The sequence below is a fragment of the Oryctolagus cuniculus genome, chromosome 12, assembly GCF_964237555.1.
Source record: "Oryctolagus cuniculus chromosome 12, mOryCun1.1, whole genome shotgun sequence".
In the NCBI taxonomy this organism is placed as follows: Eukaryota; Metazoa; Chordata; class Mammalia; order Lagomorpha; family Leporidae; genus Oryctolagus; species Oryctolagus cuniculus.
The window spans coordinates 21,941,484-22,067,954 of NC_091443.1; the positions used below are offsets into that span (position 1 = coordinate 21,941,484).

At 45.4% G+C, this 126,471-nt stretch overlaps 4 protein-coding genes and 1 long non-coding RNA gene across 13 annotated transcripts; 3 read left to right on the plus strand and 2 right to left on the minus strand.

Moving 5' to 3' along the window:
- Positions 1-290: 290 nt before the first annotated feature.
- CGRRF1 (cell growth regulator with ring finger domain 1) lies at positions 291-43,941 on the minus strand. Of its 4 annotated transcripts, none has more exons than XM_008269674.4 (7): positions 43,712-43,939; positions 35,378-36,162; positions 23,586-23,725; positions 17,588-17,765; positions 17,298-17,445; positions 3,484-3,591; positions 291-3,254 (listed from the first exon to the last, which is right to left on the minus strand). In XM_008269674.4, the coding sequence occupies exons 2-7, from the start codon at positions 35,479-35,481 to the stop codon at positions 2,934-2,936; spliced, it is 999 nt and encodes a 332-aa protein (XP_008267896.1). In that variant the 5' UTR covers positions 35,482-36,162; positions 43,712-43,939; the 3' UTR covers positions 291-2,933. The 4 variants fall into 4 exon arrangements, with proteins under 4 accessions (XP_008267896.1, XP_069909742.1, XP_008267897.2 ...); XM_070053641.1 differs by lacking the exon at positions 43,712-43,939 and adding an exon at positions 42,163-42,356; XM_008269675.4 differs by lacking the exon at positions 35,378-36,162 and having other exon boundaries at positions 43,712-43,941.
- GMFB (glia maturation factor beta) lies at positions 42,640-64,450 on the plus strand. Of its 5 annotated transcripts, none has more exons than XM_008269679.4 (7): positions 42,640-42,796; positions 51,541-51,637; positions 52,575-52,624; positions 53,281-53,330; positions 54,137-54,219; positions 55,941-56,014; positions 57,113-60,819. In XM_008269679.4, the coding sequence occupies exons 1-7, from the start codon at positions 42,794-42,796 to the stop codon at positions 57,182-57,184; spliced, it is 429 nt and encodes a 142-aa protein (XP_008267901.1). In that variant the 5' UTR covers positions 42,640-42,793; the 3' UTR covers positions 57,185-60,819. The 5 variants fall into 5 exon arrangements, with proteins under 5 accessions (XP_008267901.1, XP_069909746.1, XP_069909747.1 ...); XM_070053645.1 differs by lacking the exon at positions 57,113-60,819 and adding an exon at positions 63,923-64,450 and having other exon boundaries at positions 42,658-42,796; positions 54,134-54,219; XM_070053646.1 differs by lacking the exon at positions 57,113-60,819 and adding an exon at positions 63,923-64,450 and having other exon boundaries at positions 42,658-42,796.
- Positions 64,451-85,727: 21,277 nt separating this feature from the next.
- On the plus strand, positions 85,728-103,876 carry CNIH1 (cornichon family member 1). The gene is made up of 5 exons (XM_051822870.2): positions 85,728-85,955; positions 91,166-91,234; positions 95,094-95,206; positions 96,954-97,097; positions 99,365-103,876. Exons 1-5 carry the CDS (start codon positions 85,875-85,877, stop codon positions 99,390-99,392), a joined length of 435 nt encoding a protein of 144 aa, XP_051678830.1. The 5' UTR covers positions 85,728-85,874; the 3' UTR covers positions 99,393-103,876.
- A 1,626-nt stretch (positions 103,877-105,502) lies between these two features.
- CDKN3 (cyclin dependent kinase inhibitor 3) lies at positions 105,503-121,167 on the minus strand. Of its 2 annotated transcripts, none has more exons than XM_017348314.3 (8): positions 121,035-121,167; positions 118,980-119,062; positions 117,488-117,543; positions 116,949-116,993; positions 113,987-114,209; positions 109,358-109,389; positions 107,163-107,263; positions 105,503-105,723 (listed from the first exon to the last, which is right to left on the minus strand). In XM_017348314.3, exons 1-8 carry the CDS (start codon positions 121,041-121,043, stop codon positions 105,637-105,639), a joined length of 636 nt encoding a protein of 211 aa, XP_017203803.1. In that variant the 5' UTR covers positions 121,044-121,167; the 3' UTR covers positions 105,503-105,636. The 2 variants fall into 2 exon arrangements, with proteins under 2 accessions (XP_017203803.1, XP_002718301.1); XM_002718255.5 differs by having other exon boundaries at positions 107,163-107,266.
- LOC138844614 (uncharacterized) lies at positions 120,105-121,919 on the plus strand. Its single transcript, XR_011380704.1, has 3 exons — positions 120,105-120,241; positions 121,632-121,712; positions 121,797-121,919. It is a non-coding gene; the product is annotated as an uncharacterized lncRNA (long non-coding RNA).
- Positions 121,920-126,471: the final 4,552 nt, after the last annotated feature.

A 126,471-nucleotide genomic window follows, 5' to 3' on the forward strand; every position in this document is an offset into this window, starting at 1 on the left:
AACCCATTGTTAAGTGGAAAACGTCATAAACTGACAATGCATCTAATATACCAAACCTACCGCACACCATGGCTTAGCAACACAACACACTGCAGCGTTGGCCGCTCAGCTTTGTGGCTAACTGGGAGCTGCCGCTCTCTGCCACGGGAGCATGCCAAGAGCAGACAGTGTCATAGCAGACATCACTAGCCCAGGAAAAGATCAAACTACAAAGTTCAGAGCCTAATGACTGTGTATGGCTTTTTCATTACTGTAAAGCTAAAAAAAATTGTAAGTTGAACCACTGTAAGTTGGGGACTGTCTGTATCTGTTTTTATTTGATTACCCACCAAACTTTTCATATTTATTACCATTGAGGCAGGAGAAAAAATTACTTTACCTGCAGCAAGAGGAACTAAAGGCAAATCATCTTGAAGAGTTATGAAAAATGACTGAGGAATACATAATCAATATGAATTACACACACACACAGTGACACAGTGGAATATTAGTCTTAAAAGGAAAATACTGATACAAGGTACAACATGGATAAACATTAAAAACATTATGGTAAGTGAAATAAGACAGACATAAAAAGACAAAGACTGTAAGACTCCACTTATTTGAAGTCCCTAGGATAGTCAAATTTGTAGACAGAAAGCAGGGTGGTGGTTATTACAGGCTGAGAAGAGGGTCATGGGAGTCACTGTTCAGTGGGCACAGGGCTTCTGTGTGGAATGATGGGAAAATTACGGAGATGGATATTGGTGAGTGTGGCACAATCAATGCACTTAATGTCACTGCATTTTATACTTAAAATAGTTAAAATGGTGAATTTTATGTTACATATCTTTTACTACCCAAAATTATGAAGAATGCAGTAAGAACACAGGCAGAATTGGTGGAATCTACCTCCAAACAGAAAGAAAATACAGGTTGAACATCCCTAATTTTAAATCTAAAATCCAAAATAATCCAAAATCCAAACTCTTGAGTACCAACATGATGCCACAAGTGGAAAATTCCACATCTGACTTCATGTGATGGGTCACAGTCAAAATATAGGTACACTACAAGTATCATACAGGCTGGGTGTACAGGATGTATATAAAACACAGAATGATTTTAGTTTAGACTTGGTTCCTGTTCCCAAGATTATCTCATTATTTCTGTGCCAATGTTCCAAAATCTGTCATAAGAAATACTCTGGTCTCAAACATTTTGGGTGAGAGATACTGAATCTGAATATATCTAAGACAGTTTAGGTACACACTGATCAGCAAAAGGAGGTAAGATGCCTAGGATGGAGGAAATGATCTGAGCATCTCTCAATTCATATGACAAAGTGAGTTTTCAAGACTAACAGACTGCCAGCCCACTGCAGCAGGGACTGTAGCTTCTGACCTCCTGTTTACAAAGGCAGCTGCGATTGAGCCTAAAGGACTTCCAGAGGGGGCTGTGTTAATCATCAATGCTCTTTCTAGTTACAAACACTCTGAGGTCAGGAGCCTTGCCTGATCCTCTAGCCCAGACTCCCTCAAAGTAGCCCCTGCGAGGTATTTATTTCATGGCTATTGAACACAGATAGGAGTTTGATGTGGCTTCTATAATGGAGACCAGATAATGTCATCTTAAGAGTGCTATGAAGGTACTTCAAAAAGTTCACAGAAAATGAAATTTAAAGGTGTTTATTTTAGTGCAACAATTTTTTGAAATACATGCATAGTTTTTTTTTCAAAATGAGCATTTTCCATGAACTTTATGAAGACTTCTCATATGTCTGATTGGAATGAAATGGTATTTTGTAAAAACCCTGATACAAAGATAAGGCATTATTCTAAACATAAGCAGGACAAAAAGGCTTGGACATCTCCCTGAACGTCATGGTTTGTTTGCCATGGTCTGCTTTCTTGGCGATTTGCTGGCGAGTTTCACTAAGGACATGGGAAGCTCTAATTCACCATTTTCTTCTCACTCATCTTGGAAGGAGTAGGGCATGGTACTTTTCTGCCTCTAAAGTTCCTCAACTCTTACAAGAATACAAGGGACGAACAAAGCAATTGATTATTCTGAAGGATCTTGGGTTTGGAAGAAGAATACACTAGAAAACAATAGTGATTTGTTTCTTTCAGGGGTTTGTCTAGCTCTAAAACCTGTCCAGTTTTGGCCAGATACAGTGTGCAGGAGGACTTCTAAGGCAAGGCATTCAGTCTCAAGACCTTCCCTGGTAGACCATTTTCTGCTAATCTGACCACAATTGACAGGCGATTTAATAAACTTAATTACCCAAGACATTTTCTATTTTCTAAATCTGCCTCCTTGAGATGAGTATCCTTTGAATCTATGACACAAGGAGAGCAGTCAAGAACTGAACCTTGTGTTTCTGTGTGAAGAACCCATATTTAAAAATTAAGATCCATGCTCATGTAACTCTGATGCTAAGGGAAGTCAGAAACCAAATGGGTATTGATAAAAACTACTGTTTCCTGAAAGGATTTAAAGCAGGAAGCCCTTGCCAACTCCTTTATAAACTGAAAAACATACAATTACTTTAAGAAGAACTAAGTTGTTTCCTAATTACACCACAGATTTTGTCAAAGGGAAACTCTTTAGCAATCTTGAGACTTTTACCTCCTCAAATCTTAGATGGCTGGCTTTCAAAAACGATTTTTGTAATCCACAATACATGAAATCTTCTAGCTGATAAAAGGCCAACATTTACATTCTTCTGGAGGGTTGAATGGATTTTTATATATTAACACAGATGGTTTCCAGTGCTCACCATACTGAGTAGGGAGAAATCATTAGTTTTCATCATCCATGTATCGGACAAGCAGGAAGTTAGAATATCCACTGAAGTTCATTACTGTACATTTCAAGTTCCGATTACCTTCTAAGAACACGAATTTCTGCATCTTAGGTAGAAAGTGTACTTCTCAGTTGCAACAACATCCTCACGGACTTTTCAGTTTGTCTTTATCTTGCTCTTTCTGACTGCAAAGTGCAAAAGATTCCTGCACAAACTGCCTACACATTGGGCACTGCTGAAAATAGCGCACGCAGCCATCGCACAGGCACGTGTGCCGGCACGGCAGCAGCACCCAGTTCACGGCCCCGTTCTGGCAGACGACACAGTCCTTGCTGTTCTCCTCCCACGGCTCCACTTCGCTTTCAGACAGTCCGGCCCTTTCCAACAAGCTTCGGTCCGTGTTTTTTTCTTCTGGAGAGGGGTGGCTGGAGGGAGTGGTATTATTATTTGCAGACATGAAAAGTTGCTGAAAATCAAAGAAAAATCAAGGCTTAACGATAAGGATAAATGACAATGACGTTTCAAATCATGGGGCCCAAAGAGCTGCCCGAATTTGTGAGTTAGCACAGCCAAGAGCAAGGAGGAGCTGACACCTACAACCACTCACTGCGAAACACCACGGCCTCTCTCTGAGTGGCTATCCTTGAAATTCTGTGAACAAACTGACACAGGTCAGACTACAGGGCACGACTTACCTTAAGATCATGAAATTGACCTTGAGCCAAGAGTAAATACTGATACAATATTCTGCAGGGAAGCTTGTAAGTCTTATCAGGAATATGAATTACTGACACCATGGAAATCTAAAACAAAAAATTGAACAGCAGTCAGTATTTAACCTCCTTACGTTATTTCACAAATACAAGGCAAATGTTTCTCAAAGAGACAGATAAATTAGAAAATTTAATCTGTATAAACACTGTCATTGAAGAGGATTCAATTACTGACATGTTTTTGCCAGTTACTTTAATTGCATTCAAATTTATAGATTTAAAGTGATTCCAATAAAAATACCAATGAACTTTTTTTATGGTGTTATATGCATGGAATCAAAAATTCCCCTAAGGAAAAAGAAACACATTAGAATAGCTAGGAAAACACTGAAAAAGAGAGAGCCATGAAAGAGACTAGCCCAGTCAAACATGAAAACACGCTACAGAACTTCTCAAATTCAATGTGTGATGTTGGCACATGGAAGATGAGAAACAATCCAGACACAGACCTAAATATGTATAAAATATGATAAAGGTATCATCTCAAATCAATGGGAAAGCATTTTTTTTTTTTTAATAAACACTATTGGTTGGGGTGGGCTCTGTGGCACAGCAAGTTAAGCTGCCGCTGGTGCACCCTCATACCATATTGGAGTGCCGGTTTGAGTCCTGGCTACACGCTTCCAACCAGCTCCCTGCTGGTGCAACTCGGAACCAGCAGACGGATGATGGATCAAGCACTTGGGTCCCTACCCATGTAGAGACCCAAAGGAGTTTCTGGCTCCTGGCTTCGGCCTGACCCAGGCCCTGCTGTTGCAGTCATTTGGAGAGTGAATCAGTGGATGGAAGATCTGTCTCTCTCTGCCTTTAAAATAAACAAACGCTATTGGGACAACTGAATAGCTATTTGCAAACACAGAGACTAAATGCATTCCTCACATTGCATATAAAAATAAACGACAAAAGCATTGGGCACCTAAATGTAAAAAAACAAAAAAAACAAAAAACATGGCAAGTATCGGAAAAAAATTGGGTAAATTCATTTTAGTCTCAGTGTAGGGAAAAGATTTTATAACTACAAACCAGATAACCCTGGTACATTCAGCTATATAAAAATTAAAAACTTCTGACAGAAAAGAACCATCAGCAATGTCAAAACATGATAAACGAGACCAGAATATTCATAGTACTTATTGCTGATTGCAGTTTGATATCCCTAATTTATGAAGAATGCTTAAAAACTGAAGGAAAAACTGACCAAAATCCTATACAAAATTGAGCAAAGTAGATAAACGGACAATTCACAGGAAGATATAAATATGGCCCTTAGCCATATTAAGAAATGTTCAACTGAATCTTCACTGTTTCTCACTCACCAGACTAACAAAGATCTAAAAGCTTGTCAATATACTCTATATAGAAACTGTCAATCTCATTTGTTGCTGGTGGAAATGTTAAAAAAAGTACAACTTGGAAGGTACAGTCCCAGTGGAGAACTTGGCAACATTTAATAAAATGACATGCATTTACACTTCACCCACTAACTCCAACAATATTAGGACAGCCAGTACATGATCGTATGCTACTGAAGAAGACTGGAGGGGCCGGCGGTGAAGCTGCCGCCTGCCGTGCCGGCATCCCATACAGGCGCCGGAACAAGTCTCAGCTGCTCCACTTCTCATCCAGCTCTCTGCTATGGCAGGGAAAGCAACGGAAGATGGCTCAAGTCCTTGGGCCCCTATACCCATGTTGGGAGACCTGGAAGAAGCTCCTGGCTTTGGATTGGCCCACCTCTGGCTGGTGCGGCCATTTGAGGAGTGAGCCAGCAGGTGGAAGACCTCTCTCTCTCTGCATCTGCCTCTCTCTAACTCTGCCTTTCAAATAAATAAAATATTAAAAAAACAAACACACAAAGAAAAAGACTGGAAACCACCTGGATGTCTGAGCACAAGAGACTGGCAGGATAATTACGGGACACACACACCATACTGGAGGATGGTGCTATTCACAATCCCAAACGCCATAATCCTGAGTGTTAAAATCCTGAAAGGTCAAAGTCCCTAAATTCTAAAATCCCTAAAGTTCAAAACCCCCAAATGACAATTCTAAAAGACTAACTGAAATCCTAAAAGCAGAAATCAAAGAAATAAAAAATTACAATTCCCCTATGAAGAAAGTGTATGGTAAGTGGGTGGAATGCTCAGCCCTGGGGAAAGCATTAGCGTGTTTTCAGCTGTCCGCTGGGTAGCTGTCCAACTCTGCAGCCAAGTGTGCCTCTACCCCACACACATAGCACTGTGCTAGCACCCTTCTCAGTCAACGAAAAGAATTCAGCAAATTCTGACCAAAGACACTTGTGTTCTTCCAGTGTGGCAAAGCATATTAAATGGTGAACTATTCTTGGTAAGGGAGCTGTCACAGAAGAGAGTCTTCTCATATTACCACCAACTGTAACATAGAAAAACTAGCACAGGATGCAATTTGCTCAATGGATGGCAAATGTTCCCATTGCTATTTATCAAATAGAAGAATTTCATGGAAAATACATATTATGAAAAAAACTATGCACGGATTCCAAAACTTTGCACCAAAATAAATTTATTTTAAAAATCTTTATTTAAGAGACGGGGGTGGAGGGAAACTGAGCCAGAGTGAGAGTGTTCCCATTCATGGCTCATTTCCAAACGCCCCACAGCGGTCTAGGGTTGGACCAGGCTGAAGCCAGGTCTCCCATGTGGGTGGCAGGGACACCAGTACTTGGGCCATCACCTACTGCCTGCCATAGTGCACATTAGCCAGACATTGGAATTGGAAGTGAAGCCAGGACTTGAACTCCGGCACTCCAGTATGGGATGCAGGCATCCAAACCCAGTGCACGAACCAATAGGCCAAATTCCAACTCAATAAACTTACTTTTAATTTCATCTTTCCATGACTTCTTGAAGTGCCTGCAATTCATAGAACTCAATGTCCCTGAGCTGAAAATTCTGGAACTTATCTACTCACTTAAGGAACCAAATTTCTATTGAATCTTCAAACCACAATGACAGATCCCGACTTCTGTGTGACAAAAGGCTTCTAAAAGTAAATTTCAAACTGTTACCAATACAGTTTGTTTCTTCTATTGAGCTCCATGCCTTTAGTAGATAATTCAGATGAGTAGATTCGCCATATGATACAACAGTAACAGAAATGGAAGTTTAAAAATATGTCAGGAGCTGGAGCTGTGGCGCAGTGGGTTGAGGTAGCATCTGCAGTGCCCGCATTCCATATGGGCACCAGTTCGAGTCCCGGCTGCCCCATTTCTGATCCAGCTCCCTGCTAATGTGCTTGGGAAAGCAGTGGAGGATGGTCCAAGTGCTTGGGCCCCTGCAACCATGTAGGAGACCTGGAAGGAGTTTCTAGCTCCTGGCTTCAGATCAGTCTAGCTCCCGCCATTGTGGCCATTTGGGGAGTGAACCAGCAGATTGAAGAGCTCTCTCTCGGGTGTGTGTGTGTGTGTGTGTGTGTGTGTGAGTCTTCCTCTCTCTCTGTAATCCTCACTTATAAATAAATAAAATAAATCTTTAAAAAAATTAAAAACATGTCGGCCGGCGCTGTGGCTCACTTGGCTAATCCTCTGCCTTCGGCGTTGGCACCCCAGGTTCTAGCCCCGGTTGGGGTGCCAGGTACTAGTCCCGGTTGGCTCCTCTTCCAGTCCAGCTCTTTGCTGTGGCCCGGGAGGGCAGCAGAGGATGGCACAAGTGCTTGGGCCCCTGCACCCACATGGGAGACTGAGAAGAAGCACCTGGCTCCTGGCTTCGGATCGGCGTAGCGCGCCAGCCATAGCAGCCATTAGGGAAGTGAACCAATGGAAGGAAGACCTTTCTCTCTGTCTCTCTCTCACTGTCTATAACTCTACCTGTCAAAATAAATAATAAATAAATACATGTCATTTGTCTGCACTGGCATTAGTTTCGGCTGATAAAATTCCGTAAAGTGGCACCTGTCTGAGGAAGCAGTGAAGTAATGACCGGTATGAAAGTAATTGTGGGCAGAGTAGGATAAGGAGACAGGCAGTGGTGCTGCTATCTGGTCACCGTACTGTTTTCACCATGCCCATGGTGTGTATTTGAACGTGAAATGGGTTTCTGCATGCCCAAAACATCACAGAAGCACAGCACAGAAGATGGGAAAATTTGACCGGATCTGCACAGAAGAGTTCCAAAAGGAGCAGCCCCAGGCAGAAAATGAATGTGAATGAACTCTGAGGACAGTCATGACCCAAAGAACGCCATGACGCATGACGTAAAACGTTAGCTGCTGAAAGTCAGCTGGCTCTCAGCGACTACCCCCTTGCAACTGCTCACCATCTATCCCTACCATAGACTTTTTCATGTGTTGGCTTTTCTTTTTAGTACTTGTTTTTTTCTTTTTGTGTTCCCCCCTATTTTAAATTATCAGTACTATATTTTGCAACTCACTAAGCCATGTATTTTACCTTTGTGTCATTTCCAATACTGGACGTATTAATGATGTAAATGCTTTCAGAGAGTTCTAATTTGTTCTTGACATTTAACAAAAGTTTTTGCTCTGCAAAAGCACATTTTGTTGCAACATTGGCTTGGTGTATAAGCACTGTGCACATCTATAAAAATGCTGAAATTTCCTCAACAAATAAAAAGATGTCCTGTTGGTACACTGCAATTTGTGAAACATAAAGTTTCTATAGATCTTCGATCTTTGGGTGAGTGTTATCTGCGGTGGTGAGCCATCATGGTTTTTGATGGGTCTTATCAAAACATTCAGGCTGTCTATCCCAGTATTTCAGGTAAGCACAGTTACCAAGCTCGGCACATACAGTAACGAACCATCGTGACGTGCACCTGCACATTTTGCTTTTTGATCTATTTCTTTATGAATGCCATTTGCCCATTACTCATACCCATGCAACTGTCCTTATACATAAATGTTTATGCGTATAAAAACAAGTATGCTATTACTGCCTATTTTATGGGCAAAGTGGCCTATGAAGTACTGTATTGTGTTTTTAGGTTTCTCAAGTACATCTCTCTTTTTTAAAAAAAGATTCATTTATTTATTTGAAAGTCTGAGTTACATAGCGAGAGGAAGACACACACACACACACACACACACAGAGAGAGAGAGAGAGAGAGAGAGAGAGAGAGACAGACTGACCTTCCACACACTATTTCACTCTCCAAATGGCCACAACGATTGGAGCTGGGCCAGGCTGAAACCAGGAGTTTCTTCTGGGTCTCCCACATGGGGCAGGGGCCCAAACACTTGATCCATCTTCCGCTGCTTTCCCAGGAGCATTAGCAGGGAGCTGGATCAGAAGTGGAGCAGGCAGAACTCAAAACAGTGCTGATATGGGATACTGGTGTTACAGGCAGTAGCTTTACCTGTTATGCCACAATGCTGGTCCCAAAAATCTTCTTAAAAATGTAAATGTCTTTTACAAATTTTAAAAATTATTTTTCCAGAATTATTAGATTGTTGATCTTTTGGGATTTCAACACCTGGGTTTTTGGTCTCCAGGACTGTGTCTTTCGTGATTATCTGCAAACCCAATGGAACACTACACAGCTGTTCAAAGCTGGGGTGGGGGGGTGGGGGTGATCTCTTCTAACTGATCCGGAGGGATTTCTAAGAGACACCGTGAAGTGAAATAAGCAAAGTACAGAAGAGCATCTACAAGAACAATTTAAAAATGTAATGGAAAATAGAATCAAAAGATGTTTTATTTGGTGCAAAAATTTTTTGAAGTCTAGAACCGACCCAGTGGCGCAGCAGGTAACACCACCGCTTGCAGTGCCAGGATCCCATATCAGAGTGCTGCTCCGAGTCTGGACTGCTCTGATTCTGATCCGGCCCCTTGCTAATGCACCTGAAAAATGAGACAGCAGCAGATGATGGCCCAAGTGCTGGGGTCCCTGCCCCTAGGTAGGAGACCAGATGGAGTTCCTGGCTTCTTCCTGGCCCAGTCCTGGCTGTTACAGCCTTGTGGGGAGTAAACCACACAGATCTCTCTGTCACTTTGACATTCAAAAATATAAACAAACAGATATTAAAAAAAGTTTAAATTTGTGCTTTTCACAAACATTTTCGATGAACTTTTTAATTACAGCATAGATAATGGGTTACCCTTTGTGTAAGATGGAACAGAAAATAGGAACCACCAGGAGGATAAACAGAAAACAATGAATTTGGTTATTTACAAGGACGGGGCTGTGGAGAATGGAGTACAGGGGATGTGGAAGAGGATACTGACTGTATCACTGCAAACAGTTTTGTGATTTTTGAGAGAACTAAGCCAAGTTAATTTACGCACACAGGTGGACTATAAACTCTCAGCAGAGCCTTGGCAGGAAGCAGACAGAGAGCAGTTTGGGCAAGCAGAGTAAGTGTATTTAGTAATGAAATGGAAACCACTGGAGGAAAAAAAAGGAATTCATGAGAGCATAGAGATAGCAAACAGATGAACAAGCAAATAAACGGAAGAGAAGCGAAGTCCCTAGTTTGTCACAGAACGCTGAAGACTGACTGGAAGGAGAGCTAAATTTGGAAAATGACCTCTTTGCAACCATTGTGATAAAGATAAAACCTGGCAAGAATCGTCAATATCAAATATTAACTCCAGGGGAAATTTCTGATAAAAAAGCAGGATATTTGCATGGTCTTGAAATGTTTCCTGGAGAGGACAGAGTAAGACAGCAGAACACAGCCTTCCAGCAATTGTCCACTCGTGGCCCCCTCCAGAAATATCAGCTTGAATATTTATCCATGTAGGAAAGTGTCTTCATACGAGCCTCAGTGCCTTCCCACAGACCAAGGAGGGCAAAAACGGAAACCGTGGAGAAATGAGGTAACACCTAGACTGAGGGACGGAAGTCAACGTCACTCATGTGATAAAAAGGGGACGCCTGCTTCTGGAGGTGACACCCTAGGACAGGTCGTCACCTGCAGGTCACTGGCTCCAAACGCACAGCTCTGATTTGACCACGAAGAAAGACGAACAGAACGAGAGTGCTGTGCTTCACAGAAGGGTGTGTCATGTGACTGCACCTGTGAAAAATGCCGATGTCATACAGACAAAGGCAGGCTGTGGGGAGTTCCAAATTAACGTAGGTTAAAAATGCACAACAAATACAAAGTCTGCATCTAGACTCCAACCTGTACTAGAGGGGAAAATATGTTGTGAACGACACTGCAGTATCAACTGACTCGTTAGTATAATAAAATACCTGAAGCAGGCTACTTTATAAACAAAGAAGTTTACCTTGACCACAGTTCTGGAGGTGTCAGATGTAGGGGGCCCCATCTGGCCACGGCTGTCCTTATGTCAGAGTCCAGAGGTGGCGCAAAGCATCACGTGGGAGCTGGCGCTGTGGCATAACGGGTTAAGCCACCTGCAGCGTCAGCATCCCATATGGGTACTGGTTTGTGTCTCAGCTGCTCCACTTCCGATCTAGCTCCCTGCTACTGTGCCTGGGAAACCACAGAAGACAGCCCAAGTACCTGGGCCCCTGCACTCATGTAGGAGACCTGAATGGGTCTCCAGGTTCTCCTGGTTTTGGACCAGCCCCAGCCATTGTTGTGGTCACTTGGGGAGTAAACCAGATGGACGATTCTCTGTCTCTCCCTCTCTCTGCAACTCTCTGCCTTTCAAATAAATAAATCTTACCAAAAAATCATGTGGCAAGAGACAGCACACTTGTCTGACTGCATCTATGTTTGTCTCTCTCTTTCTTAACAAAGCAAACAGGATTCACTCACAGGGACACCACCCAATGCCCCAGTCCAATTTCATCAATTCACCCCCAGAGGCCCCACCTCTGAACACTATAACTGGACTAAGCTTCCACCCTCTCAGTACTATTAATATTATACTTTGAGGACTAAATTCCTTCATGAATTGAGGAACCAAATCATAGAGGCAACAGGTTGAATAAAATATTATATCAGTGTTATTCAACTCTTACAGGTTGGATAAAATATTGTATCTATGTTAAATGTATAAAGATGGTAAGTATACTGTGGTTATTTAAGCGAACATCTTTACTATTAGGAAATACTCTCAAATAATTTGTTTAAAATGCATATGATAATATGACATGATTCCATGATATGTATTTGTATAAATGTGTGTGTGCGCATGTGTGTATAGGCAAATAATGCAAATGATGCAATGCGAGCTGGGTAGAGTATACAGTATTCTTTTACTTTTTTATTTTTGGAGCTTTTTGAAAGGATGAACAAATAAAAAGGTTTGGAATCCCATTATAGTTGTAAAAACACAATATTCTTTACAGATTTATAGGGATTTACTAATTCAGTAATGGTTTTAGAGGTTATTAATACTAAACCAAAATGACAAAATTGGTAGAAGATAGTATTTTCACCTCATACTAACAATTCTACTATTTCTTTTAATATATAAAGCCCCAAAGCAATTGTCATGCTAGACATATATATATATGTATATATATGGTATATATGTGTGTGTATATATATGTATGTGTGCATATATATATGTGTGTGTGTGTGTGTGTGTGTGTGTGGTTGTAGGTATATGTTTGATATGGAAAAGATGTTCAAATAACTTAAATGAAAGCATGGTTAAAAGCACTACAATTTGATCCTGTTAGATATATAAAGATCTGGAAAGTTCCAAATAGTCCACAATACTTATCTTTGGATAATAAAACACAGGTAATTACACTTTTCTCTTTTTGCCTTATCTAGATTTTTGTAAATTTTTTGTTATAAACATGTGCGATTAGAATAATACAGAAACAAAACCACCACCATAACTAAGTAAAAATGAAAACCTTTTAAAATAAAATTTTCCGCCTGCACCGTGGCTCACTTGGCTAATCCTCCGCCTGCGGTGCAGGCACACCGGGTTCTAGTCCCAGTTGGGGTGCCAGATTTGGTTCCGGTTGCTTCTCTTCCAGTCCAGCTCTCTGCTGTGGCCTGGGAGTGCAGTGGAGGATGGCCCAAGTACTTGGGCCCTGCACCCCATGGGAGACCAGGAGGAAGCACCTGGCTCCTGGCTTTGGATTGGCACAGTGCACTGGCCGTAGCGGCCATTTGGGGGGTGAACCAATGGAAAAAGGAAGACCTTTCTCTCTGTCTCTCGCTCTCACTGTCTAACTCTGCCTGTCAATAAATAAATAAATACATTTAAAAAACTTTTCCAATAATTCTTGCTTTCCTCTTTCTACCTAAAACAATAAACTGGTTCCTAACTATATTACCTAAAACTAATCTTTTACTGTTACAACAGGAATAAGAGAATTTTTTTTCCTTAGAGTCCCCGACACCAGTTAAATACCAAAAATCACCTATGAAAAAGAATATAAAACCTTCTGTTTGCCTTTAAAATCATGAATGAGAACATTAATCCAAAATACAGTGATAAATGTGCTTTAGTGCAATTGTAGCCCCCATAAGAGATGCAAGATTCCCAGGAAAAATGAGAGCGAGCCCACAGATTAGAAAGACAGACACAAGGAGACCCAGACAGGGGACAACTAGACAAAGGACAAGAGGAAATGCCACCGGCCCTGGAGCTGGGCACGTGAGCCTCCCACAGCTGCAGCCGCGGCGGCTCCGTTTCAATTCCATCAGAGACCTGATGGCAAATTCTCACCTTGTAACTGCACTGAACCGTACACTCGAAAATGGTAAAAGAGGTACCTTTTTGTTATTTACTTATTTATTCATTTTTTTGACAGGCAGAGTGGACAGTGAGAGAGAGAGAGAGAGAGACAGAGAGAAAGGTCTTCCTTTTTGCCGTTGGTTCACCCTCCAATGGCTGCCGCGGCTGGCGCGCTGTGGCCGGCGCACCGCGCTGATCCAAAGCCAGGAGCCAGGTGCTTCTCCTGGTCTCCCATGGGGTGCAGGGCCCAAGTACCTGGGCCATCCTCCACTGCACTCCCGGGCCACAGCAGAGAGCTGGCCTGGAAGAGGAGCAACCGGGACAGAATCCAGCACCCCGACCGGGACTAGAACCCGGTGTGCCGGCGCCACAAGGCAGAGGATTAGCCAAGTGAGCCGCAGCACCGGCCCGTTATTTATTTTAACACACACACACACACCTTTTCTGTTTGGATGGAGGAAGAAAATTAGAAAACCAAGAAGACACCTAGCACACTGAATGCAGACAGCACCATTAGTGAAAGGAAGGGGAAAAAATGACCAAGATCTGTCTTTTTTGTTCAAGACAAAAGCAAAAGGTAGCAGTGGACACTATGCCCACTGGCTGAGATGCTGACTGGGATGTACAACACACCGCAGGGTACCTGGGTTCCCAGGGGGAACACTGGCTCCTGACCCCAGCTTCCTGCTAAAGGAGACCCTGGCAGGCAGTGATGCGCTGAACTAGTTACGTCTCTGCCACTCACCTGGGAGACCTGGATTGAGTTCCCAGCTCCTGGCTTCAGTCTCTGGCCACTGTGGGCCTTTGGGGGAATGCACCAGTGGATGGGAGAGCCCTCCATCTCTCTCAAAGAAATAATAAAGATAATTTTTGAAAGTTTAACTGGAAGGATACAACAGGAAACAGAACTCATGGAACCTCGAAGAGATGGGGGTGAGAAGAGGGTCACCTTCCCCAGGCAGGCGGTGCAAAGAAGGAAGAGGTTGGAAGATAAAGCACCGGATTAACAGGTCTGCTCATCCTCAACTGAAAGCGCAGGAAGAAGGGGGAGAGGGAGGATGGATAAAGGAAGCAGGAAAATCAGACCCCCCCCCCCCGACACACACACCACCTCATGCACACGCAGGAGTCTTGCTGTGAAGCTCTGTGGGGGCCACAGACATCACCTGGGGTGACTTCTTTTTACCCACCTTTATTGAGCACCTACTGTATTCCAGGCTAGGTTCTGGAAATACACTGCTGTTGGCATGACTTTTTTTTTTTTTTTTTTTTTTTTTTGACAGGCAGAGTGGACAGTGAGAGAGAGAGACAGAGAGAAAGGTCTTCCTTTGCTGTTGGTTCACCCTCCAATGGCCACCGCGGCCGGCGCGCTGCGGCTGGCGCACCGCGCTGATCCGATGGCAGGAGCCAGGAGCCAGGTGCTTTTCCTGGTCTCCCATGGGGTGCAGGGCCCAAGCACCTGGGCCATCCTCCACTGCACTCCCTGGCCACAGCAGAGGGCTGGCCTGAAAGAGAGGCAACCGGGACAGAACCCGGCTCCCCGACCGGGACTAGAACCCGGTGTGCCGGCGCTGCTAGGCAGAGGATTAGTGTTGGCATGACTTTTTTGAAACTGTACATATTGGGGCCAGCATTGTGGCATGGCAGGTGAAGTTGCCACCTGTGATGCCGGCATCACATATGGACTCCAGTTCCAGTCTCGGCTGCTCCACTTTCCTAGGAAAGCAGCAGAGGATGGCCTGAGTGGTTAGGCCCTTGCACTCACGTGGGGAACAACCTTTACCCAAAATGCTTGGAATCAGAAGGGTTTGGGGATTTCCAATTTTTTTCAGTCTTTGGAATATTTTGCATACACACAGTGAGAAATCGTGGGCATGGGACCCAAGTCTAAAGAGGAAGTTCATTTGTTTCATAAATACATTACAAACACACAGCCTGAAGGTAATTTCATACAGTATTTTGAGTTTTGAATGTGACCTGTCAAGTTAAGAGGTCAAGAAACTCCACAACAAAACAAACAGCCCAGTTAAGAGATGGGCGAAGGACTTAAACAGACATTTTCAAGAGGAAATCCAAATGGCCAACAGACACATGAAAAAATATTCAGGATCACTAGCCATCAGGGAAATGCAAATCAAAACCACAAGGAGGTTTCACCTAAACCCAGTTAGAGTAGCTTTCATACAGAAATCAACAAACAACAAATGCTGGTAAGGATATGGGGGAAAATGTACCCTAATCCACTGTTGGTGGGAATCTAAACTGATAAAACCACTATTTAAGACAATATGGAAATACCTCAGAAATTTGAATATAGACCTACCATATGACTCAGCCATCCTATTCCTAGGAATTTACCCAAGGGAAATGAAATCAACAAATAAAAGTGTTATCTGCACCCCCATGTTTATTGCAGCTCAACTCACAATAGCTAAGAAATAGAATCAACCTAAATGCCTGTCAATTGAAGACTGGATAAAAAAATTATGGAATATGTATTCTATGGAATACTACACAGTGTTTTAAAAAATGATATCTGGTCATTTGCAACAAAATGAATGAATCTAGAAAACATCATACTTGGTGAAATAAGCCAGTCCCAAAGGGACAAATATCATATGTTCCCTCTGATCTGTGATAAGTAATAGAGCACCTAAAAGGAAATCTGTAGAAGTGAAACTGACACTTTGAGAAGCAAAGACTTGAACAGTCCTTGTCTTGACTGTTAAGGAACAGTTTTTTTTTTTTTTTTCTTCTTCATACTATTTGTTGAACTCCTTACTTAACACAGAGTTAATCATATATGTATAAAGTCAATTGAAACTAGATCTCAGTGAAAAATAAGAGTGGGAATAAGAGAGGGAGGAGGAAGCTTGTAACTGTAATTGTATAGTTCCATACACATTCCTACAGACTTGCTTCTAAGAGTACAGTTTAAAAACTTGCCATGGGACCCCAAATCCCATTAAGCTGGGTGGTAAATATGCCATCTTAAGTGTTAAAGCAATAATACAGGTAGGATTAAGTGTTAAAAGGACCATATAAATAAGATCAAGTGCCTGGTAATAATAATAGAATTAAAAAGGAGTGACTGTTCCAACATGGGAAGCAGTCCACACAGCAGATTCATAGAATGACAATCACTTTAAACAGCACTCTGACCTCAGAATCAGCCCTTAAGGCATTCTGGTCTGGCTGAAAAAGCCCATGAGAGCATTTCAGGCATGGAAAGCCAAGACACTGTGGCAAAAAAAATATCCACATGAAGATCTCTGTGGGTGAGATCCCAGTGGAAAGAAGTGGCCATCAAAGAAGGATGTACTTTTTATCTGAAGGGAGGAGAGAACTTCCACTTTGCTTATGCCATTGTCTAAATACTGATGGGGATTGTAGATTCAAAAGGCTTGCATAGCCTAGGCAGCTCATTTCAAGAACCTTGGTTGATCACTGATATCATACATGAAAGAGTGTTAATTGTTAAATTATCAGCAGGAGTCACTGTGTACTTACTTCCCATGCAGGACCTCTGTCCTCAATGAGTTGTATTGAAAGAATTAACTGTAAAACTTGTTCTCAAACAGTTCTTTTGTGTATGTGTGCAAATCGTTGAAATCTTTACTTGGTATAGAGTTGGTCTTTTGTGTATAAAGTTAATTAAAAATGATTCTTAATGGAGAATGGGACTGGGAATGGGAGAGAGAGGAGGAAGTAGGGTGGGAGGGTGGGTATGGTGGGAAGAATAACTATATTTCTAAAGTTGTACTTATGAAATTTGTATTCCTTAAATAAAAGGTTTCTTTGGGGAAAATAAAAATAAATAAACATGCTTCTCAACAGAATTTTGTCTATGTAGCAAACATGACAGATGTGGAATTTATGACATTATCTTAAAGCAACCAAAACCTTTCTTTTATTTTCTAAATAGTTATATTTTTGTGACTCATAAGGCACTATTACACATGTAATAATCATGTTAGGTATATGTCCCTTGTTTTCCTTTTTCAAGAAAAATGTGTCCAGACCAAATGCATATCTTCAGAAATGAAAACCTTTTCCATTTTGCCAAATAATTAAGAACCAACATTCAAACCATGTGAAGACAATGCTCTCAGAATTGTAAATTACTTACGATGTCATAAATTTCTCGGTCATCCTCGTCAGCTAAGGTCAACAGCGCTACAAGTGGATAGCGAGATCTGGGCACTGCACCAAAGTCTTCAATTTTAGTGTCTTTTGGTAACTGGCAATATATTTCTTCTTTGCTGTCCTTTTTAATACTTTTTGAAAATGTAAAGGAAAATTGCCAAGATGGTCAAAATAAAAACAATTTTAAAAAAGGATCAATAACTAAGCAACATTTACTGTAACCATAAAAATCTGATTTTAATGTGCTAACGGGCATAGCAGATAGAAGGATACAAATACTGTTCTTGATACAGATATTCGCTATACAGAGCATCTTCTAAAGCTTGGGGGGTGCTTATTCTGAAGCAGTAAACGTGCTTCTGCAGGGCTTCATATAACTTCTGCACACTGCACCCCCAGTAGCAGGTGAGGTGGCTATCTTCAAGGCAATCTGTTGTCAAGGTTAGGCCAGCTGCAGAAAACAAACCACAAACAGAATGGGAATTACCTAGTATAACTGAGTACAATGACACAGGGTGCATAACACAAGTTTCCTTCTGGAAGCTGGCCAGGCTGCTGGCAATTAATGGAACTTGTTATAAGGTAGATATCTACAAAGGGTGGAACTGGCCTCTACTACAACGAGAGATATAAAAATCTCAGTGTCTACACAACTTTGGGGTGCTACCAGTCAACTTCTCAATACTTATCCATCTAAGTTTAGAAATTATCAATTTAATTTTTCTCTTTTGGCAACTCAAGGCTTTCTCCACTCTAATGGTGTAAATAACTCTAACTACAAGAAATGGTGCAGCAGGGGAGAGCTGTCTCCAAAAGCAGATACCCACAACCCATGGTATCTAGAAGACTTCACTGGAGTAAGAAAAAAGAGTGAAAAGAGTGTGACCTTTACTGATGTTAATATGCAACATGACTACGCACTCTTGTCATACAGCGAATGTGCCCTGTAATTTGCAAAATATGCTGAGGAGTGAGTAGGGATTCCAAAACACAGAGGGTTTAATAGTAATATCCCTGTTCATCTGTTTTTGTTCAACATAAGAAAAGATAATGCAATTCAAAAGGACCCAAGTGGCTATATAAAGTGTAACGGACATACAAACTGTATTATACAACTTTTTCTTCTGTAACACTTACACAGGACTTACTATATGGTTTTCCCCCCTCAACAGTGGCAGTTGTAACAATATCAAGTTCAAGGGTAGTGACATCCAAGGGCTCATACTGCTGGCTGTGCAAGCTGCAACATTCAGCAGTGTACCAGACTTGACCAAAGGGCAGTTTTGATGGCTGTTCTTGGCTGAACAGTCATGGTCCCTTATTCTGGCTCTCCGTTCCTAGTAGCAATTCTTTAAACCACGCAGTAGCTTTTTAATACAGTTGTTTCTGTTGCTTGCTGATAGGAATTCTGATTGCTACATTACCTGTGTTTAAAAATGTGGTCAAGAGCAGGTGTTAAAGAAGATACACAAATACAAGCAGATGCTTGAATTTTAATTGGCAGGAATTTTGCATATAAATGAAGCAGAATTTGATTCTGAACTTCTTGATTCCAATCAGGTATTAATTCAAGAATGGAAAATTCTATTAGCTATTAAATAGGTGAAGAAAACATCCCATTAATATAACTGCACACACACACACACACACAATCATAGATATTTTTCTCAATGTCATTGTAGAACCATTCAATGTGAGGCAAGAGAAAAAAATTGTAAATAGAAGTAGATAGGAGGGGCCAGTGCTGTGGCAAAGTGGGTAAAGCCACCACCTGCAGTGCCGGCATCCCATATGGGCGCCAGTTCAAGTTCCAGCTGCTCTACTTCCAATCCAGCTCTCTGCTATGGCCAGGGAAAGCAGTACAAGATGGCCCAAGTCTTTGGGCCACTGCACCGGCATGGGAAACCCAGAAGAAGCTCCTGGCTCCTGGCTTTGGATTGGCACAGCTCCGGCCATTGTGGGCAACTAAGAGTGAACCAGCAGATGGAAGACTCTCTTTCTCTCCTCCTCTCTCTGTGTAACTCTGACTTTCAAGTAAAATAAATAAATCTTTTTTTAAAAAAAAGTAGTAGATAGGAAAGGGTAAACTAGAAAAAGCTCATGAAAAAAAGTGGAAAAAGAAAACCCCCAAAATAATCTCTCAATATTCTTGTATTACTGGAAGATATATGGAAAGATGTATGAATAAGGCTATTAACTATAGCACTAGTTATCATAGCAAAATGCTGGAATGAACCCAAATGACAAGGAAGAGGAAATGAAATGAGTAATATACAGAACTCAACAAGGATGTACTATGCAGCTATTAAAAAAGCGTGAGCTAAGGTAGGCATCTGGTAAGTAGTTAAGATATCCCCTGGGAGGCATGCATCCTATACTGGAGTACCTGGATCTGAGTCCAGTCTCTGCTTCTGATTCTAGCTCCCTGCTCACACACACTCTGGAAAGCAATAGATGACGCTTCAAGTAGCAGGTTCCTGCCACCCATGTGGCAGACCAGGATAGAGTTTCTGGCTCCTTGCTTTGGCCTGATATAGTTCTAGCTATTGTGGGTACCTGGGGGAATGAACTAGCAGATGGAAGATTTCTCTCGCTCTCTCTCTCTCTCTCTCCATCTCTCCCTTTCCTTCTCAAATTAATTAAAATCCATAAACAGGGGCCGGCGCTGTGACACAGTAGGTTAAGCCTCCACCTGCAGTGTCAGCATCTAATATGGAGGCCAGTTCATGTCCCGGCTGCTCCTCTTCTGCTCTCTGTTATGGCCTGGGAAAACAGCAGAGGACAGCCCAAGTGCTTGGGCCCCTGCATCCACATAGGAGACTTGGGAGAAACTCCTTGCTCCTGGCTTCAGATCAGTCCGGCTCCAGCTGTTGTGGCCATTTGGGGAGTGAACCAGCAGATGGAAGATCTCTCTCTCACTCTCGCTCTCGCTCTCTCTCTGCCTCTCTGTTAACTCTACCTTTCAAATACATAAATCTTTTTTTTTTTAAAAAAAAGATCCCAACTTGCAGAACACATAAAACTACTGAATTAATTTGCTAAGTGAAAAGAATCAGAGTTCCAGAGGCTCAGCACTGTGTTTACAGACTTCGCATGCTTGACTAAAAAGGGGAGAGCATCAGAGACCACTATCCCTGGACATTAACAAAATGTTAATATGTCTCTGAAATTATTAGAAATTAATGAAAAAGAACCACTGAATCTACGAAATTCTACTTTCACAAATTCTCCCATTACCTAAAGCAAGAAGAGAATGTACTGACTGACCCTACCTGAAGTTGCTTCAGATAGTCCCATGCAAAACTACTCTTTTTAGTTTTCCTCCAGTCTCCTGCAATGAAAGTTCTCATTTTCATATTTTCTTAGTCTTTAAAAAGTCAGTGCTCACACCAAACCATCTTTCTTCAATAGCAGTAGCAGAACTGAAACAGTTGTAAACCAGGATGTTTGGAATCAAAATTAAGGGAAGCAGCCTGAGTTGATTTCGCTCAACCTGTCCTTGCCCTGCTGTAAGGGCAAAGAAAGCAAAGGTAACAGACACCGTGCAAAGGTAAGCACTACGCGTCAAATGTGTTGCGCCATTTAAAAAGAGAGAGAAACAACGCAGCAAAAAAGCCACAAACCTTCTAGAGGAAGAATCCAGAGAGGAAGTGACATACAAGGAGCCCAAGAATGAAGACCATCAAGCCCGAGTACTGGGAGATGGAAATCCAGGTTGTACACTGGGAAGGCGATTCACAAACTACTCCAAAATCCCAGTGTGTTTTTCTACGTGGCCCTCTTGCTTTATGTTAGCTCTTACCATGGTGATCGAGCTAAAATACAGGGAACTGTTTACAAAAGGACAATAGAATTCCTGAACCAAATTAATTCAACACATCTAATGTGTATAACTGAGGACCTGCTTTCGGCATCACTAACGCCTCTATAATGGGAACACAGAAACACAAATCTAAATACAATATCATTTCACAATGACCATAAATGCCAACAACCCAGCCCTAGCAAACTTAACTAAATGACTAAGAGCGAAACAGATTCTCTGATTCACTGTCAAATCAAATCAGGTTTTCAGATGCTCTTTCTTATTCCTCTATTTTGTGTCAGACACTTTGAATACAATGGTGGAAAAATTCTGGATTTTTAATCTACCTGCATATAAAATAAATAATTGTTTAAATGTCTCAACTATTGTCACAATATTATCTCACTGTTCTACATGGACATCTTTAAAAAATTATTTATTTGAAAGACAAGAGTGATAGAGAGAGAGGGAAAGACACAGAGAGAGAACTTCTATCTACAGGTTCACTGCCCCAGTGGCCGCAGTGGCTGGGGCTGGGCCAGACAGAAACCAGCAGCCAAGAGCTTCTTCGAGATCTCCCACATGGGTGCAGGGGCCCAAGCACAAACTACTTATTGCATCTCTCACTGCTTTCCCAGGAGCATTAGAAGTCAGCTAGATACGAAGCAGAACAGCCAGGTCTCTAACTGGAGCCCGTATGGGAAAATACACACACACACACACACCCACACACACACACACACATATATACACACACATATATATATGAACAAGAGTAAAGGGAACAGGTGTCAGCCTAAAATCTATATGAACAAGAGTAAAGGGAACAGGTGTCAGCCTAAAATCTTTAAAGGACTACAAAACTGGACCTAGAACTGCCTCCTGTTACCTCTGCTGAACTGTCAAAAAAGCACTTCAATGTCCCAAAGTGCAAAACTCAATTCATTTCCTCTCTTCCAAAACCTGCTGCTCTTCCTGGTCTCCTTATCTCAGCAATGGGATCTGCCTGTGGAGGAGCCGAGTAAAGCAGCTCAGGTCTTCCGAGACACCTCTCCCTCACCTGTCCTACCCTGTGTTTAATCTGCACCAGCTACTATTGCTTCTCCAGTGTGCTTACTACCTGTCTCTCACCCATCACAGGACTTGGTTCACATCACTCTTCTGCCTAGAATTTTCCACAAACCAAGAAGTAAACACCTACTTATCTCTCAAGATGCTCTATTCAAAAATAATTAATTAATTTACAAAAGGGGCTGTCACGGCAGGTTAAGGTGTTGTGACTCTTGCACCAGATACCAGCCGGCTGGAATCCTGGCTGCTCCATTTCCAACCCAGTTTCCGGCTAACACATTCCATGGGGGAGACCAAGATAGAGTTCCTGGCTCCTGGCTTTGGCCTGACCCAGACCAGCTATTTGGGGAATAACCAACATATGGAAGAGTGTTCTGTCACTGTGCCTTTCAAGTAAATAAGTCTTTTTAAAATATAAAAAGTAGGAGCAAGTGCTGTGGTGCAGCGAGTGAAAGCCCTGGCCTGAAGCGCTGGCATCCCATATGGGTGCCGATTCAACACCCGGCTGCTCCTCTTCCAATCCAGCTCTCTGCTATGGCCTGGGAAAGCAGCAGAAGATGGCCCAAGTCCTTGGGCCCCTGCACCCACGTGGGAGACCCGGAGGAAGCTCCTGGCTTCGGATAGGCGCAGCTCCGGCTATTGCGGCCATCTGGGGAGTGAACCAGCGGGAAGACCTCTCCTCTCTCTTTGCCTCTCCTTCTCTGTGTAACTCTGTCTTTCAAATAAATAAAATAAATCTTAAAAAAAAAAAAAGAGTAAAAAATAAGGAAGAAATAAGAAAAAGAAAAATAAGAAAGACTTAGCATATGCTTCTCAATGATGCTTTTCCAGAACGTCTCAGCACCTTAGTAATGTAACCATTTCTTTCTTTATAATTCACTCTGGCGGCTCCCAGATGGCCCTGCATACAATTTATTCTTCCAAGTAAACAACTAAGTACAGAGATAAACACCTGCCAGCTACGATTACCATCTACAAAAGATACCATTCTATAGCAAAACAATCTATAGCAAAATACCATGATTTCAGAGTAAGAGACAGCTGTTCTTCAGAGATTTTCCACCACCTGCATTTAGTCCTAGCACCTCATTTCTCACTGTACTGGAGACCAAGGAAAATGGCAGTGTCCAAAGAGACTTCTCTCATCAACTCCTGGAATATTTTGTTTTTCTCCTTTGTGTACATAACTGTCTATTTACTAGCTGATAAATTCCTTGGGAGCAAAGTTTTGTGAATCGTTAATCTTTGTATCTATAATATGCAGTCCAGTACCTGGAATAAAATACAGGCCAATAAATGTTAGTTAAAAGACCTACTGAAGAAGAAGCCATAAAGAAAATAAAGGCAAAAAGAAGGCCTATAGTGAGAAAAAAGCTTTGGGAAACAATCACCAACTTGTAATTGAAGCTGAAGATGGATTAGTGATCTCCAAGCCAAAAGGATTCTTGACTTGTCTCATTTGCTTTTTGAAAACTCTTGTGCTGAACTGGGTCTCTTCTGAGTTTCTCAGAATTACTGGCACATCCCAGCCAAACCTGGAGAAAGGCAAAAACAAAATAAAACATTAATTTTTAACAAATGTTGAAGCTTCACTCCATATGTATTCATTAGATATTCCTTACCATAAATGTCAGAAAAAAAATGGTCAAGTAACTCAATTTACATTCTTTTGCAGGATTCGTCTAGAATTAAGGGAGCAGTTCCATGAAATTGCAAGACCATTGGTCAGCTGGCTGAACTGAACATGCTCTTGAAAACAAAGAGTTTGTGAATTCTGCTGATAGCAACAAGGGAGTATAGTGACTAAAGATAAATATACTCAATATAACAGCAAAATCATAATAGAATTATTGAACTTTTTTAAAGATTTATTTATTTACTTGAGAGACAGAGTTACAGAGAGAGAGGAGAGACAGAGAGAGGGGTCTTCCATCTGCTGGTTCACTCCCCAGATGACCATAGTGACTGGGACTGGGCGATCCGAAGGCAGGAACCAGGAGCTTTTTCCAGGTCTCCCACACAGGTGCAGGGGCCCAACCACTTGGGCCATCTTGTACTGCTTTCCTAGGTTATCCGTAGGGAGCTGAATCAGAAGTAGAGCTGCGAGACTTGAACTAACACCCATACGGGATGCCAGCACTGCAGGCAGATTAACCTACTACACCGCAGCACTGGCCCCAATTTTATTGAATTTTTTGAAAGGTACACGTAACAAATATATATCCCATAGACATACTACTTAAAATGATCTTTGGGACAAGAGAATTTTTAGGATGCCAAATATAACCATACATTTATATATTTTCTACTTTAAAATTTCATGTAAGATAACCCTGACAATGCACACTGAACAGACCTCAAAGGGAAAATAAAAGGGACTAAACTTGATTCTTAGTAAAATTAAAAACTAGCTAAGTTTACTTAATTTAAATAAAATAACTTAAAATGAATGCACACAGGTTAAAGTAGGAGACTTCAGTTAAATATGGGACACTCGGAGCCGGCGCCGTGGCTCACTTGGTTAATCCTCCGCCTGCGGCACCAGCATCCCATATGGGCACCAGGTTCTAGTCCCGGTTGCCCCTCTTTCTGTCCAGCTCTCTGCTGTGGCCCGGGAAGGCAGTGGAGGATGGCCCAAGTGCTTGGGCCCTGCACCTGCATGGGAGACCAGGAGGAAGCACCTGGCTCCTGGCTTCGGATTGGCGCAGCACCGGCTGTGGCAGCCATTTGGGGGTGGGGGGTGAACCACGGAAGGAAGACCTTTCTGTGTTTCTCTTTCTCACTAACTCTATCTGTCAAATAAATAAATAAATAAGGAACACTTAGGTTCATATTTGATATGTTTACTTTTTCCAAACACAACAAAATGATCAATAAAAATATAAAAAGAGAAGTAAAAAAGACACTGCTGAAATGAGTCAACAAACTGGCTAGTTTGTATATAAACAAAGGCACAGTAGCACACAGCACTGGAAAGGAGACACTTACTGCAGCAACCACATGGATAATCTCAAAACACGCCGTGCAGCCCTTGTATAACAGAGTACGTGCTGTATGATTCTCTTATAAGGAATTTGAGACAGGCAGAACTAATCTTTTTTTTAACCTTTTATTTAGGAAATATAATTTTCCAAAGTACAGTTTATGGATTACAATGGCTTTTTCCCTCCCATAACTTCCCCTCCCACCCGCACCCCTCCCATTGCTCACTCCCTCTCCCATTCCATTCACATCAAGATTCATTTTCAATTATCTTTATATACAGAAGATCGATTCAGTGTATATTAAATAAAGATTTCATCAGTTTGCACCCACACAGAACATAAAGTGTAAAATACTGTTTGAGTACAAGTTATAGCATTACTTCACATTGGACAACACATTAAGGACAGAGATCCCATATAAGGAGTAAGTACACAGTGACTCCTGTTGTTGACTTAACAATTTGACACTTTTGTTTATGGCGTCAGAAATCTCCCTAAGCTCTAGTCATGAGTTTCCAAGGCTATGGAAGCCTCTTGAGTTCGCTGACTTCGATCATATTTAGACAAGGTCATAGTCAAAGTGGAAGTTCTCTCCTCCTTTCAGAGAAAGGTACCTCCTTCTTTGATGGCCCGTTCTTTCTACTGGGATCTCACTCACAGAGACCTTTCATTTAGGTGTTTTGTTTTGTTTTGTTTTGTTTTGCTTTTTTTTGCCAGAGTAGGCAAAACTAATCTTTAAAAAAAAAAAAAAAAAAACACAACACCACAGCAAGACAGAACAATGGTTGCTTCCGGAAGTGCAGGAGTAGGCGTTGAGGGCACGGGTGGTACAAGTTTACTTCCACATGGATGGTAATGTTCTACATCTTGATAAAGGCTTGAGCTTTATAGGTGAAGTGCTTCAAAAGCACAGGCAAATGGTACCTTCACAGTCTGCACATTGCAGTGTATGTAGATACTACCTCAAAAGCAGACACTGGACTCTGGCTAACAGTATGTAATGCTTTAGTGCTTATGGATGAAGAGCTCAGCCTACTTGGAAGCCCAGCCTGGAGTAAGATGGACTGACGAGCACACACAAGGATGGGTGTATGGACAGACACGTGGTAAAGAAGTCACAGCAAAATGCTGATGGCAAAATGCAAGTGATGGGCAAACGTGAGGTCACTGTGCACTTCTCTCCAGGATTCTCTGATTAAAATCTTCTATAATAAAACCTTGGAAAAAGAGAAGACCTAGCTGGATTTAAGGACAAATACCTTTATGGGACTAAAATAGGGAAAGAACAGAGTAATAAATAAGGCTCATGATATGGTTCACTGGGTTCTGAGTCTGGTGGAAGGCAATAGCCACTAAGTCTTTGTTTAGTAAGGAGACTGACACGGGTTGTCCACTCAAGACAAGGGCCATGGCCTGGTTTTCCACTTGAAACCAGAAGCTGGGATAGGCCAGTATCCACATGGGACAGAAATGTCACTCTTCTGTGGTCCTGGACGGGGAGTCTAGGAATCTGGGTGTTGAGGATCCCCAAAATGGCTCAACTGTGAGGGTGAGGACAAAAGGGAAAAAGAACACAACAAAACAGAAAAACCTTCCACGAAAATTTAAGGTTGCAAACTAAAATTTGAAAACATACAAACAAATCTGATGTGGGAAGATAGCCAATAAAAGTAAAAAATGTAACAAAAATTTCACTCTAGAACAGTTGGATAAGACCATTCTGATACTGCCTAGCAAACACTCTCGCAGATCAGAATGTTTCCCAGTAACTTAACTGTGACTGAGAACCAAAGCTTGAGATATTTATAGAAAATGAAAATAGCCAGCATCCAATAACGTAAAATTTACAGTGTTTAGAATCCAATTAAAAAATTGACAGGCATGCAATAAACCTAAGAAGACACAGTGCCCACAATGAAGAGAAATTACTCTGTATAAAGCCAAAAAATTATACTTGTCCTAGAATTAGTAGAGAAAGACATCAAAACACTTGCTATATTTCATGTTTAAAAAAGTAAGTAGGGGCCAACACTGTGGCATAGTAGGCTAAGCCTCTGCCTGTGGCCGCCAGCATCCCATATGAATGCTGGTTCATGTCTCAGCTGCTCCTCTTCCTATCCAGCTCTCAGCTATGGCCTGGGAAAGCAGTGGAAGATGGCCCCAGTCCATGGGCCCCTGCACCCGTGTGGGAAACAGGAAAGAAGTCTTTGGTTCCTGGCTTTGGATTAGCCCAGCTCCAGCCATTGTGGCCATTTGGGGAGTGAATCAGCAGAAGGAAGACCTTTCGCTTTTGTCTCTCCCTCTCTGTATATAACTCTACCTCTTAAATAAATAAATAAATAAAATCTTAAAAATGTAAGTAAAGATTTAGCATATGACAGACATGGAAGATAAAAATAAGGCGAAGATCCATTTCTAGAAATGAAAAACACACAGGATAGGAATAATTGCAGATTAGACACTACAGGACAAAAGATTAGTAAACTTGAAGACAACACAATAGAAAGTATCCAAAATGAAACATAAAAATGGAAAAAGAAGGAAAAACAAAAATCAGAAAACATCAGTGGCCCAAAGCACAGCTTCAAGCAGTTGACATACTCAAAACTAAAGTCTGCAGAGTGGCAGAGGACAGATAAAGAACTGGAACACATAATAATCAACCATTTCCCAAATCTGTTGAAAATGAGAAATTCACAGACCAAGAATCTCAATGAACCCCATGCACAAGAAGCAAATAAAATTACACTAAGGCACAAATAACAACTGATTAAACCTAAGTAATGCAGAGAAAAATCTTAGAAGTAGCCAGTGAGAAAAGATACGCTACATACAGAAAAAGACAAAGATGACAGTACTGGGGACAGCGCTGAGGCGCCGGCATCCCATGTGGGTGCCAGTTCTGGTGTTCTGGTCCTGGCTGCTCCTCTTCCAATCCAGCTCTCTGCTATGGCCTGAAAAAGCAGTAGAAGATGGCCCAAGTCCTTGGGCTCCTGCACCCACAAGGAAGACCCAGAGGAAGCTCCTGGCTCCTGGCTTCGGTTTGGCACAGCTCCAGCCATTGTGACCATCTGGGGAGTGAACCAGCGGATGGAGGACCTCTCTCTCTCTCTTCTCTCTCTCTCTCTCCTCTCTGTGTAACTCTGACTTTCAAATAAATAAATAAATCTTTAAAAAAAAGATGACAGTATTTATTATCAGAAGTAATGAAAGTCAGCACATCTTCAAAGAGCAAAAAGGAAAAATAACATCCAATCCGTATTTTGCAAAAAGCAGTCTTCTGAAAGGAATGAAAATGATACTAAATGGAAATCTGGGTTGATAAAAAGAAATGAATAGCACTGAAATGGTAACTCTGTAGGGAAATAAGTTTTCCTTATTTAAATCTCTTTATTACTTGAGAGGTATACTACAAGATCCTAGAGCAATGACTAAAAAATATTATTGCTAATAAACCAACAAAGCCACTAAAATGAAATCACGGGGCCGACACTCTGGCATAGCAGGTAAAGCCGCCTGCTGCAGTACCAGCATCCCATGTGGGCGCGGGTTTGAGTCCTGGCTGCTCCACTTCCAGTCCAGCTCCCTGCTGGTGTGCCTGGAAAAGCAGTGGAAGATGGCCCAAGTCCTTGGGCCCCTGCACCTGTTTGGGAGACCCAGAGGAAGCTCCTGGTTCCTGTTTTCAGATCAGTCCAGCTCCAGCCTTTGCGGCCATCTGGGGTGTGAACCAGAGGATGGAAGACCTCTCACTCTTTCTCTGTCTCTGCCTCTCTGTAACGCTGCCTTTAAATAAATTAATAAATATTTTTTAAAAAAATAGAATCAGATAAAATACTTTAACATTAAAGGAAGGCTGAACTCAAGGGAGAAAGAACAATGTACAGATAGGGCAAACAGCAGCAGAATGGTAGCTTTCAACTTCATCACATTAATAATCATATCAAATGTAATTTGTTTAAACTCCCCAATTAAAAGATAAGGATTATCAGACTGGATAAAAATCTAAGATGTGTGGCTGGCGCTGTGGTGTAGCAAGTAAAGGTGCTGCCTGCAGTGCCAGCATCCTATATGGGTGACAGTTCAAGTCCCAGCTGCTCTACTTCCGATCCAACTCTCTGTTATAGCCTGGGAAAGCAGCGGAAGATGGTCCAAGTACTTGAGCCCCTGAACCCATGTGGGAGACCTGGAGGAAACTCCTGGCTCCTGGTTCCTGGCTTCAGATTGGCACAGCTCTGGCTGTTGCAGCCAATTGGGGAGCGAACCAGCAGATGGAATACCTCTCTCTCTCTCTACCTCTCCTTCTCTCTCTGTGTAACTCTTTCAAATAAATGAAATCTTTAAAAACAAAATCTAAGATGCAACTATATGCTGCAAACAACAAAATTATCTTAAACCTAAAGACAAAAATAGGTTACCAATAAAAGGATGGAAAAATGTATACCTGCCAACACTAATCAAAAGAAAGCTGGAATGGCTATATTAATACTAATTAATATATTAATTTTATTAATATTAATAGGTATTAATATTAATAGATTGAGGTTTTTTAAAAGTCTTTTTTAAATTAAAAAAAAAAAACAATTATTTAAGAGAGAGAGAGAGAGAGCGAGCTCTCCAATATGTTGGCCCACTCCCCAAATACTGGCAATAGCCAGGATTGGGCCAGGCCAAAGCTAAGAGCCAAGAACTCAAACCAAGTTTCCCACCTGGGTAGCAAGAACCCAAGTACTTTGACATCACCTCTGCCTCCCCAGACTTGCACCAGTAGAAAGACAATGTCAGGAGTGGAATCAGGGATCAAAGTCAGGCACTCCAACATGGGAAACAGCGCCACAACCAGCTACCCAACTGCTAGGCCAAAATTTCACTCTTCAGAGCAAACACGTTTACCAGAAATTTTATTAACTGTGATGCCAGGGCATGCCATGCATTTCCCTTAGAGCTGGCATTGTAGCATTGCTGGTAATGCTGCCACTGACATCCCATACTGGCACCCATTCTAGTCCTAGCGGCTTTAATTCTGATCAAGCTCCCTGCTGATGGCTAAGAAAGCACAAGATGGCCCAAGTGCTTGAGCCCCTGCACCCACATGGGAGACCTGGAAGAAGCTCCTGGCTCTGGCTTTGGTCTGGCCTGGCCCTAGCTGTTGAGGCCATGTGAGGAGTGAACCAGCAGATGAAGACCTCTGTCTGTCTCTCTCCCTCTCTCTCTGTAACTCTGCCTTTAAATAAATAAAATAAACTTAAGAGAGAAAGAGAAAGAGAGAAAGGAAGGAGGGAAGGAAGGAAGAAAGGAAGAAACAAAGAGGAAGGAGGGAAGGAAGGAAGGAAGAGGAAGGAGGGAGGGAAGGAGAGAAGGAGGGAGGGAGGAAGGGAGGGAAGAGGAAAGGAAAAGGAAAAGGAAAGGAAATCTCAAAAGAAATAAAGAGGGGCCGGTGGCACTGCGGCATAGAAGGTTAAACATCCGCCTGTTGTGCCAGCATCTCATGCAGGTGCCAGTTCAAGTCCCGGGTGCTCCACTTCTGGTCCAGTTCCCTCTTAATGCACCTGAGAAAGCAGCAGAGAATGTCCCAAGTCCTTGGGCCCTTGCACCCATGTGGGAGACCCTGAAGAAGCCCCTAGCTCCTTGCTTTGGATTGGCCCAGCTCCAGCCCTTGCAGCCATTTTGGGAGTGAACCAGTGGATGGAAGACCTCTCTGTCTCTCTCTACTTCTCTTGGTCTGTAACTCTGCCTCTCAAGTAAATAAATCTTAAAAAAAAAAAAAGAAGGCCAGTGCCATGGCTCACTAGGCTAATCCTCTGCCTGTGATGCCAGCACCCCGGGTTCTAGTCCCGGTTGCTCCTCTTCCAGTCCAGCTCTCTGCTGTGGCCCGGGAGGGCAGTGGAGGATGGCCCAGGTCCTTGGGCCCTGCACCCGCATGGGAGACCAGGAGGAAGCACCTGGCTCCCAGCTTTGGATCAGCGCAGTGTGCCGGCCATAGCGGCTACTTGGAGGGTGAACCAATGGAAAAAGGAAGACCTTTCTCTCTCTCTCACTAACTCTGCCTGTAAAAAAAAAAAAAAAGAAAGAAAGAAGAAGAAACAAAGAAAAAAATTCTACTTCCCATTAGCAAGGAGCTAAATAAATAACCAAACCAATGCTCCAGTCCTGTCTCTGAGGGTTCTGTCTCCCCCTGCCCCCGTTCCCCTGTTCTCCACCCCAGTATCTCATTCTTAGCAATAATAATATTTTTATCAGTCAAAAGACTGAAATCAAATCAGTTATTTAGACAGGGAGAGCTTAATACTAAAAATGCTAAGCAGATGAAGAACTGAATGGCAAAGGGGGGCCCTGGAGCACCAAGCAGCCGCGACAGAGGGAGCAGCTCTGTGACTGCAGAACTCAGAGCCCTACCGGCCTCGGAAATCCCCGGGGGTGCTCTGTGGAGTGGGGATGTGGGTCAGAGGAAAGAATACAGGTGTCCCCCAGGAGGCTGCTTCCAGGAGTGGAAAAGCACAAAGCCGGAGGCCGGAGTGGACCTCTACGGCCATGCTAAGACAGAACAGAACACGCAGCCAACAGGAGGCGGGGAGCCCCTTGTGCTCTTCTAGCCTTCTAGATGCCTGTCTCACAGAAGCCACACAAGGGGCACGGTGGATTAGCGTTCATCTGCCCAGATCCCCAAAGCAGAGGGCAGGAGGGTGGTATGAAGCTAGAACAGCAGCGCACGGACCTGCAGCCGAGAGGAGGCAGGGGGTGGCTGCAGGCAGCGCCCCCATCGTCTGAACACAGGAAGGATGGACATGGCACGTGGGGCTCTTTGTGCACACTGACCCGCACGTGCTATTGGAGCTCACGGAACACCACGCGGTCAAGAAGAAATGCCATGCTGGCTTCCAGGCGCATGAGTCTCTGCTGTGACTGTGATCCCGCCCTCTCTGCCCTCCCTCGAGATGAGGCAGACACAGAGAGCAGTGGGGAGAAGCAGTGGGAAAGAAATCACCCACAGCCATGACGCAGCAACCACAACAGAGAACAGATGACCAGGACAGATTATATTGGGGAGGTTAAAAAAACTGACAAGGGTTGAAGAGCACGGGCAATTGATTTGTTTACCCTTCTGGCTGCGTACCATTAGATGTCTTTGTGAGATGCAGAGGACGTCCAAGTTTTCATCTTTCTACTCAATAAATGTGTGGTCTCAGCTTAGATTTGCAAATAAACACAGTAAATAAGTTACCCAATGTGGGCAGAGCTAACCCAGATGGGAAGAGCGGTGGAATTATGCTCAAAATGACTCCTCAGGCTCAAATCAGGATGCACTTTGCTGGTCTTCCGGCCTCAGAAGTGCTTAGCCCAGTCTTCCAAAAGTGCTACAATGACCTGGACTTCCACCTTTGTAAAAATTATACCCACGGGGCCGGCGCTGTGGCATAGTGAATAAGACCGCTGCCTGCAGAGCCAGCATCCTGTACGGACGCTGGTCCGAGTCCCGGCCGCTGCACTCCTGACCCAGCTCTCTGCTATGGCTGGGAAAGCAGAAGAAGATGGCCCAAGTCCTTGGGCCCCTGCACCAGCATGAGACTCAGAAGAAGCTCCTGGCTTCGGACTGGCCCAGCTCCAGCCATTGCAGCCATCTGGGGAGTGAACCAGCGGGTGGAAGACCTCCCTCTCTCTCTCTCTCTCTGTCTCTGCTTCTCTGTAGCTGTCCCTTTAAAATAAATAAATAAATAAATCTTTAAAAAAAAAAATCATCCACACAGAGTGACCAGGTAACCACTAAATATTCAAATTAAGTCTGAAACCTAATAGAGCCAAGATTTAAGTCAGTTTCAAGTCTTCTCTTACCCACTACACACATGACATTCCTGAAAACCCTCCCCCACAAAGGTCAGTGTCATTATCAATAGAGTCCACTCATTTTCCTGTTCTCAAAGTAGACATACAGCAGAGGTATCTAATTAGTTGGCCTGTTAAAATAAAATCTAATCATATAATGCAATTATTAACCAAGTAACTATATTCCTTATGGAAGGAATGGGATGCTTTAAGAGAATAACACTAACATTATGGTCATTTAAAACTCCTGTGTTAAGACTCCATTTTTCTCTTGGGTAACACCTCCCGCATTCCAATTACAAACCCTCTTAAAATTAATAACAGCAATAGAATCTGTTGGGTTGAGAACAACAAACTGTGTAAGGTTCATCTTCATCTTCCCGCACCCACATGTAAGGGAGTTAATGTGCTACGGCTGGGGGGTGGGGAGGAGCAGTGTGGAAATGTGAAAACCTGGGTTTGTTCCTAAATAAGTTAGGTCTTTTCAGACACTGACAAGAGCCTGTGTCCTTTCTTTACAGTCATGATAAACCAGGGGCCTTCAAAAAGTTCACGCCAAGTATGTTAAATGAAAAACCTATGCACAGACTTTGAATTTCTTTGTACCAAAATAGCTATCTTATTTTTTTTAAGATTTTATTTATTTATTTGAGAGGCAGAGTTACAGGCAGAGAGAGGGAGACAGAAAGGTCTTTCATCCGCTGGTTCACTCCCCAAATGGCTGCAAAGGCCAGAGCTGCGCCGATCCAAAGCCAGCAGCTTTTTCCAGGTCTCCCACTTGGATGCAGGGGCCCAAGTGCTTGGACCATCTTCTACTGCCTTCCAAGGCCATAGCAGAGAGCTGGATCAGAAGTGGAGCAGCCAGGACTCAAACTGGCACCCATATGGGATGCCGGCGACACAGGCAGAGGATTAACCCACTGTGCCATAGCACCGGCCACCCCCCCCAAAATAGCGATTTTATAATCCCATTTTACAGAAACTTTCTGAAACCCCCATCACGTGGGATCAATGGGTGTTTTAAAACTGATTTTAAGAAGTCTGGTGTAGGCATTAACATGGCCCCCTGGGCTCATACTGTCTGCTCTGAAATGCCTTCTCCACCACACACACATTCATCTCTGGTTTTCAAATCACTCCTCCAAAACCCAGCTTAGGACTCCCCGCCCCCGCGGAGTCCTCTCGGACTTCTTTAGGCCCACGAGTACTGGTCACTTGGAACCAGGGCTGGACGCATGGGGAGCCACCATCTTTTCGCAGGTGCCAGCCGGCTGTATTTCCGAGGTCTGCCCACAGGTGCGCCCGGGCTAGAACTGGCCAGGGGCAGGGGCGGGGCCGGCGCTGTGGCGTGGGAGTGGGGGGGCTGCCTGCAGTGCCCGCATCCGATAAGGGCTCCAGTTCGAGTCCCTGGTGCTCCAATTCCGACCCCCGCTCTCTGCTATGGCCTGGGAAAGCAGTAGAAAACAGCCCAAGTCCTTGGGCCCCTGCACCCGCGTGGGAGACCCGGAAGAAGCTCCTGGTTCCTAGCTTCGGACCGGCTCAGCTCCGGCCGTTGCGGCCATATGGGGAGTGCACCAGCGGATGGAAGACCTCTCTCTCTCTCTCTCTCTCTCTCTCTCTCTCTCTCTCTCTCTCTCTCTCTCTCTCTCTCTCTCCCCTTCTGCCTCTATGTAACTCTGCCTTTCAAATAAAATAAATAAATCTTTTTAAAAAAGAAAAAGAACTCCCCGGGGATTATCTAACAGTCTTTCTCCTTGTCGGCAGCAGGTCAACTGCCTCGACCCCTTAGGGTCACTTCTCCCTCAGGTCTCTCCCAGCCCCTGAAATTGTCCTTTTAGAGTCCTATCTATAGACTACGTGTGACGACAAAAGCTGTGGAATCTATCCAGAAACCATTACCTCCCCAAAGCTCAGTTACAAGTTCTGCGGCAAGAGCTGAGAGCGAGTGCTCCGTTCAGGTCAGAAACACGATCGCCGGTCTGGCTGACCGCCTGCCTCGGTGCGTGGTACCACAGGGGACCCGGGCTCCCTGCGCACACCGCAGGCCTGGCGCGGGGCAGAAACCTGCCGGACAGGCACTTGACCCCACACCAGTGCCGGCCCCTCCTCTGGCTGCGTTATCACCTCTCAACAAAGCTGGGTGAAATGCCCGAATCCGGCCCGCAGCGGCGGGGACCCGCCGGAGAGGCGGGGCAGTGACACAGGTGCGGTGCTCACCTGGTTTTCCTCGCGAGGCGCGTCCCTGCCCTCGGCCCCGACTCCCCCGACGGGAGCAGGCGCCCCAGCCCCGCGGCCCCCTGACCCAGCGCGCTCGGCTGCTGGCCGCGACCCCCCTCCCGAGCTGTCCGCCCCTCCTTCCCTGGCCCCCAGCCCTGGGCCACTCACCATCCTAGCACCAAGCCGGTAGTCACGACAAAGCAGGTAAAGACCACCGCGATGTAGAAAAGCGGCGAGTATTCATAGAGCGTCACCAGAAACACCGCAGCCATCAGGGTCTCCGGGACTGAGCCTGCCTCCAGGCGCCCAGCCTAGCTCAGCCCAGGCCAGCCCTGCCCGCCCGCCCGGCCGGGCTAAAAGCCACTACGGTACCCCGGAGCGGACAAACTTCATAGGTCCGCAATCGCCTGGGGTTCTCCGGAGCTAGACGTCGGGGCAGCCTCCCGGGCAGCGGGAGCCGAAGTGCCAATCACGACGGCGCCTGCAAGGCCCGCCACGCCCCTCCCGCGCCCGTCTCGAGTTATTGGCTTCGCGGAGGGGCGGGGTCCTGGCTCGCACCGCCCCCGACTTCCAAGATTGGGTACCCAGCCCGCGTCTTCTCGCCGGTCTGGCCCAATGGTCGTCGATGCTTCGCCGGCAAATTCTAAGCAGAAGTTGAAGCCAGTTAGGTTCGCGACTTTTGTGCAGATGCAGGTTTTCCGATGTCCGAGAGGGGCACAGTCTGAAAACCACGTGCGCTGTTCCTAAATTCCGAAACGCCGCATCTTAGAGCCTGGGCAGGCGGAGGACGGGCATCTTGGGTTCCACAAAGCCAAGCTGTTCTTGTTTTTGTGTGTGTGTGTGTGTGTGTGTTTCTAGAAGACTTAGAAATAAGCACAGTAAAAACACAAAAAGGAGTCTCTACTCAACCAGTTTGCACGAGCCGCGTCCGTCTTTTCATATTGGACTTCATCCTAGAGGAAAATCAGAATTGCTTTATCCAAAAATGCTCTTAGAAATAAATCAATTTTCGTACACTCCCCTCTTTCTCCTACACTCCTCAAATGAGAACTTTTTTATATTCCTTTTTAAAGATAACAATTGCATTTTTCTTTTAATCACGCAGAAGTTTTTAAGTACAGAAAGTAGCTCAATGCGTTCTGTCTGCGGTTCACTCAGCCACACCAAGGTGGCCTCCCGGGAAGTCTCTCATTACACCTCACTGACACCGCATTGTGTGGTGCTCCGTCCTAAAGCCACACCCAGCTCCAGCAGAGATGGAGGAAATGTCTTGTTATTCTGAGTGGCAAAACCCTTTGCTACAAATCAGGGTTTCATACTGAAGAAGAAAAGGAGAATGGCTGGTTAACTGAAGTCTGTGTCACACCCAAACCAATAAAATTCCTGCTTGAGGAAGATGAGCTAAGCTTGTCCTATGATTGCACATGTGACCGCTCAGGAGTGACCTCTGGAGCAATTCTGTTTGGGAAGTTTGCTTCTTCAGCACACGTTTAAGTTGACATATTTAATGAGCTGTGGCTTGTTGGAAAATTTTTCATTACTAAAAATAAAACTGCAAGGAGCTTCCTTAGCTTATGTTCTTAGGATAAACCACTAGGGAGGAACTTTGGTTCACATTTTTCAGACTTTGGAGAAACATTGCTTCTCAGAAATGTATCAGTTTGTACTCCCACTCTTTCATTTAGTTTTGCCATCATTTATTACTGTCACATACTGAAACTCTAGGCCAATTTGAGAAGTGATTTTATTGCAAAAACAAAAAAAAAATTTCATAGTGAGGCAAAGATGTATGAATTCCCAAGTAACCTTAAATATGTATATCTAATTTTGTTCCTTCCCCAAATTCCACTAAGACTACAGTAAAGATACTAAAAATAGAAATCAAAAACAAGAACAGGAAATAAAATAATTGCAGCAACAAAATGGAAAATGAGAAATCAGAGCAGTAAGGATAATTCACTAACCAGGCTGTGAAAGCCAAATCCCAAGCCAGCAGTGGAAAACTGAGCCCCAACTTTATTTACACTAGAGGTTTCTCAAAAACAACAGGAACTAACACAAAGCTAGCTTGTTTCAGAAAAACTGGGTATATGAGGAGAGACTGAAGGAACAAATCTGAGATTACCCAAAATGTAACTCGCAGGGGAATCTGTAAAGAGAAGTGGGGTCTTGGGTGGCCATAAGACACACGGACCTCCTTACCTCCCGGCAGGAGTGAGGTGTTCCTATGTGGGTTAAGCTAGACAAAGGCGACTCACAGCTAACCTATGCGCACCTGGACTTTCTCAAGTAATAACATTCCAGGCATCAGATAAGAGACATTCCAAGGTCTGACCTGGCCAAATCAGCCTGGCATGTTATCGTAATGACTTTGCTTATCCCACAGGGTTTGGGATGACAGCCAGGGTTACCGAAAGGGCAAGATGGCAGCTACCATAAAAATGGCTGTGGTCTTGTCAAGCAGGATCCCTACACAGCCTTTCTTATTTCCCACTTGGGTGTCTGCTACAGCTGAGGAAGCCTTTCAACTCTCAAAACGGTTTCTGTCCAACCTATTTTGCACAATGCAGCCAAAAATGGGTTTTCATTGTGCACATTTCATTCCACTGCCAAAAATTCTTGATTTCCATGTTGTCTGAGTATTTCAAAAAGTTCATGGAAAATAGAATTAAAAGATTATTTTGGTGCAAAAAAATTTCACAAGCCATCTGCACGTGACTACTCTTTAACTCTCATTTACTCATGAGAAATGTTTTTTGAGGGGCCAGCATTGTGGTGTAGTTGGTTGAGCTGCATCCTATAGGAGCACCATTTCAAGTCTTGGTTGGTCCACTTCTGATCCAGCTCTCTGCTAACACACCCAGGAGAGGTCCTGGCCCCGGACTTTGGCCTGGCCCAGTCCCAGGCACTGCAGCCATGTGGAAAGTGAATCAGCAGATGTAAAATCTCTCTGTCTCAAAAAGGAGGTATTTTTCTCTGAAGGGAGGAGAGAACTTCCACTTTGATTATGGCCTTTGTCTAAATATTGATGCAGTTTGTGGACTCAAAAGACTTCCATAGCCTTGGTAGCTCATGGCAAGAGCCTCGGGTGATTACTGATGTCATAAATAAGAGTTTCAATTATTAAATCAACAGCAGGAGTCACTGTGCACTTACTCCCCATGTAGGACCTCTGTCCTTAATGTGTTGTACTATGTGAATTAATGGTAAAACTAGTCTTCAAACAGTACTTTATGCTTTGTGTGTCTGTGTGGATGCAAATTGTGGAAATCTTTACTTAGTATTCAGTTGGTCTTCTGTATATAAAGTTAATTAAAAATGAATCTTAATGAAGAACGGGATGGGGAAAGGAGTAGGAGAGCGGGGATGGGAGAGCGGGTATTAGGGGAAGAACCACTATATTCCTAAAGCTATACCTATGAAATTCGTATTCATTAAATAAAAGCTTTCTAAATAAAAAAAAAAAAACCTGTCTCTCGCTCTCTCTAATTCTGCCTTTCAAATAAATCTTTAAAAAAAGGAACAAAATGTTTAATATGTTCCAGGCATTATTGAAGGCATTAGGAATACATGACCAAAGAAAATATGGCACACTTTTTTTTTTAAATGGGGCTTGTCACCTTACAGAAAAGCTAAAAATTATCCAAAGAATCTTGAACAAAACATAGAGGCAGAAATATGATAATGCTGCTAAGAAGAAGTGCACGGAGTCATGAGAGTTACAATGAGGAAGTGGGGGGAATGTCAGGTGGATCACGGAAAGCCTCCCTGTAGAAATGGTGATTGAGATGAAGTCTGATGGGGAGAGGTTGACCATGCAAAGGGCCAAAAGGAGAGCAAGAGCAAAGGGCAAAAGCTGCAGCACAGGCAAAGGCCCTAGGGTGGCAGAAACCAAACGCATTTGAGAAACTGAAAGGCTGGTTTGGCTAAGTATGGAGAGTAAGGAGGAGATGAAGGTGAAGACAGAGAAATAGGTAGGGTCCAGACTACACAGGAATCTTCACTTTAACTACTTAGATGTACTCTAAAAGCATCGAGGAGCCACTGCCATGCTTGTGAGGGGAATGGGCTGACAATCAATCACTGTAGCTCTTACATAGAAAACAGGTTGAGGAGAATATGAGTGAATTTAGGAATATCAATTAATAGATTCTTTCAAAAGGCCAAGCGAGACATATTGCTAAGTTCTGATTAGGATAGTAACAAGGACTTTTAATGAAGTGGAATATTAGTTACAAGTGGTTGCATCTGCTATGGAAAACTGACAATTATAGTATCTTAATCAAGATAAAAGTTTCTCTCTCCTCTTTCTCTCTCTCTCTCTCCCCCTCAAATCCAGAAGCAATTCATGCAGATGTACTCTGGTGCTCTACATATGTAGTCTCCATTTCAAAGAACACCCCATGATCCAAGATGCTGCTCCAGCTCCAGCCATCATGTCCACATTCCTGTGCTCAAGGAGAAGGAAAATGAGACACCACTTTGTCTAAGGACACACCACACAACCCACTGGCCAAACCCGAGGATTGTACCCTTATTTAACTGCAAGACAGGCTGGGAAAATTCTTTGTTCAAGGTAGTCATGACCCTGGCTAAAAGTCATGGAATTCTATTACTTATAGGAGAAGGAGGAAGTGTTTAAAAGAGTACTAAGAGTCTCTAACATATAAAGGACTCAAGGCTAGCTTGGGCCTGGGGCATGAGAAGAATGGATGTAGCTCCCATTCACTGCAGTTGGATATAAATCTCCTCTTTGTCACCATTCATCCTGGTTCTCCTTCCTCACCCCCTCCAACACTCATCTTAGCACTGCTGAACACCATTGTCCCAGCACCGTGTTGAAGGTGCCAAATGCTAGGCTTCTTCTTTCACAGAGGGGAAGCAAACTCCTGGCTAAAATCGCTTCAGGCTCTCCAGTAGCCCACCTATGTGATGTCTCCATTACAGTCTCTGCCCCCTTTGAAGATCCCAGTGCAGGGCAGGAAGGCAGAACCAGTGGATATGCTGACTGTACTTACTCAAGCACCTCCCCCCACCCCCCACTCCACTAGATCGCAAGTGGAAGACTTCCCTCCTTCCACCTTGGCAAGCACCTTCCCTAGGTCACTGCCTCAGTTTCCCTACTACAGGATGTCAGTTACATGTCGCTTTTACTATCGCCAAAGTCTGGGTTTTGAGATCTTAATGGAGATTTAAAAATCTATAAAACCTCTCTTGATAGTGTCTGGCTTTTTCAAGATGACTGTGTCTCTTCAGAATAAAAAATCCTGCTTTAGAAGTCAAAAGCCATTTGCTTGCTTGCTTGCTTTATCTTATTCCTGACATCATAGTTCTATGTACCCTTTGAGGCTGATAGATACCTCTGGCTGACCAAGGAGACGGTCCCGTAAAAGAAATGCAAAACTATTAACATTTTTTTTTACAGGCAGAGTTAGAGAGAGAGACAGAGAGAAAGGTCTTCCTTCCATTGGTTCACCCCTCAAATGGCTGCTACGGCTGGTGTGCTATGCCGATCCGAAGCCAGGAGTCAGGTGCTTCCTCCTGGTCTCCCACGCGGGTGCAGGGCCCAAGCACTTGGGCCATCCTCCACCGCCCTCCCGGCCCACAGCAGAGAGCTGGACTGGAAGAGGAGCAACCAGGACTAGAACCTGGTGCCCACATGGGATGCCGGCATTGCAGGCAGTGGATTAACCAAGTGAGCCACGGAGCTGGCCCCATTAACCTGTTTTTAAAAGTTATGTATTTCTCTTGGAGCTGCCAACACTTTCATTCAAATGGCCTTTCTGTACCCAACATTCTTAGAAGGGTGGATTTACCTCAATTGTGGAAATAGCATTAGGTAGGAATATAACAGGTATTATGACTTTGAGTTTCAAACTTTAAGACAATCATCATACAATGGAACTCAATGTGCAACGGGAGTATGATGCCACCGATGACAGGAACTGTGAAGAAGTGTTTAGTCCTTGGGCAGAACGTCACAGCATAAACCCTTTGCAGGCTACTGAACTCCCAAGTCCCTCTAAGTAAAAAATGTTCACGGTCTTAGATGGTGGGCTGCCATCATCTGTATGTATATATGCTAAGTGCCAGGGGGCTACCTGAAACCTGCTCCGACTAAGCCCCAACTGATTATTGATGGAGTGTTTAGTCTGTGGCCCAAAGCTCAAGACATTCATTATAACAGTGGTTCTCACTGCGGGGGGGATCCTCCCCTCCACCTGAACATTCGGCAACATCAGGGGTCCTTTTTGTTTTCTCTTATCTAAGATTTATTTTTATTTATTTGAAAGGCAGAGTTACAAATACACACACATACACACACAGAGAGAGAGAGAGAGAGAAACAGAGAGAGGTCTTCCACTCCCCACATGGCCGCAATGGCCAGGGATGGGTCAGGCAGAAGCCAGGAGCCAGAAGCTTCTTCTGGGTCTCCCTTCTGGGTGCAGGGACCCAAGGACTTGGGCCACTTTCTGCTGCTTTCCTAGGCGCATTAGCAGGGAGCTGGGTTGGAAGTGGAGCAGCCAGGTTTCCAGCCAGTGCCCATATGGGATGCCGGCATCACAGGCAGCTCCTTTCCTGCTAAGCCACAGCGCTGGCCCTGGGGAGACCTTTCTGTTGTCACCTGAGAAGTGCTACTGCTCTCTACAGGGTAAGGAGGCCTGGGACAGGACGCAGCCAAACATCCCCCAGGGCACAGCCCAGCCACAGCAGAGTTTTCTGACCCTAAATGTCAATATTGCTGAGGCTTGAAACCATGATGTCCAAAATTCTACTGGCCCCAGGCACTTCTCATCAAATCACTGGTTCATTCCACCTGGGTCCAAGCAATGTCTTCTGGTGGATTGCTACAATAACTTCCTAAATGCCTTCCTCACGTCTGCCTCTGCCCGCCACAATTTAGTCTCTGTTCCAGCATTTTTAATTTCAGATTTATGCACGGTAAGACTCACCACGTTTGATGTAGAGTTCTATGAATTTTAACATGCATGGGGATCACGTCATCACCATCTGGGTACAGGATGGCAGCACGGTTGTCAAAGAGCAATTCGGCAGTGGCGCGAGAGAGCGCTCACTTACACACCCATCATTCAATCACAGCTCAGTTAACACATACTACTGGGAAAGGAAATGTACGACGAAGTCCTAGCCGGCGGGGTTCCGGAGAGGGTACGGGGGAGGGAGGTGTGCCTAGATTTGAGGGTGATCAGATGGGCAAGGGAGGCTTTCCCATTTACCATGGAAATAACTGACTTAAATCTTTTCACCACGAATTCACTCTCAGAGCTTGAAGAGTTCCAAGTGACCGAGGCCTGGAGCGGGTTTTAAGGAGACGCCGTGAAAGCGTCCCTCACTTACAGCCAGGGCATCCCCCCTCCCCACCCCCCGAGAAGAGAAAGGCGCTCGCGTTCTGCATAATTTTGAGCCGCGCCGCCTGCCGTCGCCGTCACGTGCCGGTGGCGGAGGCCGCGTTGATAGGTGGGGGCGAATCTGTCTGGCGCCGGGGCAGGAAGGGAGGCGGCCGCCGTGCCATTCTTAAAGGGACCTAGAGAAGGCGACGGGCTGCTGACGGCCGGAAGGAAAATGGTGAGTTGCCGCGGGGAGGGCGGGGGCCGGAGGGCTGGGCCAGCCAGCCGGGCTTTCCTGTTTTCCGGAGCCGGTCTCGGCGGGCAGTGCCCGGGCTGGGTCAGCGGCCGCTTCCGCCCGGGCAGCTGGCCGGTGCCCACAGCCAGCCAGAGACTTGGCCTCCCCAGCCGCCGCCGCGCCTCGGGGCAGCAGCCTCCGGGCGCGCCGGGTCGACCCACCCGGGCGTGCTGTGGACTAGGGTGCAGCCACGGGAGGGGCTTCGTCCTCGCCAGGCCTCTCTGGATGGAGGGCTCCGGCTGCAGAGCTGCAGCACAGGGGTCTGGCCCAGCGGAGGACTGCCCCGAATAGCCGGATTCCCTGCTAGCTGGGGCCCCCCGCCGGAGAGCCAGTGGGCCCCGAGTCCTTCTTCCCGGAGTGTTTGTCCTGCTCGCAGTACCCCCACCCCCGCCCCGGCCTCGCCTGAGCCTCTGTCCGTCTCCTCCTTGCCCCTGCTCTCTGAAGAATTCGCCTTCCCCTTGCTTGCTTCGACTTCACGGCAGTCGGAAGTCTTTGGACCCAAGGCTTTGGCGCTTGGCTGTAAAGTATTTGTCAAAAGCTTTAGTGTTGCTGGGTCTGGGGGCCCTGGCTTCCGTTCTCCCAGTGGGATGAACCAACCCCAAGCATAAAATGAAGTGGTGAATGAACTCTACTGCCGGTCTCCTGACGCCTTCCCGTGGGGGTTACATATGCTCCCTGTCGTTAGGAACAACAGGAACAGAAACCACAGCGCTACAGCCTCCCTTCTCAACCCCCTTCCATCGAAAAGGTCTTGTCAGGGGCGCTAAATCCCCCGACTGTTCATCTTTGGTAACCTTTCCCCAGTGCCAGGGCGTTGGCAGTCTCTCCTCTTTAAACGCCCCCTTCCCTCATGCTTACCCCTGGGCTTCTGGGGTACGGGACTCCTGGTTGTCCTCCTGCCTCTGTTGGTCCACCTGTTTCCCGTGCACACTGCCGCCCTTTCTCTGGACAGTAACCATAGGAATCCTTCGTTTCCTGTTCTGCGGCGGCTGTATTCACAGCTTCAGTTCCCACGTCTGTTTGGATGAGGCGAGAATTTGTATCTCAGATCTTGCTCCTGAGAGCCAGTCCAGATCTGTGTATTCCACTAGTGAGTTAACATCCCCTGGGAAGACTATCCCCCACTGGAATGCCCCAAAGCCACCCTATTTGTCCAAAATGCAACACATGCTCCTTCCCCTCTACCCTGGTCTTCCCAGAACTTGTTGTAACAGTGTGCCATTCAGCCTGTTAATACAAACCAGAAGTCAAGGGTCATCTTGATCATCCTTGTTTCCCTGCCCACTCCACTCTGCTCGCCCCCATATCCAGCCCATCCCTGGCTCCTGCTCCTTTGCAGCAGTGTTGAGAGTGGGTGAGAGGTCAGGCTGCCTGGTTGACTCCTGGCTCCACTAGCTGCCTAGCTTTGGAGAAGATATTTAACCCCTGGAAGGCTTGCTTTCTTGCAAAGTGGAGATACCAACAGTACCTTTCTCATGGGGTTGCTCTGAGCATGGAGGGACATCCAAGCAAAGCATCTAACAGTGCCTGCTTCCCTGTAGCCGTAGCGTCAGCCTCTCTCAGCTGCTTTTCATCTCGGCTGGACTAGTCTTGCCAGTTAACTAGTCTTGCTGTGTTCATCCTGGCTGTCTGCCCAGTTCCTGAACACCACAGCAAGTGCGATCTTTTCAACATGCAAATCTAGTCCCGTCTTCCTTTCCCACCCTGCTTAAAGCACCTTAGTGGGTTCCCTTTGCTCATAAGATGGAAATCAAAGTGCTTAATGTGGGCCACCGGGCCCTGTGTGGTCTGGCCCTACCAGCCTCCTCTTGGACTGGGTTCCTACTCTCCCGTGTGCCTGAATCACTGGCCGTTCAATTTCTTGGCTGTGCCACGCTCACCTCAGGCTTTGCACAGGCAGTGTTAGTCCGTGGATACCTTTGTCGGGGAAGCCTGCTGGGGCCATGCTGTCCTCAGCAGTCATAAATTCTCACAGCATCATGCCTCTGTTTTCCAGTTCTTATTTCAAGTACAGGTTTATGTATTTTTGCCTGATCCTTTTGATGTAGGTCTGTTGTCTACCAAGGAACATATCTTTTATTTAATTTTCATATTATTCTCTCCCTAGCACTTAGCAAGATGCTGGCTCTCATTAAATGTTCATTGTATGGATAAACCAGTAAATGAACACTTGAATTCAACTCTTCACTTTGTGTTAACATTTACCTTATTAAGTTTTTTTTTTAAGATATATTTATTTATTTGAAAGTTAGAGTTACACAGAGAAGGAGAGGCAGGGAGAGAGTCTTCCATCCGCTGGTTCACTCCCCAATTGGCCCCAACAGCTGGAACTGCGCTGATCTGAAGCCAGGAGCCAGGAGCTAGGAGCTTCTTCCAAGTCTCCACATGGGTGCAGGGGCCCAAGGACTTGGGCCATCTTCCACTGCTTTCCCAGGCCATAGCAGAGAGCTGGATTGGAAGAGGAGCAGCCAGGACTCGAACCGGTGCCCACATGAGATGCTGGCGCTGCAGGCTGGGGGTTTGACTCGCTGCATCATGCATTGGCCCCTCTTTTTAATTTTTAAGAATCTTGATTGCCATCCATCCGCTGGTTTGCTCCCCAGATGACCAAAGTCAGGACCCTGGGACTCTGTCGGGGTCTCCCACATAGGTGGCAGGGGCTCAAGCACTTGGGCCATCTTCCGCTGCTTCCCCGGGCTCATGAGCAGGGAGTGGGAGCAGAAGGGGAATAGCAGGTACTCAAACCAGTGCCCATTTGGGATGTCAGCCTTTCAGACAGTGGGCTTAAACCTCATTGCTGCAACGCTGGCTCCCTAGAGTTGTTTTTATAGCATTATATTCATTCTTTTTTAAAGTTTGTTTATTTGAGAGGCAGAGAGACAGCAGGAGAGAGCTCTCCATCTGCTGATGGACTCTAAATGCCTGCCAAAGCCCCCTGCTGGGGCCAAAGCTGGGAGTGAGAAACTCAATCCACTTCCTCCTTGTGAGTTGAAGGAACCCAATTACTTTCACCATCATTTCTGCCTCCCAGGATCTGCATTGGCAGGAAGCTGGATTTGGGATTTGGGGTTTGATTTGAGAATCAAACCCAGGCACCCCCATATGGATATGGAATGCACGTGTCTTAACTGCTAGCTGAGGGGCCGGCGCCGTGGCACAGTGGGTTAATCCTCCACCTGCAGTGCCGGCATCCCATATGGGCCCTGGTTCTAGTCCCAGCTGTTCCTCTTCCAATCCAGCTCTCTGCTATGGCCTGGGAAAGGAATAGAGGATGGCCCAAGTCCTTGGGCCCCTGCACCCACATGGGAGACAAGGAGGAAGCACCTGGGTCCTGGCTTCGGATCGGCACAGTTCTGGCCGTTGCGGCCATCTGGAGAGTGAACCAACGGAAGGAAAACCTTTCTCTCTGTCTCTCCCTCTCACTGTCTGTAGCTCTAACTTTCAAATAAAATAAATAAAATCTTAAAAAAAAAAAAACCTGCTAGCTGAAAGGCCTGTACTTGTATTAAAAATTACCCTTTTTTAAAAAACATCTTTTTATTTTCATTTTATTTGAAAGGCAGAGAAACAGAGAAAGATACTCCATCTGCTGGTTCATTTCCCAGATGCCCACAAAAGATAGGGATGCACCAGGCTGATGGGTAGCAGGGACCAAGTACTTGAGCTGTCAACTGCTTCCATCTGCTGTTCCAACTGCTAAGGGTGGGCAGACAGAAGCCGGGAGCCTGGAACTGTTTTCAGGTCTCCAAAGTGGGTGACAGGGGCCCTAGTTTTTGGGCCATCTTCCATTGCTTTCCTAGGCACATTAGCAGAGAGCTAGATCAGAAGCAGGACTCCAACTGGCTCTCCCATATGGGAGGCTGGTGTTGCAATTAGTGGCTTAATGTCACAATACTGGCCCTGCCCAGGCAGCTGGTTAACTGTTATGCCAAACCTATTGTTATTCCTAATGTGTCTATGAGCTATTTGAGTTGGCTGAGGAAGGAATTTGAAGCCTTATTATGGTGTTGAGAGGAGTAAAAATACAAAAACTATATAAGTTAAAGCACAGCATATTTTTCACTTTTTTTTTTTTTAAGATTTATTTGATTATTTATTTGAAAGGGGAGAGAGGAAAGAGAGAGAGGTGGGGAGAGTGATCTTAGATATCTAACGACTGCTGGTTCACTCCCCAAATGGCTGCAGCAGTCATAGGTGGGCCAGGTTGAAGCCTGGAGCTGAGAACTCCATCCAGGTCTCCCATATGAGCGACAGGTGCCTAAGCACGTGGGCCATCTTCTGCTGCCTTCCCAGGTGCATCAGTAAGGAGCTGAATTAGAAGCGAAGCAGCTGGATCTCGAACCAGTGCTCCAGAATGGGATGCTGGCATAGCAAGTGACAGCTTGCCCCAGCACACTACAGCGCCAGCCCCTTCACTTGGTTTCTGATCCTAATACATCAAGCTTACACATGCAGCTCTAGTATCACACGTATTGCTTCTGAACAACTTTCATGATAAATTGGTCTTTGCCTAAACAAAAATCTAAAATATTTATTAGTTTCACTAATAGATTCTGCCTTTCATTGAAGAGAAAAAGGAACTTCTAGTTTTTTTTTTTTTTTTTTTAAATTTTAATTTTTGTTTTTTTGACAGGCAGAGTGAGAGAGAGAGAGAGACGGAGAGAAAGGTCTTCCTTTGCCGTTGGTTCACCCTCCAATGGCCGCCATGGCCGGCGCACCACGCTGATCCGATGGCAGGAGCCAGGTGCTTCTCCTGGTCTCCCATGGGGTGCAGGGCCCAAGCACTTGGGCCATCTTCCACTGCACTCCCGGGCCACAGCAGAGAGCTGGCCTGGAAGAGGGGGAAACCAGGACAGAATCCAGCGCCCGACCCGGACTAGAACCCAGTGTGCCGGAGCCGCAAGGCGGAGGATTAGCCTAGTGAGCCGCGGCGCCGGCCTCTTTTTTTTTTTTTTTTTTTTTTTTTTTAAGATTTTTTATTTTCTTTGAAAGTCAGAGTTATGCAGAGAGAGAAGGAGAGGCAGGGAGAGAGAGAGAGAGAGATAGAAAGAGAGAGGTCTTCCATCTGATGGTTCACTCCCCAGAGGGCTGCAACAGCCAGAGCTGTGCCGATCAGGAGCCAGGAGCTTCTTCCATGTCTCCCACATGGGTGCAGGGGCCCAAGGACCTGGGCCATCCTCCACTGCTATCCCAGACCATAGCAGAGAGCTGGATCGGAAGAGGAGCAGCCGGGACTCGAACCGGCACCCATATGGAATGCCAGCGCCTCAGGCCAGGGCATTGACCCACTGTGCCACAGCAGCGGCCCCAAGGAAATTCTAGTTTTCTGACTGGAATCTTTCTTGGAAGATGGGAAAAAATGAACCATGAATCTTAGTTTCAGGAGGCACCATATAACTTTTTTTAAAATATATATTTATTTATTTGAAAGTCAGATTTACACAGAGAGAGGAGAGGCAGAGAGAGATCTTCAGTCCACTGGTTCACTCCCCAGTTGGCTGCAATAGCTGGAACTGTGCCGATCCGAAGCCAGGAGCCAGGAGCTTCTTCCAAGTCTCCCACACGGGTGCAGGAGCCCAAGGACTTGGGCCATCTTCTACTGCTTTCCCAGGCCATAGCAGAGAGCTGGATTGGAAGAGGAGCAGCCAGGACTAGAACCGGCACCCATATGGGATGTTGGCACTGCAGGCAGAGGCTTAGCCCACTACGCCACAGCGCTGGCCCATTGTGTAGTTTTGTCACACCTCACATATTACCAGGATTCTGAATTTAAAAGGCAATTTAAAATTGATAATCATTTTCTGCTTTAGCATGTGCTCTCATTTATCCAACACAGGATCAAAAAAGCAAGCTCTTTTTATTCTAACTTACAATTGAAATTGGAAGCCTAATGCTTTTGAGTTGTAATGAGACATGCATTTAGCATTGGTCTCAGAAGTGATCTGATTTCCTTGAAGGAGGAGAAGGAAGAGATCAAAGAGAGTGGCCCTTTTTTGGAACTTGATTCAATTAAACTAAAAATAAAGCAGGGAAATTTGAGTACCACTTGGATATTTGAAACTGGAATTGTCCATTTTCTGAGGTGGAATAATGTCTTTATGTTTTTAATGGCACATACTTTCTTTAATGATGCATGATAAAATGCTGACAGATGAAATGACTTCTGGCCTTTGGGACCACTGTTGATGGTATAAGATTGACCTGGGGGTAGGGAGGCCTGTGCTGTGACTAGTAGTTTAAGCGTCCGCTTGTAGCACAGGCAGCCCATATAGGCACCAGTTTGTGTCCCAGCTGCTCCTCTGCCATTCCAGCTCTCTGCTTATGGACTGGGAAGACAATGGAAGATGGTCCAAATGCTTGGGCCCCTGCGCCCATGTGGGAGACTTGGAAGAAACTCCTGACTCCTGGCTTCGGATCAGCCCAGCTCTGGCCATTACAGCCATTTGAGGAGTGAGCCAGCGAATGGAGGACCTGTCTTCCATCTCTCTGTCTCTCCCTCTCGCTAACTCTGCCTAGCAAATAAATAAATAAAATCTTAAAAAAAAAAAAAAAAAAAGCTTGACCTTCCGCTAGTGCTGTGGTGTAACAGGTGATATGGGCACTGGTTTGAGTCCCAGCTGATCCATGTCTGATCCTGCTCCCTGCTAACGCACCTTGGAAAGCAGCAGAGGATGGTCCAAGTCCTTGGGCCCCTGCACCCATATGGGAGACCCAGAAGAATCTCCTGGCTTCGGATTGGCCCAGCTCTGGCCATTGCAGCCATTTGGGGAGTGAACCAGTGAGGGTGTGTGTGTGTGTGTGTGTGTGTGTGAAAGACTCTGCGCTTCAAATAAATCTTTAAAAAAAAAATTATGTTGATAATGGTTGAGGCTGAGTGATGGATACATTGGGTCTCACTGTGCTGTTCTTTACTTTTGTGTATGTTCTGAGTTTTACTTACTAAAAAAAAAAGATTTCTGTCCTCTTGTTTGCAGTCATACATTGCACTGTTAAAGGAAAATTGCTATTTTTAAAGAAATTGTTTGTTTATTGAAAGGCAGAGAGAGAGGTAGAGGTAGAGATTTCCCATCTGCTGATTTACTCCCCAGATGCCTGCAGTAGCCTTGACTAGGTCAAGCTGAATCCAGGAACTCAATCTGAGGCTCCTACCTAGGTGACAGGGACCCAATTACTTGAGCCATTACCTGCTGCCTGGCAGGTGTACCTTAGCAGGAACCTATAGTAGAGAATGAAGGCAGGACTCAAACCCAGGCACCATGAATGGGGTGAAGGCATCCCATTGGCTGCTTAACTGTTTTGTCAGACACCCACCCTGCAAGATTACCCATGATCATTTCCTGCCAGATTTCTGTGAAGGTTCTCTAATATAATTATTTTATTTTTTTTTAAAATTTTTTTTGACAGGCAGAGTGGACAGTGAGAGAGACAGAGAGAAAGGTCTTCCTTTGCCATTGGTTCGCCCTCCAATGGCCGCCGCAGCCGGCACTCTGCGGCCGGCGCACTGCGCTGATCCGATGGCAGGAGCCAGGTACTTCTCCTGGTTTCCCATGGGGTGCAGGACGCAAGTACTTGGGCCATCCTCCACTGCACTCCCTGGCCACAGCAGAGAGCTGGCCTGGAAGAGGGGCAACCGGGACAGAATCCGGCGCCCGGACCGGGACTAGAACCCAGTGTGCCGGCGCCACAAGGCGGAGGATTAGCCTAGTGAGCCGCGGTGCCGGCCCTCTAATATAATTTTTAAAATATTCTTTTAGCACATATATATGTTTGTTTCATCTGGTTTCGTTGTCATACTTTCTTAACAGTTACTTTTATATATAAATATGTTTTTAAGATTTGTTTATTTACTTGAAAGGCAGAGTTACACAGAAGGAGAGGCAGAGAGAGGGATGGAGGGAGGGAGGGAAGGAGGGAAGGAAGGAGAGAGGGGTCTTCCATCTGCTGGTTCACTCCCCAATTGGACACAATGGCTGGAGCTGCGTGGATCTGAAGCTGGACCCAGGAGCTTCTTTCTGGGTCTCCCATGTGGGTGCAGGGGCCCAAGGACTTGGGCCATCTGCTGCTGCTTTCCCAGGCCACTGCAAGCAGCAGTTTTACCTGCTGTGCCACAGCACTGGCCCCTTTTTATATTTTCGTAGTCATTTAATTAAGTTATAAAATTTATTGGTCTTCAATCTTACTTTTTTTTTTTTTTTTTAACGCTTTGGTTATTGTTTTTCCCAGCTGTAGTCGTGAGATCCAAAGATGAACTAAGGACATACTGGTTTTAGTCACAATAAGATCATTTGATCATTTTCCTGTTCTTCCTGCACAGGGTGGAATATTACACTTGCCTTGCTTAATTCCACACGTAATTTTTAACTTCTTTCATTTTCTTCCCTCCCACTCCAGTTCTGATGGATTGTATTTTGTTGGCTCTGGTTTTTGAGACATTTTAACCGAAAGAGAAAGCTAAAGTATACCTTACATTGAAGATGAACAAAGGCTTATGATTAAGCAATATAGATCCAAAGTTCGGCTAATTTAAAAGCTCTTTTGAGTGTTCATGTGTTTTACTTTAATGCTTTCACATAATTGACTTTCCAAGGTGTCAGTATACCTTTTTAAGGATACTGGATTTTATAACTTCAACATGCATACACATTGAAGTCGGGGCATTCTGTTTGTGATTTTTTTTTCTTTTATAGAGTGAGTCTTTGGTGGTTTGTGATGTTGCTGAGGATTTAGTGGAAAAGCTGAGGAAGTTTCGTTTTCGCAAAGAAACAAACAATGCTGCCATTATAAGTAAGTCAACATGGATTATCTCAGATATGTGGTGGTAGTTTTTCTTAAACATTGAATGAAGTGACCCTTTAGAGAGTAATGTTGCCTCCTCCTGTTTCATGCCCCGCCCCCACCACCTTAAGATCACTTAAAAAATGTAACCGCTAATTCTGATGTTAGAAAGCAGAGGTGGGGGTGCCTCCCCGTGGTCCTATCTGAGTCCCGGAGAAGACAGACTTCTTGATCACTTAGGAAGTGCTTTAGTACATTTCTTTTCTGAGAGGGGTCATTTGCATGACCCATTCAGCTCCTGCCCTTTTGGGGAACTGCAAGCAGCCTGGTGTCCATCCTGGATGGGCAGCCTTGCTGACCCTGAGAGGTGATGCTCAGTGTCTCTGGGCCCCGTTCAGGTTCTCAGCCTCAACTCCAGTTTCATGGAGAGCGCTTTTCAGTGTCATTGTCTTCTGAAAGTGGAAAGAATGATTTGCATATTGCCTTCCCAGTAATGGTGATGGTCCTGCACCATGAAATCCTGACACTGGAGGAGCTGGGAGTCTTGAAGTTTCTCCATCCTGACCCTAGTCCACTTTCCCCTGGAGATTCTAACCGTGTTGTACATAATCCTGTCTCAGTCACAGCCCACAGCCACCCTGACAGATTTTTTCCTTGTTTAGGAAGTTAATTTGAGTTACAAAGTTCTTCATATAAATAGTGAATCTAAGAAGTTAACATGAAGTGCTAAATAAACAAACCAGGTGCTGGGAGTGTGAGTCAAGGCTGTTACATAGAAAGCAAAGTTAACTTATTGACCATCAGCTAAAACTGTGAATGAGTTTTATGCTTGTGTTTCCTGATGGTTTTTCTTTTTTAGATGCCCCAAAAAAGGCTGGGACTGTAGGTTGCATAGATCAAGGTCACACTAGAATCACAGTTCACTCACGTTTTATTTTTATTTTAGTGAAGATCGACAAAGATAAACGCCTGGTGGTACTGGATGAGGAACTTGAGGTTTGTAAAATGAAATCAATGAAGTTTTATAGTTAAGCAGTTATTGTTGCTCAGGAGATGCCGGATTAGTTGTACGTACTTCTCAGATGAGTTCCGAACCTCTTAAATACATGTTCATTATGCCTGAGAAGCGTGGGCCAGTTATTGTATAGTGCATTGTCATGCTATTTTAACCACCTTCTTAAGGCCCCTTGTGGTAGAGGTTAGGGCTGTGTGCCCAGTACAAAATGAGTCAACTTTGTAACTTGTTTCTAAATTCCTTGGCTACTAATTAAAAACTAAAACCCTACAATTTGAGTATTTAGTTTGTCAAATTAAGTAACTAATTTAGAGCCAAAATAAAAGTAACCTTCTGAAGTCAGATGCTGTGGTTTCCTCTGAGGCGGTTGTTGGTTTCTGTGGCTCAGAGTTTCCTGACAGGTGGGATGTGAACAGAGGACAGTGCCCTCCGTTCCAGTTGTAGTAAGTGCAGCTCGGCTGAGGCCCTGAAGGGGGCTTCGCGTGGACTGAGAGTTCAGTGACCTCCATTTATGAGCAATTCAGTCATACCCCGTTTCCTGCTGGTGTACGTGGCCGTGAATTTCTGACTCTGAGTGGAGTGGGTGTCGGGATCTGGTAGGAAAATGTGTCAAAGGTGTTCTTTTCTGCTGGACCAGGGCGTTTCTCCGGATGAACTGAAGGATGAGCTACCTGAGCGACAGCCTCGATATCCTTTCTTAGTGCTTTAAAAAGATTGGTTTTCTTTAGTCGTCAGCTTTTATATGTGAGCTTGTTTGTTAAGTTTTTTGGTTTTTTTTGTTTTTGTTTTTGTTTTTTTTTTTTTTTTTTGACAGGCAGAGTGGACAGAGAGAAAGGTCTTCCTTTTTCCATTGGTTCACCCTCCAATGGCCGCTGCGGCCGGCATGCTGTGGCTGGCACATCACTCTGATCCAAAGGCAGGAGCCAGGTGCTTCTCCTGGTCTCCCATGCGGGTGCAGGGCCCAAGCACTTGGGCCATCCTCCACTGCACTCCTGGGCCATAGCAGAGAGCTGGCCTGGAAGAGGGGCAACCAGGACAGAATCCGGCGCCCCAACCGGGACTAGAACCCGGTGTGCCGGCGCTGCAAGGCAGAGGATTAGCCTATTGAGCCACGGCGCCGGCCTTGTTAAGTTTTTAAAAAACATATTTTATGGTGTCCTTCCACATCATGATCACAGCCAAATTAAACTCAATGTGCATGTTAGTGGACCAAGAAAAGTGAAGAGTTGTTTTAGATACATTGTTTTCTTTTTTAAACAATTCTATTTATTATAGGTGTATAATAAAAAAATCGAGAAAGGAAAAATTCATATTAAATCCACACTTTAATACATTTCTTTTTTGAGAGATTATATGATTTTATATTTGTGGAAAGATAATGAATAATGAAAATGTGGCCTAAATGAATAGAATGTTACCACCCATTGTTCCCTGAGGTGTTGGTAAGTACCTTTCTCGAGCAATAATGTTAGTTTCTTTAACTTGAGAAAAACTTTCATTGTGTATAGTTACAAATATCAACATGATGATGGAAGAGTGTCGTATCCTCTGTGCTTTATTTTCTCCAGTCCTGTTGGTAAGTGAATTTCTTTCAGTTGTATTTAAAATTCATTGGTTTTGCTCTGAACTCTTTTTATAGTGGACAAATTATATGCTAATTTTAAGGATAAAAACTGTTGAATAACCTAAATTTAGTGTGTGTTCACGTGCACCTGCACATATCCCTAGAAAGAAGTTTCTATAAAGCATCATGTCTTAGAATATGTTTGCTTCCTTAGGATAAAGTCTAAGAATTGTAATTATTTGGCCACATCATACATGAATTTTAAGAATTTTGAAATGCAATGACATTTTTAGATATCAGAAATATATATTAATCTTTTTTATGTGAACTCTGTATAATCATGTTTATCTTTTTTAAAAAAAATTTATTTATTTATTTATTTATTTATTTATTTGAAAGGCAGAGTAACAGAGAGGCAGAGGCAGAGAGAGAAAGAGAGAGAGAGAGAGAGAAAGAGAGAAAGGTTCTCCATCTGCTGGCTCACTCCCCAAATGGCTGCAACAGCCAGAGCTGGGCTAATCCAAAGCCAGGCATTAGGAGCTTCTTCCAGGTTTTCCACATGGGTATAGGGGCCCAAGCACTTTTTCCATATTCTACTGTTTTCCCAGGCCATGGCAAACAGTTGGATGGGATGTGGAGGAGCCGGAACTCTAACCAATATGGGATGCTGGCACTGCAGGTGGCGGCTTTACCCACTACGCCACAGCGCCGGCAATGTTTATATTTTGAGTAGTAGTTAAAAATGATATGCTGATATTCTTGAAAGTGATCTCAGAGTAGTTTACATTGGGTATTAAAATGGGTTATTGGTATTTCAAAAATATGTTGTCGTCAAAACTTCTACTTCCACCAGTTTTCTTTTTTTTTTTTTTTTTAAAGATTTATTTATTTATTTGAAAGAGTTAGAGAGAGAGAGGCCTTCCATCCTCAGGTTCACTCCCCTGATGGCTGCAATGGCCGGAGCTGTGCCAATCCAAAGCCAGGAGCCAGGAGCTTGTTCCGGGTCTCCCATGCAGGTGCAGGGGCCCAGGGACTTGGGCCATCCTCTACTGCTTTCCCAGGCCATAGCAAAGAGCTGGATGGGAAGTGGAGTAGCCGGGTCTAGAACCAGTGCCCATATGGGATTCCGGCACTTCAGGCCAAGGCATTAACCCGCTGCACCACAGCGCCAGCCCTCCACCAGTTTTCAAGACTGCTCATAGAACCGTGCTCTGAATGTTATTTGTATCATTTGCTCACATTTATAATAAAATGCAGTGAATTTTGAACTAAATATGGAAGCAGAGTATCTTTATTTTAGAGCAGATATACCTGTCCCACTATCACCCCAAAACCTTATATATTTTAGTCATCTGTAAAATTGATCTTGATATTTAGTATCAAAATAAAGAGAGTACATTATAGTTATGTGTCAATTTAAAAATGAAAACGTTAAAAAATTATGGTAGTGCTTAAAAGTTTTTTAAAACTTTTAAGTCTTAAAAGTTGGGATCTATAGAGGTCTAAAATCATTTATTTTTGTTGACCTATAAACTTGACTATTTGTACTTTAGTTATGTGTCTTTAAACAGACATATGCAATCTAGGACTCAAAATACAGTTCATATACATTTAGATCAAAGTGTTTGTAAGCAAAGGAGGCCCTACATGTGTCATTTTTAAAAACAAGTATAATGAGCACTCATCACATTCACAATCCACAGCTCATTTCTACCCCAACCTTCCTTTTCCAGGATGTAAGCCTGAGCAGCAGATGATGTATGCCGGAAGCAAGAATAAGCTAGTGCAGACGGCTGAGCTGACCAAGGTGGGTTCACATTTGACTTGCTTGTTCAGTGTTTTCCCTTGGATCTAGAACGATAGCCAAAACAGACTGAAGTGTTGCGTGGTTTCCATGTAGGTGCAAGTTGTTTCGACCACAGCAGTAAATTATTTGGAAAAAGAATTATAGAAGTGTTTGAACCAAGGTATGTTTTTTGAACATCAAGTTGATTAGAGGAAATCACATTAAAAATGTAGGCAGCTATAGAGAAGTCACTGTATCAGTTAAATCTACCAAGAGTTCCTTTTTAAAAAAAAATTTTTTTAAAGATTTATTTTTTGTTTATTTGAAAGAGTTAGAGAGAGGTAGAGACAGACAGAGAAAGATCTTCCGTCCACTAGCTCACTCCCCAAATGGCCACAGCAGCCAGGGCTGAGCCGATCTGAAGTCAGGAGCCAGGAGCTTTTGGGTCTTCCACGTGGGTGCAGGGGCCCAAGCACTTGGCTGTTTACCACTGCTTTCCCAGGCCATTATCGGGGAGCTGGATAGGAAGTGGAGCAGCTGGAACTCGAACTGGCGCCCATATGGGATGTCGGCACTGCAAGCCGAGCTTTAACCCACTGCACCACAGTGCTGCCCCCCAATTTTTTAAAAAGATTTATTTATTTGAAAGAGTTACACAGAATGAGGGAGAGACAGAGACAGAGAGAGATTTTCCATCCACTGGTTCACTCCCCAGGTGGCCACAATGGCTGGGACTAGGCCAAGCCAAAGCCGAGAGCAAGGAGCTTCTTCAGGGTCATTCCGAGGATGAATGACCTGCCCAGGCTTGCATCTAATAGTACATTTCAGAGCTAGGTTTCAAGCTCAAATCTGGCCCTCAGTCACATCTTCTGCTGTAGTACATTGTCTCTCTCCAGGCAGCTTTTAAGAGAACTTTGTTTTTATGCCATCTTGATCATTCTGCTTTGGTAACTGAGTGCTTAGTGTGTAAACAAAGTGAAGGACTGCCTAAAAGGTTGATCTGGTTTACACAGGTTAAGTCATGACCAATGTGGAAGGAAGCAGAATTTGATATGTAACACTCAGGTCTATCATGTGTGTGTGAGAGTATCAGAGTCTGACCTATATTTTTTCCTTAAGGTATTTGAAATAAGAAATACTGAAGACCTAACTGAAGAGTGGTTACGTGAGAAGCTGGGATTTTTCCACTAATGTGAACTTCTGTGTTTCCAAAGTATTTATGTATTAACCTGACCATACTGGAACCTGACATAAATACTTATTTATGCCTAAAAATGCACTGTTACTTACAGTATGTTTCCTGCAGTAAAGAAAATTTCTTCATTTGTGCAAAGTTTGAACAAAGAGGAAGTCATCTTCATAGTAATGAAACTTTGTAAAGTGTTTCCTTAGATTTGTAATTGTTAGGTGGACTACTTTCCTCCAGGGACTTTTTGCACTCTTGTGATTAACTTCTATAACTTATGGTTCAGAATTTGTTACTATTTACAGAGACCATTGGAAAGTGGGTAATAGATTGTGATAGACAACAGTTGCCTCCTTTTGACAAATACTGGAAATTAGCAGTTTATAAATGAAAATAGCATATTATCACTTGTTAAGTCATTTCAGTTAATTTGGAGTTAAAGGCTTGAGTGACCCAAATTTTGAGCCATGGATAATAATTTCTTGTAGCGTAATCTGTGTTACAAGGACATTTTTTTCTCAATCCATACCTCCTTCGGTTTCCTGCTTATTTTTACTAGATCTGGAAACTGTGTTCATCAGTCGTTCTTAAGATTTGGAAGTTAGGTTTTATGATAGAATTACATGAGTATTAGGTTTCCATGTGGAAAATAGATCTTAGTCTTAGCAGCTGGTGGGTTGTACTAATCAAGGGCTCCATTCCTGACTGTGTTATTTCTAGATAGTTTCTAACCTAGGTTCATAACACTTTATTTATAAGCATCTCCTAATGTCCTGTGAACACCAATGATTTTAAGTGTGTTAATACTGTGCCTTTGATTTGTTAGCTTTGAAGTTAGTTTAAGACTTTTACACTGCCAGTATTCCAAATTTGCTGAAATTAATACTTTTTTAAAGGGTCCAAGTAAAACAATTTTCTAATATGTGTATCTAAAATTTGTAATTAAATCAACTTCATATTTTTAAAATTCCAACTATCTGCTTGCATTAGTGAATATATGGCAGTTGAGAATTACAATTTGGGATATATTTGTGATTATTTTTGTGCCATAACAAAAAAATACTTATAAAATTTTGGCCATAGTGAATAATGTTATTAACACATCAGTAGAAAACACATCTTATATCCTGAATGTCAGAAGGTATTCTAAACTGGATGCATGAGTAGTTAACTAACCAGTCTTGTTAGGTAATGGTATCCTTGGCATAAAGCAAGGATGCTAATGTATAGCACAGTTTAAAAACAAACCTATAAGTAATTGTTTAATGCTAACTTGATACAAGGTCTAGAGATCTAGAGACTAACCATATTTGGTGAGTGAATTCTTATATTAAGAATATCTTAGTCATTTCAGAACTAGCCAAGGCATTCTTATGTTGTCATATTTCCCATTTATATGTTCTTTGCATTTCATTTTTGAGGTTTCTGTGCCAACTTTAATAAAGTGGTAACGATAGTAGAAAAATTGACGACACTGAATAGAGCATCTTCTCTTCCCACAGTCTGGCTTCCCTAATCTGGGATTCAGGAAGCCATCGGAAGTCAGTTGGAGATGAGCAAGTGCTAGAGTGGGTATTTGTTAATGAATGGAAAGGATTCTTCATTCCAGTTTTAAGAGAGAAAAATCTTCACCCAGGAAGTTAAGAATTCCTTAAAGAGGTATTTTGATGTTGGAGAATAACTTGTTTATCATTCTGCAGAAATGCAAATATAACAAGTGAGTAGAGAGTTTTTGTTTTTGAACGAAGGAAATGAGACTTTGTTTCATTTGATTCACATCAATAAGAGAATCTAGTGCTGCAAGAATGTATTTTTAAAATGAGGTTCCTTCATTGGTCTTGTGTGTTAAGGTTTTTAATTTGGTTTTTCCAATTGGGACGCCCTCCTTGATGTCAGAAGACACTGACCGCCACACACACAGCTCTTGGTTTCCGTTGTCCAACAGTAGCAGAGAGCTGTGAGAAACTCTCCCTCTTTTTGACTTGTCTGACTTCTCATCAATGACATGTATTCTGCAACACGACAGACTGAGGTTAGGGGATCAATATAACTTTGTTATTCCATCTGTCGTATAGCAAGAGTTTACAAATCCTGTGCTCTAAAATATTCTCATTTATGTACACTTCCTTCTTCCTTCTATCTAAGTATATTTTACATTATCCTTTTCAAGTTTATTTGCTGTTTAGTGTCTTTTTCCCGTGAGTAATGAGTAACTCCAGATTTCCTAGTTCCAGCTTCTACATTCCATAGCTTGTGGCACAGCCATTGCCATTCAGCCTTAAATCCCAGTCGTTCCTTTTGCGCAGCAGCTTTTTCCCTGGGAACCTCCTTCACGGTCTTTGAAGTCGGCGTTCGTATTGAGATTGTTGGCCTTGAAGTTCTGTGTAGCATCTAATGTCAAAATAGAACCAACCAGTAATCCCAGTATGCATTTAGTGTGGTTTTTGTGGCAACATAAATGACATGAAGCAAACTGTTCTCAGGTCACTATGCTAAATTCCAAAATGTCTGAGTTTTGAGTAGTAATCACTTTGTTCTGGTACTGAAGCAATTCTGTTAGGAAAAAAGTTGGTTGACTGACTTTTGTTTACTCGACTTCTAAAGTAAATGTTTGAATTCTCTTTCTGAAAAGATCACTAGATGCCTAGTGCAGTTAAACATACTCTTGTTTAAGAGGGTGTTCCTAAAATTTGTATTGTCATCATCAAATAATCTGTGTGGCAAAAATGTCAGCACTTTTCCCTCGCTTTAGCTCCTATTTTCAGGAGTCAGTTGTAGCCATAAACTGTACCATGGTCTGACACTTTGAAAAGTTCACGGTTAGGGGACTTGATTGCCAAATTAAATTTGGCTCTTTTCCCCCCACCCATTATAGATATTAAGGAAGGTGTACTTTAAAAATGTTTGGACTGCTTTTAAAATCCAAGTAATGTCATTAATCCGTATGTGGACTAGTGATGAATAATATTTTCATAAGCATTTAAATGCTGATATTTGGTGGGAGTAGAGGGTAACTTGTATTCTACCAATTCAAGCATTCTTAGAGTGGTTGCTTTCCCTGTTTGTTCAATAGACTGATAATACTGGAATCTACAGAGTTTGAGCCTTTACAGTTTATGTGAAAAAGTGTTTCAAACATTTCAGGACAAATCTTATTTTGTATTTGTGGAAGAATGTAAATAATCTTCTAAGCCACTTTAAAACCAATGGTTCCAAGTTGGAGATTGGTGAGCAATTTGTTTCCTCTTACACCATTTGACATTTCAAATCCGTGATCGTGTTCCTGTAATGTTTCAGACAACTCCGTTAAGCTTGTGATATTAACTGTGTTTTCCCACTCTTTGGAAAATGATTCATACACGTATGCTTACTTGAGTATTGTTTAAGGTCACTGACATGGCAGGCCAGTTCCTATTAATTTACATGGTCCAATATTATCTCATCCAGGAGGCTTGAAACATTAATGGTTTAGTCTTGTGAATTTTAACAGTTCTCTGTCATTGTTTAACAAAACCAACAACTGGCACAACTTCTTAAGCTGTGGTTCCAGTCTCTGCTAGTTCATATTGCATGTTTATTTTGGACAGTCTTTTGTTAAGCATGGTGCTTGTACTGGTTTAAATAAAATGTTAACATAAAAGAACTTCTAGTTTTTCATTCTTGACTCTTCCCTTCTTGAGTGACTGGCTCAGTTTGTGTGGGTCACACACTGATTTCAGCAGTTTGTCTGGAAAAAGTGAGAGGCAGGTAAACCAGTAACAGCTTAGTGGAGGAGAACTTGATGAGATTATGAAAACATTTTCTTTCTTTCTTTTTTTTTTTTTTTAACAGGCAGAGTGGACAGTGAGAGAAAGGTCTTCCTTTTTTGCCATTGGTTCACCCTCCAATGGCCAGTGCACCGCGCTGATCCGAAGCCAGGAGCCAGGTGCTTCTCCTCGTCTCCCATGCGGGTGCAGGGCCCAAGCACTTGGGCCATCCTCCACTGCACTCCCTGGCCACAGCAGAGAACTGGCCTGGAAGAGTGGCAACCAGGACAGAATCTGGCGCCCCAACCGGGACTAGAACCCGGTGTGCCGGCCCACAGGCAGAGGATAAGCCTATTGAGCCACGGTGCCCACCGAAAACATTTTCAAACTCAGTTGTGCTAAAGTGATTCCTCTGAGAAGCAGAGGGAATTTCAAATGATGACTCCTTGCTTTCAGAGGGGGAATTAGAAGTTAGGAGACATGTGTATGTCTGTTACAGACTGCACTACAAGATATGAGTGTAATAGTGTCTGTCAAATAGATGCAGATCACTTATATTTACAGTTTTAGGTTTTACCTTATATTTCTGGTGATTGAATATGTAGCGATAGTCGCAATTGGTGTTGGTTGTGAAAGGAGTAGTCTGTATAATGCCCTCTTTAAGAATCTCACAAAGAGAATTGGCCAGAGCGTGGAAACATTTATGTCGTCCTTACTTCACAAGTTGGGCCGCTTAGTGACTCAGCCAGCCAGCTCCTAAATGTTTTCACCTTCACTAAAGAAATGTGGTTCTTTTGTCCTTTTCACTTTCAGGCAACAAAAAGCATTCATAGACACTTAACCTCCCAGCACGGGCCCCAGCCATGATTGTGAGGGTGCACCCTGTGTGGGTGTTGTGGCCTTGCACAGCGTGTTTTTAGCTGTGTTTGAGAGCTGAATAGATCCAAGACCTCATTTCTGAGCATCACGCAGACACTTGTCTTCTCTTCTACTTGAGATCTGCCTCTAAGCACTGAGCAGCCCCTGCTGAGGTTGCCCTCTTTCAATTAGCAGAAAGAAAAAGCAGAAAGCCCAGGCTGCATCCAAAAGCCATCTCACAAAACAGGCGGAGGGTGATTTTTTATTTTTTTAAAGATTGATTTGGCATTTATTTGAGAGGCAGAGTTACAGAAAAAGGATGAGAGACACAGATCTTCCCTCAACTGATTCACTCCCCAAATGGCCTCAATTTGCCGGAGCTGGGCCAGGCCAAAGCTAGGAGCCAGGAGCTTCTTCGGGTCTCCGACATAGGTGCAGGGGCCCAAGCACTTAGGCCATCTTTTGCTGCTTTCCAAGGTGCATTAGCAGGGAGCAGGATCAGAAGTGGAGCGGCAGGGTCTTGAACCATATGGGATGCCGGCATGGTAGGCAGAGGTTTAACCTGCTCCACCACAAGGCCAACCCCTAGAGGTTTGTACTGTGTGTGTGTGTGTGTGTACATGCGCACAGCTGTGTGCACTGATGTTATCTACACAGTTAAATCTGTTAAATACAGATTGTTGCTCTGGGCATTTAAGGATCTCTCCTTACTGTGGCCCATTTCTTACCTGTACCGGACAATTGTCTTAGTCTGTTTTTTTGTGCCATTCTAGCAATACCTGAGGCTGGGTGGTAAAGAACAGATTTATTTCTGATGGTTCTGCAGGCAGAGAAGTCCAAGATGAAGGTGCTGGCGTCTGTGAGGGCCTTCTTGCTGCATCTTCACGTGATGAAGGCAGAAACGGGCAAACCCACTCTTGCAAGCCCCTTGGTAGTAGGATTGGTCCATTCCTGAGGACTCTGCCCATAAGGCCCAACCTCCCAACACTGTTGCATTGGGGATGAAGTTTCCAGCGCATAGTTCTCGTGGACCCATTCAGATCATAGCAACGTCCAAGCCCAAATATGCCCCAGCCCTTTTGTTAGGAAGTGCAGTGAGCTACTGCCAGTAGCTTCCTGTGCTTAGCCCCCTCTCCACTTAATGTACACAGGACTCCGGTTTCCAGCCCCAGATGGTTGAACCCACGGGCAGCAAACCTCTGTGATACTGCCTGAGCCAGGCCAATCATTTTTCCAGCAGCAGGAACTGAGCTAAAAAGTAGTGAGGGGGGCCAGCACTGTGGCGCAGTGGGTTAAGCCACTGCCTGCAGTGCCAACATACCATTTGGACACAAGTTCAATACCTGGCTGCTCCATTTCCTATCCAGCTCTCTGCTATGGCCTGGGAAAGCAGTGGAAGATGGCCCAAGTCCTTGGGCCCAGCACCCACGTGAGAGACCTGAAAGAAGCTGCTGGCTCCTGGCTTCGGATTGGCTCAGCTCCAGCTGTTGCAACCAATTGGGGAGTGAACCAGCAGATGGAAGACCTCTCTCTCTCTCTTTCTCTCTTTCTCTCTCTCTCTGCCTTTCCTTCTCTGTGTAACTCTGACTTTCAGATAGATAGATAGATATTTAAAAAAAAAAGTAGTGAAGTCCCTCTTGAATGAGGTGGTTAGCAGTGCAAGATGATTGTGAAAGAATTAGATGGAAAAGAAACTGCTACCTACAGAGCAGAGAAGATACTAACTGGGGCAGTACAGAATGAAGCAGGCATGTGGATGGGCTGAGTCATGCCAAAGATGGAGCCCTAAACTGAGGAGCCAAGTCCTGTCTTTGCAGGTCTTAGAGTGTCCTTTGATGCCCATCTCCAGTGTCTCTTCCTCTTGCGTCCTGGTCAGTCAGCCTCCTCCCAGATGGATGCAGGGACTCAAGCACTTAGGCCATCTTCCGCTGCTTTCCCAGGCACACTAGCAGGGAGCTGGATTGGAAGTGGAGCATCCGGGACTTGAACCATTGCCCATATGGGATGCCGACATTGCAGGCAGTGACTTTACTCGCTATGCCACAGTACCAGCCCCCTTGCTTAAATATTTTTATGTCTGTGATGAAATAAGTATTTTAACTCCATCCTGTGGCCTTCTCTGCTTTCTTTCCTTACAAGAACCTCCCTCTGCCCTATCAAGTTAACTTGGGCATGTCTCTACTCGCATACCGAAGTACCTAACTACAAAGCTGTCTGGTTCATCTGCCACTGTGCCCTGCGTTTACACTAACTCCAGGCTAGCCGACAACTGTTCACACCGACGTGCTGTGCCCTGGCTTCTTCTTCCCCCACCAGCGGCATCACTTCTTGCCCATGCCTCTGCTGCCTGCCAAAGTCAACGGCTGCAAGAACTCTCCAGTCAGACATTCAGACCCCGAATGCTGTTCTTCGCCGATCTAAATATAGTACCTTCTTTAAAAAAAAATCTTACTGAACAACTAATTAGAGAAAAATTAGCAAATTCAAATAAGCAAAAGGAAGAAAAATTCTACCACCCAGAGAAATCCCTTGTGACATACTGGTTATATCTTTTTCCCTGTCTCTGGAGGAACCCACTGGCCCCATCACTTTTCGGGTCACCCTTAAGGATTGTGGAATCATGTTCCTGTTGACTCAGGTAATAAAGCTTGCAGCCTAATGTCAAAATGTCAACATCTTTATTTAAAGCTCCCTCCCTCCGGTTCCTCCACCTCAGCCCCTTGAAGTATGCTTCATGTTGGGAAACCTACGGTGGGAATGGGATGTGCTCTGTGCCTTGTTACTGTCCTGTATGACTTCTCCATTACTGGACATCTCCTCCTTCTGGAGTTGGAAGAGGGGGAACAGCATAAGGGAGCAGAAAAAAGACCACCCTGGCATAGCTGTCACCTGGAGTTTGTGCCTGTGAGTTGCCAGTGTCTGGTACTAACTCTTCTCTCATGGGGTGCTGGGGTGGGTTCCACACTGATCTCCCACTGGAGGCTCTGCCAGTAGGTCCCGAGACAGGTCGTGGCTCCTCTGGCTACTGGCAGTACAACTGCCCCTCCCAGCTCTGGGCTGCTAACAGTCGCCTCTCTGTTAGGGTCATCTTGCTTCTCCGTGCTGGCATCTTGGGAAGGGTCCCTTGTTCAGCTCTCTTCCTCAGTGTTTTCGTCCATTCAGGCTCCTATAACCAAATGGACTGGGTAGTTAGTTTATAAATAACAGGAATGTATGGCTCACAGTTCCAGAGACTGGAAGGTCACCAGCAGATTCAGTGTCTGATGTGAGCTTGTTCCTTATGGAAGGCAATGTCTGTGTGACGTCAGGGAGAGTAAATGCAGCTGGCTCCCCCTGCCGTCAGGGTCAGCTCTCAGGAAGTTGCCCCTGGAAACCTCTCTGATCCCATTTGTTCAATTTTCCTCCTGGCCCAGTATACCTGGTATTGGCTCTGTAGCCCTAAGTAGCTTTTCAGGCTATAAATAAGTGGAAGCTCTTCTCCATCTATGTCCTTAGGCTGGTATCATCCTTGTCCTGGAAACTGTTGCTTATCTAAATCCAGTATTGATTGCTGATAATGGGAGGGTACTTCTAAAAGGTCATAGAAAAAAATGGAATATAACGGCACTGGGGCAGCGGGTTCAGCTGCTACTTGTGACACTGGCATTCCAAGTCAGAATGCTGGCGCTGGTCCTGGCTGCTCCACTTCTGATCCAGCGACCTGCTAATGCACCTGGGAAGGCAGTAGCAGATGGCCTAACTACCCAGGCACCTGCCACCCACATGAGAGACTCAGATGGAGTTCCTGGCTCCTGGTTTTGGCTTGGTCCTAACCTAACTGTTGCGGCCATCTGGGGAGTGAACCAGCAGATTGAGAGATTTCTCTCTCTGTGTCTCTCCCTCTCTCTGCTGCTCTTTCAAATAAATAAATTAATTAAATACTTTTAAAAAGGAATACAAAGTTTATTTTGGTGCCAAACATTTTGAAATCTATGCCTAGTTTCTTCATATTACAAATTTTGAAAAAAAATTTTCATTTTTATATATTTGAAAGGGACAGGCCAAAAGGAGAGCCAGAGAGAGGGAGATAAATCTATCTTCTGGTTCAGTTCCAAGATGCCCACAAAAGCAGAAGCAGGACCAGGCTGACTTCCAGAGCAAGGAATGCCGTCCAGGTCTCCCACCTGGGTGGCAGGGACCGAAGCACTTGAGCCATCACCTGCTGCCTTCCAGGGTGCACATTAGCAGAAAGCTGGAATTGGGAGTGCAATGTCAGACGTTCTGACATTCTAAGCATCTTCTTAATGGCTGTGCTAAATGCTCACTCCATAAGAATTTTTCATGAAATGTTAAAGACCCTTCATGGGCTGGTGCCGCGGCTCACTTGGCTAATCCTCCACCTGCGGCGCCAGCACCCCGGGTTCTAGTCCCAGCTGGGGCACCGGATTCTGTCCCGGTTGCCCCTCTTCCAGTCCAGCTCTCTGCTGTGGCCCGGGAGTGCAGTGGAGGATGGCTCAGGTCCTTGGGTCCTGCACCCGCATGGGAGACCAGGAGGAAGCACCTGGCTCCTGGCTTCAGATCGGCGCAGGGCGCCAGCCATAGCGGCAATTTGAGGGGTGAACCAACGGAAGGAAGACCTTTCCCTCTGTTTCTCTCTCTCTCTCTCTTACTCTCTAATTCTGCCTGTCCAAAAAAAACACCTTCATGAATGGATTTTACAAATTTTTTCACACTACATTAGGCTTATCTTTTAATTCTACTTTCCATGACTTTTTTTTTTTCCATTTGAGAAGCAGAGCAGGGAAGAGAGAAAAAGAGATAGATTTGTGCAACCATCAAATAGTTCATTCCCCAAATGCTTGCAATGGCTGGGACCGAGACATGGTAGGGACCAGGAGTCTATGACAGAATCCAGGTCTCCCATGTGGGTAGCAGGAACCCAACTAGTTGAGCCATCAGCACTGTCTCTCAGAGTCTGCACTGGCAGAGAAGCTGGAGCCAGAAGCCTGGGTAGGATAAAAGCATCCTAACCATGAGATTAAACATCTGTTCCCCCAGGAGCTTTTTTTTTTTTTTTAAGATTTATTTATTTATTTGAAAGAGTTATACAGAGAAGGAAAAGCAGAGAGAGAGACAGAGAGAGAGACAGAGAGAGAGAGAGAGAGGTCTTCCATCTGCTGGTTCACTCCCCAGTTGGCCACAATGGCCAGAGCTGTGCTGATCCGAAGCCAGGATCCAGGAACATTTTCCAGATCTCCCACACAGGCCCAGGGGCCCAAGGACTTGGGCCATCTTCCACTGATTTCCCAGGCCATAGCAGGGAGCTGGATTGGAAGTGGAGCAGCCGGGACTTGAGCTGGCGCCCATATGGGATGCCAGCATTGCAGGCAGCAGCTTTTCCCACTACACCACAGCACCACCTGCACAGCCATGAACTCTTTAAAGTACCCTTGTGGCCGGCGCCATAGCTCACTAGGCTAATCCTCCACCTGCAGCGCCGGCACCCTGGGTTCTAGTCTCAGTTAGGGCGCCGGATTCTGTCCCGGTTGCCCCTCTTCCAGTCCAGCTCTCTGCTGTGGCCCGGGAAGGCAGTGGAGGATGGCCCAGGTTCTTGGGTCCTGCACTGGCATGGGAGACCAGGAGGAAGCACCTGGCTCCTGGCTTCGGATTGGCGCAGTGCGCTGGCCGAAGTGCACCAGCTGTGGCGGCCACTTGGAGGGTGAACCAATGGAAAAAGGAAGACCTTTCTCTCTGTCTTTCTCTCTCACTGTCTAACTCTGCCTGTCAAAAAAAATTAAATAAATAAATAAAATAAATAAAATACCCTTGTACGTCAGACCCTAGAACAGGAAGGGAACAGTTTCCTCACCAAATATATATCCAGGTCTCAGACTATTTCTTAAGTGTTTTATTCAAGGATGTTAAAAATATCCTAATGGACCTTGGAAAATAGTCTGAGGCGAACAATCTTTAACTTGCAGGCTTTCCACTGAAGTAGAAGGGAGACGGATTTCTGACTCTACTCAGATGGCTACAATTTACCAGCTCTTATTACATGCAAGACACTTTGTTAAACGCTTTGCATGCATTGGGTCATTTCATTCTCCCGGCAACCCCAGTGTCTAGTACAATCGCACAGTAGGAGCGCCATAAACACATTTTTTTTAAACTTCTTTTTTGTTGTTGTTAAGAAAATTTTTGTGGTTTTATTGTAGGGTGAGGCATTGAAACATCTGAATAAATCTGTATGTGGGCGGTGAAGCAGCTGCTTTCTTCACTTTGGGTGGCTAGAGTAAGTTGTTAGTAGATTAAAAACAAACAAGCAAAACAAAAACAAAGCCCTTTTGCATTACTTAGGTCTTTCCAAGGCAGGCACTGGTACAACACCAGCTTCTCCTGTCGCATGCAGCCAGTCTGGCGTCCAAACAGCATGCACAACACCTTGGTGGCAGCAGTGCGCTCTGCCCACTCCCGCCGTGGCCCATTTCTATGTGATATTTAATGCATCTGGAGGAGTGTGAAAACAGCATTGCATGCCTGGCTGGGAGGAGGTCAGCCGGAGTGGCACTGGGCGAGCCTGGGTGTCCCTGGGGCAAACCCAAGCATCCTTGATGGCCTTTAACAGGAACATCTGGTGGACGCCTACAAGGGGTCTTCGGCAGCCTTGACCTGGCCCAAGCCATGCTGATCATGCAGCTCTCTGTGCCATCATGCTGTGCTGGGTTTTCTGGAAGGGAAGGCTAGAAAACTTGTCCCCCGTGGCAGCTCTCCCTTGGAACTGCTATTTTTCCCGCATAAAGCATGAGGCAGCCATGGAAATGGAACGTAGTCAGGCTCTGTCCCTATCAAATAAGTGGAGTGACACTGGATGAAGCTGGATGCCATCTGCTCCCACACAGGCTAGTCTCCCATTCTGGAGCATCTCCCAGCCTGGCTGAGACCTGGGTTATGATCAGGTTCCAGGTTAGGATCCCAAGGGCATGAGTAGGCACCTGTACTCATGCTGACTCCAGAGCTGGCCAGGTGGCGCTGTCCAGCCCCAGATCCTTCGCAGGCAGTGGAGGGAATTGGGACTGGGGTCCCCCCGCCAGCCTGCCTGCAGAGCTTGTGGGATTCCAGCAGGCAGAGCCAGGCTCGACAGGGTGGGGCGACCCCAAGATCTCCATCCAGAAGGTCTGGGTCAGAGATGAGGGTCCTGCCACAGCGCACTCGGGTGTAACAGCCATGGGGGCTGCACAGCAGGGATCAGTACCTGTTGGGACCCTCTGCATTGTGCCTCCCACCCCCGCCCCCCACTGCTCTAGAAGGCCGGTGCAAGCTGGAGCCATATGGGACACATGGCATGGACACATTCATTTTTCAGAATAGTATGAGGAACTCCCATATACGCCACACCTGGATTCACCGTGGGGAGACAGCTGCTCCTGCGTCTCTCGCTTTCTGCACTTCTTAGAAGAAGAGAAACTCCTTCCCAGACTCTTCCAGGCTATCTTTTCAAGATTATTTGCAGCGAATAGCCTTGGCAGAGGGTTTCTCCTTTTGGAGCGGGGCACAGGTTTGTTTACCGTTCAGTATAATTCGTCTAACGTCTCTTTCTGGTGCAGAGGTTGTGCAGGTTTGCTTGTAGTCCATTATGAAAGACTGGGCTTCCCTAAGCACAGAGACTCTCAACCGTGCTCTAACCCCTCTGAATGTGCTGCATCCACTTGGGCAGATTTCCCTCACCCTGATGGGACAGAGGGGCGAGAGGAACTGACATGAGAAGAAGCTCACATGCCTTGCAGTGCCATGAGCAATAGATTCTTTGATCTCTGACCCAAGGGTCTCGTGCCCTCTGCCAGCCTCCAAACAGCTGTGGCAGGCTAAATCTCACAAGTGTGATAGAATCTCAGATCCTGTACGTTTCTTGACAGTTACCAACGGTTAACATCTGGCCACCTTTACTCTCCCTCTGTGTGTCTCTCAACTGCCACCCCCATCCTCTTTAGACCTGAACATTTCATTTTTCTTTGCCTTTCTCCACATTGACATTTTAAAAATAGTACAGACTGGGGCTGGCGCTGTGGCATAGTGGGTAAAGGTGCCGCTTGCAGTGCCAGCATCCCATATGGGCACCGGTTGGAGTCCTGGCTGCCCATTTCTGACCCAGCACTCTGCCATGGCCTGGGAAAGCAGTGGAAGATGGCCCCAAGTCCTTGGAGACTGGAGACCTGGAGGAGGCTCCTGGTTGTTGGCTTCAGATCGGTGCAGCTCTGGCCATTGCGGCCAACTGGGGAGTGAACCAGCAGCAGATGGAAGACCTCTCTCCCACTCTCTGCCTCTGCCTCTCTGTGACTCTGCCTTTCAAATAAATAAATAAATCTTTTTTAAAAAATAAAATAGTACAAGCCAGTTTTATTGTTGTTGTTAGTTGTTTGTTTTGAAAAATGTCCCTCGATTGGGATTTCCCCCCTCCTGATTATATCCAAGTTAAGCATTTTTTAAAAAGTAGAAAAACTATATAAATATGTTGTATTCTTCTTGATGCATCATATTAGGACACGCCTGTTGTTACTTGGCCATGTCATTGATGGGTGATCAGTAAGCATTTGCTAAATGGTTGGATAAAACTCTGGGAGGTAAGCCCTATTTGAGAGATAAGGGCTCTAAGCCACAGAGAAATGAGCTTACTCAGGGTTACAGAGCCAGTGGGTGGTAGAGCCTGGATGCCCGTCTAAGTGGGGCTGGATCCAAGGCTGTGCTCTGAACCACGTGGTGTTCTGCCTCTTTCTCTTGTTACTTAAAAAAAAAAATCTTTGTCTTCATTTATATTATTGAGATAAAATATACATAATATAAAATTTGCCATTTTAATTCTAGAATTCAGTGGTGTTAACTACATTCACAATGTGCAACCATCACCACCAACCATCTCCGCACTTTATTCTTCCCAAACTGAGATGCTGTATCCATTAAACAATAAATCCCCACTGTGCCCTCCCAGCACCCCAAAAACCATCATTCTGCTTTCTTTGTCAGCATGACTATTTTAGGCACTGCACATAAGAGGAATCACATGATATCCATCCTTTTATGTCTTGATTACTTTACTTTGACTAATGTTTTCAAGATTCATCTATGTTGTAACTTGTATCAGAATTCCCTTCCTTTTTGGGGCTAACCAATATTCCATAGTTTTCTTATGCCACGTTGATTTTCCCTCTCATCCATCTACGGACACTCAACTTGTTTCCACCTTTTGGCTATTGTGAATAGTGCTGCTATTGGTGTACAACTGTCTGTTTGCATCCCTATACTTAATACTTTTGGATGCATGTCCTGAAGTGCAATTGCTGATAATTCTATGACAATTTTTTTGAGGAATCACCAAACTGTTTTGCACATCAGCTGCATTTTACATTCTCCCACCGATGCACAGGGCCTCCAATTGCTCCATATCCTCCCCAGCGCTTGTAATTCTCCACAGCTTTGATGACAGCCACTCTACTGGGCGTGAAGAGGCAGTTCATTGTGGTTATGATTGGCTTTTCCCTAATGATTGAGATGCTGAGCATCTTTGCTGGTGGTTAGTGGCCCTGCTTCACTTCTGTGGTCAGGTACTCTCCATGGTGGCTGGTTCTACGCTGGGATGGCATGTTTTTTATGAACGTAGGCTAAACTTTTTTCAGTCTGAATGTGCAGGAATGGGCTCCTGGTGGACTAATTTCAAGATTTGCCAGCAGGGAGCAGCAGGTACACTTCAGAGCAATAGAGAACGTTAGATAGACGTTGCTAGTGCAGAAACAACTACGAAAACAGAAAACCTGGTCAGAACACCCTTGGTTCCCTGGCATCAGTGTGGACTGACAATTCATTTCTCAGGGCAAGTATTAAAGCCATCATATTTCATCAGGAAACAGTCATTTTATCAGGAGTGGAACTTCTGGTGGCTATGAGTTAAAATACAAGGAAATACCAGACCTATTTGCAACAATTTTGCAAAAGCTATCCTGTATATTTTTTCTTTTTTTTTCTATTTTTTTTTCTTTTTCTTTTTTTTTTTTTTTTTTTTTTTTTGACAGGCAGAGTGGACAGTGAGAGAGAGAGACAGAGAGAAAGGTCTTCCTTTGCCGTTGGTTCACCCTCCAATGGCCGCCGCGGCCGGCGCACCGCGCTGATCCGATGGCAGGAGCCAGGAGCCAGGTGCTTTTCCTGGTCTCCCATGGGGTGCGGGGCCCAAGCACCTGGGCCATCCTCCACTGCACTCCCTGGCCACAGCAGAGAGCTGGCCTGGAAGAGGGGCAACCGGGACAGAATCCGGCGCCCCGACTGGGACTAGAACCCAGTGTGCCGGCGCCGCTAGGCGGAGGATTAGCCTAGTGAGCCGCGGTGCCGGCCTCTGCTTAATGTTTTAAGGAACTCAGAGTTTTCTAAAGCAGCCTTACCATTTTATACTCACGTCAGTGATGCAGGAGAATTCGTTTCTCCACATCACTGCCAATACCTGGTATTGTCTGCCTTTTAGAAGATCAAGTGGCAATGCTAGTGGGTTGTGAAGTAGCATCTCCTTCTGGTTTAGATTTGCTTTTGCCTGATGGCTAATGGTGTTGAGCGTCTGTTCGTGTGCATACTGGCCATTGGACGACTTCTCTATTTGTATTCAGATCCTTTCCCCATTTTAATTGGTTTTTATGTCTTTTGACAATCGAGTTGTGAGATTCCATCAAAGTCCCCTATGAAATGTACGGTTGGCAAGTGTTTCCTCCTGCTCAGCGGGTCCTCTGTCCACCTTCTTGATGGTGTCTTTTGAAGCACAAAGGTCGTCAGTGTTGATAAAGCCTGACTTATCTACTTTTTCTCAGGAAAATTTACTCCATTTTTTCCTTTAAGTGTCTTTTAGTTTGAGCTGCTACATTTAGGTCTTGGGTTCATTTTGAATTCATTTTTGAGGGTTTTAAGATGTATTTATTTGAAAGGCAGAGAGATTGGGGTGGGGGGAGAGGTAGGTCCATCTTCCATTCTCTGATTCACTCCCCACTGCAACAGTCTGGGCTGGACCAGAACAATCCAGAAGCCTAGAACTCCATCTGGGTCTCCCACATGGGTAGCAAGGGTCCATGTACCCAAACCATCTTCTGTTGCTTTCCTAGGTGCATTAGCAGGGAGCTGGATCAGAAGCAGAGCAGCGGAGACTTGAGTCGGGGCGTTGATATGGATGCCAGCATTGTGAGCCGTGGCCAAAACCTCTGTGCCACAGTGTGCAGTTCCACTTTGCCCTTTTGTAGGTGGATATCCAGTTGTCTCAGCACTGTGTAAACAACTGTTATTTCCCTCACTGAACTGTCTTGGCAGTCTTGTTGGATTGCAATTGATAGGAAATATGAGATGTATTTCTAGACTCTCAGTTCCAAGCCTCTGACCTATATGTACATCTTGCACCAGTGCCAATCTGTTCTGATTACTATGATTACTAGGGCTTAGTTGTAAGAGCCAAAAGTGCAAATGTGAAATCTGGTAGCAATTATTTTAACACCTTCTCCACCGAATACTTCACTTAACTGAGTACGTTGCTGGATTTTCCAATCCATCAGTGTTTCTATCAGTAAACAGCTGTTAGGAGAATGGTTTCCATTTAAATATGTTGCTATGAGTACTATAGCAATATTAACTGTTCTATCATGTTTGGGGCATAGGTTGGACAATAAAACCACATTTACTGAAAATTTAAAATGGTAGGCACGCTGAATTCAAATTATTTCAATTTGAATAAATTACAAAAAAAGCAGTGAAATCTACAAATGATGCATTATTTCTAATAAAGTTAAAATTCAATTATGTAAGAACACTGACATTCCTATGGGCATATGCTCCATGGTAACAGTAACTTTATCACTTAGTTAAACATTATTTGTGTGCATAAAAAATTAAATATCAAGAACAAGCTCAAAGTGCCCTCCAGATAAACTCTGGGTGAAGGCCAAACTATCTGTGTTCTTTCCTCTTTTAAAAAAATTGTTTAAAAATGTATTTCTCACTGTGGAAAACATGGTAAATATAAAAACTAAAAATAGGGGGAAATTTTCATTACTACACTTTGAGGATAATCAAGTAACATTTTATTATGCATCAGTTTCCTTTCTACCTTTTCTCATGTACTCAAAAGAGATTGTATCCAATTTCATATCACAGGTACCATAATATAAATATTCTCCATTAAAAAGAACTTGTAAACACAATTAGTTTCATAATATTTTTGAGTGCATACATTGTGACTTAACAATTCCCTTTTTACTTAATACTTTGGTGACTTTCAAAACTATTGCTTAGAGAGATTTTTGTGCAGAAGGCTTTTTCCATAATTTGGTTTATTTCCAGGAGTTACAGAGAGCCTTGCCAACATTATATATTTTCATTTATTTTAAAGTATTGCCTAATTTGACTGATAAAAGTGTTTTATTTATTTTGAATTCTTCTTTGATTATTAGAGTGTTGACTTCTTTTTTCATATATTTGCTAATCAATTACAACTGTAAATTGTTTCATCCTATCTTCTGTTCATTGATTAACTGATGTTCAGTGGTTTAGAATTGATTTTAATGAGGTTTCAATGTACTTATTTACCATTTGTGGGTTTGTTTTGCTGGAAATATTTCAGCTTCCTTTTTAATTTTGGTGATTTTTTTAATGTATATTCATTTTTGCATAGCCTAATCTTCTCTTGTGGATTTTTTTTTCTTTTTCTTTTTACAGTGTGATTCACTGCTCTTTGATTTAAAGAATACACCCATGTCCAGACCCCTTCTGTGCTCTCTTGTTATTTTATGGCTAGCTTTGGATCTACCTAAGTATATGCTGTGAGGAGAGAATTTAAATAATTAAGAAACCTCAACAAAGAGCTAACACCACTAAAAATATTTTTCCCAATAATTGGATACTTCTTTTAAAAAGTATGCAATTCAACAAAGAAAGGGATCTTTTTCTAGAATCATTCTTTTTTTTTTTTTGTAAAGATTTATTTATTTATTTGAAAGCCAGATTTACTGTGAGAGAGAGAGAATGATACAGAGAGAAATATCATCCAACTGCTGGTTCATTCGCCAAATGGCCACAACAGCTGGGGCTGGGCCAGGTGGAACCTAGGAGCCTGGAACTCCATCTGGGCCTCCCACGTGGGTGATAGGGGCCCAGGTATTTGGACCATTATCTGCTACCTTCCCAGGCACATTAGCAGGAAGGCGGATCAGAAGCAGAGCAGCCGGGACTTGAAATGGTGCTCTGATATGGGATGTCGGTGTCACGGGTGTCAGCTTAACTTGCTGTGTCACAACACTGGTCTCTGAACTTATCTTTTAATTTCATTTCCCCTTAAACTTTCTGAAGTCTCATGGATGAATCTCAAAAGAGAGAACCCCAAAATATCACATTGAGCCAGAAAAAAGGAACCCCCCAAAAAAACAAAAATACCAGATATAAAGAATATGTTTCCTAGGATTCCAATCGATGAAGCTCAAGAGCCAGTAGGGCTCCTGTAGGATGCTGGGAGCAGAGCCTTGGTTGTTGGGAGCAGGCCATGAGGGAACTCTGTGGGGTGACAGCAGAGTCCCCTGCCTTGTTTGGGGTCAAAACTCACATGAGCACCTGCCTATATGGAAACTCCTTGAAGTGTCTGCGTTAGATCTGTGATTTTACTGTCCTTGAACTGTACATTTTTCTGAATAAAAAGACACATCAAATAAGAAGAATAAAGAGACCTATCTTTTGCACTCCCCCGTCTGTTGACTGAGTCACTTCTGAACATTCATGTCAAAATGCCTGTACCCAGGCACTGCTAGGGCAAAGGGCAAGGCAAAGGCCAAGCACCCCACGCTGAGAGACCACACCCTGTTGGACGCAGCCTTAGCCCAGTGCGTTAGGAAAGTGGCAAACAGAAAATAACACCAACCACAAATCGTCAGCTCTCCCATCTAGGGAAAGCACCCGAGAATCATCCAACACTCTGGAGAGGTGGTGACTTCCCCAGGACCGCGGGCTGAGAAGGGCTCCTCCCCTGGGTAGGCGGCGTGGGGTCCCGAATCCTTGTTAGTAGTTTGGTGCCACCTACTCTTGAACATTCCATGCTTAGCTTCTGAGCTGTTCCTTCCAAGGTCTGTGTCTCAATTACAAGTCTGGCTCCGTATGCTACCCACAACCACTCCTAATCTCCCAGGTGAAACTGCTTCTCTCCCAGATACAAAGACCTGGAATCTTGGGGACTGCTGGCCAGAGCTTTCTGTGCTCAGGGTTCGTGTCTCTTGGAAGTTCCTCAAAGTGAGGGCCTGGAACCTCTCAAAACATCATGGGCTCCACTTGGCCTCTGTAAGGGGATGACTTGTTCCCCTATCGTCGCACCTCCATGGGATCCCTCAAGTTGAGTAACAGTGAGTGCTGCCTGGAGAAGGGCTTTTGCTTTTGTGTTACCACCACGTGGTTAAGTACCCTACTCTCCCCTCCCCTTGGAGGGTGTGAATGACCTGCCAGCCTTCCGGGGCAAAGAGCAAGTACTGGTTCCGTGGTGGAGACAGGACAGGATGCTAGCAGAGTGCTCAGCATTACCCCACCTTGATAATCAGTGGGTGAAGTACGGCCTGCTATTCCCAACCGACACCAAGGACCAGGAAAACTGAGCTTGGCTGCCAAGCAGCTCCCTGGAACTTGGCAAGGTAATGCCTGTTCCTGGGGGAAGCTTTCAACTTCTTACACACTATCTGAGAGAGAGAGCAAGCAAACTCCCCATTGCTGGTTCACTCCCCAAATGCTCACAAATTGTGGCTGTGGCTGGGCTGGGCTGGGACTGACTGGCAGCTGGGAACTCAATCCAGGTCTGCTAGGTGGGTAGCAGGAGCCCAGTCACATCACCCTTGCCTCCCATGGTCTGCATTAGCAGGAAACTGTAGTCAGGAGCCAGGGTTTGGAAGAGAACCCAAGCAGTCCAATATGGGGTGCAGGAGACCTGGGTCTTTATTGCTAGGCTACTACCTTCCCCACCCCTCCCCCACAGTCCCAGAGTTGAAACATTGTTGAGGTCACATTTTCCTAATTGCTCAGCACCTACCCTTCCACCTTCTCAATACTGATATTTTTTAAGTTTTTTTTTTTTTTTTTTTTTTTTTTTTTTTATGTATTTGAATGAAAGGTAGACAGAGAGAGAGAGCGCTGCGCTCTTCTCTCCACTGGTTCACTCCTCAAGTACCTACAAATGAGTTGAGACTGTGCCAGGTCAAAGGCAGCAGCCCAGAACTCCCACGTGGGCGGAAGGTTCTTAAGTACTTGAGCCATCACCTGCTGTCTCCAAGGGAGCACACATTTGCAGGAAGTTGGACCAGAAGCCGAGGAGGGTGACCCAACCTAGGCACTCTGATGGACCTCTGTACCACATATCTGTGCCATCTGTGCTGGCTTTCCTTATCTAGTCTGGGGGCTGGCTGCAACATGTCTCAGGTGTGTATCTGGATTTGGGTGAGGGGCTTTTTTATTTTTTTATTTTCTTGACAGGCAGAGTTAGAGAGAGACAGACAGAGAGAAAGGTCTTCCTTTTCCATTGGTTCACCCCGCCACCACGGCCGGCGCGCTGCACTGATCTGAAGCCAGGAGCCAGGTGCTTCCTCCTGGTCTCCCATGCGGGTGCAGGGGCCCAAGCACTTGGGCCATCCTCCACTGCCCTCCTGGGCCACAACAGAGAGCTGGACCGGAAGAGGAGCAACCGGGACAGAATCCGGTGCCCCAACTGGTACTAGAACCCGGGGTGCTGGCACTGCAGGCAGAGGATTAGCCTAGTGAGCCATGGCGCCGGCCGTGAGGGGCCTTTTTTTAAGCTAAGATATATTTGTGGATTTTGTTTTCTAGGTCTCCCGTGGCTGACTTGTGTCTAGCTGTCTGGGTTGGACACGTTTGGGGGTTGTTGCTCCAGAATGTCAGTAGACCCATTAGTGTCCTCATCAAGCACCTGTGTGTGGTTGATTGCTCTAACTGGCCCTTTCTTTTCATGAAAATGGGTGCGTGAATGTTCTCCAATGGAGTAACATTGCATAAGACAATTTATCCAACAGAACTTTAAATTTTTAAAATGCCTATCTATTTGTTTTTATTTATTTGAAAGGCAGCGTGACGGTGCCAGAGAGATCTCCCTTGCATTGGTTCACTCTCCAAATGCCCACAACAGTCAAGGCTGGGCCAGGTGGAAGCCAGGAGCCAGGAACTTCATCTGGGTCTCCCAGAGGGGTGACAGGGACCCAAATACTTGAGGCATGATCTCTTGCCTCCTGGGAAGTACATTAGCAATAAGCTAGATCCGAAACGGAAGTAGAACTCAAACTAGACATTCTGGTACGGGATGTGCATGTTCCAGGCAGTGGTTCATGTGGCCACAAAGCCTGCACCCCAGTGGAACTTTCTATGGTGATAGAAATATTTTGCGACTACACTGTGTAATACAGTAGCCACCAGAAACGTGTAGTGTAGCTAAGGAACTGAATTTTAATTTCATTCATTCTAATTAAATTTAGATGGCATGCATGATTAGCAGCTCCTATGGTGGATAGCACAGCTCTTGAGTTTACTTGCATGCCCTGTGAGTAGGTCAAGGGGACTTCACACTGCCATAGCTCATGGGACTATGTGCTATGTTAGTGTTCTACCTGACGCAGACTGTGTGCTCAATAAACCTTTGTTCTCTTTGATGAAGATAATGGACTTGCTTTTCACATAAAGCAGTCATGGGGTTTGGGGTGGCCAAAAATGCCTTCTACAAACTTCCTGTCTCAGGAAGAATCTGGATAGTGAGTCCTGGTGCCGGTGTTGTAGCACAGTATGCCGGGCTGCCACCTGCAGTGTCAGCATCCCATATTGGATTCCAGTCCTGGCTGCTCTGTTTCTGGTTTGCTAATGTGCCTGGGAAACCACAGAAGACAGCCCAAGTACCTGGGCCCCTGCACCCATGGAGGAGACCTGAATGGGTCTCTAGGTTCTTCTGGTTTTGGACCAGCCCCAGCCATTATGGCCATCTGGGAAGTGAACCAGCAGATGGACAATCTCTCTCTCTCTCTCTCTCTCTTTCTCTCTCTCTCTCTCCCCTTCCCTCTCTCTCTTCCTTTCTTCTCTGTCACTCTTTTAAATCTTTTTTTTAAAATAAGAAAGGGAGTGAGTCCTGGAGGGGGGACAGTTTCATTCTGTGAGGTGTGGTGGCAGAGGCAGTTATTAGGCAAGGAAAAGATCATTTCAGGTGAAGATGGAGAAAAGCTTGTTGTCAGAAGGTAGAGTCTCTGCGTATCTGACGAGGAAAGATCACTTCCAAAAGTTTAGAAGGGATTCATTTATTATCTTCTTATTTTAAAAAATTATTTTATTTAGTTGAAAGGCAGAGCAATGGTGGATGGGTGGGGAGAGAGAGAGAGAGAGAGAGAGAGAGAGAGATCTTCCATCTGCTGGCTCACTCTCCAAATAGCTGCAATGGCTGTGGCTGGGTCAGGCGGAAGCCAGGAGCCTGAAACTCAATCAAGGTCTCCCACACGTGTGGAAGGGGCCCAAGCACTTTGACCATTTTCCACTGCTTTCTCAGGCACATTAGCAGGAAGCTAGATTGGAAGGGGAGCACCAGGACTCAGACCTGAGCAGGTGACAGCTTAACCCACAGTACCACAACAGCAGCCCCTAATTTAAAAAAAAAAAAAAGATTTTATTTATTTGAAAGGTAGATTGACAGAGAGAGGGAGAAACAGAGAGAAAGAGATCTTCCATCAGTTGGTTCACTCCTGAAATGGCTGCTCCATCCAGGTCTCTCCTGTGGGTGGCAGGGGTCCAAATACTTTGATCATCTTCAGCTGCCTTCAAATGGAGATTCATTTAGAACAGGAATGGGGAAATTTTTTTCTCCCAAGGGCCATTTGGATATTTATAACACCATTCGTGGTCATAAAATATTATCAAGTTAAAAACCAGCCTGCTAGATTTGGTCAAATATATTTATTAACTCACCGCTAATGTGATGGCTGGAAATGTTCCTCTTTGGGGAGGTGAGTGATGCTAGGTGATCCCAATGCTATTGCTAATCGCAACTGCTTTTTCAGGTTCGCAGAGGTTGTAGTCGACTTTTGATGATGTCAGGTTTTGAAGAGAACTCACACCAGTAAGTTCTTCTGAACACAGATGCATATTTCTGTTACTGGTGAATGGCAGGGTTCTTGTCTTCACGCAAGAAAGAATTCAGGCGTGAGACAGAGAGCAGTAGAAAGTAAAATAGCAAGGTTTATTAGGGCAGGGACATCCGTAAGAATGGATGGGCACCTCTCCAGACAGAACCTGAGAGAGAGTGCCCAGTCGCTCAGACTGGGGGAGAGCAGGGTTACATGGTTGAGTAGAGAGAGTACACCTGGGCAGGCCAGGCGGGTGGCTCAGCAGAGAGGCAGAGGGCTGAGCGCACAGTCCGGTTGAGGCCGGGAGGGGGGAGGTTTAAGGAGATGGGTCTTTGTCTTCTCACATCTCCTCCTGAAAAAAAAGACTTTATGGGTGTAAATACTAGAAACTCCTATCTGAGTTTTCCCCCAGAAGTTATCAGACAGGAGGAAGCCTAGCTGGCGTGGCCTTGGTTTAGAGGAAGGGTGAGCAAGACCCCCTGGAGAATCAGGATGAGAGCAGGATATTTGAAATGCAGATACGGGGCGGCATCTGGAAGATTATCAGGCAGCAGGGGCGGGGACCCCCACCTGGCAGGTTATCGGGTAGAAGGAGCAGGGCAGGATGCCTGGGCTGCCTCTGAAACGTTATTGGGATGACTTTGAGATGCATATGCCGGACCCAAATGTCTCCTTAGGCCTTTGCCACACACACATAAGCTCATATCTGACTTTCTACCTAACATTTCGATGCATGTCTCCTCCTAGTGGGAAAGTCATCATTGCTTACGTAAGGCTTCTAGCACTGGGAGGTCCTTGAACCTGGCTTTCAGCTCATTATCACTTTGCAGCGGAAGGATTTCACCGTGTAGATTATCGGACGCACTAACTGGTTCCAGATGGAAGGGCACAACTAAGATGTTCAGTTCCCTCTGCCTGCTTTTCAGGTCCTGGAATCTTTCATCAAATGTCAATGAGTTTCTCACATTCACAGCACATCCAAGGGTCCTGGAAGGCTTTTGTTCTTCTGGAGTAGGGAAATGCACCGTGTTACTCCTTTCAAGATACATTTTTCACAGCCTTCATTTAGCTTCCAATGATTTCACATTTGAAGGCAGGGAAGTGCGAAGCTGGCTGGAGGCCCGCAGCTTGATGTTCAGCTCTGGGAGGTTCCTGGTGACGTCCACTGTGTACGCGAGATCACACGGCCACTGGCTGTCACTGAGTTCTCTAACCGGGTTTCCCTGTATCTTCACGAACTCCTCAACTTCCCCCTGCAGCTCCTACAACCTCCTGAGCCAGCTCCTGCCACTCAGCCCCCGTAATAAACAAGGTCATCCTACTCAGAGTCAAGATCATGCAGTAACTCCTTAAACGGCCAGCTGTTAAACACGCTGCTTTGGACGAAGTTTACAGACGACACTACTGCTGACTTCACACTGTTGAACTGAACAAGTGCACACAGAGATTTTCTTGGTGCTTGACAGAGTGGCACATAATTAAATCACTTGGATCAAGGCTAAGACGAATGGCTTCTTTTTTGACAAATGCAGGGAATTCTTCTTGCAAGCTCACCATGGCCAAAGCTCCACCTGTAAGCAAGGCCACATAGTTTTCTCATTGCTAAAACAAGTCTCTCAATCGAGTCCTCATCTCTTGTTGTGTCATGCATGGCTTCCCGTGACAGTCATTCCTCTTGCGTGTCAAACACTGCAGTTATCCCATGAACAAAACCGCTCAATTGGGCAGAGTTTGTTATATCCATTGTTTTGTCAGAAGCTAGAGAGAAAAATTGGGAATCTCCTGCAGAAGTCTTTTTTTTTTTGACATACAGAGTGGACAGTGAGAGAGAGAGATAGAGAGAAGGGTCTTCCTTTTCCGTTGGTTCACCCTCCAATGGCCGCCACGGCCAGCGCACCGTGCTGATCCAAAGCCAGGAGCCAGGTGCTTCTCCTGGTCTCCCATGGGGTGCAGGGCCCAAGCACTTGGGCCATCCTCCACTGCACTCCCTGGCCACAGCAGAGAGCTGGCCTGGAAGAGGGGCAACCGGGACAGAATCCGGTGCTCTGACCGGGACTAGAACCTGGTGTACCAGCGCCACAGGCAGAGGATTAGCCTAGTGAGCCGAGGCACTGGCCCTGCAGAAGTCTTCAGTGTTCTCCCGGTGCCTTGTGCTAAGTCAGTAATCCTGTCTGAGCCAGTTCTCCGAGACAGACTCACACTCTGAGACAGTGGTACCTTGGCACCATACAGTCGTTCACAAACTGCCTCTTCCGGAAGCCACAGCTGTTTGGCAGTCACCTAGCGCACTACAGAACTTGTCTGAATAACTTTGTCTCTTGTAGCAGGAGGCCTAGTGAAAGCAGCTTGCTGTGATTCTGTGTTTGGAGCCGTAATGACGCTCCAGACTGGCTTTCTTCATTTCTGTTAATGCATCGCCACAAAGTAGGCACAAGGGCAGGTTTGCCTTTGAGTTCAACAACAACAACAACAACAACAACAACAAAATCATTTTTCCATTTCTCTTGGAAAGATCAGCACTCTACGTCAACTTGTTTCTGCCGTCGCCATTTGTAGGCTGTCTTACACTGCGGAAGTTTAGATGGCATTCCAGGGTGGGTTTGTTTTGCTTTGATTGCTGGTCTAATCCTGCATCCTGGATTTGGAACATATCTCACGCTTCTAGCATCGACTTGAGGTGTTTTCTGTGTGCTGTAATTCCCTTCATCTTCCTCTGAGATTCAGCTTTGGCAAGGATAGTTGATCATGGACAGGTGGCTGGGGGTTAGATTGAAGTTGTTGTCACCCAGGAAGCCGAGAACATGCTTGTCAATCATTGGAAGCAAGATGATGGATGTCATGAGGAATCATCTCATTTCACCATCACCAGAGCTGGGCAGCTTCACACAGTGTGTTAACACTTGCAATGTGTACACTCTGGCACTGTCCACTGCATCACCACAACATAGGCAGACAAGCCGCAGGCAGCCGACGAGAAGCACCAGGGCTGTCCTCATCCATGTCCTATCTATCCCATAAGGATGTTCCTTGCTTGTCCCTCAAAATTTATGTGATTATTATGATTCATTTAAAATAAATTTATGATACTATGAAAAAAGCTCCTAGGTTTCTTGAATTTTGAGGCTTACCTGCGGTTGCCTTGGCAAGGCCAGATCAAATCCAGACATCCCACCCTTGATTCAGAAGAAGGCGGCAGGGGGCTGTGCTGTGGCATAGCGGGTAAAGGTGATCCAGCTCCCTACTAATGTGCCTAGGAAAGCAGCGGAAGATGGCCCAAGTGCTTGGGCCCCTGCACCCACATGGGGGACCTAAAAGGAGTTCCTGGCTCCTAGCTTCAGCCTGGCCCAGCCCTGGCTAATGCGGCCATTTGGGGAGTGAATCAGTGGATGGAAGATCTCTCTTGCTCTGTTTGTCCTTCTCTCTAAATCTGCCTTTTTTTTAAAAAAAATTATTTATTTATTTGAAAGGCAGAATTACAGAGAGGCAGAAGAAGCAGAGAGAGAGAGAGAGAGGTCTTTCATCTGTTGGTTCACTTCCCAAATGGCCACAAAGGCTGGAGATGGGCCGATCCAAAGCCAGGTGCAGGAGCTTCTTCTGGATCTCCCAAGCAGGTGCAGGGGCCCAAGGACGTGGGCCATCCTCCACTGCTTTCCCAGGCACATTAGTAGGGAGCTGGATTGGAAGTGGAGCAGCCGGGACTTAAACTGACTCTCATATGGGATGCTAGTGCTGCAGGCAGTGGCTTTACTTGCTATGCCATAGCGCTGGCCCCTAACTCTGCCTTTCAAATAAATAAATATTCAAAGGAGGAGGAGGAGGGAGGAAAGAAGAAGAAGAAGAGGGGAAAAGGTGGAGAAGGGGGCGAGAGCTCACGGTTTGGGGTAAACAATTCCCTGCAAACTCTCTTTCCGGGGCCCAGGAGACTGCCTCTGTGAGTTCTCCTACACAAACAAGACCTGTGCTGCCTTTCGCTCTGCTTCTATGGCCTGACGTGCTAAATAAAGTCCTTTTTGCCTTCTTCCCTTCTCTCATGATGGCCTCCAATCAGTCCTGTTGATCTCTAAAATACTATCAAATAAGTTCCCCCCTTTCCATCCCAGCTTCCCCTTCCAGTTCAGATCTGCAGCGACTTTTCCCTGCATCATTGTTGTGGGCTTCCTGTTTCCAATCTGACATTTCTCTAACCAGGGTCATGGAGCACAGTTGGGCAGTTTGTGTACTGCACACAGGAGGTGAGGGGGGCTGAAATATGCCCTGTCCATCTGTTCTCTGGTGTGGGGTTCTGTTTATATGGAGACAATAACGTGCAGTGTTGAAAGGTGCCACACAAACCTGATGCTATAGACCTCTACTATCCAGTATGGTAGCCACTAGGCACATATGGCTGTCGAAATGTAATTCATTAAAAAGGTATAACATTTAAAGTTCAGTTCCTCAGTCATACTTGCTACACTGAAAGTGCCCAAGAGTCACATATGCCTTGTGGTTACTGTATTGGAGAGCAGACGAACAGAAAATTTCTACCAGTGCAGAAAGTTCTACCAGATAGTAGCGAGTAGACCTTCCTTTGAAACTGGTTCACACAATGCTCTGGTGTGAGTGATCTTTAATGCCAAACATGTCCTCCTCATGCTTAAAAGTCTTCCATGATTTCCACTTCCATCCGCAGCAGTTAGGTGGCCCAACCATTCTGTGGCTTGTAGCCAGCATCCACAACAAAACAGCCAGAAAGAATAGGAAGGAGGGGGTTGCTGTTGTGGCTACATCTGGTTAAGTGGCTATTGGCATTTCAAATCAAGGTGCCAGCTCAAGTCACTGGTGCTCTGTTTCCAATTCACGTGAGAGGAGCCTGGGCTCCTGTCACCCACGTGGGAGACCCAGACAGAGCTCCGGGCTGCCGCAACTCCAGTCGTTGCAGGGTTGAACCAGCGGAGAAAAGAACTCTGCTTCTCCCTCTCTTTTTGTCACTCTGCCTTTCAAATAAATAAATCTTTGGGGAAAAAAAGGGAGGAATACTCATGGATCTTTGGTGCTGTTTTGATAGATATTTGTTTTGATGGCATCTACATTTCTGCGTTTCTATATCTATATTGCCATCTCTCTATAATTTTATATCTATATAATGTTCCATTGGGTTGCCATGGAAAAGTCTACTTGTGTGGTGAGCAAACACAGCTTGAAAACCTTGGGCTTGTAGGATACGGGGTCTGAACTCCTTAGCAGGGCACTTGAAGTCTTTCATGATCTGACCCCTTGCTAACTCCTTTCTCTTAACACTGTCTTGCATTTATGTTCCACTAATGTAAAACTGACGCTGGGTTCAGCCAACACACCAAGCTTTTCTTTGTAAGCACAGTGTTCACGTGTGCCGGACCGCTTCCTTGGACAGCTGCCAGCTCTACCTTGTCTTAGCCTGGACGGCTTCTACTCACCACAGAGGCCTGAGCTTAGGAAACCTCTGCTCCAAGAATTCTGGCCCGAATGCCTAGGGCCGGCTGGGTCCCCTTTGACCTTTCAGAACCTCCTACAGACATCCCTGTCTGGCTTATAATCTCGTAATTATTTAGTCAGTAAATATTTATTCGTTTCCGGCACTATATTGTTCTTTCAGTGCAAAACTACTTCACTCATCTTTGTATTTCAAGAGAGAAGTATAGAACCTGGGACAAACTGGGCACTCATTCAGTAAATACTTGTTCAGAGAATAAACCAGACAACCAAAGAAAAAGAATCCAACTGTGCAGACAACGTGAGTACGATGTACACTCCAGCCATCAGAGGGCGCCAGCGCGGCGCCCCTGGTGCGCAGGCGCGCTGGGAGGCGGGCACCACGGCGACGGCGGCGGCGGCGGCGGCGGCGGCGGTCCTGGCTGCGGCCGGGGGAAGTGAATGGTTTTACCCAGAGGGCTCTGCGCCGCCTTTCTCCCGCTGGCACCGGCGCCGCTCCCTACTGCTCCTGCCCGGCCATGGCGTTCACGTTCGCGGCCTTCTGCTACATGCTGGCGCTGCTGCTCACCGCGGCGCTCATCTTCTTCGCCATCTGGCACGTGAGTAGCCGGGGCTGGGGGGAAGGCGGGCGAGGCGGCGGCGCAGCCCCTTCTCGCCCGGGGCCCACAGTGTCGGGGACGCGGCGGCCCCCCGGAGGTCGGTGCGCCGGGGGATGGGGCCGGGGCGGCGCGGGCCGCGCCGAGAGGGGTCTGCGCGCCCGTCCGCCTCGCGGCCTGGGGGCTGCAGGTCGGTGGGGGGCAGCCGGGCGAGGGTCGCCTGGCCGGCGCGCGGCAGTGTCCAGGCGCAGGCCGCGCGCACCGCTACTCCGCCGCGGCGGGGTGGGGCGGCCGCGGTCCAGCCGGGCCCTGCGGGACAGCGCCCCGCACCCCCGGCGCTCCACATCCCGGGGGAGGCTGTCGAGGGCGCCCCGAGCCTCGGGACGCACTTAGCGAGAAGTTTTTACGAATGCTTATATGATGTAATACCGAGTGCCTGCCTGATGGAGGGTTTCCGCAGGAGTGTGGCCAACGCCGATGGGCACAGCCCGGCCGAGATGCATTTCCAACCGGACGACTTCTAGGCACTTGTTGGGTCTTCGAATAGAATCGTGTCCTCTGCCAGCCCCCCCAGCCCCTCCTCGGGATTCCTGCTTCCTGTGAACTTGGACGCGGGGCGCGTTGCTTTGTCCACCGCCTCTCGCCGCTCCCCGCCCTAAGTCACGCTTTGACCGCCGGCTGTTTCTCTGGAGACGGTCTCCGAGCCACCTCTGTAATTTATGGTTGCCTGGTTTGGTAGAGGGCGTTTTAATTTGATTTTCAGAATGCTCAGAAACCGTCGGTTGCGCTGAAGGAGTTTTAATATCTTTGACTCGCATCCTGAAAAGCCCGTAGGATTAAAAAGCGCATCCTCAGTGGGCCTGAAGAGGAACAGGCTTAAGTTCCCGGTGACAGTTCTACCAGAGACTTTTTTAATTTAATTATTTTATTTTATATTATTATTTACAGATTTCTGGTTCTGTAGCATAAAGTGGGAGGCGTTGAGAGCCATGAGTTTTGTCTTCCTTTTGCTCCTGTCCTCCCCATAGCCCAGTGCCTTCTGGAATGATGGCCTCCCTTTGAACAGCTGAGGGTGTTCACCCCCAAGTCAGGTGTGGTCCTGCCCACGCCAGGGATTTGTTACGAAACATCCGGAGAAACGGAGTGATGGGCTGGCAGCAGTGTCTTGTGCCAAAAGACGTCTCACAAGCAGAGACACGGCACGGACCATTCCCTTTGGCTCAGCAGTGCAATTCTGCTTGGTTGCCACCCTGCCTGCTCGTGGACAGGGGCGTGCTTGGGTAGGCTGCTAACTTACAGACATGGCTGCTATCTCAGTGCTGGTCAGGAACAAGGAGGACCCTGAGGAGCGTCAGGGCTGGTGCCAGGGAAGCTGGAGCAGCCCCCGATGGAGCTGCAGTGTGTGGCCATGGCCTGGCCGTGGCCTGGCCGTGGCCTGGCCGTGGATGGGGTTCACTGGCGGTCACCTGCTGCTTGCTGCAAGGAGATTCCGAGCAAGGAGCTGCGCGGTGGCCCTTTCCACATTTTTACTTTTAGGACCACCTTGTACTTGGCTTCAGGAAAACCAGAAGCGCGCCTTTTAAAAAATGAGTAGTTTAATTTCAGCTTTGAAATGCATGTCTCCTGGAAGTAGATAATTTTAAGCCCTGTTACAGAATTAAAAAAAAAAAAGAATCCTGTCACAGGTTAATGGAGAGCCTTCATGCTTAGGGGTTTCTTAGTTCAGAGAGTCACTGCACCCTTTTGGAAACAATTCTAAACAAACATGTAATTTTTTTTTTTTTGACAGGCAGAGTTAGACAGTGAGAGAGAGAGAGAGAGAGAGAGAGAGAGAGAAAGGTCTTCCTTCCGTTGGTTCACCCTCCAAATGGCTGCTACTGCTGGCGTGCTGTGCCGATCTGAAGCCAGGAGCCAGGTGCTTCTCCTGGTTTTCCATGCGGGTGCAGGGCCCAAGCACCTGGGCCATCCTCCACTGCCCTCCCGGGCCACAGCAGAGAGCTGGACTGGAAGAGGAGCAACTGGGACTAGAACCCGGTGCCCATATGGGATGCCGGCACCGCAGATGGAGGATTAACCAAGTGAGCCACGGTGCTGGCCCTGATAAACATGTAATTTTAAATTGTCTATTATCCACGTGACCTGAACTTTTATTCTTTTTTTTTTTTTTTTAAGAATTTATTTATTTGAGAGTCAGAGAGACAGGTCTTCCATCTGCTGGTTCACTCCCCAAATGGCTGCAACCTGAGCTGGGCTGATCTGAAGCTAGGAGCCAGAAGCTTCTTCTGGGTCTCCCATGTGTGTGCAGGTCATCTTCTGCTGCTTTCGCAGGCGCATTAGCAGGGCGCTGGATTGGAAGTGGAACAGCTGGGACTTGAACCTGTGTCCATAGGGGATGCCAGTGCTGTGGACGGCAGCTTAACCTGCTGTGTCACAACACTGTCCCCAGGTATCCTGAGTTTTATACTTGGCATCTTGAGGGATTTATCTGTTTTTTTATTTTTATATTTTGTGGGCGATCTTATGAACATTTTTGTTTAGCCACACAAAAAGCCACTGCAAAAGAGTTGAAATCCTCTCATTTAAGAATCCTATCGGAAGAGCATTGAAAACTCTCACTTAGGGCACTCAAACAGAAACACATTCGGCATCATATGCAAAAGGGCGCTGGAAGTCACCTAAAGGTAATGTCCGATAAAGAAAGTAGTGTTAAAGATAAGTTTTGTATTTTGCTATCAAATTTGATCTTGTTATAGGCAAATACTGTTTTTCTTTTGTGATGATGGTCCTTGTCTTGAACTTTATTACTAAAATGCAGTGGGGATATATCACAGTAGTGTCAGGTTGCTAATCATGTCCGTGAGTATTCAGAAATCAGTATCTTCTGATTTCACATTTATATATATATATATATATATATATATATATATATATATTTTGACAGGCAGAGTGGACAGTGAGAGAGAAAGACAGAGAGAAAGGTCTTCCTTTTGCCGTTGGTTCACCCTCCAATGGCCGCCACGGCTGGTGCGCTGCGGCCAGCGCACCGCGCTGATCTGAAGGCAGGAGCCAAGTGTTTCTCCTGGTCTCCCATGGGGTGCAGGGCCCAAGCACTTGGGCCATCCTCCACTGCCTTCCCGGGCCACAGCAGAGAGCTGGCCTGGAAGAGGGGCAACCGGGACAGAATCCGGCGCCCGGACCGGGACTAGAACCTGGTGTGCCAGCGCCGCAAGGCGGAGGATTAGCCTATTGAGCTGTGGCGCTGACCCACATTTATATTTTTATCATTTACTTGTGTTAGGGGCCATTAGAACAGGAAAATCTCCTGATGAATTCTTTTTTGTTGTTTTAATTTGTTGATTTTTATTTGAAAGGCTGAGTTACAGAGAGAGGGAGAGACAGAGAGAGAGTGATCCTCCATCCTCTGGTTCACTCCCCAGTGGCTGCAATGGCTAGAGCTGTGACAGACCAAAGCCAGGAGCCAGAAGCTTCTTCCAGGTCTCCCAAGTGGATGCAGGGGCCCAAGCACTTGGGCCGTCTTCTGCTGCCTTCCCAGGCACATTAGTAGGGAGCTGGATCGGAAGAAGAACAGCCTGGACTAGAAATGACATCTATATTGGATGCCGACACTGCTGGCAGTGGCTTAACCTGCTACTCCACAATGCCAGTTCCAAATTCTGTCCTTTTTAAAAAAAATCTCCAGTGTTTTTCTCTCTCCGCACCTTCCATTCAATATTTATTGAACACTTAAATATGTGCCAGGTGTCATTTTTATGTTTTAGGTCCTGGGCCACAGTAGTGAATACAGTAAAAATCTTGGTTCTCTTCAATGTTATTCTAGCATTACTGATTACTGATAATACAGGGCGGTGCTTGTCTCACTTAGAAAGATGCTATTCCCAACCCAGCAGGGGAGGCCGGGATCAGTTCTGTGTCCCCTGAGTAATCAGTGGCAGCAGCTGACATGGCTCCTCTGTGAACTTGCTGCCATTGGCCTCTCTGACACACGGTGTCAGTGCCACACGGTTGTGTATGGCCTGTATTTTGGGTCTAAGTACATTTTCACTTTGAAGTTCTGTGCTTTAGTGACCCCTAAGGTGATAGCCATATCCCTGCAGAGTGTGGACAAAAACTGCCGTGTGCCCTACAGCTCAGTCTGACACATACAGGAGCTGAGACCAGCTGAGGGGAGGGGACGTTGCTGTCTTCCATCCCGCTGGGGCGTAAACGGAGAAGGTTGGGCAAATCCCTTAGGTCTCTTGCTCCCGTTCTGTCATCCTCGCCCCGGTCCCGCGCACGCCTGCTTGTGTTGGTCAGATTTGCATGTGGTCTGTGGGAGGAAGGCCGAACTCCTCTCCAGGGCATGAGGGTGCAGCACCCGGGGCAGCCCCACCACCTCACAGCACGGGGAAGAGCTTCCCGCAGGTTCCCCGGCCCTCGGCTGCCAGACAGCCTTGACCCCCTAACACTGGGGACTCTCCAGTTTCTGACGTCACCTGGGCGGGCCTGCCTGTGAGGCAGAGGTCAGCTACGGCCTCTATCCTGAGACTAATCCTGCAAAGTCAGGGTGAGCCTGCTCAGATCTGAAAGGCATCACCTTCTCACCTCCAGAGATACCTGCTGAGTTCAATAAACAGATTCTTCCCTTGGGCCTGAAGGGGAGCAAGTTGAAGTGCCAAGTCTGTCTCTGGTGTCTCAGCGGTGCTGTGGCAGGGGCAGGGCCTGCCCACATCATTCAAAGTGCTCCTGCAACGTGCAAGCGAACCTGTTGGTAAATGCCAGTGAAGTGCTACCTGCAAACATGCACGAGAGTGCCGTTAACTTTGCCTGAGACAGTCAGGAAAACCCCAGAGAGTAGTTGATACATAGGAAGCAGGTTTTTAAGAGAAAGAGGAGTTTGGATAAATAATTGTGGAGGTAGGGGAAGTCATATCTCAAGTAGAGAAAATAAGAGAACGGGTATTGAAGAGATGGAAATTTGAAGGTAATGAGCTCAGTGATATCAGATCATTTTAATGATAATGACATAACAGTGTTTTCAGTTCTTTTAATCTGATTCTTGTGGTTCTTGCTATTAGTATGTGTTGTTTACTGTAAATTGGTTTGCTTTTACTTTCGTTTTATTAACTTGTTTCAGTAGTTATTTGATGGTGGGGCAGGTTTGTTGCTCCTTTTTATTCAAATGAGTGGTCCTAACTGTTTTAATTTTATTTTAGATTATTGCATTTGATGAGCTGAAGACTGATTACAAGAACCCTATAGACCAGTGTAATACCCTGAATCCTGTAAGTTACAATATAGGATTTGTCTATAGATTTTTATATTTTGATATAATTTTGAAAATGGCCAGTATTCTCAGTGGCATGGTATATTTGTACTTTTTGAAATAGGCACAGTTTTTAAAATGTTTTTTTTTCTGTCATGTGTGACTATTCTGACTATTATTAATCTGCTGGTGATCTTGTCAGCTGTCATACTAACATTCTTCCAATCTGCTTTTTACGTTGTCGGCCAAAGACAGTTGAAAAGGTCAAAAAGATTAAAAGAGTCAAAATTGCACTAAAGGTGTGTACTGCTTTTCAGTTTAATGCTTTGATGCTACTTCATTTCATGGGGAGGGTAGGGCGTTTGTATTGTTCTGTTCAGTGTGCTTGTTCATATGCCTGTTGAGGTTTATGATTTCATGAAACTTCATACTTTATGCAAATATTTGCTTGCTGGCCCAGTCAAGTAGGGAAAGCTGTTAAATGCTTATGCCTTTTTAAATGTCATAGCCATAGGCACTTCTGTATTAAATTATTTGGTGCAGTGTTTGAAAGTTGGTTAACATAAAGCGCCTTTCTAACAGAGTTGAGATTATTCTTGAGTTGTGGCTTTATTGTGAGGTGGGAGGCAGGTGGCATCTTTGGTAGGGACTTAGCTGCCTTGGCTAGCTTTAGCTCTGGCTAGGGGTGTTCTGGAGTAGATTCAGCCTCTCCGCTACTGCTTTTTCTTAGCCTTTCAGGTGGATAGCTCTGTTCTTGCATTCTGGAATCTTGAGGTAATTGCCCTTTGGACTTACGCTGCTAGAATTTCATAGAAAGCAATTTGTCTACAAATGTCTAGAGTTACGTGTAGTGCATGTCCATTCTCAGTCTCTAAGACAGACCTGTCCTACACTAAGCTGTGAGATGGAATGGAGTTAGTGATCCTGTGGCTCCATTTGCTTAGAGGTTTTATGGATTTTTTTTTTTTTTTTACTTTTGTAGGAAAATTTTCTTCCAGTTCATAGGTTTAATTTGACTTCAGTAGTCTGAAGCAGAAGGAAAACAATGGATGCATTTTCAAGAAGTGAAATATAGTAATTCATCCTTAAAAATACAATGAAATAGGAGTATGTGTAGCATTTAGTTGTGTAAAATGCCAGTGCACTAGCACGCTGGCAGAGCTGACAGATGGAAGAAACATCTGTCGTGTGAGTTTGCTACCTTATCAGTTTTCCAGGTACAAGTGAATGATGGTTTGATTTTTAGTTTGTCTTTTGAGAACTGTTACAGGAAGACTTGATGTAGATACAAGGATAACTGTTAACTTAGCAGCTGTGGCTCTGTTCTGTGGCATGAAATGGGAGGAAAAGAATGCCTTCTGGTTGGAAATACTATGTTCATTATAAAAATCCCAACCTTAGAAGTTGAAACTAATTGTTACCAGGAAACAAGTAGACTGCAGGCTCTCCTTTTGACAGTATTTTCTTCTGGAATGAATAGTATTCTGTGCTCTTTGGCTTTTTTATTACTGCCAGTAACCAACTGATGAGGAGAGTAATAGTAACTGCAGTTAGACGAGGCCTTTGTTGGGTGCCAGGCTGTGTGCTAAGCATTATACCTGGATTTCGTTGGTTCAGCTCTCGTGCCAGTCCTCAGAGGTCGGTGTATTTTCGTTCTCATGAGCAGGAGAGTGTGTGGATGGCTTGGCGAGCTGAAAGCACTTCGCTCAAGGTTCCGCAGCTAAGGGAATGCCAGAATTGGAACCCGGACAGCCTGAGTTTTTGAAGCTAAAGCTCGTATTTCCCTAATTCATTGTTATTTAAGAGGAGCAAATTTCATTTTAACATAATATGCCTGATTTCTGGCTTTTCTTAATGGAAAGAAAGTGTCACTGAGAACACACATGAGCCAAACCCCCTGCCGCCACGGGGGTAGGGAGGTCAGGGTGTGGCCGCCCAGGTCGCGCCGTGGCTAGGGTGCCGATCATTGGCTGAGCAGCAGTGCATCTGACAGTTTTCCCTATCAAAGTTTGTTTTGACAGTTCTGCCAAAGTATGGGGGAAGACACATATCCTAATTTCCAAAAACGAGAACTTCAACAAGAGAGTATTATATTTTGCGTGCCTGAGTACTGCCACTTGAGCCGTGTTTGCGTGAGGTACTTGTCCTGGATACTAGTTTGTGTATGAACTTGAGTTCTTAAGGAGGGTAAGTTTTGTGGTACTCACAGGGCATTTCATCACTGAAGAGCTGGTTTTTGTGAGATGCATAACAAGTGTATCTGAACTTGTTTTTGAGAAGGGAGGGAAATGTGAATTTTTTTTCGTATTAGAACTGGTGAGTTGCAGGTTATCTTCACACTCTTACAAAATAAGTGCTTAAGAGCAGTGTGGGTTGTGCTGATTTGAAAATCATGCCCTTTCCATACCCTAGCTGGGAAGGGTGGGCTGAATGATTGCATAATGATTTGTATCTATTGACTTCAGAGGGCTGAAGTAGGCTTATTGTCTTAGGAAGAAAATCTCTGATATTTAAACAGAGCAGCTCTGGTGGAATTTGTAATAAAATGCCTATTTTTCTTCATTTGTCTTGATTGTAGTCACTGGGCTTTGATAGATGCTGATTCAAAGGTTCCTGCTACAAGTTTACATGTGTGTGCAGAGTTGATCTTCTGTTTATTGTTGTTTATTATATTGCTTACCTTTGTAGAAGATACCTGGCTAGTGGCATACATTATTTGGTTTTTACTGGGATTTCCTCTAAAATAGTATTCGTTACAAAGTTGAATAGTTTTAGATTGGTAAAAGTAATTTGACTATTAGAAAATGGGCTTTAGTATGTAGTATAATTATTTCTACAGCCATGGTTTCCCCTCGGGAAAAGTCTGAAGATGTTGAAGAATCACGTGATTTGAACGTGGGCTGAAATAAACTTGGGAAACTGGCTGCACAGCTCTGAGTTACTGGGGCTTCTTTGGCCAAAACTTTCCTTGAAGGGTTTTGATATTTTTGTTTAAGACATTGGTCTGAAATCTTGACGATTATAAAGATGTTAAATAAAGCACTAGCTCTTGGTGACTTTATGAAAACCATTTTGCTTAAATTAGCTTTTCCTCACTAAATACTGCCTCCTACCAAAAGGTTTTGAGTTCTGAGTGTCCACTGGTCTTAGGCTGTGTCTCTAGCGATTTGCTAGCAGGCAAGGCAGAAAGAGAAATAAAGGTCATGAAAGAATGAGAACTCAGGGACCTGGGAAATTCCAATTTCGTGGATGAGAACTCCGTCTTTTCCCTCCTACATTGCAGAAAGCACATCCTTTGCATTTGTGCTTCTTAGTGCTCGTCCCCTGACTGTGCTGAGATGATTGGCTGATTGCTTTCCATTGAAAAATGACTCGTGGTAATGTGATGTGGTTTGCTAAATACTATATATGTAGCAGTCCTGGTTTCTGTAAAAGGCTTAAAAACACTACTGTGTGAACTTCTAAAGGACAGTTTTGTTTTTGTGGACTTTTTGTGCCGTGTTGCATGTGATCAGATACTTCATTTTTATATTTTTATCAGTGTTGAGTAGCAGAAAGAAGAAGTATTCCAATCCATGAGTGGAGAAGTGAACAGTCTGGGTGGTAACTTAGTATAATTCAACCGGTTGCTTAGAGAATATGAGTTTTAAATTTTAAGCCTTATTTTACAGCAAGCTGTATCTTCTGATCAGCTTGCTTGTAGCCCTGTTTTTGGTAAAAAGTAAAAGTAAAAATGTGGCGCTAAAACTCAGTAAAATCATTTGTCTCTGATTTAAGAGTGAGTTTTCATTATGGAAACTTGGTTGCCACCTGCCCTCCAGAGTAGCCGCTGTTGACGGTCACTGCGCTGTGATAACGAGCTTGTGTTTTTCTTCCAGCTTGTACTTCCAGAGTACCTCATCCATGCTTTCTTCTGTGTCATGTTTCTTTGTGCAGCAGAATGGCTTACACTGGGTCTCAATATGCCCCTCTTGGCATACCATATTTGGAGGTAATATTTAGATATGCTTTTAATATTTTTCCTAATTAAAATTTAATTGTACTGTAGTTGATATGCTAGCCACCGAAATGAAAATTGAAAATCAATTGGTATTTATTTTTTTAAAGATGTATTAACTTATTTGAAAAGCAAAGTAACAGAGAAAAGAGAAAGAGAGAGAGAGGACTGAGGGGAGAGAGAGTGAGAGTGAGCACACCCTTCCCTACGCTGGTTCACTCCCTGAAGGCCTGCAGCATCCCGGGGCTGGGCCAGGCTGAAGCCAGGAGCCAGGAGCTCCATCTGGGTCCCACCTGGGTGAAAGGCCGCGAGTACCTGAACCATCACTGCTGTCTTCCCGGGTGTACATGAGGAGGAAGCTCAGTCTGCATCCATCCCAGGCACTCCGATGTGGGATGTGGTTATCCCAGGTGGCAGCTTCACTCAAGTACCACACACCCACACTGGCATTTCGTTTTCTAGAAACCGAATGGATGGGGACCGATGTTCTGGCACAACGGGCTGAGCTGGCATCTGTGACGCCAGCATCCCATATGGGCACCAGTTCAAGTCCTGGCTACTCTACTTCTGATTCAGCTCCCTGCTAACGTGCCTGGGAAGGCAGTGGGTGATGACCCAAGTGCTTGGGCCCCTGCACCCTCATGGGAGACCAGGAAGAAGCTCCTGGCTTTGGCCTGGCCCAGGCCAGCCCTGGCCATTGGCAGCCATCTGAGAGAGAACCAGAGGTTGGAAGCTCTCTCTCTCTGTTTCCCCTTCTCTCTCTTTGTAACTCTTTGCCTTTCAAAAGAGTAAATAAGTCTTTAAAAAAGAAAGAAGTCAAATGGATGAACAAATAGCTGTTTTAATACCTATCATAGAGCTTACTTAATTACTTCTTGAAGGGATTTTTAAAGAAAAGGAAGGCTGACTTACATACAGTAAGTGCACAGGTCTGGGGCCTGCAGATGAACGAGGTCTTATGAATATTTACACCTGGGCAGCTGCCACCGAGCTGCAGGGGATGCAGCAGCTGCAGCCCCAGGAGATCCTCTTGTGTCGGGGCTCAAGGCCACTGACCTCCGTCAGCTTAGATGAGTTTTCCCTGTCTTTAAAGATGTACAGCACGTGTTGAATTTCTTTCTCCATGTTTACTTTGTGACTATAAATAAACTTCGGTTATTTGTAAAAGATAGTTGTATTTCATAACTAATAGTTAGATCTGCCCTTTCTAGAGTTGGAGATTTTTGCTTTAGACAGACACGTCACAATCTCATGGCCTTGAGTTTAGGAAGTGCTTACGGAAGTGGCATTTAGGAATAAAGTGGTACGTCTGAGACTGGCTCCGAAACGGCTCAGAAAGTGTTCTCAAGGTTAGAGAACGAAAGAGAAGGCGGATACAGGCGTGGTGAACGTGCGTGTTTGGAATATTTGAGTGAAGGGTTCTTGTACCTTTTCTGTAAGTCTAATGTTATGTCAGTATAAAAAGTTGAAAATACCCTGATTTCATTTTTACTGTTATTTCTGTTTTTCTTGGATTTCTGAAAATGTAGACACCACATATGACTTGTTTAGCTAACCCTTTGTGCTCATTTTGGAGCTCTGGTTGTAAATTAAGGTGATAAAACGCCAGAATTCCACGTGACAGTGTGTTTGCCTGTGTGGACCACCTGTCGGCCACAGCTGTTTGGGAAGGGAAACCCTCTCTCCCAAGCTGCAGGCCTCCTGCCCTTTCTCAGTGGCTAATAGACTGTGTTTATTCCAGGTACATGAGTAGACCAGTGATGAGTGGCCCGGGACTCTATGACCCCACAACCATCATGAATGCAGATATTCTAGCATATTGTCAGAAAGAAGGATGGTGCAAATTAGCTTTTTATCTTCTAGCATTTTTTTACTACCTATACGGGTAAGTTTAAAAAGGTGAAAGTATGATTTTCCTTTGCTGCCCCCCAAATTTGCAGGCATTCTGGTCTTAGTACCCTAATTAGAGTCCACTTGACGAATAACTGCATGTCTTGAGCAGTGGTGACTGGTAATGGCACAGTTCAACATGCCACGCGCTGGTGCTCGCCCCAGCAGGCAGCTGGTGTCAGCAGTGGCTGGGTGCTGCTTGCCGCAGGCTGTTCAGACACCATCACTTGGGAGAGGACAGTCTTCGCTGTCCACGCAAAGTGCTGGCGTTGAGGGGATGGGACTGTGTGTGTACAAAGAACGTTTCTGCTGGGAGCTGGCGTGTTGATGCTTTCCTCCGTGTTCTTCGTAACCTGTGTGCACTGCCCTTTATTTCCTGGAGTGTTTGATTGGAGTGGGATGAGTGAATGAAAGCGCTCTGCCTTACGGGGCGGCGAGTTACCAGTGGATGGTGTCCTTGTCCCTTTAGGTTAAGGTTTCTCAGCTTTGGCACTGTTGACATTGTGGGCTGGGTAATTCTTTGTTGTGAAAGCTGTCCAGGAGAGTTAGCCGCATGCCAGGCCTCTACTGATTATGTGCCAGTAGTGCCCCTGCCCCAGTCACACAACCAGAAATGTCTCTGGGCATTGTCAGATGCCCCATGGGGCAAAACTGCCCTGGGTGAGAAGCTCTGGCATACTTATGTGCTGTAAAATGGCTGCTTATTAAAAGCAGACAAGGACATGGTTAAGCGTGGAATCAGAGTGATGCTTTAAGCTGTGTAAATATAGTAGAGCTCTCCCCTCATTTTCAAAATATAAAAATATTAGCTGTGCACAATGAAATTGAAGAGCTAATGGAATTCCCATTCCTTTCCTTTTGTTACTGGAAGCTTGATGAGAATTCTCACCTCAGCACTGCGCTATGTCGTATGTGCCGGTGAGAGCCCCGCCAGCTGGTAATAAAATCCTCTTGCTGCTTGTCACTGGAAGAATGAGAATCCCTTAGTGCAGCCACAGGTGCTTCTCAGATATGCAGCAAAGGTAGCGAGCAGGTTCTGAAAAGTGAAAATTCATGTTATTCTAACTCCAAGTTAATTTTCACTTTTGACGTTCCTATAACAAGTGTGTAGAACAGTACTGCTCTGTAGTGAGCACTTAAACTTGCTGAAAGGAAGAAAAAAAAATGAATGATCAAATGAACTATAAAACTGGAGATGTGGGGCTGGCGCTGTGGCGTAGCGGGTAAAGCCACCACCTGCAGCACCAGCATCCCATATGGGCGCTGGTTCGAGTCCCTGCTGCTCCACTTGGGATCCAGCTCTGCTACGGCCTGGGAGAAAGCAACAGAGGACGGCCCAAGTGTCTGGGCCCCTGGCACCCATGCAAGAGACCCTGATGAAGCTCCTGGCTCCTGGCTTCTGCCCGTCCCATTGCAGCCACCTGGGGAGTGAAAGAACAGACGGAGGATCTCTCCCCCACTACCCCGTAACTCCGATTTTCAAATAAATAAAACAGTCTTTTTAAAAAAAAAAAAAAAACAACAAACTGGAGATGTGCAGTTGTGGAAAATGTTCACAAGGTTGAGGCAGCACTTGGATGTTTGTTGCGTTTCAAGATTGTCTACCAAAGATTGCTTACCGCCTTACTTTGTGTTTCTGTTTAGAGGTGTGTGCTTTGAGACATGTGCTTTTTGAACCATGCTCTTATGCCCTGCCTCCCTCACGCTTCATGTGAAAATTGCCCTTGGTAGTTGAAGCTGAAGTAAATGCTCACTGCCTTTTTTGCTGGTTTGTCCTGTTTTCCGTTGCTCTTGCTTAGAGCGCTTCTCTGATGGGAGTGTTCCTTAATTGTCCATTCCCTTCTATTAAATGGGAATAATGACAGTGCCTGCCTCCTAGGACTGCTTGAGTTATGTGAGGTGATGCCTGTGAGAGAGCTGGCATGGGCCTCACACGACCGGTGCCCTCCACAGATGTGCTCTGCTGGGCTGAGATGTGGCCCTGAGCACGGTGGCCTTTGAATTACTTCTCAAAGCCCTGGTCCCCATGGAGCTCTCAGCCGTGCTGCTTGCTTGCTAGAACTGGGAAGGAAATAAGGGACCATTACAACACTGCCCGCCGCCAAATCTTAGGGTAGGCGAAAGTCCACAGACGCAGATGAAGCTCCCATGTGAGTTGTCTCCGCTGCACTCTGCAGTGTGCAGTGTGACGCCGACGCAGCTTCTTGATGCGCTCAGGTTTGTAGGTTGCGTGCGTTGTAACAGCTCTTTTCTTCTTTGCAGCATGATCTATGTTTTGGTGAGCTCTTAGAACAACACCCAGAAGACGTGGTCCAGTTCAGTGCATGCAAAAAGCCACCACATGAAGGGATTCCTTCCAGCAAGATCCTGTTTCCAAGAGTAGCCTACGGAAGCTGATCAGTTACTTTCAAAATGACTCCTTATTTTTTAAATGTTTCCACATTTTTGGCTTGTGGAAAGACTGTTTTCATATGTTACATTCAGATAAAGAATTTAAATGGAATTACGTATAAATTAATATAAAATGATTACCTCTGGTGTTGACAAGTTTGAACTTGCACTCTTTAAGGAACAGCCATAATCCTCTGAATGATTGCATCAATTGCTGACTGTCCTTAGTCCATTGGAAGCATTTCTTTATAGGAACTTCTAGGGCTTATTTTGGTTTTATTGAAATGCCATCTAATTATAAATTAGCTGTAGATATCAGGTGCTTCTGATGAACTGAAAATGTATATCTGACTTGTGGGAAACTTCATGAGTTTCCTCATCTATCATGTAGATGATTATGGATACACTTAGACAAATAAGAAGAGTGGGATTTTTTTCCCTTCGACTTGAATATTATCCCTGTATATTGCATGAATGAGAGATTTCCCATAGTTCCATCAGAGTAATATACTTGCTTCGATTCTTAAGCATAAGTGAACATGATATAAAAATGTATGCTGAATTATTTGTGAAGAATGCATTTAAAGCTATTTTAAATGTGTTTTTATTTGTAAAACATAAGTAAGAAATTGGTTATGCTTACTGTTCTAATCTGGTGGTAACGGTATTCTTAAGAATTTGCAAGTACATTAGATGTTCAGAATGGAATGAGAGAGAAAGCTGTATCACCATCCTGCTGTTCCTTTAGTGCAATACAATAAAACTCTGAAATTAAGACTTATTTTCAGTGCATTGTTTTAAAAATGACAAGTAGTGATTTTTTAAACTTGCTTCAATCTGTAACAAAGACCTATTACTGTCATTAGAGGAAAAACAGAACTGGAGAATATTATCCTGTAGTTTTTCTTAGAAATACCATGCCTGGATCTAAAATGCATGATTTTCAGACGGCCACGAGTGCTCCCGTCTCGTCCTCTGGGGAGGGCATCAGTAATGACGACAGGACGCATCCTTTCTCTTAACAGCTGAACAACATCAAGCACTTAGAATGTTTCACGTTTCTTTCTCCTTTCTGAAAGAGCTGGTTTTGAGGTAAAGGAGCTTGTCAGTTTGAAATGTTGCTGCTGCTTGCATGGCAGGTGAGTTGTGGCTAGCACGTGGTCGGAAGCATTCCTGGGCCTTATTTGGGACGAGGAAGTTCAGGTGGTTGAGGAGGATGCAAGTCCCCAGCAGAGGATCGAGAGAAGGAAAGCCACGTGCAGCATTCCCCGGGGCGATGGGGCGGTTACGGATGTGCCCGCGGAAGCCTTGCTCTAGGAGCTTCTCACTGGCAGAGCACCGCTGCGGTAGAATGCCTGCCCACCCCTGGGAGAGCAGCTGTTTCCAGTAGGGAGTGAGTAATTGGGCTGAGTATGTTGAAGAGGATGTAGAACCAGAGACTGGGGAGTCCAGCCATTTCACAGCAGGGATGCTCTGAGGATCTTGTACTTCATGGTCTGGAGACCAGCTTAGGGGAGTCTGACTGCTTGTCAGTTCAGCCAGTAAATCACTTAGCGAGCACTCGCTGGGCACTGATAGGAGCATTCAATTTCAGGCCCCCTCCCCTCCCTGCCTGCCCCAATGTGGGTACCCACTTCTCATTTTTCTTTCTTGTTCACAAGTACTTTGGAGCCTGAGTTCTGGCAAAGCCTTCTGTATTCCACATTGGTTTCCTGGGGCTCTTACCATAGTCTTCCTCTCCCAAGTATTCTCTTGAACCCCTCTTCTCCTAGGAAACACTACTTTATAAATTTTATCATTTTAATCTATTCTGGAATATTTTCCAGGATTAATGCGAGGTTTACTGGTCGGAAGGCACATTCGCGTGCTTCCAAAATTCTGATTCCTTAGGGGTGATTGACAGTGAGGTTCGCCCATCTCGGTGGAATGTTAGTTCCTGGGCAGGTGAGTGATTAGAAGGTTGAGCTGTGGGATGCTCTTGTCTACCTGCCTTTACCTTTTCCAGTGTGTTATGAAATTGAATCACCAAGAGAAAGCAGAAAGGAAATACTTGCGTCCAGCCATACCTGTTAGCGCTTTTCCTTCTTCGAATTTATCACTCCTGTCAGTCTTCGGGGTGGCCCTGGCCTGCCCTGTGCCATGCCTGCGGATTCAGTCAAGCCAAGAGTGTGCGTTTGTAATCCTTTTCAGTTCCTATCCGATGCTCCCTGTGCAGTGACACCTGTTTATTGAGGTACTTTCTTCTCATAATCACTTGTGATATCTTATGCTTCTGTTGGCCTTTAAGAGCTTCAGAAACAGTTTTCGTTTTTGCCTGTTCTGTTGCACCATCTAAACCAACAGCTCTTGGTTCCTATGCTAGGACATACTCTTGAAGAATTTTTTAGATACTAAATGTGATCTACGTAGCAGTTCTTTAGAGTAACAGTATTCTATCATGGCAATGTGCCTCTTACTCAGTAAGGAGTTTGTATTAGTTTTCATCCCTGAAACAAATACCTGAAGAGAAGCTACTTAACAGAGGAAGAGGGGTATTTTGGCTCACAGATTTGGAGGTTCACAGTCCAAGACTGGGTGACCCCACTGATCTGGCATCTGATGAGGAGGAATGCAGGCAGAGGAAGCAGCACGGAGCAAGCCAGAAGGCAGGGAGAACCTGCTGGTCCCCTGTGCCAGGGTCTCTCTGGGGGTTCCACCTCAGCAGTCTCATCCAATCTGGTCACTTCCCAAAAGCCACCTTCATAGAGCACAACTGGATTAAATCTCTACCTTTAATCTATGATTGGAGACCAAGCCACATGGACCTTTGGGGAACATCCAATCTAATGTCCACACTAGAGCAGGGTTGTGTGTTAGAATCTGTTTGTGCATATCTAAATGTCGGTAATGCTGTGTGATGGTTTTCATGATGCTCAGCTGCTTTCCCTACTTCCCACTCCAGGTTAGACGAGAATTGGTCCCAGGCTTTTGGACAGACTGCTCATTTGTTTGAAGTTTGAATTATTTTTCATATGAAGGGAAGTGATAGGAAATGACCAGACCGTCCACTTTTGATGTGTATTGAGAATTGGTAAACTGGTTAAACCATGAATGGCCAGCCCGATAAATTCAGATGCATGAACAGTGATTGTCAGAAGATAGCAAAGTGGGTGGCTGTGTGGATCATGTCTCATTTAAAGCTTGCCCACTGTTCTTCAATACTACTCATGTAAATATCTCTCATAAAGCTCTTCTCTGTGCTCCAAAACAATGTATCTTGAAAATGTCAATTACTTGCATATAAACAAAATAGAGCCGTATAAGCTTTGAAGCTGGACAGATATTTCCCTTCGTACAGCACTTCTCTTTTCCTCTGATTGTGTGTTTAGGAATAGTGCTCGTGAGATAGCACTGCCATGATGCAGGTGGCAGCTTCTGAGTACCTCTTGTGCCCTGCATGGAGAGCTCTCTTTAGGTGTGGCTCTATCAGTGAAATCTGACTTGGCAAATCCATTTAAGTCATGAAATGTATTTAAGAAGTATACATCTGTACTTCATCTGTGTCATTTAATATCCACAAATGTATATCTTTCAATAATCAGCTGGGTAGTAGAATTCTGTGTCAGAAATTTTGATGGCAAAAATATTTTAAAACACTTTTAGAAAGGATTGAGAAATATGGATGCTTTGTCTAGCATCGTTCATGATAGTACTCATGTTCATCCTTTCTGGAAACAATGTCCGTCTCAAATAATTTTAAGCTCATTTTGCTCAAACCAGTCATTGATTGGCAGTCAGACCAGCAGCTAAGAAGTTTCTGGTACTAGTAATATAGCTTAGAAGATCATTCTGAACAAGTACTGTAGAGTGAAGCTGAAAGAAAAAACTTAATTCTGTTTCCGAATGTGTGACTAGCTTCCTTGTAACAATTTGACATTCAGAGCTATAAAGCTAAATGTCTAAAAGCAGTAAATAACTGCTGTGTGTTATGCTGGTTTTGGAGAAATAGTTCTAACTGTCTAAGATGTGGGGTTGAATTTGGTCCTGTGTTAACATACATTTGTGGAAGATGTAGAGAACATGTTGACATGAGTAAGAATGAATTCTCATATATGTCCATTTGTACAATGCTTTTAATCAGTATTTAGATCTCTTTGGTTACCATGTTTATGTATATTGGAGAAGAAAAATTTCTTAGATGTATGACTGGGTAGACCTTAAAACAACTAAGAGAAACATAAAATGTGGTTAGCTGTCTATCTGTTCCCCTTGTTTGTTAAAATCTGAGTTAACCTTATGGTGCTGTACCGCTGCCCAAAGAAATGCTGTTAAGTAGCCCTACCTTACTCCATAGAGCTTGCTTATTCTGCTTTTGTATATTTAATAAAAATTGTCTCAAATGTTTCCTTGTGAAGTTTATGGATAATGGTTGAGCATTTGTGTTAATTCAGTGTTAAATGCAGGCACCTCTGGTTTGTGTATGACTAGGACTCTGCACTTTCTCATCCCCCCACCACACACATTTTGGGGGATACACATAGGTTAGGCAAAAAAAATACTTTTCCTGGAATGTTGGAATTACATGTTATTAAACTGTACGATTCTATTCCAGCAGCGACACTCCCACAATATGTTATGGAATAATTGATGTTTTCCCTTATACTTAGTATTCATGTTAAGTTTATTCAAGTATTTCAGATGTTGAAGGCTTAATTACTACTTGTAATGAAAATTAAGAGATGCTTGTACTTTGAAAATTTGGTTATTAAAGGATTTAATTTTCCTAAGTGTTCATGAATAAGCTATATACTGGGAGAAAGCTAAGATTGCCAATGTCAATTTCAGTGACTAATAGAATATTGTGATTTTAAATTGTGTTTGTTCGTAAAACTAAAATCATGAAGATACCCAACCTTTTTTCTGCATGCTCTTTGAAAAAGAGCTTTCTTCCCAGAGCATTTGGTATTTATCATCTGGGGTAAGACAGCCCTGGCTTAAGCATCTAGAACTGGGCTATGTGTTTGTCTTCCTTAAATCCTCGTACCATGTTCAGTTCGAGGAGCAGTATATGCACGCAGGTGTTAACTGTTGATTTTCTGTGACATCACTGGCATGCTCAGGTTCCCTGTCAGCAACTCCTAATTGTTCTGGAGTATTCCCTAGTGAAATTCAAGTAGTTCAGCAGCAGCAAGAGGAGTGTGAGCCTTGGTCCTGGTGTGACTTAGGAAGTCCATTTTGGTGTGGTGCGACTTTATCTTGTGTGGCAGTCCCTGAGTCTGCCTCCCAGTAGCAACGGCCAGATGACCACTGGCTCCCATTTGTGAAGACTGGTGGCCATGAGAGGCTGGGGCTGCAATTACTGCTCTCTCAAAACAGGTGTCTGACTTTCACGATGCTCGGCTAAAGCCAAATGACTGCTTTGGGTAGCTCAAAGTTGGATTTGAGGACAAAAAGATGGGTTTCAGTAGTAGAAGGTGAGGTGAAGGCAAGAATTGGAGATGCTAACCAGTGGCTGAGTACTTTATAAATAAATGTGAGGGAGGGATTAAAATCCGTCCATGTAGGTCCCTGGGTGGGGAAATGAATGTTCTAAAGACGGAGCAGCTGTCGCGAGCCCAGCAGGCCCTCGTCTCCGGAGAATGTTCCAGCACATGCTGGACAGACACCTGTGGGGACCCATCCAGCACTGGGGGTGGGGTGGGGGACTGGAGGACTCAGGACTCCTCAGCACTTCACTAAGTCTGTGAAGTAGAGAAAGCAGACAGGGACATTTGGGAGGAATAGTGGATGGGAGTTACTTAAAGACAAGTGTGAGTATGCATACAAAACTACTGGGTCATATGCCACCCAGTATTTCACTATGGTACCAACAGTAAAATGACGTAAAGCTGTGGCAAGTAATAAAAATATGCAAATATTTTTCCATATATCTTTTTTGGGTATTACCTCCAGGTAAAATATATTGGAGCAGCCAGTACATTTCTAAAAGGAAAACTCTATCCCTTTGATATAAGAGGAAAGAGACAGTGATTTTTGTCGAAAGCTTTAGGAATATCTGCACATATACATTGACATTCACATTGATAACACTAGAATATTCATTTCAGTACAAATTAGAGAACTCAAATTTCAGACATGGTCACAGATAAGCTCTTTGAAATTCTTTATCTCGATACAGATCTTGAGAGTGAATCTCTTGATGATAGATGTGCAGCTAGTTTGTCCCGGAACTCGTGAAGATAATTGTATTGCTGGAAAGAAAAAAGAAGCATTGAGGTAACACTGTAGGAAACCGGTCCCCAGTGGAGCCACAATACTAGCAGGTGTCAGCCATCAAAACACTTGCTGAGGATAATCCTACATCTGTAGGAAAGGAGGCACTGGTACCCCTGGGGAAGCTTTAATAAAGCCACCTACATTGTGCAAAGCTATTGCTTAACAAAACATACAAATCAGAAGAGCATGAAGTACAGATGTTTTCTAAGTCTGTAAAATCCTTTCCCTCGTAGGAGTGGGGAGCTTTTATCCCCCCTCCTCCCGCGGCTGAGGGCTATTTGGATATTTGTAACAACGTTCACAGGCCATAGAGAGTGATAACTTACCTTAGCCTGCTCTAGATGTACTGAATTGAGTCTCACCTCCGGTTGCCTTGGCAGGCCCAGACCAAATGCCTGCGGGCCTTCTAGGGGGTGCGGGCTGTGTGTTCCCCAGCCCTGTTTAGTGGCAGGACCAAGTAAGATGAGAAATAGTACAGAAAGGGATTGTCCTGCTACTGTTCTCCAACCTGGGAGCAAGTAGGGAGGAGAGGCCACTTTGGGTAGCAGTTAGTGGTGGCATCGATACAGAAGTCTTTTCTTAATTTATAGAAGCAAGCCCTAGTCTTTTGCTGTTTGCGGTGATGACATAACCCATTTGGGACAATGTTTGTAGATAGTTGCTTTAAAAAAAAATCACTAATCTCAATAAGCAAAATAAGTGCTTTAAATAATTTATCTGGAGTTTAAATAGCTTCCCAAAGGCTCTCTTTGGCTTTGCCAATCATCTCATTCGATGTTATGGAGCAGTGGAGACAGCACGAGCTAACACATCCGCACAGAAAGGCCTAGAACCCATCTGCCACAGGATGCCTGGGTAAGACTGAGTCTCATTGATGGTGGCTTTGTTCTCCCCAGTGTCAAAGATGGGACATGTGCATATTTGTACATAGATTTCACCATGTGATTTGCTTTGTTTCCTGGAGAAGAGACTTGAACTTCTTGGATTTGAAGCATTACTTGATTTTAACCTAATAAGAGGAATTGTTTTGCAGATTGTACAGTGACATGGATCCAAATGTAACGGGACCTTTACATCTTTTTGGCCAAAAGTCTACTTAAGAAACTCTCAAGTTTATAGGAACCATCTCATTATTCCAAGCGAAAGGATCCATTCCCAGAGCTGCATGGGACAAAACCTGAGCAGCAGTAGATCCCGGAAGAGTGCAACAAGTGCAGGTGTTTTCAGTACTTGGCTTGAAATGCCGTGAGCTTTTGTAGGTATCTGGGTTATTTTATGATGTAAATTAAAAAAAAAAAAAAAAACAAGCAGGTGGTCCGTGGATTTTCATCTCCCCACCCTTTGGGTTACTGTTACCCTGGATTTGCCACAGTCTGCCCGAGACACAAGCACACAAGCACGGTCAGCGCCTCACCTTTATGGTCTGGATGGCCCCGGATCCTCTCAGGTCTCGCAGGCTGTCTATGGCTTGCTGTGGCGATACGCTGTCAGACAGGTAGAGTAGGAGACAGGCGGCTACTAATAGGACATGGCAGGAAAATATGATCAACTAACTGGTCATACAGTGGTGTACATACATAGTACATACATACATTGTACATACATACATACATTGCTATATACATACATACATTGCTACAGGGGGCTGTGGTGTAATTGCTGCAAATGAATTAAGATTGTGTGTTTTGGACAGTTAAATTATGACCTGAAATGACTGTGTTTGAATTAAAGTTTACCCCTGGCTTCATTCTTTCTTTTGAAACTATATTGAGGTATAAATAATTCAAATGCCATCTAGTTGATTCTTTTAAAGGGTGCAACCCAGCGCCTTTTTGGAAAATTTTCATCATCTCAGAAAGAAATCCTGCACCCTTGTTGTCACCCTGCCTTGTCCCATCAACCCTGCGCTTAGCAACCACTAATGTACTTCCTGTTCCAATAGACTGTCCTGCCTGGACATGTCACGTAAATGGACTCTTTCGATATGTTATCTTTTGTGACTGACTTCACTTACCATGTGTTCAAGGTTCACACACGTGAGGGACCTTCAAAAAGTTCATGAAAAAATACATATGAAAAAATGACACATGGGTTTCAAAGAAACATCTTTAAAAATTTATTAATTTATTTGAAATGCAAAGACACAAAGAGATTCATTTAATGGCGCAGTCTTCAAATGCCTGTGACAGCCATGGCTGGGTCAGGCTAAAGCCAAGAACCTGCAACTCAATCTGGGGCTCCCACATGGGTGGCAGGGACCCAACTTCTGTGGCATCATTGCTGCCTCCCAGGGTCTGCATTAGCAGGCAGCTGGAGTCTGGACGGAGCCATGACTCCAACCCAAGCCCCCAATACGGGAGATGGGTCACTCACTGGGGGCTTAATAGCTCAGGGAAATAAATGCCATGCTCGTTTGATTTCTCCATGAACTTTCTGAAGCACCCACCTGTTGTGGCACTTATCCACAATTGACCAAATAATATTACCCAGTGTGGACACAGCCACATCACATTGTGTTTACCCAGGTGTCAATGGGCACTGAGGCTGCTTCCATTTTGGCGGGGGTGGGGGGGCCTGTTATGATGAATGCTTCTCTGAGCACTCAGGTTCAAGTTCTTATGTGAACGTGTGTTTCCATCTCAGGTTCAAGTTCTTATGTGAACGTGTGTTTCCATCTCAGGTTCAAGTTCTTATGTGAACGTGTGTTTCCATGCCTCTCTGGTGTGGGCCAAGGAGTGGCAGTGCTGGCTCATGTGGTGCCTCCATGTCTAACTTGGCGAGTGATGGCCATACTCTGCCAGAGAGCTGCACCTCTGTTCTCCCCCACCAGCAGTCGGGGAGGGCCCGGGACCTCCACATCTCCTCCACTATTGGTTGTTTTCCACTTTTTGACAATAGCCACCCTAACGGGTGTAGCAGTGGCGTCCACTGTGGCTTGATTTGCATTTCCCGGATGGCTAATGACCTCGAGCTATCTTTTCATGTGCTGCTTGTTAGATATTTGTGTGTTTTATTCGGAGGAATGTTTATTCAGACCCCTGGCCTGTTTTTAAATTGGGTAGTTTGTCTTTTTATATTATAAAAAGTTCCTTATATATTCTGGATACAAGACCCTTATCAAATACATAGTTTTAAAATATTTTTTCCCATTCTGTGGGTAGGCTTTTCATTTCGGTGGTGTCCCTGGAAACACAAAAGTGGTTCATTTGGATGCTGTTCAACCCTAAAAGGGATAACTCACTCCACGAGGGGACTTCATGAATTGATTTTGCTTTTTCCAGCACATTAACATTTAAAAAAAATATATATATAGTAGTGCACTTTGGCTTTGATACTTGGGACACTCCTGGGTACTTTTTATTTAGAAGTTACTGTCAGTGTCATGATTCCTGCGCTGGGAGAACATTTGAAAGAGTAATGTCACTTCTAAGTTGTAAATTGGGTTTTCCCACTCCCACCCAGGCTTTCTGCGGGAACACAAAGTGTGTAGGGCCTTAAATAATCTTCTGAGTCTCAGCATCTTGTTCCAGTCTACAGTGAACATATGGCTCAGAAACAGGAGTTTGCCTACTTTGAGGTTAAAAAAAATAATGAAAATACATTTCTTACCAAGACAAGATCTCCCAAGTCCACCATAACAGCTGAAAGGGAAATACAGTTTTGAAGTTTGTACATTTTCATTCCATCACAAGTTACAACGAAAGACTTGCGCCTTCTGCCTGCTGTTTATGTGTCTTTAATGCCTAGCACAATGTCCTATACACAGAGATTAATCTTTTAAAAATCAAAGGCAAAATGTGTTTATTTGTTGGAAGCTATTCTGAAAAACTCTAAGTCAAGATATAGGGCCTTATGACTTAATAAAATGTTCTTTTAAAGTTTATTTGAGAAGGAGGGAGGGAGAGAAAGAGAGAAACAGAGAGAACTCTCATCTACTGGTTTGCTCGTCAAATGTTCATGATGGCTGGAGCCAGGTTGGGCCAAAGTTGGGAGCTGGGCACCCAATCCAGGTCTCCCCTGTGGGTGGCATGAAGCTAAACATGGGAGCCATCACCTGCCACCTCCCAAGGCCCACATTTTGCAAGGAGCTGGAGTTAGGAGCCAGAGGTGGGGAATGAAAACCAGGTACTCAGATGAGGGTGGCGGATGTCTTCGCCACTGGGCTAAACACCTGCCCTGATTGACATTTTGAATCGCTGAGACCCACGTCTGAGAACTGGAGTCTGTTGGGAAGTAGACAGAGGCAGACTATTTTAACCACCTGCCACTTTATTTCCCCTGTGTAAACAAAACTGAGTGGGCACAGGACAAATGCTGTCCTACAGTAACCCTTCCTTTATGTGAACAGCGTGCGGGGTCCCCCTGCTGTGGGCTCCGTCCTATACCCAGCATTTGCTGGATGTGGGAGGCCTCCCTGGACGCCAGCAACAGTGTGCACACTGGAGTGTGGATTCAATGAGGCAGCCTTTGCAAAAGGCTGCGAAGACAGCGTGGCGCAGAGGAAGAAGTAAATGGGTGCTTGTCGCTATTATCTGGCATTGCAAAGAAATTAGCAATTCCAAAAAATGAGGTTTAACCCTCGAAGCAGCAAAACCATTCATTTTAATCATTTTCAAAATTCGTAGAAAATGCACTGCACATTTCCTGACTTGTTCACAGAGGGGTTATGCTTAACCCAGCTTAGAGTTGACTTAGCACAGACACCAGCTACCGCAGTGTTAAGTATACAGCAGGCAGAGCTGTAGATACAGCCTGCTGTGGGATGTGAGATGGAGGACCAGACAGGGACTGACCCCTAGTTACTCCTGACCTTGCTGGCTACAATGTGTCCCAGGTGGAGGCCTGTTGGAGACCTGGATCTACCCTGTAAAGGTAGAGGTATAGTACTAGCTTCCTGTACCTTAATCCTACTTTCTCCTTTGCCACTTTCATCTTCCTCCTGTTTCATAGATCCCTACTTATTTTTCAAAACCCAGTTCAGATTTCATCTCCTAACATACTTGTGCCTCTACAGGAATGATGGCTGGCTGGTGCGCTGCCTCCCCCATGTCCACACTGTGTGCAGATCTTACTGTACTTGTGTGGTAGTCTCGTGTTAGCTGTGTGTGTGTGTGTTAGGGGGAGGCAGGGAGTTGGGGTTTCCCTGAGATTGGGGACAGGGCCTCACTCTGCAGTCTCAGGGTTTGGTACACACACGTGGGTTGAATTACAACTCCCTGAGAGTGAAGCTCTTCTCACTGGCGCGTGTGAGTGTGGCCTCACTGGGAAGGAGAAAGAGTCTTGACAAATGTGATCAAGTTAAGACAGGGTCATTAGGGTGGCCCCTTATCCAATATGAGTAGTGTCCTTGTAAGAGGGAGACACCATGTGTAGACACAGACACACAGGGGAATCATGAGATAATGCAGCTATGAGCCAAGGGCCACCAAGGGTTGATGGCCACCACTGGAAGCTAGGACGAGGCCGGAAAGGAGTCCACCCAGTGTTACAGGGAACCTGGCCCTGTTGACACCTTTGGTTTGGACTTCCAGCCTCCTGAACTGAGAGAAGATGAATGTCTGTGTTTTAAGCTGCTTCTAGGTATTCTGTTACAGTAGCCCACGAGGCCACACTGTGATGCAAGATGCAAGCAGTGTCCAGTGACTTTCTATAGGGCTGAAACTGCCCTGGCAGACCCAGTGGGGTGGCACTGGTCCACATCAGGACAAAAGCTACCAGACTCTGTTTCTGAGGGAGAGGCTCCCCAGCTCCTGGATTTGTAGGCTTGAAGAAGGCAGAACGAGGGAAGAGTGTCCTTAGCCAAGCCATGCACGGTGGGACATCTTTGAAAGCTCCAAGTCAATGAAAAATCCAGGTCATCAGATGGCCAGAATGTTCAACATGTGCCAGGCCACCCGTCCGTCTGTCCATCCTCTTTGGGTTGTGCTCAAGTATCAGAGCATTTTGTTTGCCAGAGCCTGTGGGAGTGGAACCCGTGGAGCTTCCATAACTTGGGCTGGTTCGAGCTCTGGAAACTTTTCAGTAGAAGCTGCTTTCAAAAGTGTATTTGGGGCTGGCGCCGCGGCTCAACAGGCTAATCCTCCGCCTAGTGGCGCTGGCACACCGGGTTCTAGTCCTGGTCGGGGCTCCAGATTCTGTCCCGGTTGCCCCCCTTCCAGGCCAGCTCTCTGCTGTGGCCAGGGAGTGCAGTGGAGGATGGCCCAAGTGCTTGGGCCCTGCACCCCATGGGAGACCAGGAGAAGCACCTGGCACCTGGCTTTGGATCAGTGCGGTACGCTGGCAGCAGCGCGCTAGCTGCGGCGGCCATTGGAGGGTGAACCAACGGCAAAGGAAGACCTTTCTCTCTGTCTCTCTCTCTCTCACTGTCCACTCTGCCTGTCCAAAAAAAAAAAAAATGTATTTGGTGGGCTGGCACTGTGGCATACAAGATTAAGCCTCTGCCTGCAGTGCTGGCATCCCATATGGGCACTGGTTCAAGTCCCAGCTGCTCCACTTCTGATCCCGCTCCCTGCCAATGGTCTGAGAAAGCAGCAGAAGATGGCCCAAGTCCTTGGGCCTCTGAATCCATGTGGGAGACCTGGAAGAAGCTCCTGGCTCCTAGCTGCGGTCTGGCCCAGCACTGGGTGTCGTGGCCATTTTGGGAATGAACCAGAAGAAAAATGTACTTGAAAAAAAAAAAGAGGACAAATCTCAGAATGATTTTAAAAAATAGATATAAAAATTGGAAAGCATTTTTCACTGTCTACATCAAACTGTCCAATACCATTCTGCCTGTACTTATCAGGAAATGCAGTACAGGTAACTGTATCATCCCGAAATCTCACTTTTACAAGAGATGACGCTCTCTCTAGGCCGGCGCCGCGGCTCACTAGGCTAATCCTCCGCCTTGCGGCGCCGGCACACCGGGTTCTAGTCCCGGTTGGGGCGCCGGATTCTGTCCCGGTTGCCCCTCTTCCAGGCCAGCCCTCTGCTGTGGCCCGGGAGTGCAGTGGAGGATGGCCCAAGTGCTTGGGCCCTGCACCCCATGGGAGACCAGGAGAAGTACCTGGCTCCCGCCATTGGATCGTGAACCAACGGCAAAGGAAGACCTTTCTCTCTGTCTCTCTCTCTTACTGTCCACTCTGCCTGTCAAAAAAAAAAAAAAAAAAAAAAAAAAAAACACACACACACACAAGAGATGACGCTCTCCCTTGAGATCACTTGGAAAGAGGCAGCTGTTGGAGGGCTTCTAAGAGTTCTTTGTTCTCTACCCTGCGAGCCTGAGTTTGCCATGTTCCAGTTCGGTTCATCCACAAACAGGTGTACATCGCCAAAGACCCTGGGACAGGGGGTCTGCCTTCAGAACTGGTGCTGGCAAGAGGCCCGGGAGAGAGGGTGGCTGCACTTGCCCTGCAACTGCACAGCCATTGCTCAGTGTGTACATCTGCGGCTGAAAGCCATGGCCTTAGGGACTTCGGGGCATTTGAGGGGTCGAACTAGGTACTCTCCTACCTTGGTGCAGAAAGGATTAAGTGGTGCCCAGGAGGCACAGCAAGGATTGGCTTCTCGCCGCGGGCTCACCCCACCCCCCGGCACATCTCCCCTCTCCTCGTCTCCCCTCTGCACCTCTCCCCTCTGGCAGGTGCAGGATCTCCTGCCCACTGCCACACGCTTTGTCTCTTCTCCAAATGACTGTTTTCTTCGCAGTTTCCCCCCTTTCCTAATTCATCTTGCTTTATTCTACACTTCCATACCGGCTGCCTGTGTCTTCATAGCCATGGACAGACAATGAAAATTTCTCTTTCGTTCTGGGAGCAAATTCTTATCAACGAAAGCGATTTTCGAGCCAAACCAACATTGCTCCTTGCTTTTTTCTGTGCTGCTAGTTTTGAAAAAAGATGGACCTGCTTGCTGGGAAAAGTCACGGAGCAACTGAGCTGGTGGCTGATTAGTGAGGTGTTGTTAGAGAGCGGCCACGTGCCACCTTGTGAGGGTGGGGGCGGGGAGGCTCCCCAAATTACAACTCAAGGGCAGGGACAAGAGGAGAGAAAAACAAGCCTGCACCCCTATCCCTACCCACATCTGGCCTTCCTCTTGGAATGCAGGAACGAACAACACTGAGAGCCTTGCATTCCGCTTTTCACGGGTACATCCTCTCCACCTTGTAACGCTAAGCGAGAGGCCGGGGGCCGCCCGGGCCGCGGTGATCAGAGCTCATCGGGGGCGTTTTCCCGGGGGCGCGGGGAGAGGAGGACATACTGTATCAGGGTTTTGCGGTTGTTTTTGAGGCAGGCTGCAAGCTCCTCCATGATCTCGCAGCAGCGGGCAATGTCGGGCGTGCCTCCGTCTGGGATCGGGTGGTGGTGGGTGGCGATGCCACACTGCTCGTAGAGCTCCAGGAGGTTCGGGACTCTGTATTTTGACAGTTCCCCTCGGGTGCAGAAAACAAATATGTCCTGGATCCCACAGCTCTTTAGTTCTTCTGCGACAGAGCAAGGCATACACGGACACACAGACAGAATGTGACACGGAGTTAACTTTCCTACACCGAGCTAATGACAAATGATCGTCTGTGAATTTGAGAATACACACACACACACATATGCTGCAATAGTCCTAAGATCTCTAGTGCTTAAAAACCCTTAAGAAGGAATGATAACACGTTTGTTTCTTTTTGTCACAAAATCCACCACGTTGGCTACTTCATCACCCTGCTGTCTGTTTTGTCCCAAGCATTGTATATAAAATCCCCGGCAGGGCCCATGGTACCAGAGCTCTGGCATTCTCATCTTATACTGTTCTGCACCATGCTGTATTTAATTTTATGGGCTTTTTTTTTTTTTCTAAAAAAAAAAAAAATAAGGCCTGAACTGTATTAAACTTATGCGAGTTAGCTATTATCAGCATAATGACATGAACCATGAAATCTGGCCACAAGCGTCCTATCCACTGGACTGCCTATGGCAGTAATCATCCTGGATCCTTTGGTTCAAAATGAATCTGGCTGTTTCAAGCCCTCTCTTCTTTCCTTGATCTTTAAGTCCAAGGTCATTGAGCTTTCTAAGTTCCAAGTGTCTTTCCTCATGCCCTTGGAAGGTGGCTAGTCCAAATGGAGATGCACTGTGTTGAACCCCCCTGAACACAAACTGCACAAACATTAAGTTGCTTTATATGTAAGACCTGGTGAGATGATGATATTTAAAATCTATCAGGTTAAATAAAATATTATTCAAAAATAATTTCACCTGCTTCTACCCTTTTACTGTGGCAGCTAGAGAATGCACAGTTGCTTGCATGGCTTCTGTTTGTGGTTCCCATGATGTTTCTACTGGACACTGCTGCTCTAGATAAAACAGTTGTATTTTTGTGCTTGTGAAAGAGTGAAACCTGCCGTTAACATATCTTATCAGTTTTAAGAGAGTAGGTAATTTCCTATTTGCCTCTTGGCTACTTTCCTAGGAAGGAGTCTGAGGCAGACCCCAGGAACTGCTGGAGGGAGAGGCTAGGTCTTCCCCATCAATCATCTGGATCTGTTTTCTGTATTGGACTCATTTACTATTTCTTGCAAAAATAAGTTTTTATAAAAAAAATTGGAAGATCCCTCTGAAGAATGAATAGGGCATTCCAAAATGGGTTAGCTTGGCCTTGAGCCAGTGATTTAAATTATATGTTGCTTATTATGGCTTACATGTTCTCCAAGTAGAAATTCCCTACCACGATGGATGTGTCTTAAGCTGAAAATCTTTATAAATACTGCAAGGGCCAACTAATCTGTTAGCCTTTTAAAGTCTCTTTTCATGGATATGGACTATATTAAAGAAAGCACATTGGCAAACCAGGAAATATCTGCAAGATTTAAAAAGTTGGGCCTGTGCTGTGGCTTAGCAGGTAAAGCTGCTGCCTGCAGTGCCAGCATCCCATATGAGCGCTGCTTCGAGTCCTGGCTGCTCCACTTCTTTTTTTTTTTTTTTTTTTTTTTTGACAGGCAGAGTGGACAGTGTGAGAGAGAGAGAGAGAGAGAAAGGTCTTCCTTTTGCCGTTGGTTCACCCTCCAATGGCCGCCGCTGCAGCCGGCGCACCGCGCTGATCCGATGGCAGGAGCCAGGATCCAGGTGCTTTTCCTGGTCTCCCATGGGGTGCAGGGCCCAAGCACCTGGGCCATCCTCCACTGCACTCCCTGGCCATAGCAGAGAGCTGGCCTGGAAGAGGGGCAACCGGGACAGAATCCGGCGCCCCAACCGGGACTAGAACCCGGTGTGCCGGCGCCGCAAGGTGGAGGATTAGCCTATTGAGCCACGGCGCCGGCCGTGCTCCACTTCTTTTGATCCAGCTCTCTGCTATGGCCTGGGAAAGCAGTGGAGGATGGCCCAACACCTTGAGCCCCTGCAACCACATGGGAGATCTGGAAGAAGCTCCTGGCTCCTGGTTTCATATCAGCGCAGCTCTAGCCACTGTGGCCATCTGGAGAGTGAACCAGCGGATGGAAGACCTCTCTCTCTGCCTTTGTCTCTCTGTAATTCTGCCTTTCAAATAAATAAATAAATATATTTTTTAAAAGGGCCACTTTAAAAAATAAATAAATAAAAGTATACTGGTCAGAATCAAGCAGTATATGTTTGTATTTTGTGTTATCAGGACCTTGGTAGAACTAACAGCCTTGAGATATTCCAGGCCAGCTGGAATTAAATATTTTTTAAAAATCACATTTGTTAGTATCATGCAACATGTAAATTCCAAATTGGGGTGGACTATGGGGATTACTGGACAGGAGGCACGCAACAGTCAGTTCACGCCCTCTGTCTTTCCTGGATCTCTGCATTCTCTACCCAGGATGGATTTCACTGCTACCTCTGAGTTCCCAGCGTGAGTGGATCTCTACCGCCATGGTCAGGTGTACAAGAAGCCCGTGTTCAAAGATCTGGGTGGTGCCCTATGCTACTTCCTATTGGCAGACGTCCGTCCTCTCACTCACACTGCCTAGCCTCCAGTGTGGTTCATGTCTAACAGGGAACAGCCACCATCAGTGGAAAGCCAGGCCACGCTTGTGCCCATCACAAACACCTCTTCGTATATCAGAGTAAGCCCACGGTGGGAAACTTTACAGAATATTGAACATTTATTCGGTAGACTGAGAAGAAACTTCGGTTGGTGACCTTTGACAAAGGGATTTTCTGTGAGTACTTAAAAACCTATTAGTATGGTTGTCTCTTATTACACCTACCTGTATCTTTTCCAATATTTCTTCTAACATCTTTAAATTTACAACCTATAAGTAGTAACAAGGCAAGTAAAGACGTCAGTTTCTGGTCACATAGAAACAATATATTTAAACATACATACAGCTACTTTAGAACACCATTCCACAGGATCATTTACATGTTTAATTCTGTTGTGAATGCAAATTTCAATTTCTTGTATTCTTAGGAATATGATTACGAGGCTTCACAGATCCCAGCTGAAGGAGCTCCTGTGAAGGATTCCTTCTGTGCTGTCTCTGTACCCAGCACCTGGCTGCTGTCTGTCTCACCTGCACCCCAGGGCTTAAAGTGTCCGAAAACAGATAACCCAGAAGCGCAAATCTGGGAGGCCGAGAGTGGATTCACTCCTTATCTAGGGGCACCGTGGGGCTCCCAGAAAGCACCTGAGGGCCGATGGTCTATGGAATTCTCTATTGCTCAGTACAGAGATCCAAGTGTTAGCTGATGGAAAAAAAAATTGTCCTAAATCTACTAACAGGAAGACAAATAGAGTTTGACCCACCTGGAAGAGCACATAAACCGAGAAACTGTGACCAATTCACTCGGGACAGAGATAGCCTGAAAAAGAGACATTTATCAAGCTTTGTCCAAATTAAAAAACAACAAAATTAGAAAAGGAAATTTAATTTAAATAACATGTGAGTGCTTGCCAATGAATAAGGGTGTTTTAAAGTTTCACAGCAGTCACACAAAAAATTCAGAGTTAATATCAATGTGTTGGTCATGAAAAAAAAAACCTAGAAAAACAACATTTTAAAATTGGGACTTACCATTTTAGTTTGTCATTATTTAAATCTTTAAAACAGCAAGTTCATTCAATTTTACCATAAAGATACTCATGCTTAAGTTGTCAACAGGTAATATACCGTGTATTTCAGCCATTGTGTGGTTTGTTACCTGGGACACTTCGTGTTAGGAACCTTAAGTCAATGAGCTGGAATAAAGGGCCACCTGACAGTTTCGGCCCCAGCATTCATTCTGCATTTCCTACTTTCAGATTCTTCTGCAGGACTTCCTTAACAGATATGGTGTCAATGATTTCCTATGATGAAGCCACAGGTTACCCTCTGCTTGTTGCAATGGATGTCGGTTAAAATGAAATCACTTCAGAGCATCCTATTACAAATTTGCAGGGCTCGGAAACACAGGCTCCCCTTGTCTGCCGAGTCAGAGGATGAATTCGGGGGGAAACAGGAAAGCAGCATACAAATATCACCTGCCTTTGAAAATGAGACGAGCACTTAAGTTTAAAGATGGAGTCTGGAGGGGGAGTGACAGCTGTGTGGCAGCAAGACAGAACTTTAGGGACGTCAGTGTGGCTGGGCTTTTTCTCTTCAAAATTTTACAGGTGGAGCGTCCCTGATGGAAAAATCTGAAATCCCAAATCTGAAGCTTTTTGAGCACTGGCACTCAACCAGGAAAGGCCATGCAAATATTCCCACATCCCCAAAAATCCAAAATCTGACACACTTCTCATCCCAAGTGTTTTGGATAAGATACTCAATCTGAACAGTGGGTAGAAGAGAATGAGAATCACTGAAGTATTTTCTTTCTTTCTCTCTCTCTCTCTTTTTTTTTTTTTTTTTTTTTTTTACAGGCAGAGTTGGACAGTGAGAGAGAGACAGAGAGAAAGACCTTCCTTCCATTGGTTCACCCCCCAAATGGCCGCTACGGCTGGTGCGCTGAGCCGATCCGAAGCCAGGAGCCAGGTGCTTCTCCTGGTCTCCCATGGGGTGCAGGGCCCAAGCACTTGGGCCATCCTCCACTGCACTCCCGGGCCACAGCAGAGAGCTGGCCTGGAAGAGGGGCAACCGGGACAGCATCTGGCCCCCCGACCGGGACTAGAACCCTGAGTGCTGGTGCCGCAGGCAGAGGATTAGTCAAGTGAGCCGCGGCGCCAGCTGAAATATTTTCAATATGTGGACTATAATTCCACAGAAATCAATGTAATGTCAAATAATTTAGCTCATCATGGATCAGAGCAGCTCACATACCATGATATCTGAATTGGAGTGTGTTCATCTTCAAGCGGCTCTTCATCTGATGAGTCAAACTCGCTTGTTTGTACTGAACTAGGCTTCAAAAGAAAAGTTATGTTAAAAAAAATGACACACTATTTACGTATCATTTTAGCATAGTGGATCCTTGCTTGCACATGCATTGAATATTTGCAATGTATTCAGTCATCAACCTGTACTATCAGAGACCAGCAATTTCAATAACGAGTGATTGCTATTTATCCCAGCATTGTGTAGTGGGAAGAGTTGGATTGCAAATCAAGAAATCTGGCTTCTGGCCCTGGCTCTGCCACTCACTGAATAATCTTGGAAAAGCCTCTTCCGTTCTTTTCTGGATCTGTTTTTCTCAACTATAAAATGAGGTGATTTATTCACAAACATTTCTTGGACACCTCCATTTGCCAAGCCTTGGAGATGGCAAAGATCCATAAAATCACTGCCAGCCTTCTGTCTAGCTGGAGAGAGAGAGAGAGGAGGGGTGCCTATACTGCAGAAGACAAGTGTCCTGGAAAACGGGGGTACTTTCGGCAGAAGTGCTCTCTGGGGAGCAGAGGGGCGGCGACTGATGGCTGAGAGTCAGAGCAGGTGCTTAAAGCCGGGTTTTGAACCGGGTTTGTAGGCAGGTAGGGAAGCAGTGAAGGAAAGCGAGGCAAAAGAAGGGGCGCGTGTGACCAGGAACTAATATCAAAGCAATGATGGGGGGAGGAGAGAAAGCCAGGAGTGATTTTATACAACCCCGAGCCTGGGGCGGGGTCTCTGAGCGGAACCCCGTATGCACAGCCAAGGAGCAGAGAGTTAATCCTGTAGGCAGCATTTGTACATGGGAGGCGTTTATACTCCTTGTTGGCATTTTACAGGTTCAATGAGAAAAAGAAACCCCCAAACTATCCTTTCCACTGCCCACTTGTGAGCAGCTGAGCTGTAAGACACCGGGAGGCACATGGAGGGTAAAATGTGTTTATTAAGCGTCAGGTGGAGGATGCAGCCTGCCCTGGCCGACTGTCCCCTGAACCGGACAGACTTATCCACCCAGTCCTGGTGGCGATGCAAATGCAGAGCCCCCCCCCCCCCCGCCCTTAAAGAGGAGCAGGACGGGGAGGGGAAGAGAGGGCAGCGCTACTCGAGTTGCTCCCACATTTGGAGATCCGAAACTGGCTCTTCCCTCCCCGGGGACGAGTGGAGACGGAGGCTGGGAGCGAAGGGCAGCTGATGTCCCTCCACTTGGAGCTCAGGGATTAGTGAGTACCGCCGCGTCCCGCCCGGTGCAGCTCCAAGCCCTGTTCTATACTGGTCTCGCCAGGATCACATGACAGAGCCCATGCAGGCTGCGGATGGGAGCTGCTGGGGATCCGCCTGCAGAGCTGCATCAGCTGACCCCCAGGCTGTCACCCGGGGTGGGGCTGGTCAGCTCCCGGCCGGCCGCCCGCGCTCCTTCGCTTTTCTTGAAAAGATGCGTGTTTGTTTTTTGTTTGTTTTGTTTTTTTGATGGTTCAAGGTTTTCAATCTGCGCGGCCCAGTCCCGCAGCCCCTCACTGCCAGGGTCTGCAAATCCTAAGGTGTCCGCTTGCCCACGCCCAGGGATTTTAATCGCAGGCAAAGGGACGCGGCGCCAGGTGGTGCCACCGGTGCCACCTTGGGGAGGGGTGGTGGTGACGGCGCTGGTGTCACCCACAGCCTGGGCGCGGCGTTCCTACTCCTGGTCTTGCCCACTGGGGCCGGGGCGACGCCCAAGCGCTCTACGCCTCTGTGTCCCCGCAAGAAGTCGGGCTGTCCAGGGGCTTCTGAGACCCCGCAGGCGGCAGGTGGCAGCCACTGCTGGTGCACAGCCTGCGTCCGTCTCCCCTCGCCCGTCACCGACCCTGCTCCGCGGGCTCTCGCTCCTTCGCAGCCGTCGCCGGCGCCACCTCCTCCACCCAGAGGACGGTTACCGCGCGAGTCGTGCAGCGACCAGACCCGCGCTACCCGCCCGGCCCAGGAGCGGGTCTCGAGTGCCCATGGCTTCGCTCCTCCAAGCCCCGGCGCCCAACTCACCGGCTTCATCGCTGGCCACCCCACGCCGTGACCACCGCCGCCTCCCCAAGGCAGCACCGGCGTCTCTGCCACCGCCCCGCACCGAGCCCGCCCCCCACTCAGCTCATTGGTACATCTTTCTGTGAGGTGGGCGCGGCGTATTCGGGAAACCAATCAGATCCTCGTTCTGGTTCTTACTCCGCCTCCTTGTGCCCTGGCTCGGCCCCTAACTGTTCATTGGTTCCTAGGAAGCCTTTGAAAGACGCGCGGGAGGAGGGTCCCGTGGAACGTTGATTGGCTGGAGGGCAACCTCGTCCGGCCAGTTGGGAGCGTGGAGGGGCGGGACCAAGGCGTCTGGGGGCGGTCCCAGCGCTTAGGGGACTCTAGGAATCCGTGAGGTTTTTGGTGGCTGGGTATTGGGGAGGTTTCCTTTGCTTAAAGATTTTTTTAAGGGCGTGGGGGAGATTTGGAGCACTGCACTGAGGCGTCATGGGAAAACATATCACATAGACTTTGTATTTATAGTCATATGTAATCACACAAGTACTGTAAAAATCTAGAGAGTAACTATAACTTATATGCTTGACGTTCTATGTTCTTTATCATTGCTGGATCTAGACAAGTTCGGGTGTAGATCAACCTTCCTGCTCAACAAATATGAACGGAATAATAGCGGGAGGGAGATTTAAAAGATGCCAGGTGGGTATGCAGTGTGAGTATTTCTGCATAATCAGCCATAATTTAAAAAATATATGTTTCATTATTCTCTCTTCCATTCTCCAGATCCTGTGTGGTGGGCCGTGGAGTAGGAAGTCATCGGGAGCAGTGTTACCTGCGTATCTGAGAAAAGAGTCACACGCAAGTTTCAGCCAGTGGCCGTAGAGCTATCCAAAGACAGCACAGTTTTTTTTTTTTTTTTTTTGACAGGCAGAGTGGACAGAGAAAGGTCTTCCTTTGCCGTTGGTTCACCCTCCAATGGCCGCCGTGGCCGGTGCACCGCGCTGATCCGATGGCAGGAGCCAGGTGCTTCTCCTGGTCTCCCATGGGGTGCAGGACCCAAGCACTTGGGCCATCCTCCACTGCACTCCCTGGCTACAGCAGAGAGCTGGCCTGGAAGAGGGGCAACCGGGTCAGAATCCGGCGCCCCGACAGGGACTAGAACCTGGTGTGCCGGCGCCGCAAGGCGGAGGATTAGCCTAGTGAGCCGCGGCGCCGGCCTACAGCACAGTTTGACTCAGAGGCCATATGAGTCCGGGTTCTGCAGAGAAGCTGAACGAAGCGGACGTGCATAGACACATATAGGAAGAGAAGTCTGTCTTAAGGCATTGGCTCCGTGATTGTGAGGGTTTGGTGAGCCCAAAATGTGGTGGCAGAGGCGGGTGAGCTGGAGACTTGGGAGAGAATTAAAGTTCAAGTCCAAAGTCAGCCTTGTCCTAGAACCTGGAAGAGTCCGTGTTGCAGATGAGCTGCCGAGGCTGCAGCCATTTAGGGGGTGAGCCAGCAGATGGAAGATCTCTTTCTCTCCGTCTCTCTGTAACTCTTTAAAATAAATTAAAAAAAAAAAAAGTTATAAGCAAGGGAACCAAATACTTTTCATAGGAAAACAATTTTGTTTTCACCACTTACCAGAAAAGCAACATTGTGTTCAGGAATCCTGAATCCTGAATTCAGAATCCTGAGTTTTCATAAAGTTTCAAAGTGAGTTTACATAACCTCCCCCCTCTTTTGTCCTGCTCACTAGTCTAGCGAGCAGCCTGGAAAAGATCCATCCTTTTTTTGGTCACTGCTGCACTTAACAACCAAGCTGCCTAAGCTGGGTGTGCCAGGAGGGAGGTTGAGTCTGGAGGTAGACTCCATGGTAGCAAACTGAGAAAGCTGCTTCAAAGAGTTTGTGGGGAAAATGGAATGAAGAGGTAAGTCTATTTTTTGGTGCAAACAACCTTTGAAATCCTTGCATAGTTTATTTTTTGAAGACCATTCATTCATTGGATTCATAAATCCAGAAAGTGAGGACCGCAGGCCACAGAGGGCGGTCATGCCCCAGAGGCAGCTGAGTCTGCTCCACCAGGAGCCGTGGAGGGGTTAGCGGATGTGCAGCTTCTGGCACCAATCAGCAGTTAGTCTCGGTATCAGCAGGAGAGACCAAGCCATGGCTCAGTTTCAGGGTCTTCTCAGAGAGTACGCCTTTCCCCGCGACTCTGTATGTAGCCCAGAAGGTCCAGCCAGCATCCACCTGGTTATGCCCCCACTGAGTGGTGTCCCAAAGCGCTGTTGGTCTCCAAGTTAAGTCCTAGTCATTGAGCTTAGCTGTGCCTCTGGCTCAGCACAGCCTGTCTTGGTGCTGCAACAGCCCATAACAGACAGGATCAGGCTTTAGCTTAAGGTGCAAGAATATCTGTGACATCAAGATTTCAAAAAGAGGCTTTTTTTTTTTTTTTTTTTTTTTTTTTGTAGTTGCTAAGGCGAGGCACTGCAAGCTGGAGGGCCGTGTTCCAGGTCCAAGTGGACTTGCAAGGCTTTCGCATGTCCATGTTTATCGTGTTATTCCAAACTGACTCTTGCACAAACATCTACATCAGGCCAGAAAGAAGTCATTGACTGCTCTAAGGGCCAGACATCTGAATTTATGAGTTCATTAACAACCCAAAACTTGCTCTTTAAAATTCCAAAAGTGTAACTCTTGTCATGTTGACTTCTTTTCCTGAGGCTCTAATAAGAAAAATGTCACGGTAGAAACTACCAGTGTTGGAGTCCGGTTCTGTTCTTAGTACTCAACGAATTTACATTCTAATCCTGTATGACCCGCAAAAAGCAAGACTTCTGTGTCCCAGGGATACTTTTCTGTCCAGCTTTCCTTGATGGGGAGGATTCCTCTAGCACTCATGAAATCACAAATGTAACATTTTGCATCAATTTTTATCATCATTTACTTGTAATAGTTCAAAAAACACAACGATTGTTTTAAAAAATCTGCTTTATTCTCATCGCAAATTTACTCCAATCTCTGCCAGTAAATTCAACATTTTCAGGATTAATACTATAGATTCAAGCTGGACGGCAAGAGGAGGGGCTGGCTGGCCGGACTGCCCCCCAACCCAAGCCTGCCCCTTGTTTATCTAAAGCTATGTTCCGCTCTGGGAACTGACTGCTCTTTTACCATTCTACTTGGAGAAAAGAGCAGTGTAGATTTTCCACATTTTTGAACCACTCCAGTCACCTTTGTGGCTCCACTGGGAGGATGGTACAAAACCAAGAGCAGCACCTGAGCAGCACTCTTTTGCCCTCTCCCTTCAGCTGTCACGGCCAAGAGCAGCCGGGTGACCCAGTGAGCCTCCTCTCCTGGGGTTGCATCTGTCACAACACACAACGGCTCAGCTGCTATTTCACGTGGAAGGGAACTCCATGGCCATCTAGGCATCAAACACCTGCCATATCCTTCTCCCTCTCTTCCTTTTCCCAAAGATTGCGCTTGTCATATTGCAGTGAGTTGGACTTGGTCTCGCGAACCCCACTTCTGACACCAGCTGTATCAGGAAGGCCCCTAAGACCACCTCCAGATCTAAAAATACACCACAGGCATCAGTACTCAGTACCTAGTAGCCCTTCTGGCTATGACTTATTACATTGACAAGATACCAAGAAAAACTGGCCAAGAGAAAGGGGCATAGGGCGAATGCTGCAGGAAGCTAGGTGCAAGTCTCTGAGAAGCCTCTGCCAGGGGAGTATCATGGGATGCACTCAGTTCCTCCACAATGGGTTGTGACAAAATGTGTGAAATGCTGTCTATTGAGAAAATTCATTAGAGACTCAGTGACCAGGGATTTTATTGGGGGCCTGGTCATGTAGGTACCCTCTGCCTGCTCCGTAGCAATGTTTCAGACTGGAAGGAAAGCAGATGTTTAGCATCAAAATATTGTTTGCACACAAAGTTTAGGTAGTGAGTCCTTCTTATCAGACAATGGTGGGAATTCTACCAAGAGCAAGCCTTGGGCCAACCTTGTAAGCTGGCCTTTCTAAGGAGAGCAGTCTGAGGGCTGTTACATTAACTCTTTTCTTCACAGTATGCTATGGCCAGAGGTTCAAAGAGTTCTTGTCCATTCAGGCTTTTCCTTCTTCTCCTTTTCTGTTTTAATGAGTAAAACACTCCTGGTGTAGCCCACTTATCTCAGGAGGAATTAAAGGCATGTGAAATAAGTGAGTTCCCCTGCAGAGCCCCGACCAAGCCATCAACATCCTTAGAAAGCCTCCGTGTGTGTGCAGAGCTTGGCTGAGACCAGGAGGGCTGTGCAGCTAAGTCCAGACTAGATGACCTGACCCTCAGCCAGTCTTTAACTGACCCCTAGATCTGAAAGAATAAATAATTGTTTTAAACCACTGAGTTCTGGGGTGGTTTATAGCATAGCGGTTTTGTGGCTGTAGCTGAGAGGCACTAATTTAATAACACTAAAATAAAAATATTATTCACTTCCTTTCAGAGAAAAGGCAACTGAGAGGAGAACAGAAGAGAATCAAGATGCTATTTGTCCAAGATCCTAGAGCTTCTAAAACAAAGAGGCAGAACAAAAAAATTTTAAAAAAATTTAAAAAAGGAAGAGGCAGGATTTGAAGCCAGAATTCTGGTCCCAGAGCCTGCATGCTAATTATCACTTTGTGCTGTCTTGGCGGTTCAGCTGGAACTTGAAGAACAAAGGCGTGGGTAAGAACAGCCACAGCTCGTTGCACCAGAAGGATACAGCTATAAAGCCAGCAGGAGTGACGGGAAAGAATCACTCTGGAGAATTGTAAAGAATGATGCTCGAAACATCCCTCCTCTACCTTTGCTTTGACTGTGAAGTTTGTGAAGGCAAACTCTCAATCTCAGAAGACCTCGGTGGTGACGAAGATGGTGATGACGCATGAGCATTGATTGGGCATCTCGTAAGCGACCAACACTGCTAAGAACGGGTTCCTCCAGGGCCCAGAGTAGGATTTCACGTTCTTTCTTCTCTTTTTTAAGAAAAGATTTACTTGTATTTTTAAAAAATATTTTATTTATTTGAAAGGTAGAGTTATGGGGCGGTGGGGGGGGGGGTGGGAGAGGGAGAGAGAGAGAGGCAGAGAAAGAGAGATCTTCCACCCCCTGGTTCACTCCCCAAATGGCTGCAGCAGCCAGGGCTGGGCCAGACCAAAGCCCGGAGCCAGGAGCTTCTTCCAGGTCTTCCAAGTGGTTGCAGGGGCCCAAGGACTTGGGCCACCTTCCTCTGCTTTCCCAGGACAGAGCAGAGAGCTGGATCAGAAGAGGACCAGCCAGGACACAAATGGGTGCCCATAAGGGATGCCGGCACTGCAGGCAGCGGTTTTACCCTCTATGCCACAGCACCTGCTCCAAGGATTTCGCTTTCTTGTTCCCTTGAAGATGGCCAACTGATTTGCTTTAGTCCAGGGTGCACAAGCTATATTCTGCAGGCTGCTTTTGCGT

Bases quoted from the DNA above. Each gene is read 5' to 3' on its own strand.
- CDKN3 (XM_002718255.5), bottom strand. The intron at 116,994-117,487 runs GTGGGTCAAACT...TACTACTTATAG, and splicing joins CGGTTTATGTGCTCTTCCAG to GTTGTAAATTTAAAGATGTT. The intron at 109,390-113,986 runs GTATGTCCTCCT...TTTCCCTTTCAG, and splicing joins AACCGCAAAACCCTGATACA to CTGTTATGGTGGACTTGGGA.
- CNIH1 (XM_051822870.2), top strand. From the start codon at position 85,875: ATGGCGTTCACGTTCGCGGCCTTCTGCTACATGCTGGCGCTGCTGCTC. The intron at 91,235-95,093 runs GTAAGTTACAAT...TTTTTCTTCCAG, and splicing joins AGTGTAATACCCTGAATCCT to CTTGTACTTCCAGAGTACCT. The intron at 97,098-99,364 runs GTAAGTTTAAAA...TCTTCTTTGCAG, and splicing joins TTTTTTTACTACCTATACGG to CATGATCTATGTTTTGGTGA.
- GMFB (XM_070053643.1), top strand. The intron at 53,331-54,133 runs ATATCCTTTCTT...TAACTTGAGAAA, and splicing joins CTACCTGAGCGACAGCCTCG to AACTTTCATTGTGTATAGTT. The intron at 54,220-55,940 runs GTAAGTGAATTT...TTCCTTTTCCAG, and splicing joins TATTTTCTCCAGTCCTGTTG to GATGTAAGCCTGAGCAGCAG.
- CGRRF1 (XM_008269674.4), bottom strand. From the start codon at position 35,481: ATGGCTGCGGTGTTTCTGGTGACGCTCTATGAATACTCGCCGCTTTTC. The intron at 17,766-23,585 runs GTTGGTGATTGT...TGTTTTCTGCAG, and splicing joins ATCTTCAGCTTCAATTACAA to CTGGCCTAACCTTGACAACA. The intron at 17,446-17,587 runs GTATCCTTCTAT...ATTTTCAAAAAG, and splicing joins CTGTATCAAGAACAGTATTT to TATTAAAAAGGACAGCAAAG.